The sequence below is a fragment of the Colossoma macropomum genome, unplaced genomic scaffold (assembly GCF_904425465.1).
Source record: "Colossoma macropomum unplaced genomic scaffold, Colossoma_macropomum, whole genome shotgun sequence".
Classification (NCBI taxonomy): Eukaryota; Metazoa; Chordata; class Actinopteri; order Characiformes; family Serrasalmidae; genus Colossoma; species Colossoma macropomum.
The window spans coordinates 193,857-338,035 of record NW_023494792.1 but is presented as its reverse complement, the minus strand read 5'-3'; the positions used below and the strand labels follow the sequence as shown (position 1 = coordinate 338,035).

At 38.8% G+C, this 144,179-nt stretch overlaps 8 protein-coding genes and 1 non-coding gene across 15 annotated transcripts; 5 read left to right on the top strand and 4 right to left on the bottom strand.

Annotated features, from left to right (window-relative positions):
* Positions 1–6,012: 6,012 nt before the first annotated feature.
* Positions 6,013–19,778, bottom strand: LOC118812767 (zinc finger protein 391-like). Its single transcript, XM_036577882.1, has 4 exons — positions 19,724–19,778; positions 15,433–15,666; positions 13,076–13,306; positions 6,013–8,486 (listed from the first exon to the last, which is right to left on the bottom strand). Exons 2-4 carry the CDS (start codon positions 15,658–15,660, stop codon positions 7,560–7,562), a joined length of 1,386 nt encoding a protein of 461 aa, XP_036433775.1. The 5' UTR covers positions 15,661–15,666; positions 19,724–19,778; the 3' UTR covers positions 6,013–7,559.
* Positions 19,779–48,517: 28,739 nt separating this feature from the next.
* LOC118812788 (zinc finger protein 239-like) lies at positions 48,518–55,803 on the bottom strand. 4 transcript variants are annotated; one of them, XM_036577909.1, is made up of 4 exons: positions 55,698–55,788; positions 54,431–54,708; positions 54,204–54,287; positions 48,518–49,821 (listed from the first exon to the last, which is right to left on the bottom strand). In XM_036577909.1, exon 4 carries the CDS (start codon positions 49,813–49,815, stop codon positions 48,859–48,861), a length of 957 nt encoding a protein of 318 aa, XP_036433802.1. In that variant the 5' UTR covers positions 49,816–49,821; positions 54,204–54,287; positions 54,431–54,708; positions 55,698–55,788; the 3' UTR covers positions 48,518–48,858. The 4 variants fall into 4 exon arrangements, with proteins under 4 accessions (XP_036433802.1, XP_036433801.1, XP_036433803.1 ...); XM_036577908.1 differs by lacking the exon at positions 54,204–54,287; XM_036577910.1 differs by lacking the exon at positions 54,431–54,708 and having other exon boundaries at positions 55,698–55,777.
* A 4,097-nt stretch (positions 55,804–59,900) lies between these two features.
* LOC118812777 (zinc finger protein 501-like) lies at positions 59,901–66,570 on the bottom strand. Of its 2 annotated transcripts, XM_036577896.1 has the most exons (3): positions 66,425–66,445; positions 62,301–62,366; positions 59,901–61,965 (listed from the first exon to the last, which is right to left on the bottom strand). In XM_036577896.1, the coding sequence occupies exon 3, from the start codon at positions 61,851–61,853 to the stop codon at positions 60,654–60,656; it is 1,200 nt and encodes a 399-aa protein (XP_036433789.1). In that variant the 5' UTR covers positions 61,854–61,965; positions 62,301–62,366; positions 66,425–66,445; the 3' UTR covers positions 59,901–60,653. The 2 variants fall into 2 exon arrangements, with proteins under 2 accessions (XP_036433789.1, XP_036433788.1); XM_036577895.1 differs by lacking the exon at positions 62,301–62,366 and having other exon boundaries at positions 66,425–66,570.
* Positions 66,571–69,296: 2,726 nt separating this feature from the next.
* Positions 69,297–75,357, top strand: LOC118812803 (gastrula zinc finger protein XlCGF49.1-like). Its single transcript, XM_036577932.1, has 2 exons — positions 69,297–69,381; positions 72,678–75,357. Exon 2 carries the CDS (start codon positions 72,684–72,686, stop codon positions 73,497–73,499), a length of 816 nt encoding a protein of 271 aa, XP_036433825.1. The 5' UTR covers positions 69,297–69,381; positions 72,678–72,683; the 3' UTR covers positions 73,500–75,357.
* A 2,563-nt stretch (positions 75,358–77,920) lies between these two features.
* Positions 77,921–90,205, top strand: LOC118812776 (zinc finger protein 3 homolog). 3 transcript variants are annotated; one of them, XM_036577893.1, is made up of 4 exons: positions 77,921–78,103; positions 79,742–79,969; positions 81,987–82,211; positions 87,689–90,205. In XM_036577893.1, exons 1-4 carry the CDS (start codon positions 78,035–78,037, stop codon positions 88,361–88,363), a joined length of 1,197 nt encoding a protein of 398 aa, XP_036433786.1. In that variant the 5' UTR covers positions 77,921–78,034; the 3' UTR covers positions 88,364–90,205. The 3 variants fall into 3 exon arrangements, with proteins under 3 accessions (XP_036433786.1, XP_036433785.1, XP_036433787.1); XM_036577892.1 differs by lacking the exon at positions 77,921–78,103 and adding an exon at positions 78,115–78,329; XM_036577894.1 differs by lacking the exon at positions 77,921–78,103 and adding an exon at positions 78,117–78,325.
* Positions 90,206–91,900: 1,695 nt separating this feature from the next.
* LOC118812774 (zinc finger protein 726-like) lies at positions 91,901–98,394 on the top strand. Its single transcript, XM_036577891.1, has 4 exons — positions 91,901–91,967; positions 93,551–93,772; positions 94,915–95,145; positions 97,606–98,394. The coding sequence occupies exons 2-4, from the start codon at positions 93,557–93,559 to the stop codon at positions 98,362–98,364; spliced, it is 1,206 nt and encodes a 401-aa protein (XP_036433784.1). The 5' UTR covers positions 91,901–91,967; positions 93,551–93,556; the 3' UTR covers positions 98,365–98,394.
* A 1,799-nt stretch (positions 98,395–100,193) lies between these two features.
* LOC118812772 (zinc finger protein 501-like) lies at positions 100,194–106,794 on the bottom strand. Its single transcript, XM_036577889.1, has 2 exons — positions 106,715–106,794; positions 100,194–103,235 (listed from the first exon to the last, which is right to left on the bottom strand). The coding sequence occupies exon 2, from the start codon at positions 103,120–103,122 to the stop codon at positions 101,887–101,889; it is 1,236 nt and encodes a 411-aa protein (XP_036433782.1). The 5' UTR covers positions 103,123–103,235; positions 106,715–106,794; the 3' UTR covers positions 100,194–101,886.
* Positions 106,795–108,925: 2,131 nt separating this feature from the next.
* On the top strand, positions 108,926–120,258 carry nrm (nurim). The gene is made up of 4 exons (XM_036577931.1): positions 108,926–109,110; positions 113,343–113,536; positions 114,310–114,486; positions 115,985–120,258. The coding sequence occupies exons 1-4, from the start codon at positions 108,960–108,962 to the stop codon at positions 116,297–116,299; spliced, it is 837 nt and encodes a 278-aa protein (XP_036433824.1). The 5' UTR covers positions 108,926–108,959; the 3' UTR covers positions 116,300–120,258.
* trnak-cuu lies at positions 109,497–109,569 on the top strand. Its single transcript has one exon. It is a non-coding gene; the product is annotated as a tRNA-Lys (tRNA).
* Positions 120,259–144,179: the final 23,921 nt, after the last annotated feature.

Here is a 144,179-nt window from a genome sequence, read left to right as displayed (position 1 = left end):
GGCAATTCAATTTAACACTAAAGTTGCACATAAGTCAGATACAAACATATAACATGCTCTACTTTTTGTATATTAACTAATTTAGCTGACTGTGTGTGAAACTTTGTATTTTTCTGTGGGGAGATTTGGCACCAATAGGTGGTGTTTGACCTCTGTATAGGTTTATTTTAAATAAGTGATGATTATTTCTGTCTTTTTAAATACTTAGTTTCACCTCAGTAACACTAATTTCCCCAGCATTCTGCCATTCAACTGCCAAGCTAAGCTTTAACAGGTAATTATATTGATTATTAAAATATGTAATGATTAGATTATTTGCTATAAATTAGTATGTATACATATTTATTACAAATAAAGTAGACCCTACCCTGCCGAAAAAATGATACAACCTATTAAGTGCTTCTATTGGTTACTGATGGTTTTTTAATGTTTTTTACCTTTTTTTAATAGATTGATTTCACAATGTAAAGGATCCTAATGGTTTAACAGGTGATCAGTGGCTGATTCTAAATGCATTTAGAACAGGGGTGTCAAACTAAACCACTAAAAGGGCCACATTAGAAACCTCTACAAATCCGTGGGCCAGAGGATTTCTGTGTTTTTATTTAATTGTTAAAAAACATTTTTCTATAACCTGAGCCATTGTTTATTCAAAATATGCCAAAACACCATCAAAATAAAGGCAGTTGTAGGGAACCTTGAAATATTATGTAATGGATACTTGAAATATTCAAAAATAAAATAAATAAATGAATAAATATATAAATAGGTTAAAGTACACAACATTATGCACATTACAATAGGCTACATTACATCACACACATTATGCTGCAGTGCATTCTGGGGATTGTAAACGGGCTAATATGAATAGAAAATGAAAATAATTCCGTGAGCCAGATAGGATTATGCTACAGGCCAGATCTGGCCCCGGAACTGACGCATGGTATTTAGAATCTAAAGGGATCTAAAGGTGTTCTACGGAAAACTAGTGGCCTCTAATATAAACCATTAAGCCAATTCCCATTAGAAGGCATTAACATTAGGTTTCAATCCTAATGGTTTCTAAAGGTCTTTTTTCAGCAGGGTACTGTGTGGTGTTGGGAGGTGTGTGAAGTGAGTAGGTGGAGAGAGAGAGTCTGTAATCTAAATTTAAATGATTTGCAAACTTTTTAACTTTTACCTGTAATATCTGTGCCAGTCTTTAACGGCGAATACGCCTGTTCTTCATAGCGGCTCTTATTCACACACGAATTCCCACAGCAGTGCTAAAGCAAGAACATTACTCTTGAGGTAATCCTGAGGTAATTTTGAGGTAAGCTAAGAGGCTAACCTGAGTGACAGCGAGTAAACAGACCTCACCTGCACAGCGCGCGAGAAGCTGAGACGTATGACTATCGAGGACCAGATTTGCCAAATTGATAAATAAATAAAATTTAAAAATAAATGGCTCAGTAAATTAATCAATAAATATAAAACTAAATAAAGTATACATTGCTTATTGTGATTGTAATCATACGCATACTTCTTTTTCTGCAGTTATATATTTCTCAATTTATTTATTTCTGTATTATTTATTTTGTTTTATTAATGCCAGTTTTATATTTTTTCCGTATCTATATTTTAACAGTTGTTCGCTTTATTCATTGATTCATGTATTCATTTATTTATTTTTCATTTATTTATTTATGTTTTTTCTTTTCATTAATTCATCTATTTATTTCTGTATTCCTTCGTTCATATGATAATGAGGGGGCGTGTTTTTCACGTTCAGGCTTAGCAATCAAGACCAGGAGGATAAGAGTTGATTAAACTGTTCTTTCACTCCATAAAGAACTGCAGACAAACCTGCCGATAAATAACTCTCGATGGCTTCCACAGGCCGTATGTGAAAAGGGCGTCCAAATGTCTGAGAGATCTGAATTTTGCAGAAAAAAAAAGAAATAAATAAATAGGGAAATAAATAAATATAGAAATTAATATACATACACATAAATACATCATCTAAACCGCTTATCCTTCTGGGTCGCGGTGGGGTGCTGGAGCCTATCCCAGCTGTCATTGGGCGGAAGGCAGGATACACCCTGGACAGGTCGCCAGTCCATCGCAGGGCAGACAGACAGACATACACATTCACACACACTAGAAATTAATAGTTATATAATATAAATAATATAAAATGAATAGAAAAACAGAAAAAAATGTTAATAAAGAAACATATAAATAACAAAAAAAAATACTAAGAAGGGGAAATTACTAAATAGACATAAATAAATGCAGACACATTTCATAGTCATTTATTTTTAATTTTATTTATTTTTCCATTTGGCAAATCTGGTCAACCATATATGACCACTCTTGAGGAGTGCCCAGAGGATCCTTTCCGATTAAAGTGCTGCCCGGTGAGTCAGGTACCTTTGAAGGCAGCTGCCTCCAGAACGTAGAGCATTAAATATCTGACTCCAAACCCGCGCTGCTGCTGCTCGCGGGGAGAGGCGATTTAGCTTCGTGCTATCCTGCCGCCAAACCACACTGTTTGAATCTCCATGATGACAGCGACGTCTCTGATTGGTGGGGCTCGCTCTAGGACGTATGGGTAATGTATTTCTCTGCGAGGAACGAGGCAATAAAACGCGATTTTTCTAAAACAAATTTAAAACTAGACTGACTCATGGCTTGAATCGAAGCGTTTACCATCTCACAATCTCGTAGCTCATGGTAAGTCTCCGATGGCTGGATAAAATATTACGGGTAAAAATCAAACTCCCCATGGCGATTATGAATGGGATTTTTATTTCCGGAACCAGATCAGCTCTGTATGTGCCACTTAGGTCAACTAGCTAACAGTTGTTTTTATGTTTTACATTTTTCATTTTTGTAAGATCACTTATAGGTTTGTTACAAGTAATGTAAGTGCCATCTTAGCAATAGTAACGATTAAGAAAAGTTAAATAAAAGAATAAATAGATAAATAAATATATATTCTGCCTGTAAATAAGGTGGACTGTCCAGTTTGATCCGGTTTGATCCAGTCTGATTTAGTGCAGACCAGTTTAACCATCACTTGGAGAGGGAGCTAAATTTGCAGTTGAAAGCCAGACTTACACGGTAAGTGTTTTGGCAAAAGAAGCTCATATCTTTCCACTCGGAATGAGAAGTTATGTTACCTAGCTAACCGCTAACTGTTAGCAAAAGGGATACTGATAAAAGCTAGGCGGCTATAGCTTGTTTAAAAACTGAACCTTGTGGTCGCAACAAAATCTTTCTAGATAACGCTTTAATAACTTATCCATGTATTATATACTAATTTTTAAAGTTATCACTGTCCAGAGTTGATGTGGCTGTTGTTGGCTACTAATGTAGCTAGTGTTAGCTGTTTATCTAGCTAGGTTAGCTGAATGCTGAGGTAATTTTACCTTTAAGTAGAGAAGGCTAGCTAGCCACACCCCTTTGCCTCGTTAGCTGTTGCTTTAGTTAGCCAGCTAGCTTGAAAATGGTCTTTCAAATTAACATTCATATATTTTTTGGTATTTCTGAACAGATTTGTCAAGAAAGTAACTAGATAGATGTTCACAGTCACAGCACAGCAACTTTTTTTCTCATCAAAAAGGGTGAAAACTCACATCTCAGCTTGGAGAAGTAAAAATGCCAGATCTCATGAATACACGCATGTTTGCATATAAAAATTCTGTGTATAAATTAAACATGCCTCACATAAGAAATCAGTTTTAAAACCAGCTCAGCAGACTGCTAATGTTAAGAGGCTAATCCGGTAATATTCAAAGTAAGGCATTAAGTTAAAATGTTTACTGATAGATTCACTGTAAAAGCGGGAAGGAATATGCTGTTGTGTAGTGTTAAAATATGAGCTTGATGCTAATTCAACATGGAAAAAGCTACTAGTAGAAATTAGCATTATAATAGCAGTGTATAAACAAATACTACTTATAAAGTAGGGATTTCTACATTCACCACTCTTATGTTAGGTATGACCCATTTATGGTAATTTTATTAAAACATTAGAGAAATGTTTAAATCAGTGTAGGTGTAGTGTGGGTCAGTGTTCTGTAGCAGCTCCGGTTGTAAATACGCCAATATGATAATGTTACACGGTGAGCATCATTATGTGCTGTTTTCAAGTATTATTTTTTAATGATAATTTTATTGTACAGACTGTACATGTATAATCACCTGTACAGTGCTCTTATTTAAAAATGAGTGAAATGCTAATTTGTTTAGCTTTTAACATGCAGCATTTCTTTTTTTAAAATATAATATCATCATAAAAATTTAAACATTAATAAGAGCATACTTTCCTCCGACACTGTGTATTGACAAGGAGGACAGCATGCGGCGGGTTTTTGAACAGAGCTTCTTTTTTTCTTTCTCTGTTCAGACCATACCTTATGTCATTACAATGCACTTTGTAGTATAGATACCCATTAGGTACATGACAAAGGCCATTGTGATGGAGTGAAGAGGAAAAGATATGCTGCAAAGAAACGCCACATAGCACATAACATCTAAAACGACATAAAAGACAAAGAAAGGGAATCAATTGCAGTATTTCACCAAAAGACCATTATTCTTCCTCCACCAATCATTACTGTTGGCACTCTGTGTTCTCCTGCATCTGCCAAACCCCACATTCATCTGTTTTTGCACTTTAGTAGTGCTCTTTACACACTCAACATTGTGCACGGTGATCTTAGGCTGCTCAGCAATGGAAACCCCAATCAATGGCGCTCCAAACGAACAGTTCTTGTGCTGATGTTGCTTACAGGGGCAGTTTGGAATTGGATAGAGAGTGTAACCAAGGCCAAATAATTTTTCCACAGTGGTCTTATATTGTGAGCTTGTGTAAACTACCACATCACTTCTGAGCTGTTGTTGCTTTTTGAAGTTTCCTTGATGCCTTCAATTTAGAATAACATCACTTAGCAGCTGTAGTAACTGACTTGCTTTAAGGCCAGTGCTATGTTGAAAGTCATTGAGCTGAGCAGTACAATCTATTCTACAGTCACTGTCTGTGTATGGCAAGACTGTATGCTTGCTTTTTCACTGCTTTGATGGCTCAACAAGTCTTAGAATTTTTTAATCAGATTTGAGTTGAATCAGATAATGTGTGTTTGGGAGGAGGCTTGGAAAATGCCTTCTTATTGTAGGGGTTTTACTGCACAATATGAATAAACCACATATTAACCAGTCTTGTAATTTAATATATATATATATATATATATATATATAATATATATATATATATATATATATATATATATATATAATCAAATCATAAATATCATTAACTTTTATTTCTAAATCAATCAATCTTTATTTAACCTTGGAGAACATTGAGGGTGACCCTAATTTACAATGTTGCCGAGTTGATAGAGAACAAGGGATTGATAATGTGTAAGAACATATCAAATAATAAAAGTAAATTGAAAAAAAAATTACTCAAATCAGGTAAGTAAAAAAAAAAGAAACATTAATAATAAAATTACATAATACAATAAAAAATATAAAACAATAATTAAATGATAGCTAAAATGTAAAAGTTAATAAAATCAAAAGTAGTTAAATAAAACACAAAGAATAAGATTAAAAAGGAAACTAAAAATTAATTAAAATGACTAAAATAAAAATAAAATAAACATAAAATAAAACAATAATAAACAAATTATAAAATAATGAAAATAAAAATAATAGTAAAAAATCAGGTAAAACTGTGTCAGATAGAGTGCAGGTGGTTAGAGAGTAAGAGTGTAAAGTGACTGAGTGACTCAGCTGTGACTAAAGGCAGATTTTCCCAGTTCAGTAAAAACTCTCGGTTCCTGGTACGTGATCCAGCCACTGGGCCGAGTCTGATAATTACTATTATTTACAGACATGATTTAAGTAATATAAGCTGGCAAATAAAGAAAGTAACATCATTTATTTGATTTCTGAAGGTTTTAAAGAATGTGATTTTTTTTGGCAGCAACCAGTATGTGAATGAACTCAAGACAACTGAAACACTGACAAATGAAACATTTATTTACACAATCTACTTTAAGACAAATGAAATAATCAACAATAATCATCAGTTTATTCACTGTGAACAAGTGAAATGCTTATTTAGATGGTACGGGTGTGTACGTGAAAGTGAGAGAATGAGTGAGAGAGCGCCAATGTGCGCATGAACGAAAAAGCTAGTGTGTCCATAGTTTCAAATGCGAGACTTGATCGCTTCACTTTTACAAGGCGAGAAGGAGAAAGTCCAATGATGAGGAGAAGTACAAGAGAGAGAAGCATTGTTCGGAAATCTCTTTTGACACTGAACACACCCCTTTTTCTTTGACGAGAGCTTGCTTTTAGCATTTCCAGTGGTACTGACACCTTCTGGTTGGTAAGGTATCCACATTACAGAAACGTTAATAGATTGACGATTCTACTCTACTCTCTCCAAAAACTGGAGAAGAAACAAAGATTATAAAGACTGCTATAACTTCAGCCAGCCCACAGAGATTCTTTTCAATTATTAACCAAGGTGATATACAGTACTGTGCAAAAATCAGAGAACACACTTTATTTATTCAATATCCAGTCAAAATGGCCATTAAGTAATTTTTTTTTTTATTCTATTCATTCCTATACAATAATTCTGAGGAAATTAGATTTAAATAAATGCACTTGCATAAGGAAGGGAAAAGAAAAAAACAAGTTTTCAAAATACAGATAACAGTTTATTAAAAGGTACAGATAAAAATGAGACTCGAACCATGGAAGACCAAGGCCCGTATTCACAAACCTTATCAGAATAGGAGTTCTGATCTGTGAAGCTTTCCGTGAAGTCATAGTAAATTAAAGTGGAATCTGATCCTAGATCAGCGCTCTTGCTTTGAGAAGCTTTGTGAATATGACCCCAGGTAGACCACCAATACTGTCACCATCAGATAAACAGTACTTCAAGCTTTCATTAGAGAATGGGGAGAAAAGTCAAGCTCTACTCTTGCTCCGGCCCTCAAAAACATTGAATTTTTTTGAGATTTACTTGGGATTGTGAAGGAGAAAATGCAACTTCACGGATTGAATTTTGGAGGTATGGAAAAATATATCTGTAGATTTCTTTGAAAAACTAAAAGCAAGTCTCCTGAAAAAAGTAAAGTTGTAACAAAGGAAAAAAATGAACACACTAAACACTGGAAAAAAAGATATGTAATTGTTGAGACCTTGCATAGTTTTCTGTTAAATGTGTTATTTGTTTTTCCCCTGCCACTGAAAAATGAATAACTTTCACTTAATGGCCATTAGTGATCTTTGATTTTTGCATAGTACTGTACAAGAAGTAACAAGAAGTTTTATCTTATTGAAACGTATCTTTGTTTAAAAGAGTATAAATGCTACTAATTGTTGATATGTCTACTGTACACTAATGTAATAAAAATGGGGAAAATCCTGCTTCATTTCTTTACATTTTGAAAAATGGTAGATTTAAATTCTATATTATATTGCATCCTCTTAAAGCATTTGTGCGTCTTTAAATTTAAATGTCTAAAGCTCACCCCACAGTATATGCAGTGTTACAACTTTTCTCCTGCATGAATGCGCAGGTGTCTTTCAAGATTATTCGGTCTACTGAAACTCATATCACATTCCGAGCACTGATACGGTTTCTCTCCTATGTGAATGCGCTGGTGTGCCTTTAGGGTACTACTTTCTCTAAAGCTCATCCCACACTCTGAGCAGTAATACGGTTTCTCTCCTGTGTGAATGCGCTGATGTGCCTTGAGGGTACTACTCTCTCTAAAGCTCTTCCCACACTCTGAGCACTGATACGGTTTCTCTCCTGTGTGAATGCGCTGGTGTGTTTTGAGGCAACCACTCTCTCTGAAGCTCTTCCCACACTCTGAGCAGTAATACGGTTTCTCTCCCGTGTGAATGCGCTGATGTATTCTGAGGGCACCATTCTCTCTAAAGCTTTTCCCACACTCCGAGCAGTAATATGGTTTCTCTCCTGTGTGAATGCGCTGGTGTGTTTTGAGGAAACCACGCTCCCTAAAACTCTTCCCACACTCTAAACAGTCATATGGTTTTTCCCCTGTGTGAATGCGCTGGTGTTTTTTCAGATTGGTTAATTTGGTAAAACTCTTCTCACACCATAAGCAGGGATACGGTCTCTCTCCTGTGTGAATGCGCTGGTGGATTTGGAGAAGACTTGGTGTGGTAAAACTCTTTCCACACTCTAAGCATTGGTGAATTTTTCGATTGCCTCTATTTTTTTGTGTTCGTCTTGGTGATGAGTTGGTGCAGAGTGTAGCAGAAGATGTTTGAGTACTGTTGATTTCAGACACCACATCCTCACGTTTAATCTCTTCTGGCTTTAACATTGTGATGCTTTCCTCCTGGTGACTTGGTGGCTTCTTGATGGGCTTGGGTAAGTACATTAAAACTTTAGGTAAGTGAACGCTAGGAGCAGGAGAGGACACAGAAGTGGAAGCTGTTCTTTCCTGAAAAAAAAAAAATTAAAAATGAAGTTCAGTGTCAAATGTAATAAAACAATGACAAATGCACAAGCTGGTTAGAAATCAAAGTAGTCAAATGGAAAAAGCTGTGTTAGGCCGTGTGATTTACCAGACAGAACTTTTACAGAAAAAATATGAAGCATAGTTATAAAATTTATACCTAATTAGCAGTCTGTTTAGTATTGTTTGGGAATCCTTAACATATACCATACATGCAAAAGAACAACACCTTTTAGAAGAACAGTCAGTGTTCTTCCAAAAGGCACACGATTAGTCATTCCAGCGTCTATGTATGCCATTGCTATTAGCTAAATTGACCAAGATCATTGAGAAATGTGGCCCAAGAGCAGTACAGTTTGTACGGCACACAAGTTAACTTTGTCAATATAAAACATGCAGGGAAAATAGGACACTGGTGATGCCATAGGCCTTATGGAATTGACAGGCTTGTTTGTGACAAATCACAGGCAATTTACCTTTTTAAAGCTGAAATTAATACAACCCCATTTCCAAAAAAGTCCGGACGCTGTGCAAAATATAAATAAAAAAACAAAATGCATTGATGTGCAAATCATTTAAATTCTATATTTATTTGGAAAATATTACTGTTTTTTGAAATTTTGATATTTTGAATTTGATGCCAGCAACACATTCCAAAAAAGTTGGTATGGGGCAACAAAAGACTGGATAAGTTGTTTAATGCTAAAAAAAAAAAAAAAAAAACAACCAACAAAAAACACCTGACGGTTAAATGGCAACAGGTCAGTAACGTCAATGGTAGGGGTGGGGGAAAAAATAGATTCTTAGATGCATCGCGATGCGGACGAGGATGATTCTGAATTGATTCACAAATGTCAAAAATCGATTTTCTAAATATTTAACTTATACCGTAATGTTGACTGAACGCAAAAGGCGGAACGCGAAAGTGCAGCACCCGGGCAGTCTGTGACGGCACATAACAAAAACACAACTGGATGAGTGAGAAATCCGACCGGCTCCCTCTGCACTAAAATCCAGGTTAGATCAGGAGTCGACAGATGTTAAGAAGAGACATTTTGTCCTTTCATCAAAAATCAAACCACCTTGGGAGCCACAACATTTAATGTCCAATATGTCTGTATGTGATAATGTCTTGGAAAGGTTAAAAAACATAAATGAAAACGCAGATTTACTTTGTTCTTCTTTAAGCTTTAGCTATAGCTGCTTTCCTCCCATCTTCGCGAGAAAACTTTTCTTCAAAAGTAGAGCAGCTATGTCTCTCAACGTTTGACTGTTTTACGAGGCTGAAGTCACTTCTCATTCTCCAGCTTCTCGTTCGAATTTTCCCGATCCACTTTAAATTCTGACTGAGGTGCCAAATTGTAAATGCGGCACCATTTAAGGTGGAACGGGAAAATTCGAAAGAGAAGCTGACTTCATCTTCGGAACTTTTTCAGTCTCTCGTTGCAGAGTTAACGTACCAGGAAACAAACTGCGTTGTTTAGAAATGCGAATAAGTCCATTTGTCTCCAAATGTTAATTTCAAATCTCTCCTTTTGCCTTTTCGTTAGCTACTAGCCAGGCGAGACTGCGTTGCTAGGTAACCTGCACTCTGCACGCCAGGGGAAAAGGGACCTGAATAAGAGCCATACTATATGCAAGTTGTGTCACACTAAACTAAAATATTTTTGAAACGACAAACATGAGAAACCATATAATGGTTTCCACCCGTTTTCCTACCGGTTATACTTGGTGCCAACCAGAGGACCATCGAGCAAGCGATGTCAGAGCTTCCACCCAACTCGGAAGCGAATTACAAACTCTATCGCAACTTTTACTGCCAAGGATTTGCATCCGTTCTCAGTCATTGAGAACCAGGGCTTTCGCGCTGTATTGGACACTCTGGAGCTGAGATACAGCGTCCTGTCTCAAAGATATTTTACTGACACAGCGACGCCCCCCAACGAGACCAAAACCGAACATGTGCTGCGTGGACACCCATTGCCACAGAATCTTATGTCACCGTAACTGCATTTTATCGCAGATGAGTAGCAGCCTGCATCTCATGTGCTCCAAATAAGAGCAGTGAATGAGAGCTTTCCAGTTCACTTGCCACATCACTTTCATTTGTTCTATTAATAAAAGATATTGGTACCAAGTCCTCACACAGTGAGAAAAGAGAAATCCTGTATAGAAAAAAGATGCATCAAGATGCATCGATAATCGTTTTATAATCGCATCACAGCCCTCTGAATCATAATCGAATTGTGAGGTGCCTAGAGATTCCCACCCCTAATCAATGGGAATGAAAAAGAGCATCCCAGAGAGTTCCACTCTGTGAAAGACTGTGTGGGCAAATTATGCAACAATTCACGTATAACATTTCTAAACATAAAGAGATTTCTTCATCTACGGTACGTAGTATCATTAAAATATTCAGAGAATCCGGAGAAATCTCAATATGTATGAATCTAAATTTCAAAATTTTTTTGAAAATCATGGACACTGCATCCTCCGGGCTAAAGACCATTCGGCTTATTATCAGCACACCGATCAAAAGCCAGCATCTGTGATGGTATGGGAGTGCAATAGTGCACATGGCATGGGTGACTTGCACCATCAATGCTGAATTATATTTACAGGTTTTGGCAACATATGCTGCCATTTAGACAACGTCATTTTCAGGAAAGGCCTTGTTTATTTCAGAGAGACAATGACAAACCACATTCTGCATGTATTACAACAGCATGGCTCCGTAGTAAAAGAGTCTGGGTGCTAACCTGACCTGCCTGCAGATCAGACCTGTCACCACTTAAAACATATGGCACTTTATGAAATGAGAAATACAACAAAAGACCCCAAACTATTGAGCAGCTGAAATTCTACATCAAATAAGAAGGGGAAACTTTCACTTTCACTTTCAAAACTACAGCAGTGTCTCCTCAGTTCCCCAACACTTACAGAGTGTTGTTAAAAGAAGAGGTGATGAAACACAGTGGTAAAGATGCCCCTGTCACAACTTTTTTGGAACGTGTTGCTGCCAATTCAAAATGGGCATATATTTTTCAAAAAACAATAAAAATTCTCAGTTTCAACATTTGATATGCTGTCTTTGTACTGTTTTCAAATAAATATGGGGTTTAAATGATTTGCACATCATTGCATTTTGCTTTCATTTACATTTTGCACAGCATCCCAACATTTTTGGAAATAGGGTTGTATACTAGATAATGTGAGTACTTGCAATTCAAAGCCTTTGCCAAACCTTATGCATGACATTACCCCAAGCCAAAAGAACAAAAGACAGAGTTGTGAAAGCGGTAAGTGCAGACAACCCTCAAAGAGTACTGTTAGTTTACTGTTCCTCATGTCTTGTAAATGACTAAGGACAATCTGAACTTTCTGTTCAGAGAGTTGACCACCTCAACACAAAAAATCGGTAATCTAAGCTAACTGAAAATAAATGAAACTACTTTATTCACCCAAATTAATGTATTTCAGGAGAGAGATATGTGCAGATTAATGACCGAGACTCATTCAACGTTTAAAAAGTTTAAATATTTTTTCAATAATGACATTGTTTACTTTGACACTAATACTGTTAGAATGAAAGGCGTCCCTCAATACTGTCCACCATCAGTCACTACAGGTTTTCCGTAACTCATCTTTCTGCCTTACTGTGTATATGTAACACTAGTTACACTGGTGTCAAATTTTTGACCTCAGATTGAAGAAAACTTACCAGCAAGACTTTTGCTCTGAGATAAATAATTGTCACGAAATGGAAATAGTGTTTGTGTGTTGCTGTAGTTTTGTACATGGAGAATTGCAACATTGCTAGCAATACTTGTGAACGATACAGTAATACAATACAGTGATTTTTTGCAAGAATAAAGTCTAAATGTCCTACTAAGGCAGGTGCCTACATATTTTGAATTTCCTCACAGCAGTTGGCAATGAAAGAAATGGTAAATACACAAAAGCAGCTGAAATTAGGGGAGGGTCAAAATTTGGGGGAGGTATATGCCTGTAATTTGTCACAAACAAGTCTGTCAATTCCACAGGGCCAAGGGCATTACTAGGATTCTACTAAAATTTCTTAATTCTTTCATTCTGACATAGCTAACAACCTGTGTGCCACACAAACTGTACTGCTCTAAGGCCACATTTCTCAAGGACTTGATGTTCTTGGTGAATTTAGCTATTGATTAAGGCATACACAGAGGCTGGGATGATTGTGTGCCCTTTAGAAAAACAGTCAGTGTTCTTCTAAAAGGTGCTCTTCTTTTGCATGGATGGTGTATGTTTGCCTGAGCAGACTATGTTAACGTGAGCAGAGTGGTTAAGAATCTCTGACACTGCCACAAAAGCACAACTGACAACCAACAACCGAAGCAAAATTGACGTTACACATTCCTTTGCATGCTGTTACACATTCCTACTAGAGAGGTCTCCAAATCTTACATAGTGCAGGCTTAAGAGTTATATTACCTAAACATGTTTTTAAACTCAAACAGTATTTCATACACTTTGAGGATCTGTCTTTCTATCAATACAACATTATAATAAGTAATAACTTCTGCAGGAGAAATCACCTCATCATGTGTTGGTTTGGGTGATGTGTTGGTGAGGAGTGTAGCAGGTGTTTGAGTACTGGAGTTTTCAGACAACACATCCTCACATTTAATCTCTTCTTGCTTCAGCATAGTGATGCCTTCCTTTTGGTGGCTTGGTGGTTTCTTGCTGTGCTTGCGGATGTAAATTAAAAGTTTAGGAAAGTGAACACTAGGAGCAGGAGAGGACCCAGAACAGGAGGCCACTCTTTCCTAGAAAAAAAATGTAAAAATCAGTGTCAAATGCAATAAAACAATGACAAATGCATAACCTGGTCAGAAATCAAAGTAGCCAAATGGAAGAAGCTGCAGGATGTTTCGGAGTCCCTAAGATTTATTTAATTCAATAGTAGAACCTTTTGAAATGTGGAATAGATAATACGTTTTCTGACAAAACCTGTGAACCTTTTCATGGTCATTTCCTTCTTTACAGAGGCAATACTGCCTAAAAAGGGTCTGAATTCTTTCAACTCCAGTCCACTTATTAAGACACCCGGGTCCAAAGCATCGCTTTGTCTCTTGTCTCTTGCGAATTAGATCAAATGCTGAATTTGGGTGCTCATTGGAAAGTTGTATACACCAGATAGTTAACTAGTAAATATGACTTAATTCCATTAAAGTGCTTGTTCATAGATACACCCACCACAGGGGAAAAAAACTGGAGAGTAAAATCCTGCTTTTTATTTGCTATTTCATTTGTGTTCAAATGCACATAGATCTAATAGAAACTCTTAGGCCACACTTCTCAAGGGTTTGATGTTCTTGGTGAAGCTACTGATAATGGCATACATAGAGGCTATGTGCCCTTTAGTAAAACAGTCTGCTTTCTTCTTAAAGATGTTATTTTACAACTCCATTTCCAAAATAGCTGGGATGCTGTGCAAAACGTAAATGAAAAACAAAATGCAAATCATTTAAGCCCTATATTTCATTGAAAATACTACAAAAACAACACAACAAATGTTGAAACTGAGAAATTTATTGTTTTTTGAAAAATATACGCCCATTTTGAATTTGATGCCAACAACACGTTCCAAAAAAGTGTTTCATCACCTCTTCTTTTAACAACACTGTAAGTGTTTGAAGACCAACTGCTGTAGTTTTGAAAGTGAAATGTTTTCCCATATTTGGAATAGGATTAACATATGATTTCCGCTGCTCAACAGTCCGGGGTCTCCTTTATCGCATCTTTCATTTCATAATGTGCCAAATATTTTCATTAGTGACAGATCTGGACTGCATGCAGCACCCAGACTCTTAATACGGAGCATAACTGATAACAAGATAACTGGTCTTTAGCCCGGTAGACACAGTATCCATGATTTCCAAAAAGAATTTCAAATGTTGATTCATCAGACCACAGGACACTTTTCCACTTCCCCTCAGTCCATTGTAAATGAGCTCAGGCCCAGAGAAGGCGGCAGTGTTTCTGGGTCCTGTTTATATATGGTTTCTTCTCATGTTTAAGAGTTTTAATAATCATTTGTGGATGCAGCACCGAACTGTTTTCATAGAGTGTTTTTCAGAAGTTTTTCTGAGCCCATGCAATGATTTCCACAACAGAATCATGTCTGTTTTTAATGCAGTGCCGCCTGAGGGCCCAAAGATCACGGCCAGCAAATACTGGTTTTTGGCCTTATCCCTTGCATACAGAGATTTCTCCAGATTCTCTGAATCTTTTAATGATATTATGTACTGTAGATGATGAAAAGCAGAAGTTCTTTGCTATTTTATGTTGAGAAACTTTGTTCTTGAATTGTTAGACTATTTGATCGTACATTTTTTGTGGTGGAGAACCCCTCCTCATCTTTACTTCTGAAAGACTCAGCCTCTCTGAGATGCTCATTTTATACCCAATCATGTTATTGACCTGTTGCCAATTAACTACCAAGTGTTTTTTAAGCATTACACATCTTTACCAGCCTTTTGTTGCCCCCGTCCCAACTTTTTTGGAACGTCTTGCTGTCATCAAAACACAATAAAATTTCTCAGTTTCAACATTTGATATGTTGTCTTTGAATCATTTTCAATGAAATATATGGTTTAAATGATTTGCACATCATTGCATTTTGTTTTTATCTACATTTTTCACAGCATCCCTTTTTTGGAAATGGGTGTACATGTATGTTAGTGTAAGCAGACAATATCAAAAAAGAACTACGAACAACCAACATTACAAAATATTCTACTGCACATTGCATAGAATTACGTATATCTACCCGAGAGGTTTCGAAATGCAGCTTAAAAAGAACTATTAACCAAAAATGTTTTAACTGAAACCTAAACCTTTCCAGCAATACAGTAGTATAAAAAGTAATAACTTCTACAGAAAAGCTTACTTCATCATGTGTGATGCTGGGTGGTGGGTTGGTGCGGAGTGTGGCAGATGATGTTTGAGTATTGGAGATTTCAGATGCGACATCCTCACATTTTATCTCTTCTGGGTTCAACATTGTGATGCCTTCCTCTTTGTGGCTTGGTGGTTTCTTGATGTGCTTATGAAAGTAAATTAGAAGTGTAGGAAAGTGAACACTAGGAGCAGGAGAGGACTCAGAACAGGAGGCCATTCTTTCCTGGAAAGAAAAATGTAAAATTCAGTGTCAAATTTACTAAAACAATCAGAAACACATAACCTGGACAGAAATTAAAGCAGTCAAATGGAAAAAAGCTGTGTCATGCTGTGTCTGAGTTTTACCAGACAAAACTTTTACAGACAAATGTGACGCATCATTAAAACAATTATATCTTATCAATCAATTACCTACCTTACCTATCAATTGATAGGAACACTGACAGTTCTTCTAAAAGGTACACAGTCATTCCAGCATCTATATATGCAATTATTATTAGCTAAAGCCACCAAGAACATTCAGAAATGTGGCCTAAGAGCAGTACAGTTTGTGTGGCACACAACTATGTCAGTATAAAACAAACATGATTTTTGCAAGTTTGGAAGCCCTAATAAGGCAAGAGCGTATTTAGAAGTTAGGAAATCGTTGAAATTTTGGGCAAGTACATTATATGCCTGTGATTTGCCACAAACAATTCTGTCAACTCCATAGGGCCAAAGACATTACCAGGGTTCTGTTAGTTTCTGCATCTTTCATTTTGAAATAGCTAACACCCTGTACCACACAAACTGCACTGCTCTTAGACCACATTTCTTGAGGGCTTGATGTTCTTGGTGAATATAGCTATTGATGATGGCATACACAGAGACCGAGTTGACTAATTGTGTGACCTTAAGAAGAATGGTCAGTGTTTTGCATGTGTGGTTTATGTTAATGTGAGCAGAGAGATTGAGAACTTTTCAGCTTAAGAACAAGGATCAAATTGGGTTTAAAAGAAACAATCGAACCCATAACACACAAAAATCTCTCCATATTACTGATTATGTTAATAAAGAAAAGAATAGTGCAATCTGAGAAGGCTTTTAATTATGTCTGCTGGGAATTTCCATATCAAGTATTAGACAGCTTTGGATTTAGTAAAGGATTTATAAAACATATAAAGACCATATATGCAGCCGCTACTGCTATGATGAAAAATTAATTGCAGTCTCTCTGATTAGTCTTACAGCAAGGATACAGACATAGTTGCCCCATCAGTCTGACCATATTCAAACAGTGTACTGAACCTCTAGCCCAAACTCTTAGACAAAAAAGAGGTCTGGAGGGTATTACTATAGGGGAATAGAATATAAAATCTGCTTATATGCAGATGATGTATTGGTGACACTACAAAACTAAACATTTCTTACACTTTGAGGCTCTGCCTTTTTTAAATAGAATATTATAATGAGTAATAAGTGCAGAAAAATCACCTATAAACCCTCTTCACACTAGTACAATATACTTTTGTCTGACAGCACCCCTTAGCCATTGACCATTGCCAGTTGGTGGTGTATCAATGCTTGCTAAAATTATGATATCTGATGTAAAAAAAATCTTGTAACATGCATCATGAAGAATGTGCATACTGTTATTTGTGGCATGCTGTTGCATTGTTTGAGCTACAATGTTCACAAACAACCAACTGCAAATAACCAGCACCAATCTGTCAACTGCAAGAATATCAAATTGTAAACTCAGCACTAAGAATTAAATCAAATTGTGGATTGAGTGTGTCATTACACCCCTAATGCCAATAGTATCATGGAGGATCATGGAGGTGGGATTACTAGACAAACCCGTAATAATTAAACATGATAGTCTATGATGGTTTCAGGGGAGGCCTTGTTTATTTCAGCAAGACAATACAAACCACATTATGCACGTATTACAACAGCATGGCTCCGTATTAAAAGAGTCCTAGTGCTAAACTGGCCTGTCTTAGGTCCAGATCTGTCACCCATTCAAAACATTTGGCATATTATGAAACAAAAAATCCGACAAGGAAGACCTTGAACTGTTGAGCGGCTGAAATCCTATATTAAGCAAGAAGGGGAAAACATTTTACTTTCAAAACTACATTCTGCTTCCTAAGAGGGCGAGGTGACCACCCCCCCACTGAACACCCCTGGCTCTACTGTGGAAATCGTCAGTAGCATCAAGTTCCTCGGTGTCCACATCACAGAGAACCTCGCCTGCTTTCTCAACACCAACTCCATAGCCAAGAGAGCCCAGCAGCACCTCTATTTCCTGCAGAGACTGAAGAAAGCTCATCTCCCCCCTCACATCCTCACCATGTTCTACAGGGGGACTCTGGAGAGCATCTTGAGCAGACGCATCATCGCCTGTTTTGGGAACTGCACCGCGTTTGACCACGGTAGACCCTACAGCGAATAGTGAGGACAGCTGAGAAGATCATCGGGGTCTCTCTCCCCTCCATCATGGACATCTACACTACACGCTGCATCCACAAAGCCACCAGCATTGTGGACGACCCCATCCATTCCTCACACTGACCTTTTTCACTGCTGCCATCAGGCAGAAGTTACCAGAGCATCCGTGCCATCGCTGCCAGACTCTGGAACATTGCTGCTAACACTGTGTTTACACTTTGTGTACTCAAGTACTGTGTATATCCTACCTCAGGAACTGCTGTGCTCAGGTATGCTATCTAACTGCATTTACTCACATATCACACTGTGTTAAATAATCTTTGCACCTTATTCTCACTACCTAATGCCCAAAAATGAGTGCACTGTGTCTGTACTGCACTGTACTGTCTGTTTACTGTGTCTAATGTCTGTTTTAATTATCATATTTATTGTATTGTTTCTTGTTTAATGTTTTGCACACTAACATCTGCACGTTTGTACTGTCTATTTTGTTCCATGTTGCACCATGTTGTTCCTGGAGGAACATAATTTCACTCCACTGTGTACCTGTACATAGATGGAATGACAATAAAAGCCTCTTCACTTGACTTGACTTGACTACAGTAACTGTCCTCCTCAGTTCCCAAACACATACAGAGCCTTGGTAAAGGAAGAGCAACACAGTGGTAAACGTGCCCCTGTCCCAGCTTTTTTTGAAATATGTTGCTTGCATCAAAAATAAAATGGGCAAATATTTTTTGAAAAAAAAAAAAACAACAACAAAAAAAAAACAATGCTCACTTTCAATATTCAATATATTGTTTTTGTACAATGTTCAGTTAAATATAGGATTTAAATTATTTGCACAACATTGTATTTTGTTTTTAACTACATTTGCCCAGCTTCTGAACTACGTATATTAATTAACTATATATTAATTAATTGCAGCCCCATTTTAGAACACGCTTCTGTTGGTATATTATGGATATTATTAGAACAGTGACCACTGCATGTTTTCTTACAAACAGAGCATCATTAGTCTTGTTTAACTGGATTTCCTATATCATTATTCCTATGTCATCCACTTCTCAGGTCCAGAAAAGATTCTACCACTACATAATCAGGTTCCTGAACAGCACTGCCAACCTGAAAGCCCTTAATCATCCACCACAGACTAAAACTATGGATGAACAACATGAACTGCTGGAGGCACTCCTATCACATCCTGATCTATCAGCCGTTCATATGGAACCCCTCCACCACTAATATAAAACAAAACAAACAACAAAAATCTAACCAGCAACCTCCACCCAAGCTTAACTAGCAACCCCCCCACCCACACTTAACTAGCACTGCCCGTTAAGAAATAAAATTGGCTCACCCAAAAAACAGTAATAAAAGTGAAAAGTAGAAGTAATAAGCACAACTTGTCCAGCCAGTGTCTATCTATTAGCACAGGAACTTAAGTTTGTGACTCTATTCTTGTTGGATTTTTTTCGGCCCAACATAAAATGCTAAATCTCCACAATTAGAGGTGTGAGAAGCAGTAAACCAGTCCAGGAGCTGAACCAACACAACAAAATAAAGTCAAAACCAGAAAAAGAACTAAGAACAAAATGTTAATAAAAAAATAAATGTAATAATAAATGTGACTAGTTTCTGCCCACCTCTGACACTCTTCTACCCATGCAAAAAATTAATTTCACTCAATATCAGAGCTAACATTAGCCTCCTCAGCTCAACCTAAACAAAGCCACTCACACCATTCACTTATGACATCTTTCTTTTCACATGCAAACATTTTCTTATTACTTGTTTCTGTAGTGACCTAAAGTCAGCAGCATAAATAGCATTAATCAGCTCTTTACCTTCAACAGAGCAGGATTTGTTTCTCTCTGATAATGTGGACTGCTGAATTCTTGTTTTTCTTCTGTGTGAAAGGTGGTTGGCAGGCAAAGGTAGGGTTCATTACCGCCACCTACTGAGCTGGAGCGTGGAGTGGGTACGTGAATACCATGTACATCCCTTTTTTTGCCCAAAAAAATTTTTAATAATAAATCTAAGTGGACCTAAAAACAAAAAAAAAAAAACTTGTTTGTGCACCCTGCCCATCCCTGGCCCAAGTAATCAGGGTTGGGATGTACTGGAATACAATTATTTGGAGTACATATTTAGAATGCAGATTTTAAGTATCTGTATTCAGTCAGGGCTACAGTTTGTAAATGCAGTATTCAGAATAGAATTACTTTTTACATTTTTTTCATTTTGACAAAATCAGCAAAGCCCAGTTTCATGTTTTTGCCATGTAAAAACAATTTCTGGCCTCCATTCATATCTCCTGTTTGCAGCTAAACCAGCCCATTGTTGAACTGTATGATGACGTTTGACAACAATTTTTGTCCATTTATAAACTGATAATTTATTATTCTCAAGTGCAATTAAATGAGCTAAAGAACAAGAGGATTCTTTTTCACAGTTTGTAGGTAACAACGTATTTGATAAATCATTCCTTGTTCAATTAAAACTGTGATGTATGGTTATGGTGTTATTAATGTTGTGTGGAAATGTTTAGCCCAATCTTGGACCTCCTACCTGTATGTAAAGTCTACCTACTCCCTCAGATTTCAAAAGCAGAACAGGTCTTGGTTTTATACATTTAAATGTTAGAAGCCTTGTCTATAGGATGGATATCATAAGGATCTGTGCAAATACGACAAAATGCTGACATATGTAACGAGGTTAAATTATATCTTTGTTTTTTTTTGTTAAAATTCCAACAAAATCCCGATTTTTCCTGATATCTTTCTGAATTATTTGTTTTCTTGTTACATATTTTACGTATCTGTACAGCGAAATCATTTATTTTGAAGTTTTTGTTAATTGTGTACTGTCACTTTAAGAGTCACGGTATTGCTGTGCCTCGGCTGCAGCGCCTTCAGTCTGCGAAATGCAAACTGAGAGAAGGTACGTCCTGCTAGCGGCTGTGGTTAAAAACTAGAACATAGAAGAAGCTATATGCAGTTATAAGCGTTGGTAGTAAGTTTGTGAACGTGTAAATATGCCGTTGCTCAAATGTGAACTTTGTAAATGTCATTTTTTTCGAGTTTTATCTGAGACGTGCTTCTCGGCTCAACGGGGTTTCCCCATGTGCATTCTGTTAACAGGGGGCTTGATGACCTGTGTGTACTGGAGAGAGAGAGAGCGCAGCATGAATGTTCACTCCTAAGCTATATGTTGTCTGCAGAGCTTCCACTATTATATTTTTATGTTCATACAGCATCGGCAATTATAAAAAGAACCAGCAACCAGCAGCAATTGTGGTCCGAGTCCTTTCTTCAGTCGTCGCAGTACTCCTTGAACACAACGCAGATTAAGGGGTTAATGGTTGTTCAGTGGGACTGCTCTGAAAACACACAAGCCACCACGAACGCCTGTTACAATGGTGCCGTGACCTCTTCAGGAGAAAAACAGATCGACATCAGTTCATTCACTGAGGGAAGCTGCAGTTGCCTGTTTCTCTGGTAAAGGTAATCCACTGGACTGTATGAGGTATGTTTTAGGTGTCTCTTGAATTGACTAGAACATTGGACTCAAAAGAGAGAGAAAAAACACTGGACTGGAACAAATGAGAATACTGCACTGAAAAGAGGGCACACTGGACTCAAAAAAAAAAAAAAATGAACACAAAGAAATGAAAGACTGAATTTTGGGACAGAACTGCTTTGTTCACTTTTGATTTTCGACTGCTTGATTGTTTTGTGACTTGCAAATTCTGTTTTTTTTTTCCTTTTGTTTTTCTGGTGGGAAATTGAAACATGGCAGAGGGAAAGACATATTTTGCTAGGAGAGAAGGTGATAATGTTGATAGTTTTATGGAGCGCCAGTTTGGTATGGGGAGAGGTTTTTTCAATCCACCCACTCAAACCAGTACACCAGGGCCTAAAGCTGCAACATGTAACACCAGTAATTACCTCCACTTATTGCACAGAACATGCCATGTCTAGCCTAATAGAGCAAAACCCAGACTTAGATATACTCATTACACAGGTAGCTGAAAAGCTAGGCAAATCCATTACAGCTCAGCTGCAGTCTGACTAAAGCACACATAGCTCTAAGCGTACTGATCAGTGATGACATTATCTAATGTCAAGCTTGTCATGCAACCAGATGCAAAGGAGCCTCCTATATTTAGGGGCAGTGGCTCAGATAAGTTCACAGTGCAGGAGTGGGAAAGCCTAATGACTTTATACTTAAGAAAACGAGCTATTCCAAGTCATGAGCACTCACAAGAAATCCTGGATAGGCTAATGGGCAAGGCAGGGGATGTAGTGAGGATAAAGCTGCGCAATAACACATCAGTTGACCACACTAAGAACCCAGATGTGATCTTTGACATTTTAAAACAGCATTTTAGCGAACTGACATATTCGAGCATGCCCTTAGCTGATTTCTATAAAACATTACCAGTGCCAGGTGAGGATGCTATGGAGTACTGGTTAAGGCTCAACAAGACAATGGATGTTGCAAGTGAATGTCTGAAAAGGCAAGGCCGCAGTGTTGGTGATCCAAGCCATGAAGTCAGCATGATGTTCATCAAGCACTGCCCAGATAAGTCTCTTGCAGGTGTTTTTAAGTTCAATTCTGCAGAGAAGTGGTCAGCGAGCAAAGTTCAAGAGAGGCTTGATGACCACATGCAGGAGAAGAAATCTTGAGCAGCTGTCAGAGCTCCAAGACCAAACACAGTGGAGTGTAAGATTCACACTCAGGGCTCTGTTGAAGATGTGCATATCTCAAACACATCTGTACCATCTTCAGTGCCTCCTGCTCATGTCAGTACAGACAATGACTGCATGAAGAGCTTAGTCTGTTTGTTAGATCGGCTAGTCACACAGCAGACACAAGGGTTAGCAGACCCTAACACCAGGGCAGCAGTGCCTCAGTCTTTTCGTAGGGTCTGTAGGATTTGTGGGGCTTGTGAACATTCTACATTGTTTCAGTGCAGACGAGAGGGCAGATGTTTGAAATGATTGGCACCTGGTCATTGGAAGAAGGATTGTCCCAAACAGACTAATCAGCACCGTTCTCAGCCTTACACCAGCAGTGGTGATCAGAATCAGCAGTTAAACTAGATCACTCACGCCTGGAGAGGGTCGGTGTGAGTGCTAAGAGTGAAGGCTCGGTTGTATGAAGAAAGTTGTGCCAGTGTTCCTAAAGGGTTCTTGTCAGTCACCAAGTGCAGCTTAAGGGGATGCTGGATTCTGGTTCAATGGCATGTACAATCAGTGACCAAGCCGAAAGGAAACTCTGTGCTGCCAAAGTCTTACCCGAGAAGCAATATTCAGAAGACAACATTGTCTTAGTTGGCTGTGGTGGTCTGCAAACACAGCCTGATGGCTTTTATGTCTTGGAGCTTCAGCTTTATGGCACATGTTGTGTTGTGCCAGCTTTAGTTGTGCCTGGTCAATATGACGACTTGATTTTGGGTTCAAATGTCATTAAACACCTAATTCATGACCTCAAGAATGGCAGTGAATACTGGGATATTGCATCAAGACATGGCCATCAGTCCAATCCTGACATTGAGCAGTTCTTGTCAATGTTTACAGGTGTTGAGCGTTGGAGAGGGAGCGTTGTTCCTGATAAAGTGGGCACTGTTAAGCTCACTCAAGCGGTCACACTCCTCCCAAAACACGAGCACTTAGTCTGGGGTAAACTGCCCTCCAGTGTACATTTGTCACCTGGCAGCACATCACTGTAGAGCCAACGAACTCCAAAGCTAGACCAAGAGATGTTTTCCCATTGGACGGCTTGTCACACCCTTGTGGGGAGATAGATGGGTGCCCATGACAGTCGTAAATCCATCAGACAAAACTATAACACTGAAGAGAAACAGCAAGTTAGCTGATGTTTCACCCTGTTTAGCAGCTGAGAACTTAGATGTGTTTCAGGGCCTACACATCACTTCTGAAAAACAGTAAAGTGACATCTCCTCTGGTGGCTCTCTTACTGCTCAAAACAAAAGTTTGTTGGAGCTGGGACTTGGCGACATTAACATTGATTCATGTCAAGTAAGCAATGCCTGTAAAGCTAAGCTTGTCCAACTCTTAGCTGAGTATCAAGATATTTTCTCCAAGCATTCACTGGATTGTGGCGAGGCCAAGGGCTACACGCACCGCATCCATCTCACTGACAAGCGTCCCTTTTGTTTACCATACAGGAAAGTGCCCCCAGCTTATTATCAAAAGCTGAGGCAAGTTCTAACTGGTATGGAGGAAAGAGGAATTATCAGAAAGTCTTCAAGTGAGTATGTGTCACCTCTGGTGATGGTGTGGAAGAAAGATGGTGGGTCACGAATTTGCACAGACTTCAGATGGCTGAATACTAGAACTCTAAAAGATGCTCATCCATTTCTGCATCAGTCCAACTGTCTAGCCGCCTTGGGTGGTAGCTGTCTTTTCAGCATGATGGACCTCACGTCTGGCTTTTATAATATACCAATGCTTGAAGACGACAAAACATACACCGCTTTCACTACCCCACTTGGATTGTGTGTGTACAATCGTATGCTGCAGGAGCTTTGCAATAGCCCGCCATCCTTCATGAGGATGATGCTTGGGATATTTGGTGACATGAATTTAACAAAACTTCTGTGTTATCTTGACGATCTTCTTGTCTTTGCGTCTTCAGAAAGTGAGGCTCTGTCCAGACTTGCATGAGAACAACTTAAAGTTAGCTCCTAAAAAATGCCATCTGCTCCAAAGCCAAGTTAGGTTCCTCGGTCATGTCATTGCCGGTGGTGGTGTGTCTGTCGACCCTGCTAAGGTGGAGGTCATAACTGCCATGAAGGTGCAGGATCTGATGGAGGATGATGGGGCTACACCTTCCGTTAAGAGAATAAAATCCTTCCTTGGCATGGTATTTTATTACCAGCATTTCATACCCAACCTCTGTTTGCACTTACTGCTGGGCAGAAGAGAAGAGGGAGATTGGCTAAGGACAGAAAGACACGGGGCGTGTACAGAAAACTTACACCTGCGGATTGGACAGAAGAATGCGAGAGTGCTTTTAACCAGTTGAAGTCTATGCTGCTGGAGTGTGTTGTGCCTGCACATCCTGATTTTTGATGAGCCCTTCAGCTTGTCAGTTGATGCGTCATTGGATGGACTTGGGGCCGTGCTCTCCCAAGTGGCCAAGAGAGAATCCAAAGCAAGACCAGTTGCTTTTGCGAGTAAGACTCTCAGTGCATCACAGAGGAAATATCCAGCTCACAGACTTGAGCTTATGGCTTTGAAATGGAGTGTGTGCGAAAAGTTAAGCCACTGGTTGAAGGACCATAGGTTTACGGTCTGGACTGATAATAACCCATTCACATATCATGACAAAGTCCAAGATTGATGCATGTGAGTTGCGCTGGGTTTCAAAGCTTGCATCTTTCTCCATCAATCTCAAACACCTACCTGGAAAAGCAAATGTGGTGGCCGATGCTTTGAGTCGCGATCCCTTTGCCAAATCCATCGGGCAGAGGTTATTGGAGGAGCCATACGCAACCCTCATTCAGCAGTCCAGTGGGCTTGAAGAAGATTCTGTGCAGGACGTTTTTAGAGTCAGTTGCCAGTCCCAAACGTGCAGATCAGCAAATCATACACTGCTCAAGACAAAGAATGATCCGGCTGAGATCAGAGCTCTTTGCCATTGTGATCGGATAGATTCAGCAGAGGTCAGAGCAGTACAGTTAGCTCAGCATGTTCAACAACTGTTGAGCAGTCAAGAAACATTCCGCACATTTTCTATGGATGAGTTCAAGTTAGGTCAGGAGGAGGACCCAGTCATTTCTAAGGTGTTACCCTTTGTTGTTGCTAAGAAGCGACGATCTAGGCGAGAAAAGCATGGCGCTGATTCTAAGGTCCTCAGACTGTTTAAGCAGTGGGGCAAGTTACATGTCCAAGACAGTGTTTTGTACAGAATAACAAAAGATCCTTCATCCAAGCAGAAAAGATTCCAATATGTACTACCTAAGAATCTCAAGGACAGAGCATTGTCAGGCATACATGATTTGGCTGGCCATCAGGGTCAAGACCGTACTCTATCCCTCGCAAGACAGCATTTTTATTGGCCTGATATGGAGAGAGACATCCCCAATGGAGTTAGTTTGTATAGATTTTTGGTCAGCGGAGGATAGCAAACAGCGAGCAGTGGATGTTCTTGTGGTCATTGACCACTTCACCAAGCTAGCTCATGCCTTCCCTTGTGCCAATCAGACAGCAAAACAGGTCGCCAAGAAACTTTGGGATAACATATTCTGTGTGTATGGGTTTCCGGAGTAGATACACTCTGACCAGGGCACAAATTTTGAGAGCAGATTAATAGCGTAACTTCTCCATCTAGCTGGTGTTGAGAAATCTCATATCTCATCGGGAGAGCTTTTCTAATGTTCCGGAGGAGGTAGGGGACATGGAGTCTGATTGAACCCTGTTCAAAACCTCCTTTGTGGAAGCCATCAGGTGTAGCTATGGCCAAAAGCTTGTGGGTGCCTCTGCACTGTCACATGGACCTCTTTGACTGGCAGACCTGAGTGGTGGTCCCTATTTTTAAGAAAGGGGACCAGAGGGTGTGTGCCAACGACCGGGGTATCACACTGCTCAGCCTCCCTGGGAAAGTTTATGCCAAGATGCTGGAAAGGAGACTTCGACCGATAGTCGAACCTCAGATTGAAGGGGGAAAATGCGGATTCCGTCTCTGCCATGGAACAATGGACCAGCTTTTCACTCTCTTGCAGATTGTTGAAGGGACATGGGAGTTTGCCAACCCAGTCTACATTTGTTATAGACTTGGAGGCTTACAGCCATGTTCCCCGAGATATCCTGTGGGAGGTTCTCCGGGTATATGGGGTGTCAGGGCTACTACTCCAGGCCATTCAATCTCTGTACTCCCAGAGTGAGAGTTGTGTCTGTCTACTCAGCATTAAGTCAAGCTTGTTCAGTGTTAGAATTGGTTGTGCCAGGTCTCCACTCCTGTTCATGATATTCATGGACAGGGTGTCAAGGCATACCCAAGGTCAGGAGAACATTATGTGTGGAGGCTCGAGGGTGGCGTCTCTGCTATTTGAGGATGATGTTGTCCTTTTGGCTAGATCACATGGATGCCTCCAGCACTCACTGGAGAGGTTTGCAGCTGAGTGTGAAGCGGTTGGTATGTGGATCAGCACCTCCAAATCTGGGTCCATGGTCCGCTGGAGAGATTATATCTCCAAGTTGGCCTGGGAGCGGCTCGGGGTCCCCCAAAATGAGAAAGTTGGGGACAGGGTGTCTTCTAGGATTCTCTGCTCTCCTAACTGCTACTGTGACCCTATCTGGACTAAACGGTTAAAGATGATGATGGGTTTAGAATGGGATGTCATAAAAGCTTCTGTAAGTGTAATGTGCAGGTGTCCCAATACTTTAGTACAAATTGTGTACTTATCATTTCTGAGTCTATTACTCATATTTTTAATTTGAATCTTGTGTCCAACGCGATACCTAAAATTTGAAAGTTAAGTAACTATTATTCGATTTTCAAACTTTGAATCTTGGCTAAGATCTTTGAATCGCAGGTAAACTTGCAGTTAAAACAGTTTTGCTCATTTAAAAAAAAAAAAAATTGAAGTATTTTTAAATAACAGACCTTGCTGCTGCACAACTACTGTTAATATGGTCGTAACAGATTATGTTATTGGTGCCTTTGACAGAAAAGAGCATTGCACTGCCTTATTTTTGAATCTATGGAGTTAGATTTGATGGACCAGAAATTTCTACTGTTTGTTTATTTCAATCCTAAGTCTGTTACTTGGTTCACAAATTGTTTTGAAGAACTGAGTGTGTTTTATGCAGAGTGCCACAGAGTGTCTAATTTACTTGAGATAAGTAAAGGTGTCCCCAAGGGCTTCAAAAATTCAAGTTATACTTCAACTTTTGCTTACTACTAGATAACTAGGAATTTTATGTAGCTAGATTTCATGCTGAGGGAAGGTGTCCCATTATCTAAATACAATTATAAAACTCCAAGACAATCTCAAGTGATTTGTCATATTTGTGTCCTAATGTACGTGTCAAACAATTGACATGTTTGAAAATCTCATAACATGTCATCTTTCCCAGGGGATGTATGGTCTGATTTAGCTATAGCTTGTTTTAATTTCATGTAGTATCTGAAAATTCTATTAGGAAATATTAGGACCTAAAATGCTAACAAGTCTCTCCTCTTTCCACAGCATATTGTATGCATTTTCAATATCAGAGAAAACAGCAACACCTACCAGTGTGATAAACCAGCCTTGTGATAAAACTTTCTCCCTAGTCAGTGTTTAGGTTTGTTGGTCTATGGACTTTTGTGCTTGTAGTTCTGCCTTCTTTATCAGACACTGCAACACAAGTATTTCATCACATGCAAGTTTCATCTTTTCTTACACCTCTCATTTTCTTGATCACACCCCAAACTTACAGGAACATCTTTCCCAGTACTATTACAGTATGTCCCTCAGTACACTCTTTTTTTGCCATCTTTATGGGTTTACGTACTACTGCTTAAGCCCACTTCTATTTGATTAGGTCACAGGGCGTGAGAATTTTCCTCACTGTATGTAAAGCTTTACTGCAAAAAATATCACTACAGAACACTCCAAAGTACTGCTTTCTTCCTTCCAGGAGATTTTTTTAAAGGCCACTGCTATCACTAAGACGTTCCAGATCCTTTTCCATAAGGAACCCTACCCCAAAATGTGCTGTGTGCATTAAAGTCACCACACCGTAAGGCCTGATGTGAGCCAGTCCCTTCAATTGATTCCAACATATTTAAAGTAAGTTTATTATATGGGTTTTATAGATTAATCACCCTATGTTTCCCAGAATTACCACATATCGCTACCACAATAGACTCAAACTTTTCATATGTTAAGACTCTAAGACCAGTTCTGTCTTTAATAAAAGTCACCACACCTTTACCTGTTACCCTGATCCCTATCTCTCCGATCACTCACACATCCACTCGATTTAAAAATCAGTTGAGGCTTCAACCACATGCTCCTTCTACTGTCGAGTAATCTTCACCATTTGCAGTAAGACTCCATGCATTCCACTATAATTTTCCAAGGACTACTCCAGGTTGTTGCTAGACTGTGTCTGAACAGACCTTCTTGTTAGTCCTGTACTAATCAGCTTCCAAATAATTACAGCCCCATTTCCAAAAAAGTTTGGATACTGTGCAAAATGTAAATAAAAAAAAATGCAATGATGTGCAAATCATTTAAACTCTTACATTGAAAATAGTACAAAGACAACATGTCAAATGTTGAAATTTTATTGTTTTTTGAAAAATATACACCCATTTTGAATTTGATGTCAACAACATGTTTGATAAAAGTTGGGATGGGGGCAACAAGACTGATAAAGTTGTACAATGCTAAAAAAACACCAAGTGGTTAATTGGCAACAGGTCAGTAATATGAGTGGGTATAAAAAAGCATCCCAGGGAGGCTGAGTTTTCCAGAAGTAAAGATGGGGAGGGGTTCACCACTCTGTGAAAGACTGCCTAAGTAAATTCAAGAATAACATTTCTCGATGTAAAATAACAAAACTTTTTTTTTTCATCATATATGGGACGTAATATTAAAAGATTCAGAGAATCTTGAGAAATCTCTGTATGCAAGGGACAAGGCTGAAAACCAGTGTATGCTGGCTGTGATCTTTGGGCCCTCAGGCGGCACAACATTAAAAACAGACATGATTCTGCTGAGGAATTCACTGCATGGGCTAAGGGACGCTTCTGAAAACCACTGTCTGTGAAAACACTTTGTTGCTGCAGCCACAAATGCTAATTAAAACTCAAACACAAAGAAGAAACTGTACATAAACAGGATCCAGGAATGCTGCCACCTTCTCCATTTAAAATTGACTGAGCGGAAGTGGAAAAGTGTCCTGTGGTCTGACAAATTAACATTTGAAATTCTTTTTGGAAATCATGGACACTGTGTCCTCTGGACTAAAGACCACTCAGCTTGTTGTCAGTGCACAGTTCAAAAGCCAGCATTCATGATGGTATGAGGGTGCATTAGTGCACATGGGGTGGGTGATGTGCACATTTGTGAAGGCAGCATTAATGCTTAACGATATATACGTGTTTTAGCAGCATATGCTGCCATCCAGACAACATCTTTTTCAGGGAAGGCCTTGCCTATTTCAGCAGGACAATGTCAAACCACATTCTGCATGTTTTACAATGGCATTGCTCCGTTTTAAAAGAGTCCAGGCGCCAAACTGATCTGCCTGCAGTCCAGACCTGTCACGCACTGAAAACATTTGGTGCATTATAAAATGAAAAATACAACAAAGGAGACCCCAAACTGTTGAGCAGCTGAAATCCTATATCAAACAAGAAAACATTACACCTTCAAAATTACAGCAGTCCTCAGTTCCCAAACGCTTGCCAAGTGTTGTTAAAAGAAGAGGTGATAAAACACAGTGGCAAACATCCTCCCGTTCCAACTTTTTTGGAACGTGTTGCTGGCATCAAATTCTAAATGGGCATATATTTTTCACAAAACATTTCTCAGTTTGAACATTTGTTGTGTTGTCTTTGTAGTGTTTTCCTTTTAAAATACGGTTTACTTATTATTTGCATATCATTGCATTCTATTTTTATTTACATTCTGTACAGCGTCTCAACTTTTTTGGAAATGGGGTTGTACTTTGACATCCAGATACCTTTATGCAGATTGTACAATCATTTTAATCACTCTGCTCTGTTCTATTCCTTGTCTGGGCCATGCAGTTAACTACATCAGCCATAAACATTACAACCTTAACTTTTTCTACAACTAGATTGTCTTTGGCCACCAGTCTCAATGTCCTGTTACTAATGTCAGACCTGCCTTTGATATTCACCTTTGGAGCTACCGCCGAGATGTTGGTCTTTAAAGGAGCAACACCGCCAACTTCCTTTAATGCTTCTGCACAAGAGAGGCCTTTTTTAACTCTACCACAACACAGCGAGACACTTCAACAGTCTGCGTGTTTCAGAAACATGTCTATGTCTGTTTACATAATAATAACAATAATAATTATAATAATAATAACAATAATGATGATTATATTTGCAATATTCCTCACAATGCTTCTCTGGCTTCAATATTTTTACAGTGCTCCAAAGTGTCCAGCAATAAGATTTTAGATGGCATAAATACAGCAAAAGTTTATTCTTTGATTGGTAAATTAGCTTGAAAATGAAAGTCTGATTATTTTAAGAAAAGGTTTACTTATAATTTTCAGAAGTTCCAAAGAGAAAATTTAGCTTAATAGCAATAGCCTTAAGTCTTTTTATTTATAAAATTAAGTCAATTTGAAATCCATGTTAATATCTACATTCCCAAAATAAGTGGATAATACATATTTTAAAGTTGGAATGTGATGTTAATTAATTTATTTTTGTTTTTAGAGGTTGGATGACATTTATGCAAAATCTTTAAAGAAACTTCCCATACCTTGCTTGTAAAGAGGAAATGTCTAGGTAGAAACCAATTTTTTCGATGTTTATTAGAGATCATTCCAATTTTGTAATAATGCAACTTGTTTAGAAACAAATTTAATAATTTCTTAGAAATAATTTCTTAGAATGATCTAGCAAACAATGTAGTTATAGCACAATTTGGCATGGCATCAAAACGATAGAGTACTCTTAAGGAGTTATTGGAAAAGTATATTCTAAGAAGATTTAATTCAGTTCACTAACAAGTACAATGTTTTTTGTTAATCCACTTACTTATGTAAAAGATTTGTATGAAATGTTTTATTCTGGTTGTTGCAGATGGATGTTTAGACCCCACAAATCTTTAAAGCCATATAATTGTAACATTCCATTTTGAATTAGGATCTTTTAAATTGGAATTTTTAAGGAACAATTCAGGAAGAAAGATATTGAAGACTCCAGAAAAAAGGTTGTTTATAATAACATTATTCGTGATAGTTTTTTTTTTTTAACCCTTAAAATAACGCTGCAGAAAGAGAAAGATAATTAACAGCAATCAACACTGTGAATTAGCATAGAAGTTCAAGTTAATGATTTCAAAGGAATTCTCCCTAAATCAGAACATTTCTGTGACTGCTGCTAATCATTATTGACTTCAACTATCTGTCAGTTCTAAATTCAGCTATATATTTGTGTGGGAGCTGCAAAAGAAACTTGTACCTACATATATTTATCATCTTATTTTCCAGAGAGGTTTGCCCCTTTACTAATATAAGACTAAACAGTGAAAAAATACAAAACACAAGCTTTTATTTTAATGTTGTAATTCTTTATTTATCTATCCACTGTCATTTTAATCAATACATATATTACATTGTTGGAGCAAATAATAACATAACAGAATGCACTTCTTATTGTCCTGCAAAGCCTATACAATGATGATCACAAATTTTGTAATGTATATACCAAAAATTCACTATTAAAATATATAGTAATGAAATATTCCAACACCAATAGCTTCAATAACAGCGAAGGAGATGAGCCTAATCCACATACATCAGAAATGCAATCAAAAGGCAGAAAAGACACTGGGCAAGAGGTTCCTCCCAAGCTCCATGCTTCCATAAGAAAGATCTATCTAGACGGGGATGAAGCCAAAAAAGCTTGAATGCAATATCTTCCAGCATAATATTAACAACTATGAACTACTTTATAATGGTAGAGAAAATTTTAGAACATTTTTAACTTTTAGGACTTTCAAAATGGAATTAAGTGTGTGCTGCAGTTAATGTATTTAGCTCTTCAGTTGTAATGTTTTAAATAAGTAAATAAAGTTCTGTACAATAAACACAAATACATGTTTTTCAAAACTTTCAGCTGACACCAGGACACTGCGCTTCATAGGCATAACATCAGTTGTGTCCACTGTAATTGTCCCAAGCTTCTGTCTTTCCAAAATTCTGTCATATTCAGCATGGCAAACACATGGCTATGGCATATTTAGCCATGAGCTCTGTTAAAAGTGCCTCATAATCTGGACTTCAACTGTTCTGTTGTGGTTGATACTTTGCCAGCATTCAATGAAATAGCAAAAAAAAGAAACTAAATGAACAGGTTCATATTCCTACATACTGTCTTTAGGAGCAGGCCTGGCTCTATGAAAATGCATACATTGCACTTTCAGTTGAGCTTTGTCGAAAATGCAGTTAAGCAGCCTGTAGGCATATGATGACGATAGTATACAAAGTTTGCATGCCTCTCTTTACCTCTGTGGTCAGATTTAGTTACCCCCTAGGGGTGTAACCAAAATGGACAGTCAAGCCTAGTGAGCTAGTATGGTCATAAATATACCTAAGTGGATATAATAAACAACAAAACTACCCCACCAGAATAAGCTGCATATAAGCCCTTCAATCCACTGAATTAACAGCACCAGCCTGTCCACACCCAACTGTCTGAGCTGTTCCCCTCTTCATGATCATAACTAAAAGCACTTGACAAACTTGTTGAAGAAAGGTCTGTAGAGGTGTGTATTAACATTTGTTGATTAATGTTTATATTTATAGACACAGTTAAACCAGGCAGATTCAGCTTCTTCATTGGGGAGTTTGATAACTTGTCCCCAGAAACAACCCATTTTATACTAGTTTAACTAGTATAAAACTATCACCTGGTGGATTTTTTGGCCAATAGTTGTCTAGTTTTATAAAAAACATAACATTTTTAGGGGAACTGGCTAAACAATATTGTACAGTCTTTATGTAATGACTGTCCTTGCTCTGTCTTCCATGAAAGGACAGGCTAACATTTTGATTTATGAGTGGTCAAAACAAGCAGTACATACAGGAGACAACCAGTCTGAGATCAATTATTCTTGGAAGCTATTAAACAGATGTCAATGCGTAAAACACAGTAGACAAGAAATTCCAAGGCTTAGTACTTACTACAAGCTACATTTAACTAATTAACTATAATATATGTATTTGCTTATGATTATTATACTCAATTCAACTCAGAAAATGTTGTCGCTGTTGCATCTCCATTCCTGTCATTTTAATTTTTTTATTTTTTTTAAAAAACCAACAGAAAATTACTTAGGATGGGATGAGGAAGATTGATAGATTAATTTCTATTACAAGTTAACAATGTTTCCACCTCCAGCAAAGTTACAGTTTTGGAGATATAAGGTTCTGTTGCAACAGCGATGATATGACCAATCACAGTAAATTAATCATCATCAATAAAAGAAAGAAAATACAAAAAAGTAACGAAACAGGGCCTGCTATAGTACACCATATACACCAATGTGCACAATTACACAGTTTATAAGCATTTCTTTTAAATTATTTTTAAAATATTTAATATTTGTATTTACTGGTTACAACAGCTAAAGGTTCCTAAACCAGAGGCCAACCAGTCAAACCACCCAATGTGCGTAGAGGGAACCCTATGGATAACATGTGAAATGATCCAAAGTATAAGAACAACACTGAACATCTCATGCTGATAGCAGAGCAAGTGTTTTATCTTGGGCTGAAAGAAGCTCATCAAATTCTGCCAATATAGCATCCACACAGCTATAAGAGAATCTGAGCTAAACGTGGGTGAATGTCTAGACTTATTAGGGCAGGAACAAGCAGTTTAAAATCTCTTTTTAAAAAAATCCAAGCCTCAAGAATACAGAGCTCAAAGTATCAGCGATGTTACATCCAGCAACACACCCCATCTGAAAACAAGCCTGTTAAGTCCATGAATGTAAGATCACATAGCTGAAGTAGACTTTTAGCTAAAGCAGTACACTTTAGCTTTAGAAGATAAGATTGGACAGGTGGTAAAAGTTAATGGCAGGTTAGCGGTGGCTGTGTGGGTCCTCACAGCTGTGGTGACACAGAGTAAGTTTTCCGCTAGCTTGCAAGATTTTTGCTTGTGTTATGAATAAAACTTGTGATTACATGGTGTGTGTGTGTAAGATCTTCACAATGTGATCTTGTCTTCTGTATATACACTGTGTAGAAAAGACATGCGGAGGCTACTGGGGAGAGGTTACTAGCACTTACACCCAGTACCTTGCCATCATCAGTGATTCTCCTCTTGTCTCCTCTCCGGACACCAACAGATGAACACCAATGTAATGAAGTGAAGAGGACAAGGCAGGCTGTAGATTCACAGGCCAACAGTAAACATCTAAGACAAAATAAAAGACAAAAAAGAGAGTTAATTGCATTGTTTCCAATTGGCCAAATGTGCAGAAAATGTCATTGTTAAATAAAAAAACAAATGAAATGTCAATAGTTCTGTCTACATAAATGAAGAAACAACTGCCAGCACTAGTGTACTGCCAGAACCTAGGTTCAATGCTGATACCTAGATACAAATAATACACAATACAGAGAGATAAGATCATAAGTGTGGAAAATGTCACTGTATTCTGTAGCATTAAGATTTCCTTTCACTGGAACTTGGGGGCAGAGCAGAAACCCAGACCATTATTCCTCCTTCACCAACCCTTATTGTTGACATTCTGCATTCTATTGTATCTGCCAAATGCACATTCATCTGCATGATCCATCACTCCAGATAAAAGGTACCCATTGCATTTTAGTAGTGCTTGTTACACCACCCAGCTGACTCTCCACATTTTGCATGGTGATCTGAGGCTGCTCAACAACAGAAACCCAAATCCATGATGCTCCAAATGAGCAGTTCTTGTGCTGACATTGCTTATAGCGGCAGTTTGGAACTGGATCGAGAATGTAACCAAGGACATACTTTGTGAACCGCCATATTGCTTCTGAACCTTTCTTGCTTCTTGAGGTTTCCTTGATGTTTCCAATTCACATACATCCCTAGAAGGCATGTCCTTTACCCAGTTTAAACTGAATTTTCTTTGAATATTCTTTCAGTGCACTCCCAATCATCAGATTCATCTGCTCGGGTAAGGGGTACAAAGCACAACCCACGTTATAAAACCAAGAATTATAATGAAGAATTTGTTAATTGAAGTCAAGTTTTTTCTTTTTTTTATGCATAATCCTATAGTCTGTTTGGTATCACAAAAATATGTTCTCACCAGCACCAAACTGAACCAGGGTCACCCAGAACCATGATTCATTTGTTTGGTGTGTTCGCCAGTACAGGTGGAGTGTTCACACCTGTTACAATGGGTCGAAATAAAGAAAATGTTCAATAGGTCTACATTTGATTTATAAACATCTTCTTTAGCACCTGTGATTTGGGTTTTTAGTAGTCATTGCCTTGTTCAGTGAACTGTCAGCTTTGCTTAGTGAATTGGCAAAACTTTTAAGTATTCCAGACCTTGAAGGTAAATAAGCTCTTACGAAATCATTATCATCAACCGCTTAGTCCAGATAGGGTCGCGGTAGCAGTTGGGAGAGCAGAGAATCCCAGATGACCCTGTCCCCTGCAACTTCCTCCAGCTCATTACTGGGGACCCCAAGCCGCTCCCAGGCCAACTTGGAGATATAATCCCTCCAGTGGGTCTTAGGATGACCCCGGGGTCTTGTCCCAGTAGGCCATGACTGGTACACCCCCACTGGGAGGCATCCAGGGGCATCCGGATCAGATGCCCAAACCACCTCAACTGGCTCCTCTCAATGCGGAAGAGTAGCGGCTCTACTCTGAGCTTCTCCCGGATGACCAATCTCCTCATCCTATCAAGTGGAGTGTAGCCCGCCACCCTGCAAAGAAAGCTCATTTCCCCGCTTGTATTCACAATCTCATTCTTTCGGTCATTACCCACAGCTCATGACCATAGATGAGGGTCGGGATGTAGACCAACTGGTAAACAGAGAGCTTTGCCTTATGGCTCAGCTCCCTTTTCACCACTTCAGTCCGGTACAGTGACTGCATTACTGCTGCCGCCTGTCCCAGCCTGCGGCTGATCTCACAATCCTTCTTCCCATCAGTCATGAACAAGACCGCAAGATACTTAAGCTCCTCCACCTGGGGCAAGTCCTTTCCTCTTACCTGGAGTGGGCATGCCATCCTTTTCTGGGCTAGGACTGTGGACACAGACTTGGAGGAACTGATTCGCATACCAATCGCTACACACTCAGCTTCTAACCGCTCCAGTGAGCGCTGGAGGCACCCATTCGATCCAGCTAAAAGAACATCATCTGCAAATAGAGAGACCCCATCCTCTGGCCTCCACACATAATGCCCTCCTGGCCTCAGCTACGTCTTGCCACCCTGTCCATGAATATCACCAACAGGAGTGGAGACAAGGCACAACCTTGACCAACGCTAACAGTGAAAGAGCTTGACTTAATGCCAAGTATACAAACACGGCTCTCACTCCGGGAGTACAGAGGTTGAATGACCCGGAGTAGAAGCCCCGGCACCCCATACTCCCGAAGGACCTGCCACAAGATATTCTTGGGGAACATGGTCGTAAGCCTTCTCCAAGTCTACACAGACTGTGTAGACTGGATTAGCAAACTCATGCCCCCTCAACAAGCTGTGAGAGGGTGAAAAGCTGGTCCATTGTTCCACGGCCAGGACAGAATCTGCATTGTTCCTCCTCAATCTGAGGTTCAACTATTGGTTGGAGACTCCTTTCCAGCACCTTGGCATAGACTTTCTCAGGGAGGCTGAACAGTGTGATACCCCGGTAGTTGGCAGACACTTGAGTCGCTGGACAGTTGTCCAGAACCTCCTTGAGGCTGACCGAAGTCTTTTTCCATGGCCTCACTGAACTCCTTCCACGCCCTGGATCTTGCTGCTGCCACTACCTGTCTGCTGAGTCGGGAGTCCTCCAGGCCATCCAGTCCCTAAAGGCCTCTTTCCTCAGCTGGACGGCCTCCCTCACCTCTGGTGTCCACCAGGTGGTTCTTGGGTTACTGCCCTGACAGGTGCCAACAAGCTTTTGGCCGCAGCTACCCCCGGCAGCTTTCACAGTGGAGGTTTTGAACAGGGTCCATTCAGACTCCATGTCACCTACCTTCTCCGGAACATGTGAGAAACTCTCCCGGAGATGAGAGTTAAAATCATTCAGAACAGGAGGCTCTGACACTCGTTCCCAGCACACCCTCACTATTCGCTTGGGCCTACTGGGTCTGACCATCAGTCTTCCCTGCCATCTGATCCAACCTCTCTTCACCCGAGTGTCCAGAACATATGGTCCCAAGTCAGATGAAACGACAACAAAGTCGATCATTGGCCCAAGGAGCTCTGGTACCATGTACACAACAAATTGGTGTTCGTTATGGACAATCCATGCCTAGCACAAATGTCCAATAAAAATTCACCATTCGAGTTTAGATCAGGCAGGCTGTTTTTCCCAATCACACCTCTCCAGGTCTCCCACTCATTGCCAACATGAGCATTGAAGTCTCCCAGCAAGACTATGGAGTCTGAGATTTTAATTTGCATTGAGGCAACCCTCTCGTCCACCGGGACAAAATCCAACTGCACAGCAGCCAGCCGGGGACTCGTGAGTATCCCCACACCTGCCAGGCACCTCTCACCCTTTGCAACCCCTGAATAGGAGAAGGACCAACCCCTATCAAGAAGTTTGATTCCAGAGCCGACACTATGGGTGGAGGTGGGCCCAACTATATCTAGTTGGTACCTCTCAAACTCCCGCACAAGCTCTGCCCCAAGTGAGGTTACAATCCACGTACCACGTAAAGTGCCAGTTTCTGCTGCAGGGGTCTATCCCGCCAAGGGCCTTCCCACCATCTTCCACTGCCTATATGGCACTGCACCCCCCCCCACCCCCCAGTAAAAACAGCTAAATTCAACTCACCATTGTGTACTTCAGATGGAGGTTTTCAAACATGGCCCAGGCTTGATTGTGGTGTTGACTTGTGGCTCTTGACTGCATGTCTCAGAAGGTTCTCTTCAACATTCACTGCCTGGACGGCTCATTAATTTTCTTGAATCAGATAATGGGTGCTGGGGAGGAGGGTTTGATGTTTATTACAAATGCCTTCTTACAAAAATGTTAATAGATTGACCATTCTACTCTACTCTCTCCACAGGCTAGAGAAAAAAAAAACAAAGAATATAAAGATTGTTACTTCTTCAGCCAGCCTAAAGAGATTCTTTTCAATTATTAACCAAGGTGACATACAGTACTGTGCAAAATTTAGAGACTCCTCTTCTTTTATTTATCAAGCCAAAATGGTAATTAAGTATGAGTTATTCTTTTCTACTTGTTTTGCATTTCTGGAAAATAATTTTGAGGAGATTAGAATAAAAACTTTCAAAAGGAATGAGGAAGTCAATAAAGTGAGAGAAAACAAGCAGGTTCCAATGCAGAAAAAACAAAAATATTACAAGCTACAGAAAAAGGGATTCCAACCATGGAAGACCAGGGCCTGTAGTCACAGACCTTCTCAGAGTAGAAGTACTTAATAAGGATCAGCACTCCTACTTGGAGAAGCTTTGTGAATATGAGCCCAGGTAGATCACCAACACCATTACGATCAGAGAGTAAAAAGTACTTAAATCTTTTATGAAAGACTATAAAGTCAAGCTCCACTCTTGCTTCAGAACATGTTTGGGATTACTTGGATTGTGAAACAGAAAATGCAACCAGTGTTACAGATTGAATTTTGGAGGTGTGAAAAAATTGATTACATGTCTCAGAAGACGAAACTTAAAAGTTGATTTGTTGAAAAACTAAAAGCTGATTTGTTTGAAAAACTAAAAGCAGGTCTCCTGAAAAGAATGGAAGGTGTAATAAAGGTAAATAGTGGACACACTAAATACTGACAAAAAAAAAAGTTATTGAGGCTTTTGTGTAGTTTTCTGTTAAATGTGTGTTTTATTTTCCTGCCACTGAAAAATGAATAATTTTTACTTAATGGCCATTTCGACTGGAAATTCACTAAGCAAAGAGTGGTTATTTTTTGCGTAGTACTGTACAAGAGACTGTATTTGTTAAGAAACAAGGTCTGTTTTCTTGAAATGTATCTGTGTTTAATGGAAGGTATATGCTATTTCTTATTGATATGCCTAGTGCATAATAATGTTATAAAAAATAAGGAAAATCCTACTTAAGATTTTGCATTTTGAAAATGATACATTTAAATTTTATATTATGTTGTTCACTTAAAGCATTTGTGCGTCTTTAAATTTAAATGCCTAAAGCTCCTCCCACAGTATAAACTGTGTTACGGCTTTTCTCCTGCATGAATGCGCAGGTGTCTTTGAAGGTGATTCAGTCTATTGAAACTCATATCACACTCCAAGCACTGATATGGTTTTTCTCCTGTGTGAATGCGCTGGTGTGTTCGGAGAGCACGACTCTCTCTAAAGCTCATCCCACACTCTGAGCAGTGAAACGGTTTCTCTCCTGTATGAATGCGCTGGTGTATTTGAAGATAACTCTGTCTAGTAAAACTCTGTCCACACTCAGAGCAGTGAAACGGTCTCTCTCCTGTGTGAATGAGCTGGTGCTGTTTTAGATTGCTTAGATTAGTAAAACTCTGTCCACACTCTGAGCAGTGATACGGTCTCTCTCCTGTGTGAATGCGCTGGTGTATTTGGAGATGACTTGGTCTATCAAAACTCCTTCCACACTCTGAGCACTGGTGAATTCTTCTTTTGCCTGCATTTTTTTGTGTTCTTCTGGGTAATGGGTTGGAGCTGGGTGTATCAGAAGATGTTTCAGTACTGGAGATTTCAGACACCACATCCTCACTTTTGTTCTCTTCTGGCTTCAACATTGTGATGCAATCCCCTTAGTGGTTTGGTGGTTTCTTGATGTGGTTTTGGAAGTAAAGCCCATTCTTTCCTGGGGAAAGAAAATAGGAAAAAATAAGGAAAATTCACTGTTTAATGTAGTAAAACAATGGCAAATGCATAATCTGGTCAGATATCAAAGTATTTAAATGGAAAAAGCTGTGTTACATTGTGGGGTTTACCAGACATAACTTTTACAGACAAATATGGACTATTATTATTGTTGTTATTATTATTGTAATTATTATTATTTTATCTTACTATAAGTCTGTTCAGTATTGTTTAGGAATCCCTAAAACTATCTGGGCAATATCTACACGTTCCTAAGATTAATTTAATTCAATAGTAGTGGCTTCTGAAATGTGGAACATATAATACATTTTTAGTACACTTGAATACACTTTGTTACAGATAACCTGGAAATGTTGAATATTTCGCAATGAGCATGTCTAACCTATGTTGTGAAAAAGGAACATTCAGCTTTATTATAATCAAGCAAGGCCAAAAATTCTAACACTAGCACGTTAACTAGCATGTTACATGCAAAAGAAAAACAACTTTTAGAAGAACATTATTAGTAATTCCAACATCTAGGTGTGCCATTATTATTAGCTGAATTCACAAAGAGCATTGTGAAATGTGGCCTAAGCGCAGTACAGTTTGGGTTGCACAAAATTTAACTGTCAGCGTGAAACATGCAGGAAACTTCAACAGAACCCTGGTGATGCCCTTGGCCCTATGGAATTGTCATACCTGTTTGTGGCAAATCACAGGCATTTACCTTTATGAGCTGAAAATTGTACATGCTTGTTCTGAGATAACAAGTAACATGGGTGTTAAGAAAGGTAGCGGTGAACTGAAAAGAGTGGTGAACTGTCAAAAGAGTCTTAGAGAGTACAGACAAACCTCAAAGAGAACTGTGTTAGCCCTTGTGAATGGCTACAGCTAATCTGAACTCTCTATGGGCTAAGAGTTGGCCAAACAATTCTTCCTTCCCTTCTGAAACTCCATCTACCCAACAAAAGGAGGTGTTTAAAAACTTAACATTGGGAGAAGACTATGCACACACATTGCTTGCAATACACAGCAAAATCCTTGTTGCCACTAGAGTAAAGATGTGGTTACTTGAACACTAAATGCATGTATTGTATAAATTACAGCAATAAGATATTTTGTGATAAGGATTTTATTTTGTCAGTTTGTTATGTCTGTTTTTAAAGAGGAACATTTATGTCAGGAGATCAAACACACACCCCTGGTGAAACCTTGAGAAAATTGCATCATGTGAAGTTGATTATATTTTTTTACCGTGGAAATAGAGACAGTAGGTATTTGGTTAGGAAGTTAGACTAAGTTGCATGTCGGTTTGAGATTGGCACACATGCTGACTTCTTCAGCTGTGAAGTCACCTTGGCCCTCTTTTGAAGAGTAGTTTCATCAGGAGAAGAAAGACCTGGAGTGCCACATGTTGCTCTCTTGTAATTTGATAATGACACTCATAGAGAAATCTCTAGTGCCCAGCTTTCGATTCGTCAAAAGCCAGTTTCCATTTTTATTGAACCAATCCAAGACACTTGATGTGTATAAGAGCGTATTACCAATCTAGAAAAGAGCCTTTCCTGAAGAAGAATTGTTAAATCAAACATTTTGTTGGCACTGAAGCTAGCATCAGTGCCGCTATGGCGAGTGAGCAGCCAGCCAGTACTGAGTTAGGGAGCCAACATGGGAGCCCCTGAGTACCAGGGGATATTTCGCACAATGATGGGACAGTAAGTTAACAGTACTGTTTAAGGGTTGTCAGCAATCTTTACGAAATCAAAAGACGGTCAAAATTTGGGAGAGTTATGCTATATGTCTGTGATTTGACAAAAAACAGGTCTGTCAATTCCAAAATCCCACATCTTTCATTCTGGTGTAACTGACAACTTTCATGCCACACAAACTGTACTACTCTTATTTTTCAAGGGCTTAATGTACTTGGTGAATTTACTGATACTGATAACGACATACATAGAGGCTGTAATGGCTAATTCTGTGCCCTTTCGAAGACCAGTCAGTGTTCTTCTAAAAGATGTTCTTTTGCAAGTATGGTGTATTTTCTTGTGATCATGCTAATGTTAGCAGAGAGTTTGGGGGCCTCTGACATTATCAAGAGAAATATTAGCTAAATGTATTTTTAAACTCAAAAGGCCCTTTAAGTCTTTGCTTTTCTACCAATTGAATATTATAATGTGTTCAGCAAAAAGATCTCATCAACCGTCTTTACTCTGGTGCAGTATACAGCATAGCAGGCAGGTCAAACTGGGGACATTCCAGGCCAAAGTGCTGCAGAGATCAGCATTTACCCTAATACTAATACCCTAATAATGATGCAATGTGCTGTCAGACTATACTGCCAGCCAAAACACTGCAAGGACTGGAGCCTGACACTTGTGCAGTATAGTCTGACAATGCCCCCTAGCCAATGACCATTGCCAGTTATAAGTGCAACAATGCATCATAATGTTATTGTATCTGATGTAAAAAAAATCTGACAATATGTACCATGAAGAATGGGCATTCTATTATTCATGGCATCGAAAGCTATTACACCAAAGTTCGCAAACAACCATCACCCATAGCAAACATTCAACACCAATCTCTTAATTGTAAGAATATCAAATTGTGAACCCAGCACATTACACTCATAATGCCAACAGTATCATGGGAAGTGGAATTATTAGACATTATTAATTATTATTATTAAGTGTCAATATTGATGGTCAATATGTTGTGTGTGTGTGTGTATATATTTATATATACACAGAGAGAGTGAGGGAGAGAGAGAGAGAGATTCGTTGCAGTCCTTTAGAATGTATTTCTATAAGTATACCGTGGTGGCCTTAGGGGGTGTGCCCATGCAAAGTAACTTTCGGGGGTCACCATACAGCAACCCTCCCATACACAAACTTAACTAGCACCACTAAATCTCCAAAGTGAGAGGTGTGAGAAACAGTAAAGCAGTATCTCCAGGAGCTGAACCAACACAACAGAATAAAGTCAAAGCCAAAAAACAAATTAGGAATGAAATGTTAACGAAATAACATGTATAATAATGTATGTGGCTAGTTTCTACCCACGTCTAACTCTCGTCAACACATACAGGAAAAAATATCACTCAAGATCATAGAGCTAAGAGCTAAGAGCTAACAGAGGCCTCCTCAGCTCAGTCTGGACAAAGGCTGCTTCTGTGTGAGCTCACACAGTTCACACATCTTACATCTCTCTTTACAGGTGCAAACATTTCTCTACCCATTTCTGCAAGAGTGACTTAAAATCACAAAGTAAGCAGCTTAAGAAAGCCATAAACAGCTCTTTACCTTTAACAGATTAACATCTTTTTTCTGTAATAACAATGTGGACTGCTGAATTCTTCTTCTTCTTCTGTGTTAATGGCAGTGGTCAGGCGAATGTAAGGTGCAATACTGCCACCTACTGAACTGTAGAGCGAGACTTCAGAAACGCATGATTACCCAGTTCAATCCATTTTTCAAACAAACAAACAAACAAGCAGTGAACCTGAAAAATCTGTTTGTGCACCCTGTCCATCCATGACCCTGGCCTGCAAGTAAGCTCTACAGTGAGAAGTCCTTGTGACCCTGTGACTTCTGTGAATCTGCCAAAATTTTTCTTTGAGCTGAGTACATCTCACAGTGAAGCAGAACATGTTTAACCATTTCTCTATTTTTTCTCTAATACTATTTTGACAGTATTGATAAATCCCTTTTTCATGTTTCTTTATTAAGTGCAGTGAGGAATTTAACATAGTATGCCCTATTCGAAGCAGTATAATAACAATTTCTTGCTTCCAATCATATTTTCTGGTTACAGCTAAGCCAATCCATTGTTGATTTTTGTATAGATGTCTACTCCTGTGTTAATGTTCCCAGTTATGCCACAATGTTTGCAAATATCTTTTAATTAAAACTTTTGCCTCCACCTTACTTAATGTAAGTGCTAAATTCGCATCTTTGTTGTTTAAGGATTTGTTTTGCATTCTTGTCCAAAATTTAATTCCCTCTCACTTCCCACATGTGCTGGTACCTATAGAAGGTACAGATATGCAATCTTTTTGAAGCCTGTAAAGGACTTGGTATATTTCCAGAACAAGATCTGACCCACAATGGGATTGACTAGATTGGATACTTTTAAGCACATCCAAAGAGTTCAAGCATATTACTATCTTCAGTGGGTAGTCCTCTTCAGGTACATTCCTGAATTCCAGGTATCATTCAAAGTGAGATTATTAGATGATTTGGTTGTGTTCAACCAAATCATCTAATAATCTCACTTTGAATGATACCTGGAATTCAGGAATGTACACTGCTGCTGCTGTAATTCCTATTGTTGGATGTCTTGGGCCATGGGTATAGGTTTGTAGTACGCCATAGTAATGCTCGGTCAAGTTAGTCCATCTGTATTCGAAGACAGCTTCTCATTTATCTCAAATTCAACACTTGACAGTGGAAAGAACCAAGGCAGAGTCATAGTTCTAGGTACTATATTGTTATAAACAAGCTTCTGTTATACCATTTGATCTGCCTTGATGTCGGCCTCACATCCGAACCACAAAAGGCATCACTGCAAGTATACTGTATGCCTACCATGGTGTATTTTTCATTATGCCCTTTCACACAGTTTACTGCAGACAATGCCAGTTTACGTAGATGCAGAAGCATTTCTCCTGTCTCTACTTGCAAGGATGTGATTGGAGAGGATTTGACCGCACCACAACACACTCTTATTGCTGTGCTTTTATAATATCAAGTGGTTTCAAGTTAAATGCAGCAGCTGACCTGTAGGCCACACAACCATAGTCAAAGACTGCCCTGATCAATGCAGCACAGATATTCAAGACAGACACCTGGCCAGCTCCCAGTCACATCCATCTAAACATCTAAAAATGTTGAGGCTTCTTTTACACTTATCAGACATTTTCCCAGTGTGGTATTTCCAAGTCAACTTAGAGTCCTTCCACATTATAAGGAATCTGTCCACTTTGTTCGAGGTCCTGGCCTTACAATTTTAGACCCAGTGCATTAGCATTGGATTTTCTCAAAAAACATATGACTTGGGATTTTGCAACAGACATCCTGAATCCCCAATTATTTCCCCAGTGTTTCACTGGGGAATTGCATCCCACACCTTTTTTTATCACACATATCATATTCCAACCCCTTTTCTATAGGGCCTATCATCTGCAATCAACATCACAAGGCCTTAGTAAGTTATACTACCAGTAGAAGTACCACCAGTAGAAATACAGTGCGCACATTCCTTAACCTGTTTCTCTTTCTCTTATAGGCTCTAGGTTGAAAACATCACCCCTCCCTTGAGCTGACCATAGGCCCTCTGGTGCACTCATGAGTGAGCTCAGTCTGCTCTGCCTCCCTTTTACTGATTCTGCTAGGGAACAGACAACAGGTGAGTATTACAGGTAAGTATAACACTCACAGTTTTGCAGTCTTTCTGGTGATGGGCAATACCTTTGCCTCATCACACATCCACTTCCCATGCTGGGAGCCTGAGAGCCGTACTCCTCGCAGCTGCAAATGGTCACCCAGCATTACGGCTGGACAGCAGCTGTCGCTGCAATTCAGCTGTTCCCAGCTCTAGAAGCAAAAGCATTTCAAATGCTCATGGACCTACCAGCATTGACCAGCAGCACCAGCTATCACGGTATGTGTCCACTTGAGCTTTTTGTTGCCACACTCTGCTACCCACACGTTTCTGCTCACCACATGTGGGCTTGTCTGACATTTCTCTTATGGAAATGAAGAAAAAAAACAGGACACATATCAAGTATGCTACTTATTTTTAATGTTCCATAAAACCCTATAGAAGAAATATATATATATATATATATATATATATATATATATAATATATATATATATATATATATATATACACACACACACACATAATAAATTTAGTATTTTTAACATAACATAAAGGGCTGTCCATGAGAAACTGTCATTAAAGACTTCATCCATATTAGCTGTCTATGTTTAAAATCTAAAGTTGTGACCCTGCTTTGACTAGATAATATTCGCTGACATGGATGTAAACAAGGACACTTCTTTGTATTTACAGATACCTTGCGACAGAGAGTTCCTTTGGTCTTTCTGGTTTTTATATTTTTATAGACAAACTTTGGTCTTCAATTGGCAAATTATCTTTAAATAAAACAGAATTCTGATAATATTAAGAAATGGTTTGCATTAGAAGTTTTATCTGAGCTTAACGTCTTAACATCACTTAACATCCAAAGAGAAACTCATGCTTAATGGCAGTATCAATACAAGTCTTTTTATTTATGAAATTAAGACATTCCAAACTCCGTAACAACACTTACAGTTAAGGTATTTGTGGCTAAACAGATTCAAACAAGACCATCAGGAATTTATCCTTGGTCACACTACAGTATTTTTAAAATCATAACCGATAACCAATGTAGTGTGGGCCAAGAATTAGTGTGTTTTGTTTTAATTCTTAATTTGTCTATATGTATTTATCTATTTACCATTTTAAATCAATACATGTATTACATTGTTTGACCAAATAATATCATAGAATTCACTTCCTTTTGTTCCGCAAAGCCTATGCAATTTTTTAAAGTATACTCTAAAAAGCACTATTAAAATATATAATTAAATGCTCCAATATCAATGGCACAGAATGCTTGAATGCAACATCTTTTAACATAATATTAACAATTATGAACTACTTTATAATGATTTGGAAACCTATGGAAAACTTTAAACTCATCTTAGGACTTTAAAAATGGTACTTATTGTGGCTGTAGTTAATGTATCTTGCTCTTCAGTAGCAATGTTTCAAATAAGTAAAGTTCTGTATAATGAACATGCTCTTCAAAACTTTCAGCTGACACCAACACACTATGCTTCACGTGCATAATATCAGTTGTGTCCCAACGTTCTGTCCTTCCAAAATTCTGTCAAATTTAAATACATGTTAGAAGCAGGCCTGGGTCTATGGGGGTGCAAAAGCATACACTGCCCACTCATTTGAGCTTTGTAGAAAATGCACTTAAGCAGCGTATATGCCGCTAATGAAGATAATTTATATAGTGTACATGCATCTGAAACTCCTCCAACTGCCTGAGCGGATTCCCCCTCTGTGGGTTCTTACTTAAAATCAGGATGCGGTTTGTTCTTTGTTATTTTCCTGTCTGCATAACACACAGTTTAACTGGATTTAATGCAACACAGTATGTGAAATGTTGACTACAAACCACTGTACCCAGAATTAGCAGATTACTATGTATTATTACATTAAATTATCATAATACAATCGTGTACAGTGAAAATGTCTTTATGCATGGCCCATTCCCAGTTCACAGCGCATGGTCACACATTATGGTGGGGGTCATGATATACCCTCCTATATACACAGACCACTAGAACAAAACACAATCTAAACATGAACCAATATTAACAGATTATTTAAAAGTGCAAAAGTGTGTGTGTGTAAGATTTTCAGGATGTGATCTTCCAGGGGTTATTCCATGAAGCAAGCTAACTCAATAAGCCCAGCTATTTTTTGTCAATTTCAAGTCGACAAAAGAAGCTAATCTTCTGCCCTGCTCAGTCACATGACTGTGAAGCGTTATCAATGTTTTTTTCTGCGTACACCCTATTCAGAACCTGCACTTAATCACTCAGAGTTTAGATTTAACCAACCGCAGCATCTCTTACCCCACAAAGAGCCTGGGACACATCCTGTACATTTTTACAGTGTGAATGATAATACTGCGGACTGAATAGCGGAAAGATCTTTTAAAAATCACATGGATGGTGGGGCTGTAAGGGACACTGATTCACTCCCTAAAGTCAATGTGCAACATTTTTAAAACCAGTGCGTTGTTATTAACAAGAGGAAAATACACCTTTTCGTTCAGTCAAAAAAAAACGTTTTATTAGTCATCTTTTTTTAGCCTGTGGCATGAATAGAGCCTCAAGTAAATGTTATTTAAAATGAGCATATTAAAATTACTTACATCTTTCTCACATCTTCCTAATTTTCAGTTAGACCTTCATGATGATTACTACTGCTGAACAGTACAGGGTATCTGAAGAAGTTCTCACCATCATACAGTTTTTTGAAAAGTTTAGCATTTCCAAGCTCTTGAGTGTGTATTCCTAGGAGGATCAGGAGAATCAGGACATATCCCATCATTGGAAGACTATTTTATGTTATTCAAATACCTAAAGCTCCTCCCACAGTACAAACAGTGTTATGGCTGTTCTCCTGCATGAATGTGCAGGTGTTTGTTAAGATGATTCAGTCTATTGAAACTCATATCACACTCCAAGCATTTATACGGTTTCTCTCCTGTGTGAATGCGCTGGTGTATTCGGAGCGCACGACTCTCTCTAAAGTTCTTCCCACACTCTGAGCAGTAATACGGTTTCTCTCCTGTGTGAATGCGCTTGTGTGCACTGAAGGCACCACTCTCTCTAAAGCTCTTCCCACACTCTGAGCAGTAATACGGTTTCTCCCCCGTGTGAATGCGCTGGTGTACCTGGAGATCACTCTGTCTAGTAAAACTCTTTCCACACCTTAAGCAGTTATATGGTTTTTCTCCTGTGTGAATGCGCTGGTGTTTTCTGAGGGCAACACTCTCTCTAAAGCTCTTCCCACAGTCTGAACAGTGAAACGGTTTCTCTCCTGTGTGAATGCGCTGGTGTGTTTGGAGATAACACTGTCTAGTAAAGCTCTGTCCACACTCTGAGCACTGATACGGTTTCTCTCCTGTGTGAACGCGCTGGTGTCGATAGAGAGAACTCTGTACAGAAAAACTCTGTCCACACTCTGAGCAGTAATACGGTTTCTCTCCTGTGTGACTGCGCTGATGTATTTGGAGATTACTTTGTCTAATAAAACTCTGTCCACACTCCGAGCAGGGATACGGTCTCTCTCCTGTGTGAATGCGCTGGTGTATTTGGAGATGACTCTGTCTAGTAAAACTTTGTCCACACTCTGAGCATTGGTGAATTCTTCCTTTGCCTGTCCTGTTTTGTGTTCGTCTGGGTGACGGTTTGGTGCAGAGTGCAGCGGAAGATGTTTGAGTAGTGGAGATTTCAGACACCACATCCTCACATTTAATCTCTTCTGGCTTCAGCATTGCGATGCCTTTCTCTTGATGGCTTGATGGTTTCTTGATGTGGTTGTGGAAGTCAGAGGAGGCCATTCTTTCCTGGAAAAAAATAGGAAAATATAAAATTCAGTGTCAAATGTAGTAAAACAAATGTCCTGGTCAGAAATCAAAGTAGTCAAACAGAAAAAGCTGTGTCAGGCTGTTGGGTTTACCAGACAAATCTTTTACAGTAAAACATTATAAAAATTATACCTACTTTTCTGTTCAGTATTTTTTGGGATCTATTATCTGGGCAACATCTACACATTTATTTTTGCTATTCAGAATCTACTCCAGCTACTTTCTCCTGGTTATCAGCGCCGTTTAACATTTAGAAATTGGTGTTAGATTGACGCTTTTTGGCATTTACTGAATGGTGGATTTAAAATCATGTACTGCTTACTTGGCATCCATGTAAGGGAACTAAACTAATTAGATTGTTTTCAGGTTTGCAATAACGCAGCAGAATACAGTGGCAGGATACTGACAACCAAAAGTTATGTTGTCAAGTCATCACACCAAACGGTTAGCTAACGGTGAGCACAGTTAGCTAACCATCTCCAAAAAATGTGCTGAGCCCGGTTTTTAAGTGTTTGTGTCAAACTGTGTCCATGTGGAAATGCCACTGAAATGGTTACCCCACAGAACTATTCGACCCTGCAGGAGAAAAGAGGACAAATAGTACTGACCAATTACTGTCCCACATCTCTCATGAACGGCTATGGCCTATCTGAACTTTCTATGGGCACATGGCTAAGAAGAGGCCAACCAATTCTTCTTTCCCTTCTGATACTGTGCAACAAAAGTCTGGGCTGCTTACTAATCTTCTAAAGGCACTGTACAGCAACAAGATCTTTTGTGATTAGGATTTCATCTCGTCAGGTACTTATGTCTGAGGTAAACTGGCCTAATCTTTTTTGAAAAGGAACACATACCCAGTGGGTACATCTGTTGCAAGACCAACAGTAGGTATTCAACAGTAGATATTTGGTTTAGACTAAGTTGCATGTCAGTTTGACATTACACTTGGTTACATGGTATCGCACAAGCTGACTTCTTCAGGTGTGACATCACCTTGGCCCCCTTGTGAAGAGTAGTTTCATCAGGAGAAGAAAGACCTGGAGGGCTACATGTTGCTGACTTCTAATGTGACAAGACCACTAATGGAGAGAACTCTAGTGCCCAGCTTTTGGTTGGACAAGAGCCAGTTTCCCTTTTAATTTAACCGATTCACTGTAGTAGCAATACACTTGACCTGGCTGACCAACAAATGTCCTCAGCGGGAGCCAGTCCTGGGATAAGCCATGTCAGAGCATGGACAGACACACATACTTGTTTCCATTTTAACACACAGCCATACACACATTCAGGGAGCTTTTGGCAAGGCTGAGAGTGACAGGTAAACAATTCTCCTTCATAAGCTATAGTGCTTCTTAACAGATGGGGTGTTCATACAGGTATTACAATGACTGTGCTTTGAAGGGGATTTTTTTTGTTTGCAGGTTTTGTTTACTAGTGATTATAAACATCTGCTAAGGAGCAGGTTCTAGCTGTGTGATTTGTTGGTATTACTGCTTATTACGTTTAGGCTTGAGATCTGTGTTAAGAGCTAGCATTTGCAGACACAAGAAGTAATGAGCACTGAAAAAAAATGTGACAAGTTCAGAAAGCAACCCCAGGCCGGGTCCAACTGCATCACTACTAGAAGAAAATTTAAGTGATTAACATGAAAATTCTGGTAGATTCTGGTACACTCTGAGAATACAATACAGGGGTAAATTATTTAGTTAATTCAGTACAACAACAACCAAGTACAACTGTGCTTGGTCCCTGATAATCACTGTTGATGATTTAATTAATTTGTAGATGGCAGTTAAGCTTTCATAGTGGTTACAACAGACCACAGAAATCAAATGTTATTAATTTCAAACAATAAAGTGGTAGCTGATAAAATTGTACAATTATTTTATAATTTACACCTAACGTTTTTTCCCTAGTGTTTGAAAGCTGGTGATTAAAGAAATCCAAATGAGCGAAGATGAAACCAATTCCAACACTTGTGAAACGTGGCACATTTTTGGAAAAGTTATATCAGTTCTGAAAACCTTTGCCAAAATATATATATATATATATATATATATATAATATATATATATATATATAATATATATATATATATATATATATGGGTCAGCTAGATAATTATTGTGAATCGCTGATCTGCTGTATTCTTTGCTAGCAGAGGGGCATGTTCAGTGACCTCAGGCATTAAAAGAGCTCTCAACAATTCTTCCTTTTTACCCCAAAAGAGAGGCCCCTCCTCCGTTCTGCCTTTTTCCATTGTCTGCACCACATGGGCAAAGGACCCAACTACAGTAGACCTGTTTTGAACTAGTTTAACTATTTCAAGTTAAAGTAACTAGCTTGAGCGGCTGTTAACCATTCAAAAATATTCTCAGACAAGCTTGCAAAAGGTGGTCAACTGCCTTGTGAAGCGATCAAGTCCTTCATTTGCAGATAAGTCTCTTTTCCTGGATCTCCACCTAGAGGAATGGACACTATTCCTAGCAACCCTGGATGATACACTTTGTAGCTAAAAATCCTCTCTACATTCCACACAGGAATTCCATGAACACGGCTCGAAGGACATCTTGTCCATGGCTTAACTGTGAAGTCCATGCAGCTCCGATTGCACATACCGCTGCTTTTAAATCAGGAAACACCACCAACACGAGAAGCCTGTGAACGGTGTTAAACACAATAACAGACTTTAGGAGGCAAACTTGTTCTGTGAGTAACATCAGTGCTGCGCTTCCAGATGAGCTGAATACTTTATACGCCCATTTCGCGCCGCGCTCCTGGAATCAGCCCCCGCTGAGTGCAGAACCTTAAGCACGTTTACACCCGCAAGGCAGCCGGACCAGACGGCATTCCTGGACACATCCTCAAAACATGTGCACATCAGCTGGCAGGAGTGTTCACAGACATCTTTAAGCCCTCTCTACACTGATCCCTGACTCTACACGCTGCCCTCTCCCACCTGGACAAAAAGAACATGTATGTGACTATAGCTCAGCATTCAACACCATCATGCCCTCAAGGCTCGACATTAAGCTTCAGGATCTGGGTCTGAACAGTTCTCTGTGAAGCTGGATCCTGAACTTCCCGACAGGCCGATGCTAGGTGGTAAGGATGGGCAACATCACCTCTTCCTCACTGACCCTTAACACCAGAGCTCCTCAGGGCTGTGTGCTCAGCCCTTTCTTGTACTCTCTGTACACCCACGACTGTTCAGCCAGACACCGCTCCAATGTCATCATCAAATTTGCAGATGACACCACGATTGTGGGCCTGATCTCCAATGACAATGAGGAGGCCTACAGAGAGGAGGTCAGCTTCCTGACACACTGATGCCAGGAGAACAACCTGTCTCTCAATGTCAACAAGACCAAGGAGCTCATAGTGGACTTCAGGAAGCAAGATAAAGTGCACACCCCCATCACCATCAACTGAGCCACTGTACAGAGGGTCAGCAGCTTCAAGTTCAGGGGAACTGACATGGACCAAACACACCACATGGGTGGTGAAGAAAGCTCAACAGCGCCTCTTCTACCTCAGGTGGCTCAGGTTGTTTGGTATGAACCCCCGCATCCTCAGAATATTCTACACATGTACTGTGGAGAGCATTTTAACAGGCTCCATCACCACCTGGTATGGGAACTGCACTGCCATTGAGTGGAAAGCTCTGCAGAGGGTGGTGCGGACAGCCCAGCACATCACCAGGGTCCAGCTCACAAACCACCTGGATTTATACACCAGCCGCTGCCTGAGGAAGACCAGGAGGATTCTAAAAGGACTCCACCCACCCAAGCCAACGTCTGTTCTCACAGCTGCCAAGCCGGAGGAGGTACACAAGCATAAAGTCCAGAACCAGCCGGTTCCGAGACAGTTTCTTCCCCCGGGCCATCAGGCTGTTGAACCAGCCAGTAGTGCTGGTGTATTGGTCTATAGGCCTGTCACTGCACCTCTGAATCACCATGATGATGATCTCCAGAGACAATTCACACCACATCCACACCTCAAACAGACTCACTCTAGTTTACTGTAACTTCTATTTAGTCAACCTACACCTGCACATATAGATTGAGATCTTGGATCTTTGATCCATATCTTGTAAATCTGGAACATCAAGAGAGTTGAAGAACACCAAAAATCTCGAATATTAATGCATTTTCCATGTATTTATGTTTTAACCAGTTTTGTTTTGATCATCTAAACTCAGAAACATATGTGTAATGCAAATTAAATCGCTTATCTTTGCATAATATCTCTATAACATCATAATATCTCAGTAAACATCATTAGACTGAGTCATCTTCAGTTTGTCACAGTTTAAAGTCAGTCTTTGTTCTAGCATGGACAAGAACATTTGCAAGAGTTACCTGATCTCGTTACCATACAGTGAAGCTTGCTTGTAAACCACCCGCAAACGCTTTCACAGTTTGAAATTGGCACCATTTTTGTCTCTGTTAAGTGAACAAAGTAACAGTGTGTCGTCTTACAAAATTATCTTGCTCATGTGTCATCTCTCTTACACTGGCTAAATATGCACTGAGCTAAGATTCAGTGTAACAATGTTGATGTTGAAGAAAGGTACATGCATACTTACATGGAATGTTCGTAGTAGGTTCCCAGTGGCTCTCACTTTGATGGAACATAAGATAAAGTATAACAGCTGAGACATTTTAATGGTGGTTTTCAAGAAACATGTAGAAGCACTGGCTTGTCAAAGTCTGATTAAAATTACAGTAAAATCAGAAATGACAGCTACTGCTTGGTTTATTTATGCTCAGCAACACCTCAGTAGTGCAGATCTCTCTCTCTTTCTGTGTTTATATGAATAGACAATTGAGAGAGTTCTCTCTGGACCAACCCATTTTCTATGCTCTGTAAAAAAAAAAACAGTCACTGGGAAGCTAGTACAGACATCTATAGTCATAAGTAAATATGCATGTAACTTTTAGTCTGCTGATTAATACAAAGACAAAACACCAAAACAAATATTCATCAGCAACAGGAAGAGAAAATGGCACCAATGGGAATCCTTAATTTTACTTACCAACCATCTGATATGTTACAAGGACAATTAGAACATATGAGTGAGTAAAGAGTAAAAATCTCATTCGTCTGTCTACTACTGTCTAACGGGTCAAGCTAATTCTTTGGCTGACCCACAGAAACTGTATTTAATTTTTACTGTGTGCAGTATTTGCCAGTAGTGTAAAAGTCAGTTTCACTCAGCAACTGTAAGGGGGCCCCTGGAGCAAAAATACCCTCGCACCAACCCTCCCACCCTCCAAGCTAACCTAGCACTCCATTAAGAAATAAATGTAGCCCACGAAAAAATTACAATAATAGTGTTAAAAGCAACTTTCATAAACATACAATTAGAAGAAAAAAAGCACAAGTATTCCAGCCAGCATCCATCCATTAGCACATGAAGTTAAGTTTCTGACTCTATTCTAATCTTGTTGGATCTTTATGGTCTAAAATAAAAGGGTAACTTGCCAAAGTGAGAGGTGTGAGAAACAGTAAAGCAGTCCAGGTGCGGAATAGAATAAAGTCAAAGCCAAAAAAAGGATTAGAATTAGGAACGAAATGTTAACGAAATAATGAACGAAATGTTAACGAAATAATAAATGTAATAACAAATGTGACTAGTTTCTCAGCACTTCAACCCATACAAAAACAAGATCGCCCTGAGAGCAACACTAAGAGCTAAGAGCTAACATTGGCCTTCACAGCTCCGTCTGGACAAAAGCTGCTTCTGTGTTAGCGCACACACTTCACTTATTTTACACCTTTTTTCACATGTGAACATTTCTCTACCCGTTTCTGTAAGAGTGAGTTAAAACACAGAGTAAACAGCTCGTTACCTTCAACGGAGCAGCGTCTGCTTCTCTCTAGTAACATTGTGGCGCGGTGGATTCTTCTTCTTCTCAGTTTTTAGCGGTTGGCAAGCCTGTCATTGGATTCTTCTTCTTCTCCGCTTTTTTGGCTTTGGAGACCCAGAGGTTGAATCTCAATTGGCTCCGTACTCCCTATGTAGTGCGCTATGTATGCCGTGAATTATAGACCTCGGCACCCAAATAGTATATTATTTGTCCAAAAAACTATTTGTTATTCAGCCATTGGCTGCACTACTCCTTATATAGCAGTAACTGCACGATCTGACCATAGAGACCGTCGTTCCCTGACTTACGTTGTGCACTATTTAGGGAGTAGGGAGCCATTAGAGATTCCGCCACTGTCCACATACTGATAAACCCCGCCTCCTGCGCTACCATTGGCTAGAAGTTCATATTAGCTGTCGGTTGATTGGCCAGTGAAGAGACTCTTCATGGTAATAAAGCAATCAGAATTAGATCATCTACGTTGGTGAGGAACAAGATCCAGAAAATCCAGGAGAGTTTTATACCAGTTCAGCACAGCAGGACACTTAAACACTCCACTGTTTTCAGAAACACGTCTATTTCTCGTTTAATAATAATAGCAATAATAATAAAAATTATTACTATTATTAGTATTATTATTATTATATACAGCAATTTCATTAGGGTTTAATATTTACCATATTCATTTTGTCATGTTTATTTGGCATAAATATGACAAAATTTTGATCTTTGATTTGCAAATTAGCTTAAAAAAAAGAATTCTGATAATATTAAGAAAAAGTCTGTAATATAAGTTGTACCTAACCTGAACGTTCACAAGTTTCAAAGATAAATTTTATAGCAATAGCAGTACAGTTTTTTTATTTAAAAAATCAATGTCAATCCAAAATCCATAATACCAAACCAAAATAAGTGGATGTTACCCATCTTAAGTTTGCTACACAACAAACATGTGATACTAATTTATGTACTTATTATTATATATAATATATATGTATAGGTTGGATTGGATAACATTTATGCAAAATTAAAGAAACTTCCTATACCTTGCTTGTACTGAGGAACTTTCTAGGTAGAAACCAAATTGTTTTTGAATGTTTATTAGTAAAGAGATCATTTAAATTCCAAAACACCACAACTGGCTTAGAAACATATTTTCTCAGAATGTTGAAAGAAATAATAATATTAAAGCACAATTCAGTATAGGATCAAAAAAAGCAGAATACTCCTAAGGAGAAATTCTTTCAGTTGACAAACAGGTAAAATGTTTTTGTCAGTCCACCCAGTCCACCATTTTCTTCTGGTTGATCCAGATATTGTATGTGGAGAGACATTGTTTGTATACGACATACAACAATGTAATAGGAGCTGTTTAGAGCTTCACTTGTGATTTTGAAATTTTAGTTACATTCCAGGTGGAAGTTTAGCCTCCATAAATATTTAAACCCTTGTGGTTATAACATTCAATTTAGAATTAGGATCTTTTGTATGGAAATTTTAAGCCTCCTTTATTAACACTGTTTGAAGAGAGAGATAATTAACAGAAATCAGCACTGTGAATTAGCATAAAAGTTCAGGTTAACGATTTCAAAGGAATTCACAGACAATTGCTTGGCTGCTGGATGGCAATAGAGCCAAGAAACATTTGTAACAACATGCTTGAATGCAACACTTTTTAAAATAATATTAAGAACTATGAGGTGGTTCATTATGGCTAGAAAATCTAAGAAATACTTTCACCTTTTAGCACTCAGAATTGAATTAATTGTGTGTTGTACTTACTGCATTTTGTTCTTTAGTTGTAATGTTTCAAATAAGTAAATAAAGTTTTGTACAATAGACATGGACATGTTCTTCAAAACTGTTGGTGCCTGCACACCACTGTGCTCTAGATCTGTCTAAAGAGTAAGTTACACCAAGATGTTGTCCCCTTTTGCAAGTACAGGCACATCTATCAACTTTTAGTCATACAATTTTTCAAAATTCTGTCAAATTCAGCACAGTAATCACATGGTCATGGCATAATTAGCTGTGAGCTCAGTTGAAACTGCCTCGTAATCTGAACTTAAAGTGTCTTGTTGTGGTGACACTTTCCCAGCATTCAATGAAATAGTCAAAATGAACTGGCCCATAGTCCCGTATGCAGTCTCTCAAATAAAGGCATAAATGTGTGTTAGGAGTAGGCCTGGGCTTATGGAGGTGTGTTGCATTATCTGTTGAGCTTTGTAGAAAATGCAGATAAGCAGCTGTGCATGCTTCTCTTTAATCAGAGAATATTGCTGTCTATAGTGATTCCAATTTCTGAACTGTTAGTTTTGTTATTAGTTTTGGGGTTAGAGGTCATGCCTCATTGAAATAAATCTCCCCAGGGTGTAGCTAAAATAGATAGTCAAACATAGTGAGCGAATACTGTCATGAATATACCTAAATGGATAGAATAAAACACAAAACAATCAACATTTCCATTACCAACACTAATGCCCGAGGCATGTCTACATCACCAGATGAAGCTGAATGTAAGCCCTTGAGTCACTGACTGTACTTAATAGAATTAACAGAATTAACATCATGTCCACCTCTCCAACTGCCTGAGCTGTTCCCCTTTGTGGGTTCATAATTAAAAGTGCCTGGCGACCTTGTTGATGAACAGCCTCTAAAGGTGTGTCTTATATATGTAATATATATGTAAATATATGTACTTGACATTTGTTGATAAATGTTTACATTTAAATACATAGTTAAACCAGGTAGATTGTATCTGGTCTTTGCTTCTTTACCTGTGGTATAGGACACTCCTGCAGTATGGGTTGGTCTTTTTTCTGCCAACATAATGCACACTATGATGATGTGAGCACCCCCATTACCAGTGCACCATCAGTGTTTTTCTTCTGGGCCCAGGCTTGGTTAGGTGTGCAAACAGCAGCAAATTTGGAGAGACTTGTCTGCAAGTATTTATTTGTAGTCTACTTAGGGATACATCTCTGGAGCAAGAAATGAAACAAGCCAGCACAAAATGAAGGCACATGCTGTAGTGTCTGTCACCAATAAGCTCCTGCTGAGAACACAAGTAAATGCTTCTCTGTATCCTAAGAAGGAGACACTTTCTAAAACTATACATTGCTCGAAATAAAGGTACTCGGCAGGTATGTTTCGTTTATCAAAGTACAAACAATGTAAATGTTCCCTCAAAGGTTCAACAGTGGTTTTTACGTCCAATTGTGTACCTTAAATAAGTTTTTCCAGGTGAAAAGCATGTATTTGTATCTTTTCATAACTTACGTTTCAAAACAGAACAATGAAATAAAAAGGCTGGAGACGAGACAGGCTGCATGGAGTCTGTACAGCTTAAAAAATATAATTTCATTATGGTACAGTTATGTTCCCTGACTAAATGTACTAAATGTCCCACCCCAGTGACAAGAGGGATACTGCCTCAGTGACAGTTTCAGACCTTTTTTTCTGATAGTGCACTGTACCAAAGTTCTTGGACCTCATCTACCAAGGCAATAATGAAAACAATTATTCTAAATGATGGCACATTAGGGTCAGGTACAAATGTAGCAAGAATTATGTTTTTTTTGTTTTTTTTTTTTACTTTAGCAGGTTTCACAAATACATTTACGGTATTTTGCAGATGCTCTTCTTCAGAGTGACTTGGGTGTTACCCACTACACCACACCATTCAAGGTCAATTTATGGTGCATTTAACCTTGAGTTACTAGAAGTTTTTCTTTCTACTAGAGGTATTTCTTACATCTCAAACCACAGATACAAGAATTTGGAGCTTTCTTGAATCTTTGCATTTCTCTAGGAATCCAGGTCATTTAAAAAGTGTCTCAACAGTAACAGAACAGTAAGACCAAATTGGATTGACATATTCTTTACCACCTTTCCTGACAAAAGTGCTGAATTTTTCCTACAAAGCCAACTTTTTCTGTAGATGTCTATAAAGAGGGACATAACTTTTGAACGTTTTCCATCCTCACTCATTCCATGACTATTATCAAGCTTATATGCCATCATACACTTTGGACAAACAGCATACTGCAAAAAACTGCTATGGATGATGCTGACCTATTGCATAATGAGAACAGAGTCTTTGATATCACTAGAGAATGCAGAGATAGAATCAACAAAGAGGCTATTTGCAGCATTTATTTTGTCTGCAAAGCCAACTTTGCAGAAGTTAATGTAATTGCTTTTTTGCTTACCATAAAGCAACAGACATCTGCTCACCTTCCACTGAGTCAGATTGTAAAGCTGGTGGAGGAGGGATAATAATATGGGGTTGTTTTTCAGGGGTTGGCCTAGGACCCTTAGTTCCAGTGAAGAAAATTTGTTCTAAACACAAACAAATATCAACAGATTATTTAAAAGTGCCAAAGACTGTGTTTAAGATTTTCAGGATTTAATCTTCTGGTCTGATAACAACTGTGCTGTGTAGAACAGACATGCAGAGGTTACTGGGGAGAGGTTTCTAGCACCTGCACCCAGTAACTTGTCAATATTTCTCTTCTTCTCCCCTCCTCTTGACACCACCAGATGAAGAAGTGCAAGTCATAGATTCACATGACACAGAGCATACTTCCTGGGTTGCTTCAGACACTGCATGCTTGGAAGGAGGCTTAAATGTTTATTGAGAATGCCTTCTTGCAAAGCTGCTAACGTCAAATATATCTCTTCAAGTCAGGTGATGTGCCAGACAAGCATTAGACTATGTATGCTAGTCATTTTTGAGATTCCTTTGGACATAAAATTATACAGTTTATAACATTTACACACAGATCTTTGAGGAAGATTTTTGCTGCATCTTAAAATATATAGATAGTTACATTTGAAAATAAATACATTTCAAAAACCTCAAATATTTAAAGTTTTGGGCCCCTTTAGCAGCCCTAATCAAAATCATGTATTTTGTTATTTTAATTTGACACAGTATTATGTTTTTACCTCCCTCTTAATGCATGTGTGTGTCTTTAAATTTGAATGTGTGAAGCTTCTCCCACACTTTGAGCAAGAATACTGTTCCTCTCCTGTGTGAATGCACTGGTGTATTACAAGAGTACATCTGTCAGTAAAACTCATTTCACAGTCTGGACAGTGATACGGTTTCTCTCCTGTGTGAATGCGCTGGTGTGTTTTGAGAGTACCACTTTCTCTAAAACTCTTCCCACACTCTGAGCAGTGATAGGGTTTTTCTCCTGTGTGAATGCGCTGGTGTCGTTGGAGGTTACTCTGTACAGCAAAACTCTTCCCACAGTCTGAGCAGTGATATGGTTTTTCTCCTGTATGGACGCGCTGGTGAATTTGGAGATGATTCTGTATAGCAAACCTCTGTCCGCACTCTGAGCAGTGATATGGTTTTTCTCCAGTATGAATGCGCTGGTGAGTTTTGAGGGCACCACTCTCTCTAAAGCTCTTTCCACAGTCTGAGCAGTAATAGGGTTTTTCTCCTGTGTGAATGCGCTGGTGTACCTGGAGATCACTCTGTCTAGTAAAACTCTTCCCACAGTCTAAGCAGTCATATGGTTTTTCTCCTGTGTGAATGCGCTGGTGTGCTTTGAGGGTACCACTCTCTCTAAAACTCTGTCCACACTCTGAACAGTAATACGGTTTCTCTCCTGTGTGAATGCGCTGGTGTCTTTGGAGAGAACTCTGTACAGTAAAACTCTTCCCACACTCGGAGCACTGATACGGTTTCTCTCCTGTATGGATGCGCTGGTGTATCTGGAGATTACCCAATTGATTAAAACTCTTCCCACACTCTGAACAGCGATATGGTTTTTCCCCAGTGTGAATGCGCTGGTGTTGTTGGAGAGAATTGTGTTGATTGAAACTTTTTCCACAGTCTAAGCACTGATACGGTTTCTCTCCTGTGTGAATGCGCTGGTGTGTTTGGAGATTACTCTGTCTAGTAAACCTCTTCCCACACTCTGAGCAGTGATATGGTTTTGTTCCTGTGTGAAGTTGTTGGTGTCCTTGGATTTCATGCTTCCCACAATCGGAGCATTTGTCAGATTCCTCTCGTCCTGTATTTTTCTGTGTTGACCTATGAGATGTGTTAGAGTGGAGAGTAGCAGAGGTACTGCAGCTTGCAGACACCATATCCTCACGTTTAATCTCTCCTAATTTCAACATTGTGACGACGTAGTTCCCTTGATGACGGTTCTTGCGTTTGTGGAAATAACCCAATAAACTCAGTAGGAAAGTGGACACAATGAGCACGTCTGCAAATAGAGGTCATTCCTTTCTGTTGGAGAATAAAAGAAATAAATTCATTATCAAACACAAAAGTTGACATTTGCATTGAAAAAAACAAACAACTGTTCTGGATTCGTAGTGGTACGCGACTGATGACGGCATGTAGCCATGCAAACGTTAGCATGGTGACAGTGTTACCAGCAAAAATAGATGGTTATTTGAGGATACTTTCAGCAGTGCTGAGTGTTTATTTAATGTAGGAAAAGACAGAAGGAGTTCAACGAGATGTTAAGCTCCCCACAAACTGACATCTGGTTTATTTCACTGCTGCATTTAATGACAAAAGTTGGAAGAATTTAACTCTTGAGAGAATGTTCTGCTTACCGCTTCTGCAGACTATTGCCACTGGTGGTGGCAAAATTTTCAACCAATTTTCAACCTTCAGCTTCACTGAAAAACAATGGAATATCTGTTATGCTGTTGTCTGTGTACTGTTAACATGTGACCGCAGCATAATTGTTCTTGTTAAGTTACTTTTAAAAGTTAGCTTCCTCTACAGACAACTCTGATAACATACTGTTAGCTTACTGTTTCACATGTCTTGCAAACAGCTACAGTCCATGTAAACAGGCCAACCAGTCTTTTCGAAGTGGAGCATATACCTCAGGTGGTTTAACACACAACTCAGATGTGAACATCTTCCAGGAGCTTATCAGTTACAGAGAGTGAGTGTTAATATTTGGGGTAGGAATTAGTTTACATTGCGCAAAGAGATGACACAGCATCTTTCATGGTGATGTCACTTATGCCAGAGAAATTTGTGTTGGCAGAAGAGATACCAGGGTGTTGCTGATTTGTGAAGTGAAGATCACTCACTGAGAAAACTCTGAGGACATTTACCAGGACCTGGCTAACAAGACATCCTCTTTTGAATGGACCATCACCATGGTCCTCAATGTGAGCCAGTCCTGGAGGTATGCCCAACCAGAGAATGCACAGACACATACCTGTTTTTATACTGGCCTAGTAAAGGTAGATGAATATTTCTCCTTTGTAAACTAGGGTGCGTCTTATTAGATGGTTTGATTGTCTGTCAGTTACAGCAGCTGTGCTTTGTGGAGGCATATGTATTGCACTTACATGATCCAAAGGCAAAATGCAGTCATCTCTAATATAAGCTTCTGCAAAGAGACTTGCATCCCAGAAAAATACTGTAGTATGTTCGAGAAATGTTGGTAAAATGTTAGTCTAGATTATTGTTCTTCATTATTTATTCATTGGGTTTTTCTGATAAGGACTCTTTCCCTGCAGGGAGATACGGTAGAACACGAAGAAGCTGACAGCTAAGCGAATAAGGCGTAAAGTGTTAGAGAAAACTCTGTATGAAATAACTGTAGCCATAACATCTGGTTAATAGAGCACTACGACAAGCGCTTAGAATAATGGTGAATGCTACAATATTATTTACAGGTCCAACCACAACAAACCCTGGTTCTCCATGGAGCTTGGGCAACTTTGTACAGCCAAGGAAGAAGCCTACAGGAGTGGTGGTCATTATTTATTCAAAAGCAAAAGGAATACACTCAACAAGGCAATCAAGGCTGCCAAATGCAAATATAGAGATAAACTAGAACAGCAATTCTCCTTTGACGAAAAATCCTCTAGGAGACCCCTGACCATTACTAACTGCAAACCACAAGCTGCAAGTTCTTCAGAAGACCTACTCCCAAACCAAATGAACAACTCTTTCCTTAGGATTTAAAAAAAAAAGCAATAGTTTATATCCACACAACTTCCAGCTTAACTGAAGTAAATCTGCATCCAGTCTGTAGACATGTCTACTCTCATCTCTGCCTGTTCTCCCATGCATAGCACCTACATAACCCTTTCCTACCATCCTCTTTTATCACCATCAGCGAACATGAAGTCAGCTGTATGCAGAGGATATAGAAGATCAGGAAAGTGGCCAGCCCTGATGCTGTATCATCTGCAACAGTCAGGCACTGTGCTCAACATGTATACTTAATTTCTGATGGTCTCTAATGATTTCTTCAAATCAATCTCTGGCCCAGTGTTTTTCCTTGTTTAAAACCTGTCGTTATACTAGATCCTAAAAAGCAGAACATTTCCTGAATGACTATAGATCAGTTGCCTTTAGTTTGAGTATAGTACAATACAGTATGGTATAGTCAGTATAGTCAAGTCCTTTAAGAGACACACCATTACCTTAGTGTACCTTAGAACCTTAACTGGCACCCTCCAGGATCTTCTCTATTTGGCATCACCAGTTGGAGAGCTAACAGTTGATTCTATTAGTCTGGCTCTGCACTACATTTTGCAACATCTGGACAGCCCTGATATGTGCTGTCTGTGGACTTAAGCTCTGCTTTCATTCCTAACATTCTCCTAAAAAAATTAGGCAGCTCAGTGCCTTCTGTCTGCTAGTTGATCAAAAAATTCATGTCTAATAGGAAAAAGTAAGCCACGGTGATTGAACTCAGTGCTTCACATTCTACAGTTCACGGCAAGCTGTAGTAGTCATTCTGTTACAGGGTTTAGGCCATGCAGAGACAGTATGTATCACACAAGCCTCGAGAAACCTTACTAATGCTACCACCCTTTGTTTTGGTGTGAGAATTTATGAAAAAACACTCAATAACAAATGCTGTTTACTTTTTTTCAATATCCACTTCAGAGCCATCATATTTATGTTTAATACTTTTTAAAAAGGTAGTGGGTGTACATAAACAGGGATGCAAAGTAGGGCTGCACAATATGGATATTTAGAATAATAGATTTATTTTTAAAATAGTATGCCTGTGAGACAGTGGCACTGATGCCATGTACTGCTGTTATGAAGCACTGAAAGCAATTTGACTGCTAATAGTGCCAGCTTAGTTGGTTGCCAAATGCATACTAGGCCCTCATCAAGCATCATCTATAACAGTGTTTCTTAGCCATGGTCCTGGAAGCCTGCTGTCCATTTTTTGTGCTTCTCCTGCCTTAATACACCCACTTTAACTCGTTATTGTGATGCTAATGAGCTGATTAGTTGGATCAGGTGTGTTGAAAGCACTAAAAAGAGTAAGGCAGAAGGGTTGAGAAAAACTATATACAATATTCACTGTCCTAATAAAATCAGAACTAACAGTCTGATTATGTTAATGCAAACATATTTTTTTTGGTCCACAAAAAAAAGTTTAGATGTAAAAATAAAAAATAAGTTAAAACAGGAGTTTAAAAAAGTGGAGTACAATAAGCATAGATATTTATAGAATTTTAAGACAAAGAGACTACATTTACTGATCATTTTAGTTTAAACAATTTCATTTAAACTATGTTATTGAAATGAAACAGAAATTAAAATGAATTAAATCAAAAAAGTGATTACAACACAAATATTATTTAGTGCTGTTCATCTCAAGCTGTGGACAGCATGTTTTTTGACATTTAAATAACCTAATTTAATTGCTATCCCAATTTCAGCTCAACAGTAGTTCACATGCTGTTTAAAAATGCAAGATCAAGTTTTTAGTTTGGGCAATATGACAATGTTATGGAGGTGTATTATGCCACAATACGCTGTCGTGGATTTCATCAGCAATCAATCAGTGAAACAATAAATATAAATGACTGTACTCATTTTTGACTATAAAAGTAGTAGATCTGGAGTGCTGATTAACTGATATAACTACAGTGGAACTACTTAGTCCATCCAGCGTCTATTAGCATAGGATTGGAAGTTTGTTAGCCTCTTATTCTCCAGGGTATATCTTGGTTTTTCCATCTGAATTTACATGACCAAATCGTAAGGCAAATTATTCATTAACTGCATGTTATATAAATAAATGTATATTTTATTTATTTATTTTCATGTAAAAGCTCCTGTCATATTAACAGAACGTGTTTTATGATCATACACATATTACTATATGCTTACAATTTATTACTGAAAGCCAAAAATCTTAGAGACTCTTTATATTTTTTTATAAAAATAATTTTTACAGAGCAGATCACTGAAAAGACGCCATCTGTTTATAGTTTATAGCCCAGATTTGTGGAAAAATTGGTCGACATTCAGTAGAAAAAAAATTGTTCAGGTTCTTTTATTATAAGGGTTTAAAACTACATCACCCATCTATTTGACTGGAAAGAAGACAGCTCTCATATGACCCCCACCTTTAGAATGTAGCTTATGAAATATGAAAGTTATGAAGAATATGATGAAGTGCGTTTAAGTTAACACTAGTTAACACTCAATTCAAGTTTTCTTCAACCCAGCTGGGAAACATTATTATTGCCAAAGATAATCTCCGCTCACCCCCAGAATCTCGGAGCTAAGAGCCAACAATAGCCTCTCTGATAGCTCACAAATTTCAGATATTTTACATATTTTACATCTTACTTTGCAAGAAAAGAACTTTCCCCTCAAATGTTTGTAAGAGTGAATTACAAAGACGAATTAAACAGAACAAACACAGTGTAAACAGTGATAATCAATGCTTTACCAGAACAGCCGCTCCCGTTTCTTCTTCTTCTCTGCTTTATTGGCTTTGGAAAAGCACAGTCATAGAACTGGCGCCCCCAGCTGGATTGCCGAGGGCGTTGCACTTTGGATTCTTCTTCCTCTTCTTTTTTGTCTTCTTCTTCTCCTCCTTCTTGGTTTTTTAGCAGTTGACAAAGCTTTTATGTGGTACATTACTGCCACTGACTGGACTGGAGCATGGAGCACCAATATCAGTATTTAACCTTTTTCTAAAGAAGACTAAGAGGTCATTAAACCAGAAACAAGGACTGTGACGTAATGGGAAAATTATCCATTAAAAACATTCTATCAAACAACTCTGTAATTTTCAGAAACCGTTTCAACTTTCCTCACGCATTCCCCATTGTATCACTCAGCAGCTCCCCATAATCATCAGGCACCTCTTTCCTTTCGTTTTCATAGGTTTTACAATGTATTAATACATGTTCCACTGTCTCAGGCTGCTCACAATGTATACATTGACCAGTTGAAAGTTTCTCAGTCCTGAATAAAGAATGATTTAGCCTAAAATACCAAAAACGTAACCTAGCAACTACAGTACCTTTTCTTCCCTCTGCTCACAGTTGTCACTCAAGACCCTGGGTTTTGAATTTTATAAAGATGTCTCCCTCTTGTTATCTTATCCCCCATTTTCTGCCACATCTTGATAGCTTTAACTCTAATAATCACTTTTGCTTCCGGCTTGCTCAATGGTATTATACAGTGTTGTACATTTTATGTGTATCATTTCAAATACAATAACAGGCCATGGTTTCACTTGCCCACCTAGACTTTGTGAATTTGCTTTGTGGTGAACTTCTGGGCACACTTTAACCAATAACTTTAATGAAGAATGGACCTCAATAATAATGACCTTCAAGGTTCAGGAGTGGAGCTCCCCTCTGTTGGACTGTTTACACTGTAAACTGGAAATATTCAGGTGAACTTTCTGTGAATTAATTCCTGAATGGAAAAAAAAATAACTGTAAACACAAGATACTAATATTATTGTTTTTGCAATTCTATTTTTTTAATCTCTTTCTATAAACATATCAATGATATAAAAATATGAAATGTGTTGCCTAAATAACAAAAAGCATTTTTTCTCTTATTGCATTCAGAAATCCTTGTTTGGGTATGTTGTAAGATTTGCTGCAATCAACCTCTTTCAGACTAGCTATCTGAAATCTTGGGTGAAAAGCTTGTAACAAAAATCTGGGCTCAGCTGTAGAATCAATAAACTCCCACTTGAAAAGACTGGACCTCAGTAACAATGACCTGCGGGATTCAGGAGTGGAGCTGCTCTGCTACACTGAAGAGTTCACACAGTGACATGGAGATATTCAGGTGAGCGTTCTGTGAATTGCACTATTTATAGTTAACTGCTGTTGATCAGATGCTTGCTGAACATAGAGTAACAGACTTTCTTCTGCTTCCTTAGGAAGTGCAGGAACTATTGAGCATTTTTGGCAAGGTGTGATGCACTGAGGGTCCACGAAATCTGCAGTAATGTGACTGCACTATTTCTAAAATGACTATTTTGTAGTATTTTCAATGATGACTTATGATCCAGTTTCATAAACAAATCTGATGCTTTGGTAACATTAGAAAAACACATCTTTTGTTGATGAATGTGAATACATAATTGCTAATATGCATTCAGAAGTGCTACCACTTAAAATATTAACAATTAGAAATAGTAAACAATTTTCAATGTAGAAACCATTACAATTCATTACTAACAGTTAATAATGTTAGTTTTTATTTAATTTAATTTTAATTTCAATTGTTATACATAAAACAATTCATAATCTTAATAAATAACTACTTAGTAATTGTGTAATTATTATTAAATGGTTCATATATACTTCTAAAAAACATAAATTATCATTAATTGGATTCCTTTTATAAAGTTGTCAATGAGCTTTATAATGTACTTACAGATATTTAGCACAATATTGCTTATGGCACATAAATACAAATACATTGATGTAATTGAGTGAAATATATAGTGCGGCCTATTTTGGGAGGCAGCTGTCGAAGTACATAACATTTTAAGGCACCATTTGCACACTTCCGAGACAAAGGCAGCATTTGGAAGGCAACATAAGTCAACTGTCTTCTAAGGTGCCTTATTTTGACCAAATTTGAAGGCAGCATCACATTAAGGCAATCCTACAATACTGTTCACTGGCTGAGAGATCAATCACTTCCATTTGATAAACATGGCAGATGAAGCGGTCAATGATGCTGACCCATGTGTTTACAAAGGTAAATTATTCCTTGTCTTTTGTTTTTACTGTTTTGACTGACCACTGTATTTGTTTACCATGTTTGTGTTAGTAGATGGCTAGGATTCATTCCTGTGGTTACTTTTAAGCGGTTTGCCTATCTAACATGACCTGACAGGCTGTATTTGTAACTCATTTGATTAAGCGAAGCATTCATTGTGTTTCTTTTAAATTTGTACATATATTCGTAAATGTAATGGATAGGTATTCTCCTAAAATATAAAAATTAATTGTATTTTCAATATTGTGTTCACAAAGTGTAATTTGGACTGAATATAGATAATCAATTCCTGTGTTCTGAATATGTATTTCCAATACTTGTATTTCATTACACCTTAACTCTGTTACTTGAATACAGGTCAGAGATGGGCAGGGTGCACAAATAGGTTTTATCAGTTTTTGAGGTCCACTGGAATTTATGATTTTATATAGTGTTTTTTTTTTTTTTTTAAATAAATTAAATTTTTTTAAATAAAGTACAGAGTAGACATCTACTTCTGAAGTCTTGCTCCGGCTCAGTAGGTGGCGGTAATGCACCTTACATTGGCTAATCGATCGCCATTCACACAGAAGATGAAGAAGAAAAAGAAGAAGAAGTAGTAGTAGTCCACTTTGTTATTAGAGAGAAACGGATGCTGCTTTGTTGAAGGTAAAAGGTTGTTTAGCACTATTTTCCGCTGTTTGCACTGTTTTTAAATCAGTCTTACAGAAATGGGTAGAGAAATGTTCACCTTTGGAAGGAGAGATGTGAGATATGTGAAGTGTGTGAGCTCACACAGAAGCAGCCTTTGTTCAGACTGAGCTGAGGAGGCTACTGTGAGCTCTTAGCTCTGTGGTTTTGTGTGATAATGTATGGGGTGAAGAGAGGTGTATAGAAATCAGTCCTTTTTTTTATTACATTTATTATTTTGTTAACGTTTCGTTTTTATTCCCCTTTTGGCTTTGACTTCATTCTGTTGTGTTGGTTCACTGTTTCTGTTTTACTGTTTCTTACGTCTCTCACTTTGAAGATTTTATTTATTTATTTTTTTTTTTAGATGAAAAAGATCCAACAAGGAGAGAAAACTGCATAAATAAATAAATAAATAAATAAAAAACTGAAAACAAAAAAACTGAAAACTGTAGACAAACCTCAATTCCTATGCTGGGTCAAGTACTCGTGCTTGTTCCTTCTCCTTGTATGTTTACAGACATTGTTTTTACTGCTTTTTTGCTGGGCTTTTACTTCTTAATGGGGGGTACGAGTTAGGTTTGGGTGGGGGAGGGTTGCTGGTTAAGTTTTTTTGTGTGTGGTTTGTATTATTATTTGAAGGTTTTGGGGGTTACTAATGAATAGCTGATTAATTTAAGAGGTGGTCCGAGTGCCTCTGAGCATGTGGGTGTTTGTAAAAGTTAGTCAGTTTTTTTATTCACTTTTACTTACCCGTAAGATGTAATTTTACTTGTCATGTGTCAGGTTGTTGTTAAGCCAACTCACGTAATCCGTTAATTTTTTTGTGTTGCTGATGAACATTGCTTTTTGAAGCTGAGGCACTTTAACAGTGGTTTCACCAAGTAGTTGGACAAATGCGTTAGAACGCTGGCTTGTCTAATATTACCAAGTTTGTTTCAAAGGTTTTTCTTTTTTCAGAAACACCAATCACATTATAAGTACTTAATTTCATTGTTTTATATGGAAGATATTTTACTCAACCTACATTACATACATTGAAATTGGAATTGTAAAAATTATACTCTGTGATCTTTAGACATTGTGGGCACATTTTGTCGCTTACCAACTTCCTCTTGTTGCTTAATGATGGCTCAGAGAGCTACACTGCACAGGCACTGCTGAGCATAAATAAAGCAAGCAATAACTATGTGTTTTGATTTTACTATAATTTTAATCAGACATTGACACATTTCTGATGACCATCATTGAAGTGCTTCAATTATTGTACTTTCTTTGATGTTCCTTAAAGAGCATTCACAGTAGTCAGCAAATATGCACGTCCCCTATTTGTTGTAGTCAGCAGACCAAAACTGTCTTATTATACAAAAAATGTTCATCAACAACAGGAAGAGGAGACAGTGGCACTATTGGGATTGCTTGATTTTTGCTGACCACCTGACACCTGACAAGAACAATTATAGTAAAAATAAAGTGAGTAAAAATGTCTTGGATTTTATAAATACCGACATGACCAGGTGCCGGTGTCTATTGGCTAAGCACAGTAGCAGGTCAAAGCCCACTGCTAGCAGAGAACACAGTACATATTTGGCAAAGCCCACAGACATAGATTTTTTATTGGCAAAAGTTATAAGAACAAAGATAACTGAAAAGTGAAGAGTGCCACGTTTTGCAAATGTTAACATTTGCTTCTTCTTTGCTTATTTGGATTTCTTTAATAGCTTTCAAACAGTATGAAAAAAGGTGAAGGTATGTAAGTTCTGAGGGCTGAGGACATTTGTTTCTCAGCCAGCTCAAGTCTTACTACTGCAGTGGTTTGGTTAAATTACAAGGGAGAGGGGCTCTTGACAATTCGAAAGCAGGGCAATTGGATTCTTTTCGTAAGCGTTCTTGTCACGTTACAAGTCAGCAACATGTGGCCCTCCAAATCTTTCTTTTCCTGACAAAACTACTCTTCAAACGAGGGCCAAGGTGATGTCACCCCAAAACAAGGCAGCTATGTGATATCACGTAAAGTCAAACTGACGTGCGAGCTAATCTAACTTCTACACCAAATACCTACTGTCTCTATACCAGCAGTAGAATCTATAAGCAAGTTCCTAGAGGTATTTGAAAGGATATTTTGACCGGAGGTGTGTGTTTGACCCCCTAATGTAAGTGTTCCTCTTTAAAAAAAAGATTCTACATAAGAACCTGACAAGATGAAATCCTTATTACAAAAGATCTTGTTGTAGTACAGTGCCTTTAGTGGATTAGTAAGCAACCCAGACCACATCATTTCTCTTAAGTGGCAACAGGAATTTTGCTCTGTAGTGCAAGCAATGTTCTTAGTCTTCTCCCCTTGTCTTTAAAAGTCTCCCTTTGCAGATAGTGTCAGAAGGGAAAGAAGAATTGATTGGCCTCTTCTTAGCTATTGGCCTATAGAGAGTTCAGGTGGGATGTAGCTATTCACAAGAGATGTTGAAGAGTAAGCTAACAGTACTTAACCTTGAGGGTTGTCTGCACTTTTTATGATTCTTTTGACAGTTTTCAGCACTACGTCTTACTTTCTGTGGCGTGGGGTAACATGGTGCATAAGGTTTGAATTGCATGCATTCTTCTCACCTAGTATCCAGTGACGAGCAAATAAAAAATTTTAGCTCAAAAAAGGTAGATGACTGAAATTTTCCACAAACAAGTCTGTCAATACCAAAGGGCCAAGGGCATCAACAGGGTTCTATCGAAATTTCCTGCATGTTTCATACATAGTTAACTTGTGTGCTGGGGGTACTGCTCTTAGGCCACATTTTTTGATGGCTTGATGTTGGTAAATTTTAACATAATAATAATAATAATAATAATAATTGGCATACATAGATGCTGGAATAACTAATTTTCTACCTCTTAGAAGAATGTCAGTATTCCTCTAAAAGATTTTCTTTTGCTGTATGGTCTATGTTTTGGCCATCCTTATCATATTAAAATATAACTTTAGTGTAAATTGTGCAACATTTCCATGTTGTTTATAACGCAGAAAATGTATTACTTATTCCATGTTTCAAAAGTCACTACTACTGAATTAAGTTAATTTTAGGTACAAAGACATTGCCCAGATAGTTTTAGGGATTTGAAAAAATACTGAACAGATTGACGTTCAGAAATAATTATTTTAATAATGTTTTGTATTTGTCTGTTAAAGTTTTGTCTGGTAAACCGCTTAACCTGACACAGCTTTTTCCATTTGACTACTTTGATTTCTGACTAGGACTGAATTTTACATTTTCCTATTTTTCCAGGAGAGAATGGCCTCCTCTTCTGAGTCCTTTCCTAGAGCTCTAATTTACTTCCACAACCTCATCAAGAAACCACCAAGCCACCAAGAGGAATGCATCACAATGCTGAAGCCAGAAGAGATTAAATGTGAGGATGAGGTTTCTGAAATCTCCAGTACTCAAACATCATCTGCTACAGGCTGCACAAACCCATCACCAAGACAAACACAAAAAAATACAGGCAAAGGAAAAATTCACCAATGCTCAGAGTGTGGAAGGAGTTTCAGTGCACAATGTCATCTCCAGATACACCAGCGCATTCACACAGGAGAGAGACCGTATCACTGCTCAGAGTGTGAGAAGAGTTTTACTAAACTAAGTAATCTGAAACAACACCTGCTTATTCACACCGGAGAGAAACCATTTCAGTGTTTAGACTGTGGAAAGAGGTTTACTGCACAGAGCCATCTCCAAAGACACCAGCGCATCCACACAGGAGAGAGACCGTATCACTGCACAGAGTGTGGACAGAGTTTTAATGTACAGAGTCATCTCCAAAGACACCTGCGCATCCATACAGGAGAAAAACCATTTCATTGCTCAGAATGTGGACAGAGCTTTACTAGACAGAGTCATCTCCAAATACACCAGCGCATTCACACAGGAGAGAAACCGTATCACTGCTCAGAGTGTGGGAAGAGTTTTAGAGAAAGTGGTACACTCAAGGCACACCAGCGCATTCACACAGGAGAGAAGCCGTATCAGTGCTTGGAGTGTGATATGAGTTTTAATAGACTGAATCATCTGCAAAGACACCTGCGCATTCATGCAGGAGCAAATTCATAATGCTGCTTTTACTGTGGGAGAGGCTTTAGGCCCTGGGTGCTCAATCCTTGTCCTGGAGGTCTACCACCGTGGAGAGTTCAGATCCAATACACATAGCTCTCATATTCAGATGCTCCTGAAGGCCTTCATTATTTGGATCAGGTGTGTTTGATCAGAGGTGGAAATAAGCTGTGCAGGGTGGTAGATCTCCAGGATGAGGATTGGGCACCCCTGCTTTATGCATGTGAGTGTAAAGACACCAAAATGCTTAAAGACATTTCGATATAATGTAAAACTTAAATGTACCATTTTTCAAGATACAAAGAACTTAAGGAGGATTTCCCCCACTTTTTAAATAACATTATAAACTAGAATGTTTATTGTTTTAACAAATTCTCTTGTACAGTACTATGTAAAACTCAAAGACCACTCTTTGCTCATTTCATTTCATTTCATTTCAAGTAAATATTATTTATTTTTCAGTGGCAGGGGAAAACAGAATACATATTTAACAGACAACTACACGAAATCCTTAACAACTAAATATCATTTTTTTGAGTATTTAGTATGTACACTACCTTTATTACAGCTTCCATTCTTTTATGGAGACTTGCTTTTAGATTTTCAAAGAAATCAGCAAGTATATTTTTCTACACCTTTGCAAGCGTAAAGTTTTCACATTTTCTGCTTCACAGTCAAAGAAATGCTAGTTGGTGTCCCACTTTCATCTGTACCTTTTTAATCATTTTTTATTTTCTTTTTGGAAACTCATGTTTTTTCCCTCTTTTTGACTATCCCCTTCCTTTTTTGGCGTTTTATGATTAATTTAAATCTAATCTGCATAGAAATATTTTCCAGAAATGTATAACTTGTAGAAAAGCTGTGTTGCATGTGAATTTTCAGCCTGCTTTGTCCACTTCACTTCATCATACTGGTCTTCATCTGGTGTCGTCAGGGGGAGAAGACAAGAAGAAAAATATCAATGACAGCAAGTTACTGAGTATAAGTGTTAGTAACCTCTCCCCAGTAGCCTCTGCATGTCTTTTCTACACAGTGTACAGTTGTACACATAAGAAGATCACAACCTGAATATCTCACATATACATACCGCATGTAATTATAATTATGATTCAAAACACTAGCAAAACATCTTGTTAGCCAGTGGAAAACTTACTCTGACTGTATCACCACAGTTGTGAGGACACACACAGCAACTGCAAACCTGCCATTAACTTTTACCACCTGTCCAATGATGTGTTCTAAAGGGGGACTTTTCAGCCATGTTATCTTACATTCATGGACTTAAATGGACTTGTTGAAAGATGGGTTTCGGGACACAACACTGTTAATACTTTGAGCTCCATATTCTTGAGGCATTGGATTTTTTAAAATTATATTTCAACAGATTTTAAACTCTGTTGTTCCTGCCGTAATAAATTTACGTTTCCACCCACATTTAGCTTAGATTCTCTCACAATTGTCTCCAGATGTGCCTCTTTACATGTGGTCACACCTGGTCCTGTGACACTATGTGTAATGTGGAAGCTTCGTTGGCAGAATTTAATTATTGATGTTCTTTCAGCCCAAGATGAAATATTTGTAATGCTATTGGCAAATAATTCAATGTTCAGTGTTGTTCTTGTATACTGGATCATTTCACATGTGATTTAAAGGGTTCCATCTACTCACAGTGGGTGATTTGACTGGTTGGCCTCCAATTTAGAAACCCAGCAATTAAAAATATTAAATATTTTAAAGAAATTCTTAAAAAGACTTAGAAATTGAGTGATTGTGCACACTGGTGTAGTATAGCAGGTCCTGTTTCATTATGTTTTATTGTATTTTTTCTGTTATTAATGATGTTAGATTTGCTGCGATTGATCATATCACTGTTTTAACAGAACCTTGTATCTCTGAGGATTTAATTTTACTGCAGAAGGAAAAAACATTTGTTAAATTGTAATGGAAGTTAATCTAATTAAAACAAGTAATTTTCTATTTGTCTATTCATTATGAAGTTTTAACACAATGTAAACGGTAACTGGAGTTTTCAAAATATTAAAAAGTTTTAAAATTACAGTATTTTAAAGAGATGGCGTTTCCGCAACAACAATATTTTCTTAAGTATTCAGTTAAACTCATTTAATCATATTCTTAATCAAATACATTTATTATAGTTAAATATAGTTTGTAGTAAGTAACCAATCTACTGTGTTTTAAGCGCAGACACCTGTTTAATAGCCTCCAAGTTGATCTCAGACTGGTTGTCAGTCTCGTCAGTTCCTATACACTAGACGACGATTGGCCAAAAAGCAATCAAGTGATGGTTCAAACTACTATGAAATGAGTTGATTTTAGGGACGAGTTAGCAAGTGCAGGAGTTGAGAAGCTCTGCTCATTGGTGAAGGACAACAGTGGTCTGTGAGAGACCACTGTGCCCAAGCTGATGACCTTCCTTTCTAGGCCACTTACAGATAAGCCATGGGTTTTTCTATTTTCAACATTTATTTGCTTAGAGTATTTAACCAATGATTCTCTTGTGTGGTTTATCAGCTTTCTCCAGCATTGCAAAAACTTTTGTCTGAAAAGATATTTGAATAAATCTTTTTGACTGATTAATGTTTTTTGGCCCCAACAAGTTTCTTACTGAACAGACTAAGTGTGGCATAATATAAGTACAATGCTTTCTAAGTAGTGTGTATGTATGTGTGTATGTGGCCAAAAAGGTTAGGTAGCCAGTGTGTCCAGCTGAAGGATAGAGAAGGTGACCATGTATACGTTGCCTCAGTACAATTACATCTGTAATTTATGCAGAGATTTCTTATCTCTAGCATTTTTAAAGCACACAGCTTTGGAGAAATTTTCATAAATGTAAATGTTGGTGCTTTTGAGTGCATTACACTATTTGAGGATGTCCTGTTTGTCTTCGTCATGCAAAAACTTGTCATGGAAAAAGAACATTCATTCTTGGTCAAGAAGTGTCAAACATACCTATGTGCTGTCCCCTTTCATGTTTCAGTATGATCAGTGAGTGGCCTTTTTTATGTCAGTTGCAGACTCCTGCAAAGGTTTTGATTTATAGTTTTTCCCAGTAGCTTGAACACTCATTCATTCAGAAGCTATATTCTCCAAACAGTTAACACAAGATACCAAACACATTTGAAAACTGGTCTGGTCCCCACAACACAACACACCATATATTAAAATATGCACAAGGCTTCCTTCATTAAGAGCTTATATTGATTTATTTTCTTCAGAGCAACGGTAATGTGTTTTTAAAAAAAAAAAAAGACATAGAAACCCAATTTCCAGTAAGGTTGGGACATTCTGTAAAATGCAATAAAAACAAGAATCTGAGATTTGTTAATTCTCTTAAACCTTTTATTTAACTAACAAAAATACAAAGAAATTATTTATAATATTTTGGCTGACCATCTTAATTGTATCTTTGTTACACTGTTTTGAAACATTCCATAATAAGCAGGTGAATTGGTATCATTTGAGGGTATCATAATTGGGCTATAAAAGGAGCAAGCCCCAAAGGCTCAGTCTTTGCAATCAAAGATGGGTTGTGGCTCACCACTTTGTGCCAAATTTTGAGAGATGCCAACCAGTTCAAAAAGAACATTTTGCAATGCAAGATTGCGAAGAATTTAGGTCTTTCACTATCTACCACACATAATATTGTGAAAAGATTCAGAGAATCCAGAGAAGTCTCATTCTGTGTATGTAGAAACACTGCTGAGTTCTCTGGGCCCAGTCTCGTCTCCGATGGTTAAAAACACAGTGGAAATGTGTGATAAGATGAATCCACATTTCAGCTTGTTTTTGGGAAAAGATCATTCAGATTGCAAAAGATGCAAAAGCCAGCATCTGTCATGGTATGGGGTGCATCAGTGCCCACATCATGACTGATTTGCATATGTGGGAAGGTACCATTGACAGAGATGTGTTTCCCAGTAACTCCATGGTTATTTCAGCAAGACAATACCAGGCCTCATTCTGTGTGCTACAACACCGTGGCTTTGTAGATACAGAATGTGTCTGCTTGACTTGCCTGCCTGCAGTCCAGTTCTGTCTCATGTTGAAAATGTATGCCGCATCTTGAAGAGTCTAATTTTTAGAAAAGCATTTTTTAGTAAAAATACAATTTGCATGCATATATAGTAATCTTTTAGTCATTCGTCATATCCTAACACCAAAGTCCTGCAAATTTAACAATAATGTGGGTGTGATTTTCAGATCGTCATGTATCACATATAACATTTTGACTCCTGAGGAGAATGTTCAGTTTGATTGTCTCCCAAAAGAGTTTTGTAATGCTGAGATTAATAACTGGCTCATCACATTGATTTAACAGTTTACTCTGTTTTTAGCAGGAACATCAGTGTCTGTACAGAAGATTTGTTACACACTGTGTAGGAAACAGAGGTTTTCACTGCTTTATTTGTTTATTTATTTATGTATTAATAATTTATTTATTGAAAATGGGATGTATAGGGTAGTCGTGTGCTTCTGAAGTCTTAATCTGCACTCCAGCTCAAAAGGTGGCGCTAATGCTCTTTGCCCTGCCCAGCCAACCACCATTCACAAAGAATAACAAAGGATTTGCTGTTCTGTTGAAGGTAAAGCTTTGGGTAATGCTTTTTACCCTGTTTACTCTGTTTTAAAATCACTCTTACAGAGTAATGTTTGCCTCTGAAAAGAAAGATGTAAAATATGTGAACTGTGTGAGCTCACACAGAATCAGCCTCTGTCCAGATTGAGCTGAGGAGGCTAATGTTAGCTCTTAGCTCTGTGTTTTTGGGAGGTAATGTTTTTTCTGTATGGGTTAAAGAGCATCAGAGGTGGGTAAGAATGACCTTTTTCATTCTTTTCATTCTTAGCTCCTTTTTTAGCTTTGACTTCATTCTGTTGTGTTGGTTCAGCTCCTGAACTCTTTTATGGCTTCTCACAACTCTGACTTTGGTGATTTACCCTTTTATTTTAGACCATAAAGCTCCAACAAGGAGAGAGGACAAACAGTCACAAACTTCAGTTCCTAATAGATAAATGCTGGCTGGACTAGTTGTGCTTGGTGCTGCTTGTATGTTTACAGAAGTTGTTTTTACTGCTATTACTGTTTTTGTTAGGCTGTGTTTACTTCTTGATGGGGGTGATAGTTTGGGTGGGTGAGGGTTGCTGGTTAAGTTTGGGTGGGGAAGGTGCTAGTTAAGTTTTTTGATTTGATTTGTTTGTATTTTGAAGATGGTGGTCGGTTCCCTATGTAGCTAACGTCTGCTTGAAAACTCCTTATTGTCGCTTGATGACTCCATATACTAATTACCATATTCATGATGTCATTAAGTCATGTTTGCATTCTGTCTAGTGTCAGCTCTTTACATCTGGTTGCTTCTCTTGTATTGTATTTTAATACAGCCAAGCTCCCAATAAAGCTGTTCTCGTTTACATGTTTTTCTGCTTCTGTTGAAAGACAATGGGACGAGTATGAAATACTGACTGAAATGCAGCCTATTAAGACTACAGGTTAAGCAGCTGTCACTTTTAAGCCATTTGCAAGCTGCTGCTCTGCACTACTAAAATTCAGATTTTATAACCGTGACATCATCTGAAATAATCACCATATACATACTTTGAAGCTAACAACTGTGCTGTGATTTTGGTCACGTTTACATGCCAAGTGATCACTCAGAGAAAAAGTTAGAAGCAACCGAATATTTATCTTATTTGTTTGCTCACGCTAAACCCCTGTGTGATGATGTATGGAAGACTGTTTTTGCCCCTGGTGAAAGTCTAAATAATGCTTTTCATAATTATGACTTAGTATCTCACAAATATAACATTGCATCTCATTATTATGACTTGCAATCTCATAATAATGGATTCTATAATGAGTTTCTTATAATTATGACTTAATATTTCATAATAATTACTAATCAAGAATTTATTATGAGAAAGTAAATCAAGTTAGAATTATAAGAAATTGTCAGTTATAATATTAAATCTCATAAAGATGAGATACTAAGTCATAATGGCGATGCTAAGTCATTATTATGAGAGGTCATAATTGTGAAATTAAGGTTTATTTTTGAGATATTATCATTTTAATAATGCTTCATTTTTGTCTGTGAAGGTTCTATCGTGTAAACCCAGTGTGACACTTTTTTCCATTTGACCACTTAATTTGTGAACAGGTTATGCGTTTGTCATTGTTTTATTACATTTGACACTGAATTTTCCGTTTTCCTATTTTTTTTTTCCAGGAGAGAATGGCCTCTGAGTCCCCTCCAGCTCCTAGTGTCCACTTTCCTACAGTATTAACTGGCTTCCACAACCACCTCAAGAAATCACCAAGCCACCAAGAAGAAGGCATCACAATGTTGAAGCCAGAAGAGATTAAATGTGAGGATGTGGTGTCTGAAATCTCCAGTACTCAAACATCTTCTGCTACACTCTGCACCAACCCATCACCCAGCATCACACATGATGAGGTGATTATTCCTGCAGATCTTATTATTTATTATATTAATGTGTTATTGGTAAAAAGGCAGAGCCCCAAATTATGAAATAATTTTTGAATTTATTTTTGAGTCTCTTAAAGCTGCACTACGTAAGACCTCTCTGGTAGAAGAGATGTGTAATTGCATGCAATTGTTTTGTAGCATTGGTTGAGCCTCGGTTGTGCTTTTTTTTTTGTTAGAGGTTCCCAATCTCTCTGCTCACATTAACATACTCTGTTCATTCTAACATACACTGTACATGCAAAAGAACACCTTTTAGAAGAACACAACTGCACACAATTAGTCATTAGACAAAAAAAGTCTTGAAGAACGCAGACAACCCTCACAGAGTACTTATAGCTTGCTGTTCCACATCTCTTGTGAATGGCTTTGGCCAATCTGAACTCTCTATAGATCGGTGGCTAAGAAGAGGCCAACCAGATCTTTGTTCCCTTCTAAAACTCCAGGTGCCTGACAAAAGATGTTTAAAAACTGAACATGTGGAGAAGACTAAGCACACACACACATTGTGCTTTGTCTCTGCTATGTCTTATCAAGTGAAAATATGTTAAATCTTTTACTCAATATACCTAATATTTCTCATTTTGAGACTGTTGTGCGCTTACTAATAAAGGCACTGAATTAGAGCAACAAGTTCCAAGATCTTTTGTGATAATGATTTTATGTTGTCAGCTTTTTATGTCAGAGCTAGAATGTCAAACTCTTCCCCCCCTTTGGAACACATGGTGGGGGCCATTATAATTTTCCTTTTTAACATGTGCAAGATATTCATGCTCAGTGTAAAATACTCAATGTTTCCAGGGTCTTTGCAACACAGAAAACATATTATCTATTACACATTTCAAAAGCCACTACTATTAAAGTAAATGAATCTTAGGTAAGTGTTGATGTTCCCAGTATAGGTTAAGGATCTCTCAAACAATACTGATCAGACTGATAATTAGATATAATTATTATAATAATCCTTAATATTTTTCTGTAAAATGGTAAACCCCTGACAAAGCTTGACACAGCTTTTTCCATTTGACTGCTGTGATTTCTGACCAGTGAAGGGATATAGACTCCCGTAATCCACTTTGAATCTTTTTTAATGTAGAGTATTTGCTTAAGAATATGTTCCTAGAAATAATAGTTCTTTGGCGTTTGTGTCTCTGTGAGCTTTATGTTCCTTGAGAAGAACACTCTGACATGAGATAAGAGCTTGTTATGCCCATCTATGAGCTATTTTAGCAGATGTACTGGAACCACTCAGGGTCATGAAGTGAATCACAAATCACGTATTTGCTTAAGTTTGATTTACACGTAAAATGATTTCAAACTTCACATTTACATGAGAGTGTGCTATAACAAAAAATTACACTTTGCAAAGAGAAATATGTTTATAAATTAGAAAAATAAGAGTTAATTAATAAAAACCAACAGAACCACTAAGAATGTTGGAAGGCTTCATCAGAAAGATTCATCAGTCTGTAGGACTTATCCAAATAAACTGATCTTAACTAGAGCTACCTTAGTAACTAAGAACTATACAAGAAATATTCAATTATAAAGTTTTACCTGGATAAATACATGCATAACTGGGTAAAAAGTGATCATTGGGGAACCTTCAAGGCCTGACTGAGAGCGACTCTTGCTGACATCTTTAAGAAGGACTCTATCCTTTATCTCACCAATGACTCTGTTCAATTTGTTCCTGAGTCCATCCAAGTCTGCATTTTAGCAATTCTGATTTGTAACCATGAATCAGCAATTGTGCATGTAAATTGTCTATTTTGCATATAATTTGCATAAAGCTATAACTGCTTTGATCAAATCTATGTATGTTAGATGGGGATGACACCTGTGGGTGCTCTCACCCCCACCATTCACTCTTTCTAAATTTTTAGCTTAATTTTATGCTGTGATATATTACCCAACACCAGGTTATGCGGTTGTCAGTGCTTTATTACATTTGACACTGAATTTTACATTTTCCTATTTTTTCCAGGAGAAAATGGCCTCCTGTTCTGAGACCTCTCCGGCTCCTACTGTCCACTTACCTGCAGTTCTAATTTACTTCAACAACCACATCAAAAAACCACCAAACTACCAAGAAGAACACACCACAGTGTTGAAGCCAGAACAGATTAAAAGTGAGGATGTGGTGTCTGAAATCTCCAGTACATCTAGTACACTCGGCACCAACCCAGTATCCAGAGGAACTCATGATGAGGTGATTTTTCCTGCAAAACCTGTTTACTTATCACTTATTATAATATTATATTGATAGACAGGCAGAGCCTCAAAGTGTGTGAAATAAAGTTTGAGTTAAAGCAGGAAACTTCAGCAGAACCAAGGTGATGCCCTTGGCCCTATGAAATTGACAGAATTGTTTGTGGCAAATCATAGGCATATGACTTATATATAATATAACCCCATTTCTGAATTTCAGCTACTTCTGCATATTGCGTATTTCCCGTCACTCTCTTTGCCAGTTGCTGTAAGGAAATTTGAAAAAATGTAATCTCCCACCTTAGTAGAATTTAAACTTTATTCTTGCATAAAATCACATCTGAAAACAGTATTAAATGTTGTTTACTTCCATTTTAGAACAAGTATTTGTCTCAGTTTGAAAGTCTTGCTGGTTAAATTCTGAGGTTACAGAAAACCTGAAATGATCAAAGGTGGTCGATATTGAGGGAAGCCCATAATTCTAACAGTATTTGTGTCAAAGTAAACAAAATTACTGGAAAAATATCTTCTTTAAAAGTTAAAGGAATTTTGGACATGACACACGTATCTCCTGAAAAACATTAATTTGGGTTAGTAAAGTGCTTTCATTTATTTAGTTAGCTTAGATTACTGAATTTTTTGTTTGTTTGTTTGTTTGTTTTGAGCTTGCCAATAGCTGGCATGTTTATGCTATAGGTATTTTTAAGCTGAGATTAGTATTTGCTCTCCATGGGATTCTAGATAATGTGGGTGCTTGCGGGTCAAAGCCTTTGCCAAATCCCAAAGCCAAAAGAAAGGTAGATAGAGTGGTGAAAACTGCCAAGAGCAAGGACAAACCTCAAAGAGTATTATTAGCTTACTGTCCCACATCTCTTGTGAAAGGCTACAGCCAATCTGTACTCTATGAGACGGTTGCTAAGATGCCAACTAATTCTTTGTTCCCTTGTGAAAAGGAGACGTTTAAAGACTGAACATGTGGAGAAAACTAAGTACGCACATTGCTTGCGATAATCTCTGATGCCACTGAAGACTAGTAATGTGGTCTAGGTTGCGGACTAATCCACTAAAGGCACTGGTAATACAACAACAACAAGCTCAAAGATCTTTGATTTCTGTGGACCGTCATAACAGCTATGAAAGCTTACCTGCCATCATTACATCAATAGTGCTAACTATGGATTAAGCATAACACATTTGTATTTGTGTAGTTGTTGAACTGATTGAAGTAAATAATTTCTAGTCTCAGAGTGTACCAGAACCTACCAGAATTTTCTTGTTAATCACTTACATTTTCATCTAGGAGTGATGCAGCTGGACCCCGCTACATGGGGTTGGTTTTTTCACTGCTAATTAATTTTCATGTCTGCAGATGTTTGCCCCCACTAACACAGACCTCAAGCCTAAAGGGAATAATGAGTAATACCAACAAATCACAACTATGCTCCTTAGCAGAAGTTTGTGACTAATCTCTAATAAAGAACATCTACCCCTATTGGAAAAACCTCCTCATCAAAGTACCCTTTCAAAGCACATCCAGTATAATACCTGAACAAGAACCTCACCTGTTAAGAAGCACTATATCTTATGAAGGATTTTTATTTACCTGTCACCCTCAGACTTGCCTAAAGCTTCATGAGTGTGTGTATGGCTGTGATTGTTAAAAGGAAAACAGGTGTATGTCTGTCCATGCTCTGACATAGGTTATCTCCAGGAGTGGACCACACCAGGGACATTTTTTGGTCAGCCAGCTAAAGTTTCTTGCTCCTACAGTGGTTCTTTTAAATTATTAGTAAGACTGGCTCTTGAGCAAACAAAAGCTGGGCACTAGAGTTCTCTCCATGAGGGGTCTTGTCACACTATAAGTTAGTAACATGTAGCTCTATGAGTCTTTCTACTCCAGACAGTGCAGACTACTCTTCAAAATCAAATCAAATACCTAGTGTGTCTATCTCAGCAGTAGAACCTGTAAGCAACTTGATAAGGTAAGTTCTTAGAGACCTTGAAATGGATGTTCCCACTAGGATGTGTGTTCAAGCCCCTGATGTAAATGTTCCTCTTCAAAAAAGGTTTAGCTATTCAAGCTCTGACATAATAAGAACCTGAAAAGATCTTGTTGCTGAAATACAGTGTCTTTAGTTGATCAGTAAGCAACCCAGACCACATTGCTACTCTTGAGCTGCAACAGGGATTTTGCTTTGTATTGCATGCAGTGTGTGTGTGTCTTGGTCGTCTCTTATGTTCAGTCTTCAGTCAAACATCTTTTGTTGGGCAGGTGGTGTTACAAAATGGAACGACACCAGTAGTTTTTTCACAGCGATCGACGCTGCGAGCAGAGCTAGTGGAGGACGTAAACAAAGCTGGGCTTCTTTGGACACCCTAGCTATTTTTAGCCAACTTTCGCTCGCTCAACAACAAAATGGATTTGCTCAGGCTCAGAGTGACTGCACAACGTGAGATGCAGGAATGCTGCTTTTTAATTCTGTCTGAAACATGGCTTCACAGCACCATCCCCAACTGGACACTTGACGGCCTAACCTGCTTCAGTGCAGACAGAAACCTTTCATCTGGGAAAACCAGAGGAGGCAGACTGTGCATCTACGTGAATAAAATTTGGTGATTGAACGCTTCTTTTTAGCTACCGTTCTGTAGCAGTTGAATAACAATAATCAATGTTATTTACCACTGTTATTTACCAAGAAAACTGTTATTTACCAAGAAAACTCTCTACCATCTTTATCCTTGAAGGACAAGTTGGGGTCACTCTGTGATGCTGTCACCTCAATTCAAAACACCCTAAGAGTTTCATTATTGTCACGGGTGACACCGACGTTAATTTGAGGAACATTTTCCAAAAATTTTACCAGCATGTTTCCATCCCAACAAGGGAACAGAATACACTGGACCAAACAGCTTCTATGAAGCATTTTGAAGCATCCAACACTGAGGTAGCAGTGAGGATCTTCCCTCCCCAAGGGACCAGGTGCTGTCTTGTGAATACAGCTGATGTGAGGAGAACCCTGCTGAGGTGAACCCACATAAAGCTGCAGGCCCTTATAACATTCCTGAGCATGTGCTCAAGGAATGTGCCCACCAGCTTGCTGCTGTCTTCACAGACATTTTCTGCATCTCCCTGGAGCAGGCTGCTATCCCAACAAGCTTCAAACAAGCCACCATCATTCCAGCGCCAAAAAGGTCTTCTGCCACCAGCCTTAATGTCTACAGTTTGGTTGCTCTAACCGTAATTGTCGTGAAGTGCTTGAAGCACCTGGTTATGACTCACATTAAGCATTCCAATCCATCAACACTGGAGCCCCATCAATATGCCTACAGGTGAAACTGCTCCACTAAGGATGCCGTATCCACAGTCATCCATCTGGTCTTATCACACTTCGACAACAAGGACACTTATGTTAGAATGCTGTTTTTGGACTTCAGCTTAGCATTCATCATCATCATACCCAAGAAGTTAGTCAGCAAACTCTACTCACTTGGACTCAACTCATTTCTCTGTAACAGGATTCTAGACTTTTTGAGTAACAGACCTCAGACAGGATCAGGATCAGTCATGATCCAGAACAGATTATTCGATTCCATCAATCTGAACACCGGAGCCCCCCAGCGCTGTGCAGTGAATCCTCTGCTGTACATCCTGCTCACTCATGACTACATTGCCATGAAACATCAGAGGAATCACATGCTGAACTTTGCTGATAATTCTACAGTTGTAGGGCTCATCTCCAACAATGATAAGACAGCCTACAGAGAGAAAGCGAGGCAGCTGGAGTTCTGGTGCACAGGCAGCAATCTCTTTGTGAATGTGGCCAAGACAAAAGGGATGTCTGTAGATTTCAGAAGGTCACAGATGACACACACCCCTCTGCATGTCAACGGAACAGTGGTGGAGACAGTTCACAACTTCAAGCTCCTGGGACTGCATATCACTGTAAATCTCTGCTGTTCCCTGCAAATCTTTTCCTCAGTGAAGATGGCACAACAGCACCTCTACTTGCTAAGGCGACTAAAGAGGGCTGGCCTGTGAACACCCATCCTTGATGCTTATACAAAAGCATCATAGAGAGCACCCTCACCTGCAGCATCGCTGTCTGGTGTGGAATCTGCTCCATCTCAGACAGAAAAGCACTGCAGTGGGTAGTGCAGTCCAGTCCATCAAAGGGTCAAGCTTCCCTGCTATCAAGGGCATCTACACCAAACGGTGTAAAAGGATCAGGAAGGATCCCTCTCATCCATCACACAGGCTGTTTACACCACACCCATCTGGAAGAAGACTACAGAGCATCAGGGCCAAGTCCTCCAGACTCAAGAACAGTTTCTTCCCACAGGCAGTCAGACTGCTGAACGGATCTGTCTAATGGACCTTTATTCTCATTGAACTACTACCTGAGCCATACTACTCACCTTATCTGCCGCACTTGAACTTCTGCACTCGTAACTACAGGTCTAGTTATTGTATATTTAGAGAGGAATTTATTGTATAGTGTTGTAAAGTTTGTATTTATTGTACTTATTGTCTGCTTCTGTTCTGTGTTCAATGTACCACTGTGTCCTGGAGAAACTACATTAGCCATTTTCTCATAGAATTAAGATTGGTTGCAGTCTTCACAAGAGATATGGAACAGTAAGCTAACAGTACTATTTGATGGTTGCCTGCACTTTTGACAGTCCTCACCTCTGTCTTCTTTTTTCTTGGCTTGGGGTAACATGGTGCATAAAGATTGGCAAAGGATTTGAATTACAAGCAACCATATTATTGAGTATCCTAAGACGAGCAAATACAAATTTCAGTTCAAAAAGGTAAATGCTTTTGATTTGCTGCAAACAAGTCTGAGAATTCCATTGGGCCAAGGGCATCAACCGGGTTTTATTAACTTGCGTGCCACACAAACTGTACTGCTGTTGGGCCACATTTCTCAATGTTCTTGGTCATTTTGGCTAATAATGATGGCATACATAGTTGCTAGAATGACTTGTAAATTGTGTGTCTTTTGAAAGAACTGTTCTTCTAAAAGGTGCTTTTCTTTTGCATGTATGGTCTATGTTAATGTGCTAGCTTTTGAATGTTTGCCCATCCTTGATCACAGTGAAGTATAACTTTCCTTTTTCACATGTGCAAGATAGGATGAACATGCTCAGTGTAAAATACCCAACAATTCAATGCTATTAGTAACTCAGACAGTGTATTATGTATTCCACATTTCAAAAGCCACTACTGTTTAATTAAATTATTTGCGTAGGTATTGGCCTGATAGTTTTAGGGACTCTCAAATACTACTGAACTAAAACTGCTGAACAGATAATTAGGTTTGATTATAATAATATAATATTAATGTTCATATTTGCCTGCATAAATTCTGTCTGATAGACCCCACAGCTTGACACAACTTTTTCCATTTGACTACTTTGATTTCTGACCAGGTTAGGCTTTTTTATGTTGAATTTTACATTTTCCTATTTTTCCAGGAACAAATGGGCTCATCTTCTCCTGCTCCTAGTGTCCAGATTCCAGCAGTTCTAATTTACTTCCAAAACCACAGCAACAAACCACCAAGCCATCAAGAAGAGTGCAAGACAGTTATAAAGCCAGAAGAGATTAAAAGTGAGGATGTGGTGTCTGAAATCTCCAGTACTCAAATATCATCTGCTACACCTTGCATCAACCCATCACCCAGACAAACACAAAAAAATACAGACAAAGGATTAATTCACCAGTGCTCAGAGTGTGAAAGGAGTTTTACTACACCAAGTCATCTCCAAATGCACCAGCGCATTCACACAGAAGAGAAACCGTATCAGTGCTTATGGTGTGAGAAGAGGTTTACTAAACCAAACAATCTACAACAACACCAGCGCATTCACACTGGAGAGAAACCATTTCAGTGCTTAGACTGCGGACAGAATTTTAGTAGACAGAGTCACCTAAAAAGACACCAGCACATTCACACAGGAGAGAAACCCTCACACTGCTCAGAGTGTGGACAGAGTTTTACTTGTCATAGTGATCTCCGAAGACATCAGCGCATTCATGCAAGAAAGAGACCATACCCCTGCTCAGAATGTGGACACAGTTTTACCAGACAGAATGATCTCTACAGACACCAGCGCTTTCACACAGAAAAAAAACATATCACTGCTTAGTGTGGACAGAGTTTTAGAGAGAGTGGAACCCTCAAGGTACATGTCAGAAAAAATGTATGACTGTTTAGAGCAGTGGTCTCCAACCCTGGTCCTGGAGAGCTACGTTTCTGCAGTCTGCTTTAGACTTTAATGATTGGCTGCATCAGATAGATGAGTGTTAGGTATGGGAAGGAAACTATACTCTGCTGGAAATAGTGCTCCAGGACTGGGGTTGGAGGCCAGCGTCCGAAGAGCTTTAGAAATGGAGGTATTCTCAAAACACACCAGCGCGTTCACACAGGAGAGAAACCGCATCGGTGCATGGAGTGTGATGAGAATTTCAGTGAGCTGAATCATTTTGAAAGATGTCTTTGCATTCATGCAGAAGAAAAATCACAACACTATGTATGCTGTGGGAGGAACTTCAGGCATTTAAATTTAAATATGCACAAATGCTTTAAAAGAATACAATGTAGTATAAAATTTAAATTTAAGAAAACAATGAAGACTTTTTTCCATTTTTATATTATACAGCATGCAACTTAACAACTTAAAATGGCCATTAGGTAAAAATTATTCAGTTTGCAGTGGTAGAGAGAAAAAAATATTTACAGAAAACTACACAAAAGTAGTTTTTCAGTATTTACTGTGTCCATTTTTACTTTTATTACAGCTTCCGTTCTTTTCAGGAGGCTCATTTTTAGTTTCTCAAAGAAATCAGGAGATATATTTTTCCACACCTCCCAAATTCAATCTGTGAGCTTGGTAGCATTTTCTGCTTCTCAATCCAAATAATCCCAAACATATTAATTGATTTTAAGGTCTGGAGCAAGAGTGGAGCTTGACTTTTCTTCTGTCTCTCTCATTAATTCTTTAAGAAGTACTATTTATCCAATGATGATGGTGTCGGAGAAAGAAATAGGAGACACTTCATTCAATCAGAAGCATGCATTTACTGGAAGTCCCGTCCCTCCGACCAGTTTGAACCATGGATGTTCTGCCCCTGGATATCACACCTTCCTACCACTCAAATGTTTTTTTTCTGGAAACCCTGCTCTTTCTTTCATTAGCCATTTTTTTGGAAAGCACAAACCTTCAGCCGTTTTTAACCAGTCATTTTGAACAGATAATAACTTACTCAACCACATCCTCAACTGTTTTTTATTTATATATTTTTTCATCTCTGTAAAACCCTGCCCCATAACACTTTTTGTTAGTCATTTTGAGTTGCTACTACACCAGCCTCGAAATAAAATTTCTTGCCAAATTTTAAAGGATGCTGACCAATCAGGTTGTTGTATTCAGCCCTATAGTATGATTAAACTCTGCCCATTGATCCATGATTCTTTGTGCAAAAGTATTTGTGTTATTGTTTCAAGAGGATCTAAGAAGCTAAAGCGAACATCCTGGATGCACTAAATAAGCCAGTGACATGTCTAGGACAACTTTGCGACTCATTGAGTCAGACAAGTATGTGTGGTGACTATCGAACAGGAGCTACAATAGGAACCTTTTTGAGGAAGAAAAAGACATCAAAACCATCTTCAGCAGCCAGCCAGTGTTGGAGGGATATCATAGACAAATTCATCCTGCATCAGAATGATTAGTGCAGTTTCAAGAAATACTGCGCTGAATTATACTATTATATGAACTACAGATGCATAGAATGTGAACCTAATTACAAGATCTTCATAGTACCAATGGAAACCTTTAGGTCATCAGATTTTTTTTGTTGGATTTTTTTTAGATGAATAACAATGTAAATCTATTTCACATAATTAGATTTCTGAGTTTGTAACAATAAAACCTGTCAAATGAGTCAAGGGTATTACGATAATACAGAACAACTGGTTCAGGAAATGGGTTATTATTAAATTCCATTGAAATAAAAATGAAGAGATTAATCATTACAATGTGTCATAATTTATTAATATTTATGTCATCATTTATTAAATAATTTATTTAACCAGTTCTAAGGGTTGAAACTAGGAGATGTAAAAACAGCTTAAGAGTATCAAGGCTAGAGAAAGTTAGTACTTTTAGGGGTGGAAGCAGAGGAGTCAACGTTAGGGAGAATACAAGGTTTTAGATTTTTTAATGTCCAATATTTTATGTCAAACCCTGACGTTAAACAATAGTTGAAAAGGGAATGTTTAACTTTGCTACAGTTTGTAACATTTCAGACCACCATAGGGGTCTTCGGTCATCAGATTTTTGCCGGTGCCGTGAGATTTTTAACCAAGTCCAGCATGTGTGATTCTTTAGTCATTTTCTCTTAAAAAAAAAAAAAATTGATGTTTTCTCCATGATATAAGAAGCATTTTTTTGGTTCTGGATGGAACATTACCAATAAATAAGCTAAAAAGAAAGCTAAAAATAAACTAAAAGGAAAGAATTCAACAGAGCTCGAGATAAAACAAGGGTAAACATTGGAGCAGCTTTTTGACAGGTGTGAGGGAACTATGGGACCTGAAGGGCTTCAAATCTGATGTCGAGTCAGTCTCATTTGAAAGGTAATTAACCCTGCTTGGTTATGTTTCATTTGATTGTTAAAAAAAGAAGGCTCCAAAAGTAATCCATATCTTTTAGCCTTCTTTGGTTACCAGCATACATGTAACTGAGAGGGAATGAAATTGTAGACAAGGTTTGGCAGTTCCACCAAGTAAGGCAGAGGCAAAAGTTTTGATTAAAAGTTAAACAATAAAAAAATACATAAAAAATAAAAACTCCAGCAGCACTGCTGTGTCTGATCCACTCAGACCAGCACAACACACACTAACACACCACCACCACGTCAGTGTTACTGCTGAGAATGATCCACCACCCAAACTACCTGCTCTGTGATGGTCCATGGGGGTCCTGACCACTGAAGAACAGGGTAAAAGGGGGCTAACAAAGTATGCAGAGAAACAGATGGACTACAGTCTGTAACTGTAGAACTACAAAGGGCACCTATATAGTAAGTGGATCTGATAAAATGGACAATGAGTGTAGAAACAAGGAGGTGCTCATAATGTTATGCCTGATCGGTGTGTGTGCAAACATTGTGGCAGAATGATTGAGAACATGAACATCAGGGTAGACATCTATATACAATTCAACAACAGATTGGCTTAGCTGTAACCAGGAGATATGATGGGAGGCAAGAGATTGTTATTACATAATTTCAAATAGAGCATGCAGTGCTAAATTCCTCACTGCACTTAATAATGAAATATGAATCAGGGTTTTGCCAAAATTGTCAAAATAGAGAAATGGTTGAAGATATTTTGGTTCACTGTGAGATCAAGGATGTTACAAGGATTTCTCTCTGAAGAGCTTACTTGAATATGGGTCAGAGATGCGCAGGGTGCACAAACAGGTTTTGTCAGTTTTTTGAGGTCCACTGAGGTTTATGATTTTACCCTATTTCTGGGGTTTAAGATTGCATATATATGCACAGGATGGTCATGTGCTTCTGAAGTCTCCCTCCACACTCCAGCTCAGTAGATGGCAGTAATGTACCTCTTGGGCCACCAGCTGCCATTCACACAGAAGAAGAAGAAGAAGAAGAAGAAGAAGAAGAAGAAGAAGAAGAATTCAGCAGTCTATTGTTTTTATAGAGAAAAATGTTGCTCTGTTAAAGGTAAAGAGCTGTTTGATATTACTTTATGCTATTTACTCTGTATTTTTAACACACTCTCACAGAGATGGGTAGAGAAATGTTTGCATGTGATAAGAAAGATGCAAAATATGTGAATTTTGTAAGCTAACACAGAAGCAGCCTTAGTCACACTTATTATGGCAGTTATTTGTTAAAATAATTCCTAACTTCTTTTTTGGCTTTGACTTCATTCTGTCATGTTGGTTCAGCTCCTGGGCTGCTTTACTGTTTCTCACACCTCTCACTTTGTAGGTTTAGCATTTTACTTTAGGCCAAAATGATCCAACAAGTAGAGAAGAACAGAATTACAAACTTCAGTTCCTGTGCTAATGGATATGTGCTGGCTGGACTACTTTTGCTTGTTCCTTCTTCTGCTCTATGGTTACTTCCTAATGGGGAATGCTAGTTAAGCTTGGGTGGGAGAGCGTTGCTGGTTAAGTTTGCATGGCTCAGTAATGCTAGTAAGACTTGGGTGGGGGTTGCTGGTTAAGTGTGGGTGGATGAGGGATGCTAGTTGTGTTTTTTGTTTTTTGAGGGTGGTGCGGGTGTCCCATGAACATCCATGGAAAGAAGCTAAATCCTGCTCAGAAAGTCACTAAATGTGGCTAGATAATGCCCTGTGCTAATTGGCGTATTTGTGACATCATCACATCATATTTGCATTCTGCCAAGTTTACCTCCTGCTGCTTCTCTCCTACTCTGTGTTCATACACACTGTATTTTCATACAGCCGAGTTCCCACTAACGCTGTTCTTATTTACATATTCTTTTGTTGTCAGGTAAGTATGAAATAATCACTGAAATGGAGCCCATTAAGACTACATGTTAACCAGTAGTCATTTCTGAGCTGTTTCCAAGCTGCTGCTGTGCATTGCTAAAATCCTGATGTTATAATCACAATATTGACAAAATAACCATACACATAGTTTAAAGACAACATCTGTGCTGTGATTTTATTTACATGTGAAATTATCACTCAGAGCGAAAGTTAAAGGCAACAGAATATTCTTTTTTTTTCTTACACTAAACCCTTGTGTGTTAGTGTATGGAAGCCTGTTTTTGCCACTGGCGAAAAATATATAGCCATTTAGTAAGTCATATTAATGAGAGTTTTCCAAAATTGCAATTCATATCTCATAATTATGGCATATCATCTCATTATCGTGACTTGCTATCTCATAAGAATGACAACAGCGTCCTCGATTCTCATTATTATTTACTTAGTCAACAATTATTGAGATATTGTCTCATAATACTGAGAATTTTCTCAACATGGTATGGTAAACTATTTAATTATGAAAGACTAAGTTGTTATTATAAGAATATGCTGTAATTGTAAGCAATAATTATGACGCAAGTTATTGTTGTCAGATAGTAAGACATATGTCAAAATAATGAGATACAAAATCGTTATAATAATGCTTCATCTTTGTAAACGTTTGTCTAGTGAACCACAGCTTGAGGCAGCTTTTTCCACTTGATTGGTTTCTGACCATGTTATAGATTTATCATTGTTTTATTACGTTTGACATTGAATTTTACATTTCTGTAATTTTTTTTTCCAGGAGAGAATGGCCTTCTGTTCTGAGTCCTCTCCTGCTCCTAGTGTCCACTTTCCAACAGTTCACAACCACATCAAGAAACCACCAAGCCATCAAGGGGATTGCATCACATTGTTGAAGCCAGAAGAGATTAAATGTGAGGATGTGGTGTCTGAAATCTCCAATACTCAAACATCTTCTGCAACACTCTGCACCAACCCATCACCCAGCATCACACATGATGAGGTGATTTTTTTCTGCAGAACTTATTTGCTGTTGTAATATTGAGCCTCAAAGTGTATGAGATAATGTTTGAGTTTAAAAACATATTTAATTTATATTTCTATTAAACCTGCACCATGTTAGATTTGGAGACCTCTCTGGTAGAAATATGTAATTGCACCAATGCTCGTAATGTTGATTGTCAGTTCCTAATCTCTCTGCTCACACTAACATACAACATATGCACATGCATAAGAAGAACACCATATAGAAGAACACTGACTGTTCTTCTAAAGGTAATGCAGTTTTTCACCCCAGCCTTTATGTATGCCATTATTCAATACCTAAATCAACCTAGAACATCAAGCCCTCGAGAAATGTGGCCTTAGAGCAGTACAGTTTGTGTGGCACACGTTGTTAGCTATAACAGAATGAAAGACGCAGGAACGCTGATGCCGCTGGAGTGTCCTCTAGGACACCAGGTGGCACTGGGGTGTCCTCTGAGACCCCATGCAGCACTGTCAACACTAGCAACGGCTCTGTGCTCTCTTCCGGGACACAAGGCACTGCTGTCATCAATGGCGACACGGGTGTCCTCTGGAGCACCCGGCAGTGCCCAGGCATGGGCCATAGCAGCCATTCTGGCCAGGGAGAATCTTTATCCTCCACATTGGGTATGCCCTCTCTTGGCCAACCCAACCCTGCGATCCTGGCCCATGGCCAGGATAGAAACAACAGGGCTCGGGATCATGTGCAGGTCAGGGACATGACGGGAGAGGGCGGTACTCTGACCACCCTGTACCATCCAGTAAAATCCTGCATATGAACAAACGGCTTTATTTACACAAGTCCCACTTTTCTCAGTCTCTCTCAGCTGATGGCGAGCATGAGATCGTGTGGCCAGTGTCCTCTTCTCTCACATGCTGGAGAGAGCCAGTCTTTAAAGCATCCATGCTCTTCCGCTGATTGATAATTAGATATAATTATTATAATAATGCTTCATATTTGTCTGTAAAAGTTCTGTTTGGGAAACCCCACAGCATGACACAGCTTTCTTCATTTGACTACTTTGATTTCTGTCCAGGTTATGCTGGGCAGAGATTATGTTTATCATTGTTTTACTACATTTCACTCTAAATTTGACATTTTCCTATTTTTTTTTCCAGGAAAGAATGGCTTCCTGTTCCGAGTCCTCTCCTGCTCCTACTGTCCACATTCCTGCAGTTCTAATTCACTTCCACAACCACATCAAGAAATCACCAAACCACCAAGAGGATCACATCACAATGTTGAAGCCAGAAGAGATTAAATGTGAAGATGTGGCGTCCGAAATCTCCCATACTCAATCTTTTGCTATACTCCAAACCAACACATCACACAAACACACATATGATGAGGTAATTTTTCCTGCAAAACCTATTAGTTACAATTATTTATTGGTGGAAAAACAGATCCTTAAAATATATTAAATAATATTTAAGTTTAAAAACGCAGTTAATATTTCTTTTAAGGCTGCACTATGTAAGATTTGAAGACCTCTGGTAGAAATGTGTAATTGAAAGGATGAATGGATTGCATCACTCACATCCAAAAGGCAGACAACGTTGATAGGCTGATTGACAAATCGAGAAGACAGCACTTTTGGAATAAATTTGGGTTTTTGTTGACTTTTCTAGCAGATGTGATTGCTAGAAGGAAGGCTGTTTTGAGTGATAGCCTCTTGATGTCTACACCACCAGGTGGTTTGAACAGAGTTTTACACAGAGAATCTAACACCACACATAGGTCCCAAGTTGGGTTTCTGGGCTGTTCTGGTATGCATAGCTGTCTGACACCCTTGAGGAAAGATGTGACGAGTCCAAGTGAAACCAAGGTGCAACTGTCCACTTGCATGTGATGTGCAGTGATTTCTGCCACATGTACTTCAATCATAAGGAGAAAGACCTGATCCAACAACCTCTGTACAAAATTCAGGACAGTGGGTAATGGACAATCAATAAGATCTATAGCTTGATCAGAACATGATGGTGATAATAATCTTCTTCTAAATGAACATGGTATGAGTGGAAGGTGCACGGGCATTCAACAGTGTTGTTCACACTTAATGTGCATTCCATGAACTCTGCTCTTGCCCCAGTGGCCACACCCAGAACTGTAGATGGCCTGGCCAGGGATGCAGTATTCTGCTGTCCATCTGTGACAAAAGGTCTTGCCTGAGGGGGAGAAGCTTCCCTGACAACAGCGATATAGTGAAATATATTTAATTCTGGAACTTAAAATCATTAGTTGTCTGAATAAACCAGGGTCTTGCTGGTCAACATGGGGGGAATCAGCAGTGGTTGATGTTGCTGTTGTTGGACCCTGTGTAATATAGCAGATAATTGGGCCAGCTGTGTGCAGGATGCCCCAAGCCAAATGAGGCTTTGCAAGTCTATTTGGGCAAACCAGACAGGGAAGTGTGTAAGCATCTGTGAATAGATCCACTTTGGCTCTGCCTTATGTGTTCCATATCATCTGAGCTGTTTCTGGGTTTAATCTTCAGTTTCCCTGAGAAATATGATGGCGGGAGAGTGAATCGGCCACTTGATTGAGATGACAGGGCAGGTGAAACGCACAAAACACAATCTGCCTTGTTGCTCCCTAAATGGTCAATGTGGAACAATGTATATGTATTGGTTGTCTAAACAAGAACGTTTGCCCTGTAGGGATGAGGCAAAGCATCATTGGGCTGGTGAACTCTGGCCTGTCTCCTACTTGTGGCCCATTTGTTCCAAATGTTACCCCAGCCTAAGCTGAAAGCATCTGTTGTGGCATGTACATACTGAAGGGTAATTCCTACCAATGTGTGTCGATATCGAACTGGATGGAGTCAAAAGTGTATGGCTCAAATTTGGAATAGGCACAGCTACAACAGACCAAGAGCAGTGACAGGCACCGCAGACAGGCACAGAATTGAGGAGGCACTGGTGAGGTGGCTGCTGGGGACTGTCCCATCTGCTGGCAGCATGCTTCTGTACCCATCTCTCTTAGGCCTCTTTTGCTGCAGGGCTGAAAAGCTGCCCAGGTAGCAGAAGCAAGGATCTCAAATTAGCACAACGTGGGTCCGAGAGTGGAGACTGTGTGAGCCACACCCATCTTCGAGTTTGAGCCTGAAGCTCAAGAACTCTGCCACACATCGCTATCATTATAGCCACAGATAAACGCAGCCTGGTGGCTGAAGGGTAGCATCAAGAGTTCAGATTGACCGTAGCCATTCACAAGAAATGTGCAACAGTAACCTAACGGTACTCTTTGAGAGTTGTCTGAAGTTTTTAAGACTCTTTTGACAGTTTTTTACCACTCTGTCTTCCTTTCTGCCTTTTTGCCTTCCTTTCCACCACTCTGTCTTCTTTTAGCTTGGGGTAACATGGTTCATAAGGTTTAGCAAAGGCTTTGAATTTCAAGTACCCACATTATTTAGTATCCGATGACAAGCAAATACAAATTTTAGCTCAAAAAGGTAAATGCTGTACTTTGCCACAAACAAGCCTGTCTATTCCATACGGCCAAGGGCTTGTGAGTGGCACACAAACTGTACTGCTTCTGGGCCACATTTTTGATGTTCTTGGTGAATTGAGCAAATAACAATAGCATGCATAAATGCTGGACTTTTCCGTAGTTTTACAGAATCCCAAACAATACTGAAAAGGTTAATAGTTAGATATAATTATAACAGTGCTTTATATTTGTCTGTAAAAGTTCTGTTGGGTAAACCTCACAGCTTGACACAGCTTTTTCCATTTGACTACTTTAATCTCTGACCAAGTTATTTTTTTGTACATTTGACACTGAATTTTACACTTTCCTATTTTTTCCAGGAAAAAATGGCCTCCTGTTCTGAGTCCCCTCCTGTTCCGACTGTCCACTTACCTGCAGTTCTAATTTACTTCCACAACCACATCAAGAAACCACCAAGCCACCAAGAGGAATGCATCACAATGCTGAAGCCAGAAGAGATTAAATGTGAGGATGAGGTTTCCGAAATCTCCAGTACTCAAACATCATCTGCTACAGGCTGCACAAACCCATCACCCAGGACCCAAGAAAACACAGACAAAGGATTAAATCACCAGTGCTCAGAGTGTGGAAGGAGTTTTGATACACTGGGTCATCTCCAAGTACACCAGCTCAGTCACACAGGAGAGAGACCGTATCCCTGCTTATGGTGTGAAAAGAGTTTTACTAAACCAAACAATCTGAAACAACATCAGCTCGTTCACACAGGAGAGAAACCGCATCAATGCTTAGAGTGTGGACAGAATTTTGCTAGACAGAGTCATCTCCGAAGACACCAGCGCATTCATACAGGAGAGAAACCGTTTCACTGCTCAGAGTGTGGACAGTGTTTTACTAGACAGACTCATCTTCGAAGCCACCAAAACATTCACACAAGAGAGAAACCGTATCGCTGCTTAGTGTGTGGACAGAGTTTTCTTAGACAGTGTGATGTCCAAAGACATCAGCGTTTTCACACAGGCGGGAAACTGTATCACTGCTCAGAGTGTGGAAAGAGTTTTGAAAGAGATAATGGTACCCTCAAGGCACACCTGTGCATTCATGCAGGAGAAAAGTCATGACACAGCTAATGCTGTGGGAAGAGCTTTAAGCATTTGAATTTAGACACACAAATGCTTCAAAAGTGTGTGTGTGAATATATATATATATATATATTTTCCACAAAACGGAAAGTAGAAGGTCTGATTTGAAGATCAGACTCTATTTTACCATGATTTTATGGATAACATCCTAGATCAGCACTTCTGCTCTGAGAAGATCTGTGAAAATGGGTCCTGGTTTTCCATGGTTGGAGTTCCATTTTCAACAGTACCAAAGATTTCAAGACATCAGTGTACGTTCCAACTCCAGAATGTTCAGTTTGATTGGGAATAATGTGTTTCTTTACAGCTGCTTTAATAATAAAACAGTAATTATAAAAAAAATTGAGACATGGTGTACAAAACTGGGCTCTGCCCCACTAGTTAAGAGACAATTGTTGTTAGTCCTGCTGTTGCTGTTCATTGCTGGTTTAATGTGTTTGTGTGTTATTGTGTCAGGGAGTAGGCTCAAATAGAGTGGGTTAAGTTTAAAATAGACTTCAGTTAAATGGCTAGAAATGACCTTTCCTGTTATTTTGGCTGTATTGACTTTCCTGCTGGTGTAAATTATGTAAATAAAAAAGCACTTCTCATAGCAGAATAATGGCCTCTGCAATGTTCTACACAGATGCCACGTTACTGTACTTTCATAATTTAACAACTCATCTGAACCTATCGTGATGCTTAAGCTAGAAAATTCTTGGAATTCTTTTTCAGTAGTGTGTCGTATTCTGGGAAACTCCCAGCAGAGAGAATGTAAAGTCTATTTTATTGTAACAGCCTATTACTGCTTTGAAAGAATTGCCCCACTGTTTCAATAATAAAACAGTAATAATAAAAATAATGGTAATAATAATAATACATGCACATTTAATTTTATAATATTTAACACGCTGTTTCAAATAAAATTGGTACACTCTAATTCCCTCAGTTCTCTTTCCCAACATGGTGATTATTGCCATTGACGCTTCTTAATCAGCTTGCTTGTAAATCATTGATGTACTGCCCAGGCCTAATGTCAGTACTTACAGTGTGTCCAACTGATGTGAACACACCAAGTGGTACTCCTCATTAGCACTATTCCTAAATGACAAGTAACGTCATTCTTGGTTAATACAGACACCTGTTTAAACACACCTCTCACATCCATAATTTGCAGTATGAGATTTAATACCTTTGATAAAGCTTCTTTCTTCATATTGCTTACAGTCATGAAATATGTTTTCCACAAATCACAAACCCAGTGGCTAACCTAAGTAACTCAACAATTAGTTTACCTAAAATATTCAAACAATGAGTTTGGTTTTTAAGTTCCAGAATTAAATATATTTAACATATTAAATACAGGGTTTAAATGATTTGAATATCATTGCACTATTTGTTGACATTTTGCACAGCGTCTCAACTTTTTTTTTGGAAACGGAGTTGTATAATAATCATTGGAAAACAGCTCTGACTCCCTCCTATATTTATCTGGTCTCGGATCTAAATGCTAGATTTAAAGAAACTCTTAACATTCTTGCACCAGTCAAATAGAAGAAAAACTAGTCATAAGATGTCATGTTAGATGCAGGTTGGAACAAAACTTCTCAGGAAAGTAGATCTTCAAGAGGAGGGTGGTGCTGGTGGACAAATTAATAAAAGTTGTCAGAAAATAAAGCATTTGCACATTTATCATCAAATCTTTTTGTCTTGCAGTACAGACAATATGGTTAGCTCGAACATGATAATAAAATCAACTGAACACTAATTCAATCATTCTGGTTTATTTTCATTTATTCAAACAAGCGTCATTCTTTGTATATTCAAAAAATGATGCAAACAATGTGATCAACAAAAAAATGTTTGTCTTTTACATTTTTTTCCAAGTTGTGTCCCAGTGTTTGTCATGTTCGTAAGAATAATCCAGATACAGAACAACAACTTTAAGGCACCCTAAACATAAACATAGAGATCTCACAAGAGAGAGGAAGTGAAGACTTCTTGTATGAAATAGGGCTGCATGATATTGACATAAAATGTGTTGTTCGATAAAGCTGTCGGGTATCACAATGAAATACTAACAACTATTTACATCAGAACTGAGGGCACATTTTTTTGTGCTGAAAAGCTGAGGAACAGTAATATCTCAACAGTTTATTATATAAAAGCTACAAAACCACATAAAATACTTATTTTTATATAGGCATACATGAACAAATACATATTCCTTCATTTTATTTTTTGTATATTTATTAAATATTGTGGCATCAGACACACCGGGTTGTATTTAGTTTAAAAGTAACATTCTTGCTTTTGGTTGAGTGTAGTTAGGCACCATGTTCCTAGGTGGTCCAGGACTCTTATTTTGAAAGACTCTGGGGGGCGTAAGGTAGCGAGCCAAAGGAGCCCAACTGGCTAGCAGAAAAACAGTAGAGCCTGAGCAGCCTATGTGCTGCATGTTTTTCCCTTTGCTGCAGCTGTTTTGAGTTGAATTTCCAATTCCATTTCCATTCTCTGAGTGCGTTTTGTAGTTGCCGTTTGGCCGAATGGTTAAGTTACTTGTTTCCCATGTGGGAGAGCAGGTTCAGTTCCAGCACAGAGAAGCAGGCTTGTAACGGTTTGTGCCAGTAATTAATGTTGAGATAATTAGATTTGTTCTATCATCACCGTTCTAACAATGAGCGGAAACTCTTATCCAGATAAAAAATATGATTTATCGTACAGCTCTAGTACGAAATAATGGAACTGTGCAGTCTTGCTGCTGTCAGCTCATTTCATCCTTATCCCAAAAAAAAACTCAGTAGAGTTGAAACCCAGGGACTGTGAAAGCCACTCAAGCAATAAAAACTCACTGACATGTTACTTGAACCATTTGGTGGGGCGCTGTTCACACCAAGCAGGGTCCATAGATTGATGCTGCTTGCTCCAAATTCTAATTCATCCATTAGTATGATGCTATAGTACTCTGGATTTGCCAGGTTAACTTTTTTCCACTCCTTAACAGCCCAGTTCTTATGCTCCTGTGCACACTAGACAAAACTGCTTGTTTTTCACTGACAGCATCTGTTGACCATCCTGACAAAGTCCCATAAGTAGTGCACTTCGAGGTTGAGTTGTTATGTGGTTGGTATGGTGTAGTGGGTAACACCTCTGCTTTCTGTGCTGTAGACTGGGGTTCAAGCACCCTGCACTATACCAATAAAAGTCCTTGGGCAAGAGTCCTAACACATTCGCCTACCTATGTAAAATGATCAAATTGTAAGTTGCTCTAAGAATGTCTGCCAAATGCCGTAAATGTCATTAGTTTGAGATTACGTCCTGCACAACATTCAACATAACCTAGGTCACTCACTTCTCCCATTCCACCAAACTGAACACTAACTGATGATAAAAATGTACAATTTGCGTGACAGTTTACCTAATAAACTGTCAAACCAGCCTAAACTGCACCTATCAAAGTTACAGAATTTGTTGCTTTAAACTTCCAGCCTAACAAACATCCCATATTTTCACTTGACAAATTCATGTGTCATGAGTTTCCAGCTTCCTCTTATTGCAGCTGTGTTTCTTTATACTACTTGAATACCTGAAGCTCTTGCCACAATCTGAACAGTAATATGGTTTCTCTCCAGTGTGAATGCGCTGATGTGTTTGAAAAAAACTCCGCTGGCTAAAATTCTTCCCACACTCTGAGCACTGATACGGCTTCTCTCCCGTGTGAATGCGCTGGTGTAGTTTGAGATTACTCTGTCGATTAAAACTCTTCCCACAGTATGAGCACTGATATGGCTTCTCTCCTGTGTGAATGCGCTGGTGTTCCTGGAGACTACTTTGTAAGCTAAAATTCTTCCCGCACTCTGAGCACCGGTATGGTTTCTCTCCTGTATGAATGCGCTTGTGTATTTTGAGATGACCTTGTAGAGCAAAACTCTTCCCACACTCTGAGCATCGATGTGGCTTCTCTCCTGTGTGAGTGACCTGGTGTCGCAGGAGATGACTCTTTTGAATAAAACTCTTCCCGCACTCCGAGCACTGATACGGTTTCTCTCCTGTGTGAGTGCGCTGGTGTATCTGGAGATGAAGCTGATGATTATACTTCTTTCCACACTCTGAGCACTGAAACGGCATATCTCCAGTGTGAAGACGCTGGTGTAGTCGGAGATGATTCTGTCGAATAAAACTCCTCCCACACTCTGAGCAGTGATACGGTTTCTCTCCTGTGTGAATACGCTGGTGTATTTTGAGATAACTACGTTGACTAAAACTCTTCCCACAGTCTGAGCACTGATTCAGCTTCCCTCTTGTGTGAAAGCCCTGATTTGTTTTAACAGTACTATCATTCTCGCACGCTGACTCGTCATTAAACTTTTCTCCTGCATGAATGCACTGGTGCCGTTGAAGCTGACTCAGTAGAACAAAACTCTCTCCACAGTATGAACAGTAATATGGTTGCTTTCTTGTATGAATGCACTGGTGAAGATGGAGATCACACTGATGGCTAAAACGCATCCCACACTCTAGACAGCGGTGCAAGTCCTCCGTTCCTGTATTGTTCTTCATTTGTCTGTCAGATGTGTTAGTGTAGAGAACACCAGCAGATGTTAGCTGAGGACTCAAGCTTACTGGCAGCACCACATCCTCATGTTTAATCTCTTCCAGTTTCAAAACAGGCAGTACCATTCCTTCACATTGAGTCTCTTCTGATTTCAGCACTGGCTGCCCCATATCTTCACATTTAATCTCTTCAGGTTTCAGCATTGTGACATATACCTCCTGGTGGGATCTCCCTACCTGTCTGTGACGGTAAATTTAAACTGTATAGGAAAGCGGGCACACGGAGTGGAAGACTGGCAACAAGACGTCATTTATTTCTAGAAGAAAAAAAACAATAAAAAATCAATTAAAGTTCAGCAACAGTATTACAAAATTGTTGGGCATTGTTCACAATGTAAATGTCCAGTTTGTTTCAGAACTTCAACAGCATTTTGCTAAAGACTGGTATGTTCAGATCTTGGGCACCCATGTGGCCCCAAAGATCTCTTACAATAGGTGTTTATCGGGTGCTGAATACTTGGTGACACTGAGCCAAGAGCTTAAACTCTACATAGCTCACCAAAGAAGAATGGTATGATGCTTTGAAGTCATCAGTGTAAACAATGTCCATAAATCGTCTTTGTCCATAAATGACAGTCTGGGTGTGACTCACCAATGAACAAGATTTCAAAAATTGCACCATGTATGTCTGGATTCAGAAGACATTCAACTACAGATGAACCAGCCAAACAAAAGCCTGCAGCCGTAAAACTCCACAAGTGAGCTCCTTGGATGCATTAGCCTTGGACGTGATGTTTGCTCTCACTCTGCTACAGAGGCTGTTGTTGTTGAAACAGGCAAGAAGAATCAAAACTATGAATCAAACTTTACTTACAGCTCTACAGATGGAGTTTTCTGACAAAACTCGTTTTTCTCCACTGCAGCGCTACTTAATCCATTGTAACTAATGTAGCATAGCCAATGCACTTCATATAAAATCAGCTAGATTATAATGATTTAACTATTAAGGCACACTGCAGTTATTTACACTAACAACTACTTCATTCTATTTGCAAACATTGTGCATCTTTCTAGCAATCTGTCATTCTGAACGAAGTTATCCATTTATTTATAAACTGATTAATGCAAATGAACAAAAATATGTTTGTGTATGAAGCAACCCAATTATCTGCTTCAGACTGCAGACTTTTTTTAACAAGCCAACTCTCCAAATGAGGTCACTCTGTTGTACATTGTGTAATATTTGTAAAGCAGTGAAGTAAGCAGTTGGTTTGGCCCCATGGTGATGCTGCTGCACAGTTACTGCAGCCGACTGCAGTACAACTTTTACTTTCACTACAGTCGCACTTTCAGCACAGCTACTCTCTTTAGCTTATAATAACTGCAGAATATCACTGTAGAAAGTACACCAGAATAGGCCTGTGTACTTTGACAGCCATCTCATGTTTACTGCTGTTATTAATCCTACTTATTTTCTTTACTAAATTAAGTAACTAGTGTATTTCAAATGTCAATATATTCAATAATATTTGACAAACAAACAAATGAAAAATGCAAATTTAATTTCTGGTCCCATCTGACAGACCTACTGTAGCTTGATAATGTAGTCTTTCTCTGTAAGGTAACATAGCAAACATGTAGACACGAGAATAATGTTTAAAATATGCTAAATACATTTCAGCTAATGAGATTAGTATAATATGTGTAATATGTATACAACTCAAAGACTACTTCAATGAACAAATCATGTATGCGTGCACCAGTTGAGCCCAAAGAAAAAACACATTAACTATTCCACCATTTTTGGTTTGGACTGTCTGTCATTTTGTTTTCTATTTCTGTTTTAGTTGTTGCCAAACTGAAGCCAAACATTTAGTGAGCCTTCATTTTAAATAACAAAATAAATCAAACAATGCCATACCATGCTTATATAATTTTGAGAAAAAATATTCCTATGTTATTTCTTTTTTTTTGCTCAATTAATAAAAGCATTAACATTTTTTTTCATTTAGAAAGACCAGATACACCAGAGTGTGAAGGAAACCTGCCACACTTGAAATCTCAATTAAACACATCTCAAAGTGATCACAACACTGCTGCAAGTTTATTTTGTGTGTGGTAACTAATTCTGTTGAATGTCAGGCTTGACACACAACGCAACAGTATTTCTATTGTGGCAAACTGGAAGCATTTTGGTGTTAACGGGATTTGGAGTAATTTTACATTATGCTATAGTACAGCTAGGCAATCTGACTATATTTATCGTTATTGTGATAAATTACACCACAATGTGCTTTTCTGTGGATATTTTCAGAACTTAAAAAACACCAGCTGCATGTTTGATTAAAAAGTGAGCAGTCCTGTTGAACTTCATGCAGCACAGTGTGTAAAATCTTGAATACAAATAACTGAATTCATAGTTTTTGTCAGTATGTTTAAAATGTGGCACTGCTTTGTCTGTTGTAACTTATCAGATGCCAGAAAAAATAATGTGACATATACTGTAAAAAGCCTCTATATTATAGTACATTTAAAAAAAAAAACACACATATTTTAAACCAATGTATTGATTAGTTGCTGAATCAATACATTGGTTTAAATTATCAATCAATCAAATCCTGTAGAAACACAAACAAACCCCCAAAAAAGTAACAATACAAACTGAAGAAATAAAACATGAGATCTATACGGAACCATCTGCATGCTTAAAGCGTTCTCTGCATGGTGAAATGGTTCTTAAATTGATGGGGAATGTGTTGTATATTGTTCAATATAGAACCTTTTGGAAAATGGTTCTCTATAGCAGTTAATAATGGTCCTTCTACTGAGGCACTGTCATGCAATAACAACAGAAGAACAGATAAATAGAACCATACACATCTTCCATCAATCTGAAGAGCGACTTCACCCTAAAAAGAACCATTAAAGCATGAAGTGGTTCTATTTAGAACATGTGGGTCTAAACAGAACCATTGCCTTTACTAGAGATCCATCTTTTTAAAGTGTTTAATACAGACATAACTGAACTACATTCTTAAGAAAGATTCAAGAAGTTCTTCAACGGTTCTTTAGTAAAGACGTTGGTTCTATGTAGAACCATCAGACACTCTTAAGAATCATCTGCATGATTAAATGGTTCTTTGAATTGAGACACGGTTCTTCAGATTGATGGAGGAAGTGTTGTATGTGGTTCTGTATAGAATCTTTTTGAAAATGTTTCCATATAGCACCAAAAAACGATTCCTCTTTTGTTACAAGCTTGACATCGTAACTACAGAAGAACACTTCTTCTTCTAGGGTTTTATATGGAACCATATAGAACACATTCTGCATCACTCTGAAGAACCATTTCACCATTTAATCATGCAAACGGTTCTTTGAGTGTTCCTGGCTCTATATAGCATCACTGTCTTTACTAAAGAACCCTTGAAGAACCATTTTTGAACCATCTTTTTTCAAGTGTGCAATTCAGACATGACTAGACTCTGTTTATGTTCTTGTACACATATTTTTTAAGTCAGAACTTAGTGAAATATCGTTTTCTTCTCACGGCAGATGAGCTGTAGGTCATTATAAACAGGGTCTGTACAGGTGAGTGTGTGTCTCAGGTGGTCTGAACCAGCAGATATAAAACACTGTGTATGCTAACTAGCGGCAAAAACATTAACACAGATCATTCACAGCAGTTTTAACCAATAACTGAACCTCTAACACGATATACGAGTTTAAATCTACATGTACCGGAGCTTTAGACCTAAACAGAATAAAACTGACCGCCTAAAAACAACTTTAATACCTCAGATTCAGCTTCGTGTGCGGAGCTTCTCCCCCTGAGCTCAGATGACAAGAGTCCTGTTTCTACAGGCAGCGAGAGAGAAGCCCACTGCGCATGTGCAGAGCCAGCACTGTGATTGGTGGAACGGGGAGTAACGTCAAGGTGATGCTAAGATGTAAACTGACCCGTACTTTATTATGAAAGATGTTTTGTTTCTACACAAATCCTAACACTGTTCCTGAATATGCTGTTAATTATTTTATTTTGTCTAAAAAATATTTTATTCATAAAAAACAAAATTTCAAATTCAATTCCCAAAATTTCAGTTTTTAGAACAGCACTGGATTACATCCCTTCTTAAAATGATAATTGATAAAAAAAAAGAGCAACATTTTCCTCAGATATATATCTGGAGGTTTGCGACATGCTTTGAATCCTTCAATGTCTTGTTATCATGATGATTATTAAAAAATATATTTATCATTATTATTTATTTGTCTTGTTTATTAATTTATTTCATTGTATTATTTTGTGTTATTCTAGACTGTTTTGCTGATTTTAGTTGACCCATTTAGTGTAGTAGTAGCGTATGTTGTAGTGATGTGTGCTGTTATCGTTAAAAATAATTGCATCAATTAAAAAAAAAAAGACCCATACAGAAATCTGATATATGGTCATATATGATATATGTACATTTGTGTTGTGTACTTATATCATTGCTGTCCAATGAAAAACAAGTATCTCCAAAATATTAACTTTACAGGAGAAGGCAAAAACACTCTTACCTTTCAATGAAAGTCAACGTAAAGAGATTTTGTTCCAAGTGATTTTAAAACATTTCTATTGGACCATTCATCATGACATTTTTATACAATGTATAGGACAGCTGGTGTGTTGGAATGATGCAGAAAACTAAAAATTAACAAAAATGGAGATACATGGTTTCCATTGGACAGCGACAATATGTATCAAATATTGGGCATATATACACAGTATATGGATCGTACATATATGTCTGATAGATGGGTGAACACATGCACAATATATAGATCATACATGCACTAAATGGACAAAAGTATTGGGACACCTACACATCACACCTACAGGAGCTTTTATGAATCCCATTCTAAATCCATAGGCATTAATATGGAGATGGTCCCCCTTTGCAGCTCTAACAGCTTCCACTCTTCTAGGAAGCTTCTACAAGATGTTGGAGAGAGTCTGTGGGAATTTCTGCCCATTCATCCAGAAGAGCATTTGTGAGGTCAGACACTGATGTTGGATGGCTCACAATCTCCATTCTACTTCATCCCAAAGGTGTTTGATGGGGTTGAGGTCAGGGCTCTGTGAGAGTCAGTCAAGTTCTTCCACACCAAACTCACCCAGTCAGGCCTTTATGGAGCTGCTTTGTGCACTGGGGCTCAGTCATGCTGGAACAGAAAAGGTTCTTCCCCAAACTGTTCCCACAAAGTTGGAAGTGTACAATTGTCCAAAATGTCTTGGTGCAGAAGGATTGAGATTTCCCTTCAATGGAACTAAGGGTTCTAGACCAACCCCTGAACCCCCTGAAAAACAGCCCCATATCATCATCCCATCCCTCTGCCAAACTGTACAGCTGGCACAGTGCAATCAGGCAGGTAATGTTCTCCTGGCATTCGCCAAACCCAGACTCGTCCATCAGACTGAAAGATAGAGAAGCATGATTGGTCATGTTTCCACTGCTCCAGAGTCCAGTGGTGGCACTTTACACCACTCCATCCGACGCTTGGCATTGTGGTAAATCTTTTTTTCCCACTACACAAACATATATTTTAATTTATTTTACTTAATTTATCATGCAAGTTATTGCTTAGCCTTGTTCAATGCAACAAAAAAATCTTTGCTACGAATCGCTGCGTCTGATGCTGCCAAAAAAACAGTAATGAAATAATCAAAATTAAGAAAAGAAATACAAATAAATACAAACTGGACACAGTTTGACATATGACTATCGCTGACACACTGCCACAACACAGCAGAGTGAAATATAATAAATAAGAAAAATAAATAAATCAACAAGAAGGTCAATAAAGGACACCCAATAGCCAATCAGAGCGAGGTAGCCGAGTCGTCACTGGAAGGTGGCGATGCGATCACTGGGTCATTTCTCCCTTTTAAGGCGAACCGCAGCGGTTCAGAGGCGCTCTGTCGCCACCGCGTGGTCAGCGTCAGTACTGTACCCGATGTTCCCGGAAGCCGCTGATGGATTTCAAATATAAACACGACCATGGAGTGGACGAGCGTCCGTCCTGCGCTCCTCTGCGCTGTAGCTTTAATAAACTTTGTTTTCGTCTTCGGCACCGGAGCGGATTTCGTTCGCTTCGTTTCCTTCCGCGCTATTTACCACAACATAACCGGCGGAGCGCCGCTTTGCAGAGGTGAGTTCACCTAGCTGAGTTTATGTAAGTTTGGAGGAAAAGCAGACGAGCTAACTCGGTTTTACAGACAGCTGAGCAGTTTATCTGGTTTAAAATCACACCGAGACCGTCTCACAGGAACGAGACAGCAGGAGGAGCAGCTAAATTAACCCACATTTCTCAGACACGGCATCAAATTTAACGTTAATAGCAAAGAGAGCCATGTTAGCATAAGTCTGCTATAGTTAGCTCGGCTAAGTCAGAGAGTCCCCACTGAGAAAGTCGTTTAGATCATTTATTTAGTTCAATATTGTTAATTAATTGTATTTGTATGTCAATTAATGTACAATCGTACGCAACTCAGCAACGTGAGAAAGTTATGGCTCTCCGGAGACTTGGCCTTCACCGCCCGGCTAGCTCAGTCGGTAGAGCATGAGACTCTTAATCTCAGGGTCGTGGGTTCGAGCCCCACGTTGGGCGCGTCAAACTTTTCCATTTCTCTTCACCACATACTTAATAAAAGATGGGTATTCATGGGGACTTAGGTAAAGGCATGGGTTCTTTTTACAACAATGAGTTCTACACTCTTCCAAATTATGGTTCCTATTACTATTACTATTACTATTACTATTATTTATAGTAAATGGTTCTGTATAGAACCATGAACACAAAAAAAAACCTTTGCGTAATTAAAGGGTTCATTGCATTGTGAAATGGTTCTTTAGATTGATGGAGAAGGTGTTGTAGATGGTTCGACATAGAACCTTTTAGAATAGAGTTCTGTATAGCACCAAAAAGGGTTCTCATATTGTTGCGATGTCAAGCTTGTACCGGTAGTAGAACCCTTTTTGGTGCTATATAGAACCATCTACAGCACAGTCTCCATCGATCTGAAGAACTCTTTAATTATGCAAAAGTTCTTTGAGTGTTCATGGTTCTATATATAATCGTTGTCTTTACTAAAGAACCCTTGAAAAGCCATCAATTTTAGGGTGTGTTTAGAACCATTTCATGCTTAAATAATTATTTGCATGGAGAAATGGTGTTTATATTGACAGTTTATATTGGTTTTGTATAGAACCAAAAAAGGGTTCCTCTGTTGTATACAAAGTTGGTACGATGTTAACATTGTCAGAAGCTCCTCAAATTAGCAGAATGCTTTTTTTAAAAAAGGTTCTATACAGAACCATGTCAATCTGAGGAACCATTTCACCATGCAAAGAACCATTTAAGCATGCAAATGGTTCTATATAGAACTCACGGTTCCAAATCAAACTATTGCCTTTACCAAAGAACTCTTTAAAAAGGTGGTTGTTCGAGTTTTAAACGCTCTTATAAAATATGGTTCTTCAGGGGTTCTTTATTTAAAAAAAATAAAAAAAAGGTTCTATATAGACCCTTGAACACTCAACAAATCCTTTGCATAAATATAAGGTTCTTTGCATCGTGAAAGGGTTCTTCAGATTGATGGAGAATGTGCTGTATATGTTTTTTGAAGTTCTATATGGCACCAAAAAGGTTCTGCTATAGTTACAAGCCAAAGAACCCTTTAGGTACTACTAAGGGTGTAGAAACAGAGCAGGTGCTGCTCTTATTGTTCCCTGCAAAGCACTCTAAGCAGAGTATTAAGACATTTTGAGGAAGATTCCAAACTGTATGAGGTGAAAATGTTCAGTTTGAAGGGAAAACTGTTTTGAATATGGGGTTTCATTGCTGAAATATACCCGTCTGTTGTTGCCAGTGGAGTAATTTAGTTTTGCCTTTTATGTTTTTGTTGTGTTTATTTTTGAGGCATGGGTTGAAATAAAAATTATATGTCACAATATTTACCCTAATCTTTTATCAGGGTTTTCACTCTTATCCTGGCATTACATTAAAGAGCCCATATCATGTATTTTCTGTGTATTTTATTCTGTTCCTGAGCTCCACTGATGACGATTTTATGGTTTTACGTGTCAAAAACAGTTTTAGTTCATTTCTACATGATTGTTTTCAAACCTGTCTTTTATATCTTAGATTTAAACAGGTTGTTCCTTGTTACTGTGGTATGTAAATGAGCTGTGTTCTGATTGGCAGTCCTGTATTGAGCCTCACTCTAAAAGGCAGCCTGGACTGTGTGGAGCCAAACTTCTGCAGGCTGAGTAGGTGTATGTATGTAAATATCCTGCTTTTTTTTGGGAAATCATAAAAGCACTAAATTTAAAACGGGCTGCTTTTTTAGCTCAGTTAGACTGAATGTTGAAACCTTAGTTGCTGTAGTTGTTTCCATAATACAGTAAGATTCATCTGTTTCAAAAAAGTGAGGAAAATTCAGTTTTTCATGATATGAGGGAAAAAACAGTATACATATATGTAATTCTACAACAAATATTTGACAATAATAAGTTTGATAATCAACGTATCTCATGAAAATAATAATTAGTGATCTTTCTCAATATTTTACGGTGTTTCAGTGAAGTTTTATTGAAAAGTAGAATAAATAAATGGGTCTTCTTCAATAAACAGTAATATTATTGGAAGTGTTAGTTTTTTACTTTTTATGGTTTTGTTGCTTTTTTTTTTTTTTCGAGGCTCCTTCCAAACCTTTCGGTTGTTGACAACAAAATCTTTTTTTTTTTTTTTCACTACTTACACATATTTTAAGTTATTAGAAGCCACGTGTCACTACACGGCAGTGTTCGAAGCAAAAGCCTCTGCATGCTTCTTTGATGACGACATTCCAGATGAAGAGATTTAATAAACTGGAGCTTCTTTAATGTACATCTCATGATCAGTCTGTTGGGAAAATAAAGGGCACTTCTTACCCAGACCAGCTTCATTATCGCTGTCCAAAGAAATCCAATATCTCCAAACAGTAACTTTACAGGGGATGGCGAAAACATTCTTAACTTTTTACTTAAGTTAATGTAGAGGTTTTACTCCAAGTGACTTTGGAGCATTTTTATTTACACACACACAGATACATGTTTTTTGGGACTGTAACAGTATGTTGTGTTTTGGATGCTGGCACGCTGCTCAACCAGTATGACCATGTTGGGAGACCAACTAAACCAGCACCAGAGTAGCATAAACCAGCTGAGACCAGTGTTTTTTTTCAGCAGGGTAGGAACTAGAGATGGGACCAATCTGATCCTGTATTGGTATCGGGACCGCCTTTGACCTCCGTCATTCACTCATCGGATATCAGGCGGACAGGGCTGATCCACTTACCCGATCCATATTCCAGTCCGCAGCTTGCGCTGGACCATGAACCCGCCGTAATGTAACATAACGTTACAAGAACCGTCACCGAATCGGATTCCCTTCCACATCTTACCATGAACCTGCAGCAACTTAAGTCTGTAACTGAGTGAGCAAATAACGTTAGCTGTTGGTTTGACTAAAATGTTATTTGGAGATATTTTAGTCTGCAAACACCAAAAAGCAGGACAGCTACTTGTAATATGTGTAAGGCCATTGTGCCGAGAGGTGCAAGTGCGGCTGCGTCGTACAATACAACCAGCTTAATCACCTGCAGAGGTTTCACGTGAAAGAGTACCTGGAGTTCATGCTAGCCAACGGACAGGAAGACGCCACCTGGCAGCGACTCTCGCTGATGCTGTCCAGAAACACGCTAAACTTCCAGCAGACGACCCAAAGACTAAAGGGATCACAGAGAAGTTGCTGAACTTCATTATACTTGATGGCCAATATCTATCTGCAGTGGGAAATGTTGGGTTTCTCAGCCAGTTGGAGAACTTAGAGCCGAGGTACAATCTGCCATCCAGAAAATACCTTTCAGAGATTCAGAGACTGCTATACCTGAACCGGGTGTCATCACCATTAGCGTGCAGTTAGATGTTAAAGCTGTGAGCTTCTCAACTGATATTTGGACCTCAGCTGTGACTCCAGTGTCTCTCATAAGTCTCACTGTACACTGGGTGAACTCGGACGACAGTGCGGTTTGTCAGGTGAAAAAGTGCAGGGGTCACACACCAGCAGTTCAGCTGCAGCCTCCATTACAGCTATGCTTAGTGACTGGAAGATCCAACACCTTAAACACAATAAAAATTATAATATTAAAGTAAAAAGAGCTCTCGTATTGGAATCTGTATCAGTGTCGGCAGTGTATCGGAATTGGATCGAAACTGAAAAAATGTGGATCGGCCCATCACTAGTAGGAACACTGTGGAATAGATTGCAGCCTTGAACTCACTCTTTTTACAGCACTTATTAATATATTATTTTTTTTTCAATGTCCCATTGCCTCTCAGATGCAGTGCCGTGGTCCGTTGCTCTGCGGGACAGTGAAGTTTTAAGGGCTCTTGGTGTGGATTTGGCCCTCTTGGCCCTTTTCAGTGTCCAGCACAGCCTGTTGGCCTGGGCTCCGGTTAAGAAAGCCTGCCAGTCTGCTCTGGGGGTCCTAAACCGGGCGATGTACTGCTCCACCACAGCCCTCGCACTGCAGGTAATGCAAACACAATGCAAACACAACTGAAATGCTCTGTGTTTTACTTTCAGCCTGTATGTTTCCTAGTGTTGTTTTTTTTTCACACAATACTACGCTCAAATCTACACTCAAAAAAATGAGTGAATGCCAAAATTTAATGGTTTTTTCACTGCTGGTTTTGTTCTGGTCAGAGTCCAGGTCTAAACTTTGTAGTGAATATTTGGTCTCACATTAAGCACAAACTAGCAGCTCAGTGTTTTTCTGTCTAAAAGACTCTGCAGGTTCGCACACAAAACTTCAACATTTAAAGAAGCCAAAGGAAAAGCTCTCTACACTGACTTCCTTTATTTATTTGGGAGTGTACACTAAAAAAACTTTGTTTCTACACTCTTAGTAGTACCTAAAGGGTTCTTTGGCTTGTAACTATAGCAGAACCTTTTTTGGTGCCATATAGAAGTCTTTTCAAAAAACATATACAGCACATTCTCCATCAATCTGAAGAACCTAATATTTTAAGATTATTTAATGTATTTTAAGACATTTTCATACTTGTTGATTCATTTTATATAAGTGTAATTTTCTCATTGCAATGGCAATGCAAGAGAATTTCACTGAGATTTTACAGTATCAGAATGAGAAATATTAGCTATTTAGACTCATTTTACTTAATATTCTTTTGCAGCATCTGTTCATATCTTGATGGTTTTCACCATTTTCAAACTTCTGTACCTGTTTAGAACATAATTTCTCACAGTTTCTTTAATTCAAAGCTCTTGACGGTTCTGCTGTAGGTGCTGATGCGTTGGTGGCAGCCGGTGACCAGCGCCCCTTGCCTGTGGTCAGTGCGCAGTGCACCCTGGGATATCTGGTTCCCCCTCATCTGCTTCGTAGTTCACTTCCTGTGCTGGGCCATAATCTGCAGCATCCTGCTGATATTCGACTATCCAGAGCTGCTGGGACTCAAGCAGGTACAAACACACACGCACACTAATGTGGACTGACTGTCTATCAATCAGATTCACTCAAAATTTTATCACAATAATGACCAAACCCTTTATCAAGCTTTCTCGCTGTTATCACAGTGTTACCTTAAGGTAAAAAAAAAGCATGTGTAAGATAAAACTTTTAGAGCTGCAACAAATATTGTTTTGTTTTTTCACATAATTTCATAATTTGTAAACAACAGCTGCTGTTTACATTTCACAATAATTAGACCACAGTTAGTCTGAAATGACTTCTTATTACAAAAATTGTTTTACAATAAATTCCATTATAAGTTAAAAATGTTTTAGAAGGTTTTGTTCAGACAGTAATGATATGATAATATTCAGTAAATTTGGTAGTTAGAATATCTCTATGAAAGTAATTATCACTGGTCTTTTTTATGAGCCTATGCTATTTCAGTGATTTTTTTTATCGAAATACAGATAAGCAGATGTTATGCAACATAATAATAATAATAATAATAATAATTAGAACTAGTAATTGCAACGTGTTATCATTATTATTATTATTATTATTATTATTAATAATAATAATAAGAATAGTAGTAATAATAATAATAATAATAAAGCTAGTTAGATTTTTTTTCTATTCAGTTATTAACATGAAACTTGTCTTGAGCTTTTCTTATTTTTGTAGAGTATGTGAATATTTGAGATAATATACAGTAGGATATTCAAAAGTGAAAGCAGAAACTAATCAGTAGCTCTAAACTCATGTACATAATGTATGGTACAAGTGGTCAGCATTTTAGACTGAGTATGAACCTGTAGGACTGTGGCTGTCACCGTGAGCTGTGAAGCAGACTAAAACAGCTGTATAGACATCAAATAAAGCATGAGATCTGTGACAGTGCAGTGAAAGCAGAGCTGCTCTGGGTTTCTAAAACTGTCTGAAACTGCAGCTGGTTTGACCAAAACTCATTGAAGGTATTTCAGTGTCCACAACAATATTGTGTGTTGAATATGTGTCTCTTATTATTGAGTATGAGCTCATGTCTAATAGAGACCCACACCACACAGTCATATGTCAGTAACTAAATAGAAAAAATATCACCTTAATATTGTTTTTTTTGCTGTCGTGCAAAAACCTTGAATCTCCATTTTTGTTGTTATATTTTTTTTTGTCATTCTTTGCATTGTATCAAAATTTTATGAGGAACAGACCAAAAAACACTCCAAAATTACCAAGAAAATAACTGTGTTACATTAACTTTCATTACAAGTTAATGTTTTTTACTTCTCCTGTAAAATTCCCATTTTGGAGATATGAGTTTTACGTTTAGACAGCAATAATATGGCTAATGTGTAATTCCATTTTATTTAAATGGAGCTATCGCAGCCTTTTATGTATGAATAGCCTGTTAGACTGTTTTTGATTGGTCATTTAGAAGCTGGAGAGAGAGTGAGATTCTGTAACCGAGGAAGGCTGAATTATTGAATACTCTCTCTTTCTTTCTCTCAGGTATATTATGAATGTCTGGGGCTCGGTGACCCGCTCTCTCTGAAGTCCCCCCGTGCTCAGCGTCTTTATGCCCACCTGCGTCACCCGGTGTGTGTGGAGCTGCTGCTGGTGCTCTGGCTGCTGCCCACGCTGCCGCTGGACAGGTGTGTTCTGGCTGCATACCTGTCATTCTACCTGGCTCTGGCACACTCTCTGGACGCTCAGGACTGCGCCTACCTCAGCACGCAGCTCCACAGCAAGCTGCAGCTCTTCTCCACTCCACAGGGGGGCGCCGATCAAGTCAACAGCAACAACACCGAGCAAAAGCAGGACTGAACTCAGCTGACCTTCCAAACGTCTTACCAACTGAGCGGAACAAAACCCAGTTCTGCTTTTTCTCTGGGTTTTGCCTGCATATTTTTACTTCTATTTTCATTTTTTAAAAGTATGTTGTGATTCTTATTAGTCACACTAAACTCCCATCAGAAGTATTTGGTTTATTTTTAACTGTTGGTCTCATTAAGAGAAGCAGAAGTATTTCTGCTCTTCTGAGTGTGGAATAGAGATCAAACGTCAACTGCACAGATGAAAGGTCATGAGGTCTAACTCACCAATAACTAATAAAAAATGAACTACAAGCATCACAGACAGTATTACTAGAGTCACAAGATGCATTTTACTGTACTCAGTTGCAGTCCTGCTGCTGGTTTTAATGTTTTCTCGTCTCTAACACGTCAGCTTATCTCGAAGAGCTACAGTCATATGCAAAAGTATGTGCGCCCCTGGTCAAAATGCATGATTATTGTTGATTTTTCAAGTGAAAATAAGTTACATTAAAATCAGCTAATAAAAGAAAACAAGCACTAAAATGAGCAGAAAATTACATATTAAGTTCCCTGTAGAGAATGTGTTAGCTTGTTTTCACTTAAAAAACAAAAACATCTCATTTTACCAGGGGTGTCTAAACATTTGCATATGACCGTGTGTTAGGTACATTAGAGACAGAAAGCACAAAATAAGTAGATCATGTGTTCTCCACAACTGAAACTGAGAACCAGTAATATATTTTTGGTAACGCTTTCCTAAAGGGCAGCTTTCATAAGGCTACGTAAGCCTTTCATGGCAACTGCCATAAACACACATAAACAACTGTGAAGGCTTATTCTAACAAGCATCTGTTGTTATAAAAGCTGCTTTTGTCAATTTTGCTGTTATTTTCCCCAGAGTTGATCCCTATTGGAGCTGGTTTAGTTTTATATTGGGAGGTTCTGTAATTTGAGTGATTTAATCTAGTATGAATTTGCAGTGTCTGTAGTTTGCCAAGTAACTTTTCCTCAGTGAATTATCTCCTGTAATTGGCCGAACTCCCTCAGTAATAGTAGTCCTGTAAGAATTGACATCACAGCAATGTAATAACAAAACTGGGTGATAAAAATGCTGTCTCCATTTGACCCAATTCATTAATCCTCAAATTCGTGACTAGAATACTGAAATTTGCAACATTATTGGTGATGGCCTGAAGAGTCCAAACCCGTCACAAAACCAGGGAGCAGCCATACGTCTTGAGAACTGAAGTCTATTTCATGTGTGCAGGTGCCAGACACCTAGCCAGCCTGTAAAACAGTGGACTGACACAGTTTTATAGGTTGGACTGATGCCAAGATTATGCCCAGCCCATGCATGACAAGTGACAGGTGTAATGTAGGGATAAACAAAAATAAGCAGAACAGAATGTTCTAAATACAATCACAGCACATACACGCACAATGCTGAATATAATAATACATAATACTAAACTAAACGCATTACACAGCAGTAGATTCCCTCAGGCCGAATTACAAGCAGAAGAAAAAATTAAATATCTCCAAAGCGTCTCTCACAAGGCAGTGCATTTCTGAGATGTTGGGCTGCATTTGGAAAAATGAATGAACCCACTTTACTAGTCTAATGGTCGTCCATTTAGTCGCACAACATGTTGCTATTGTTTGGAATTGTGGCGCCTGTCACATAATGCTGACATAAACGTCCGCATGATGATGTTTCGATCGGGGCTTTTTGCGGTAATTTGGAGAAATTACACAGCTGCTTTATCCCAAACAAATCAGCCAGTCAAATTAAACACAACCCCCATTACCAGACCTGCTTTTAAACTAAAGCAGCTCCTGTAGAGCTCAAGTGTTATAACAATTGTTGGAATAAGCTTTTATACCGGCCTATATAGGTTTATGTCAGTTGTCGTGAAAGGCTTATGTAGGTGTTATGTAGCCTGATGAATGCTTCAGTAAAGTGCTAAATTTTTTTTCTCTGCTTGTTGTTAGGCTGTAAAGGCCACCTACATTTATAACACAGGCTTACATACTGAATAAAGTTATATAGCACAATGCAATATTAATGATATAATAATAATAATGTAATTATATTAACCTAATAGTTAAGAAATGGTAACTTGAGTATTTATGAACAGCTTATAAAACAAAAAAGAAATGACATTATAAAGCATTATTCCCAAGTAATGGAGCTTATAAGGCTGAAGCGTAGTTTAAACACCATATCAGATCTACATATTTCTGCTTAAATACAAAATAACAATTTCTGTAACTGATTTTATCCTTGCAGCCACACGGGTCTAATTGTTCACTGAAATAATAATACAGTAACTGTAATAACTCCATTACTTAGAAATGATGCTTTGTAACAGTGTTATAAATGGAGTAAATATGTCACTTTAGTTCAATGTCAGTACAATTTCATTGATCTCTTAAAATTTATTTCATCTTGGGAAGACTGACAAACTGTTCATAAATATTCAATTATTGCTTTATGAATATGCTATTAAATCCTTATTCATGTATTATAAAGTCACTTCAAATAAAGTGTTACCGTATTTTGTGCCTTTATGCAGTTTCCAAGCTGCTTTTTAAGATAACATTAAGGTTTTAAGATCACATTAAGATCAGTGTTATTGGTATTGCTATTGGTTGGTGTTTTTTATACATGAGTTCTTTCTTAAAATAATGTAGCATCATTCAAATACAGCAAAAACGTGCTTTTATCGTGTGATAATTCAGAGATTTACTCAGCAGTATATCCATACTGAGTGTTAGTTTGCTGTGGGCTGCACAGGTTTTCAGAAGAGGGGTGCAAAGGTGTATTCAGAGTTAAAGGTAATAACTAGTGATGGTGTACATATGGACACAGGGCCACTTAAGTTGCTTGACTCCTTACGTTTTATATACTTTGCAGTATTTTTCATAAAACGAAGAAAAAAAATACTACAATAATTTGTATAAACCAGGGATGGACAATGTGACAATAATTAGCATTACTGTGATAAATTATATCACAATATGTCACAATATGCTTTTCTAAGCATATTGTAGATATTGTCAGTAAGTTTGATAACAAAAATGCATAATGGTCCTGTTTAATTCAATTTTGTGGGTGCAATTCATTCTTCTCAGTTTTGAAAGTATTTTCTGAATTTGGCTTTTTTTTTAACTTGCCAGATGTAAGAAAAATCATATTGTGACAGAAAGTGTATCGTGAAATTTTCCTGAGGTATCATGATACTATGTTTTTGCCATATTGCCCAGGTCTAGTACAAAGTAAGGCATTTACAGGGGTAAAAATAAGCACTGTCTTCACTGCCACTGTGTTTGTGCTTATTGGAGTAGGAACTGCTTTATATTCTTCATATCTATGTAGTATGACTACTGTTCTGCTGAAAAGTGATATTTTTGATGTGATTGATGCCAGAGAAGTTTTGTACCTAAAAATCCAACACAGTATGTTTAAAAACATCAGTTTTAACTAATTCTAAAACAGCCAGTTCAGAATGTAAAGAGGACATTAGCAAAGTTGAAATGCAGTGCCCTCGCTTGAGCTCTTTTCTATCCATGGAATTTTCTTTATTATTCATAAATATTTAAAGAACAAAGGATTTTGATATATATGGGGTTGAATTGTTGATGATTCTGGTTGTCTTGAATGTATATTTTACATTTACATGCACTGAAAATGTGATGCATTGAGGCTGCTTGATTGAGATGTGTGTATAATTTACACACAAATAAGCTATAATACATCAACACAATTTTGGTTTAAATTTGGCAATAGCTGTATAGATGTGACACATTGTCATATGGAAAAAATTTAACACATCTATTCAAGTGAGATGTTTTGTTGATTTTCTAAACAAAAAGTAATACATCCTCTACAAAAAGCTTAAATCTGAAAAAAAAATTTTGCACATTTTAGTGCACTTTTTATATATTTGATGAGTTCAGCTTAGTGGAAAACATAAAATACAAATTGTGCCATAACTTTTGCACAGGCCACATTATATTTTTTCTCCAGTATGTCAAATTCAGCAAATAAACAGTAACTGTGTATTACAATGTGCAGAAGTGTTTTTTTGTAGTGGATGTGTTAACTTATTTACACTTAGAAAAACAACAACATGGAATTTGACCGTGTCTGGGGTGTCTAAACTTTTGCATTGACTATGTTATTAAGGAGGAAATTATATATACATTTGAATCATGTGAATTCAACATATCACTTTCTTCACTGTGGAATTTATCCTTTTAATAATGTTTACATAATCATGTCAGGCAGTTCGGTGCATGCTTTTCTTTTTTTGAAATAAAAACATTTGGCTGCACAAAAATAAGTGTCATTGGTTATCCTGTAATGACCATTCCGTGTGGGTGCATGGGGATTGGTGTCTGGAAGTGAAGCATGATAAAGAATGAAAGGAGCCACCAGTTTAATGAGCTGCATGTCCAACAGCTCTGACCTGCTCTCTGTGCAGTATTAGTGTTGGTGAGTGCTCTAAAGGGAGGTGAGGGCCATGCTGTCTGTAGTAGAAGTTTGTGGGATTCTTTAAACAGTGGCAAGCAAAGAGCAGTTTTAAGGTGTGCTTCTGCATCCAAGTGAGCCTGGGACTTACAACCTTGCCTTCTCCTAACTCTGAACCCCCCATGGAGAAGGAGAGATAACAGAAGACTGGCAGACGGGCTTATTTTAAGGCATTTTCTTTGGGTGAGCAGTCTGCTGTGTGCCACTAACTCCCCTGAAGCACTTTAATGGGATTATAGGATTACAGGCGTGCGCCACTGAGGCCAGGAATATTTACTACCAGCGGAGGTGCTCTCGGTACGCACTCGGATTCAGCACAAGATCATACTCAAGGAACGGATTAATAACCATAATCATCAGTCCATAGGTTTTTGTGACTGTGCCTTGGCTCTTGGTCTTTTCTACTTTGGCACACTGATCTTCTGCAGCATCACTTTTGGAGCTCTTCAGCAGATCTTCTAGCAGACAGCACAGAAGAGACAGCACTACATGGGAAACATGAAGTTCTGTGGTTTGTCTTTTTTATGATAAAGGTATGCTTTTTAAACATATTTATTGGTGACCATTTTCAACATAACAAAACTCCAAACTTTTTTTGCATGTGAGATGTATTTTTTTATTTGTTTCTCTGGACAGCAGACAGCCTATAATCAGTCACAACCTAGAAGTGCTAGTTAAAATCATCATTCCTAGACCACAGTCTTTCGCCCAAGACAATCTCATGCTCTGATTCTATGGTATTTTAAGTATAAAGAAATATATAACTGAAAATTTTACTATTTGGAACCTGACTGATTCAATTCCCTGAAGGGCACTATCATATCAGTGTTTTCATGACCTCTGTCGCTCAACAAAGGCAGAAATTATTCTAACCTGCTTCGCTGAATCTTTCTGTGGGACATTTTATGGCGACTATGAAGCCTTTGGCTGAAGCTGCAGCTTGGAGCAGAATTGAAATCCTCACATATTAGCTTATTCATTAAATTCCAAACATGCAGGACCAGTAACACAATTAACTTTCTCCAAATTAAACTCCTTCAAATCCTACCACTGTATATGCAGAGCTTAATTCAGAAACAGAAAAATAAAATAGCCATGAAAATCAACATTTCAATTTTGAGCATTAGTCATTATAAATAAGTCAAAAGACCACGGTTGTTTTTAGTATGAAACGTGCCTGTAAATATTGGCCTGACACAAACTGGGAAACTAAAAGCTCTGTTGTGTACTCACTCTTTGATGTGTTTACTTTTGACAGGGCTAACAGCAACTTTAGTGAAAGAAATTCACCCATTCATCCATCCATCAGCTATGTCGGTCTCTGTACTGCCAGAATGGAAACAGCTCCTCCTGGAGCGGAAGAGGAGGGAGGAGGAAGAGAGAGAGAGGAGAGAAAGAGAAGAGGAGGAGAGGTTGGCCAGCATGCCTGCCTGGAAACGAGGGATCATCCAACGCAGGAGGGCCAAACAGGAGGGTGGAGGAGAGCGGAGAGAGAGCGAGAGAGAGGGAGGCCAGCACAGTTGCCTAGATAGAAACTCTGATGGTCACTGTGATGATCGGCTGATGCTCAGACAGACAGACACTGAGAATGAGACCGCAACCAAAACACATAACCAGGTATCCGTAGAAACTATCGGCCCCATCCGACAGAACCCCTTCATCCGCTCCCAGAACAGCTACAGGAGAGACAATCGGAGGAGAGAGACAGAGAGAGAGAACCATGGAAGAGAGAAAGAGAGGGAGAGTATATATGACAAGACAGGTGGAGATGAAAACACAGGAGAGAAGGATAAAGACGTTGAAGAAGAAGAGAACCAAGGCCAAGAAAGGGACTTCTGGAGAGGGAAAGATAGAGAGATGAGAATGGAGAGAACCAGGGACAGAAGTGAAGGAAGAGAAAGAGTTGGGAGAGAAGTCTTGAAGGACAGAGAGAAGGATGCGGTGAGAGGAAGGAGGGAAGGAGAAAGAGATGGCGCCTGCCTTCCTCACGTCCCCGGCCTTCGCACCATCAAAGCAGAAAACATCATCATTATTGAGAAAGACGGCAAGACCAGTGAAAGAGATGCACAGAAGGAGAAGGCAGAGAGAGATAGAGAACGAGCATCTGAGGAAGAAGAGAAGAAAGGCATGAGGATGGATCTGAGAGAGTTTCTGGCCAGTGGGGGGAATGTGACAGAGATTCGGGCTTCAGAGGTACTGATCATCAAACCATCCATCATGGAAGAAAAAAGTGGAGAAGGGAGGAAGGGTGAAGGAGAGCGAGGGAACGAGAGGAAGAGCAGTAAGGAGAATGTAATGAGTGAGAAAGAGAAAACAAAGGAGGGAGGTATAGGAAAAGAGAAAGGAAGAGATCAGGATGGAGTGATGAAGGAAGCCGAAGCTTGGCCCGGGAGCTCAACGGATCTGCATAAAGACTCATGCAAACAAGAGGACAGCAGCCTTGGAAGTGGGAGGGTCAGTCAGATCCTCAGCAAATTTGGCCAACATCCAAAACCTCCCTGCAGGTCCAAAAGCACTGATTGCTTCACCAAGCCAGGCAAGGAGAGCTCCAAAGCTAGGCTCAGCTGTGGGACAGAGGAAGAGAAAAAAGAGGAAACAGAAACCATGGGATTCAGGGGAGTACCCAAACGCTCATTCAGTTTCTCTGAACGGGTGGTATGTGTATGTGAAGAGAGGAAGGTGGTGGAAAGGACATACTCTGACCGCCGACTTCCACCACCAGTGGTGATCAAGAATGAGCAATCTCAGAGTGTTGATATAGGCATCAGGAGACAAGGAAGAGCCATAAATGAGCAACATATTGTGATGCAGAGGAAGAGAGAGATTGAAGGTGAGATGGAGGAGAAAAGACCACGAGAGAGAGAAGAGGGGAAGGAAAAAGAAAGGAAGGAACAAGGAAGCATGGAAGCAAATGGAGGAGAAGTCTTCAGCGTGGCATCAGTCAGAAATCCAGAGGGCATTGCATTTGCGAGACGGATCCCGATCAGACAGGACAAGAGAGAGTTGAAGAGATTTAAGGAGGAGAATAAGAGAGAGAGAACAATGGAGAGAGAAAGAATAAGGGAACAAGAAACAGAAAGAGAAAAAGAGATGGAAACAGAGAGACAGAAGATGCGGAACGAGGTAACTGAGAAAGGAATGCAAACAGAATTTCACGTTGAGAAAAAATCTGAATCCGTAACACTTAGGAGAGACAGAGAGGAAGTAACAGTAGTAATGGAGTCTGTGAAGTCACTCTGTTCATACACCCTCGATTGTCATGACTGGTCAAATTCTCACGCTGTCTCAGATCATAAAGCTGTCAGCCAGTACCCAGCAATCTCCAGTGTTACTAAGTCCCTGCCAGGCACCATAATGAAAGGAGAAGATGCTACCACAGATTTCTACAAGCATGACAACCAGCCAGAACAAGCTGTACTGCTGCAACACACAGAGGAGCTACTGGGTAAGACTCGGAGAATGCAGGATGCAAGGGATAACAGTCATATGGAACCAAGGAGAGAGAGTGATGTTACTGGAAGCAAAGAGAAAGAGTGTGAGAAGAGTGCAATTTGGCACGAACAAGAAGAAAACAGGGAAATGGCTAACACACACATTCATCATCCAGCTTCGTTGAAGAGGGCCGCTGAAGTTGAAACTTCAGCTATGAAGTCTCCTAAACACACTTCTCGGGTGGCTGGGGTTGGCCAGCAGGAGATCCGTATCCCCAGATCCGTATTTTTTGGGGTTGATGAGCTGGTAGAGGGATGTAAGCCAGGCCCCTCAATAGAAGATGGACAGATTGGAGGAGGGGATAAAGGAAAAGGTGTGGAGAGGAGGGAGAGCTGGAAGGCTGGAAGACCCCTAACCAGAGTGGAGTCCCTGAGAGAAAGGATCCGTCAGAGAGAGATGGAGAGGCAAAGGAGAGGAGAGGCAGAGGGGGAGGGAGAAAGAGAGACAGGCAGGAGTGAGGGAGAGGGAATGGAGAGAGGAGAGATGAGGAGGGAAGCAGAAGGCGCTCTGAGAGCAGTGATGGTTAACAGACAGGAAGTAGCCTCACCGCAGACTCTCAGCTTGTTTGACGTCACAAAGGAAGCAAGTGTGTCAAAAGCCAGCCCCCAACTTCCTGCTTCTGTTCCTCTCTCACTGTCACAATCTCTCTCAGCTGGACGAGAAGCTCCAAAACTCTCCGGCAACAGCCAGTGTTTTTCGGAGCAAAATGAGGAGGATTTCGGCAGTCAGCGGGACCCTGACAGCTTGTCAGTAGCACCACCGGAAGAAGGAGAAACAGAGGAGGATCTATTGGAGGAAGAGTACATTTGCCCTTCCAATTCTCCATCTCCACCCAACTCTCTTTCCCCAACTCCCTCACCGCCTCTGCCCCACTCTCTGGCTGCCATGAGTCGGATCTATAACCTGAAGACTGTGGGCTCCAGAACCGCAGTGTGCATCAGCGAAAGGAACTCAGATGTCCCTACACACAGCAGAAAGGTATTTCCAGAGGGTCGGTTCACTTCATTATCCCACTCAGTGACCCAAACTTCAGTGTGTTCACATGAACGGGCAACCCTGGGGTCGGACAGGACGGTGAGGGATAGCCAGGCGGCACTAACCACAGAAACAGCAACGGTTCAGTCAGTGCAGCGACAGGTGGAGCAACTGCAACTCAGAGAACAGGAAGTGAGGCACAGTTCCCATGGAGATGGAGAAACACAGTGTGGTCCAAAGAAAGAGATTGGGGGAAAGACAGCTCAGGGCCAGAAAAGACCGGACGCACAAACAGAGACACAGAAACCCCCAACATCCACCAGCTCCAGAGCTTCTCCATCTTGGCAGACAGGCTCACAAAGTAAACTTCCCCAACCCAAGTTGTTTACGATTAATGCCAGGAACGTTCACTCACCTGAAAACTTCCAAAAACCACACGAACGAGCCATTGCCCCATCCTCACCATTGTCTCCTTCCTCCGTTTCCATCTCTCCCTCTCTAACTCCCTCTCCGTCTCAGCCTTCTCCTCTCTTCTCCATCCGAAGCGCCTCTGGTGGCCCAGGGAAGAGAGGGACCACTATAACCATTACCCCCAGGAGGCCAGCAGCAGGGACCTCTGCTTCGCCAGCTCCATCAGGTAGCCCATCAACACCCCAAACTCCAGCTCCTGAGCCTGACACAGGTGAGGGACGTAAGAAGAGATACCCCACAGCTGAGGAGATTGAGGTGATTGGTGGGTACCAGAACTTGGAGAACTCGTGCTTGGTGAGAAACAGAGGAACGCCGAAAGGGGTAAGGATGGAAAAAGAATTGTTTTTTTGCGGCTAGTTTACATACTCTGCCTGTCAAAGGTTTAAAGCTTTTCAAACTGTTTTAAATACAAATGAGCATGTTTTGTGTGTCAGTTTGCAATAGCAACGTTTTAAAGACTAATCAAGTGAATTGAGTTTTGAAACCACCTTTGGGCCAAAAGAGTTTCTTTCAACAATAGTTTGGAAAAACAAAACTGTCAAATAAGAGTGATTGTTGCCAAAAATAAAACCATGAGCAAATAGTGCAAGTATTAATATAAAGAAAATTAAAGTTAAAAAAAAAAACTTTCAACAGGAAGAGCATATCGCAGTTTTGGTCAAGATAACTCATGCAATGGCTTAGAGCAATGTCTTCTTTAAGAGAGCTTTGCAGTACAATGAAGTATCACTGAACACATTCTTTTTAAACAAAACAAAGCATTTGATACATGAAAAGTGTGGCAAGACACGTTATCCAATTTACCAGTAGTTTGTCACTCAAGTGGTTGCAGCGATAATGTCACAAAGCCCAAAACTCACAGAAACTCTTTAACAGCACTTAGTGCTAGAGAGAGAGAGAAAGAATGAGAGAGAGAGAGAGAGAGAGAGAGTGATCTTTCATTAGCACTGTTAGAACATCTCCCTATGTGACTCCAAACAGAACACATGCTCAGCCTTAAGCCTGCTTAAGCTGTAACTCTCACGCCATCACAGCTAACAGGTTAAACAGCAGACACAACCACACATGTTCCATAATACAAGAGGCTTTTGAAGAAGGCAAAATATATGCCTAAATTCTTAAGCCCTTGCTTCACTCAGGGTAATCCTAACAGAACTGACTGGTCTTACATTGCTTACATTCACATTTGATAGACTTTCATATTCAGAGTGGCTTACCATGTGCTCATGTTAGAGAATTAGGCAAATGTAATGTAATGTAATTTTAATAGTGTTACCCAAGGACTCTCAGTGATATATGGTAATGTGCATGATCACGCAGGAACTCAAACCCCAGTTTTCCACTTATCTACTACACTATACCAACTAGTTTATAGTGCCGGTATTTCTGTACTCCAAATTATCTTGCAATAAAGGAGATGTTCTTACAACAGGAAGTGACAGGGAGATGTTCAGGGAGTTCAGCATTTGTAGTTGCCACCTCGGTCTGTATTACAAAACTTCTCAGATTAGGAGTGCTGATCTAGGGTCTGTTACCATCAGTAAGGTCATAGTAAATAAGAGAGGAATTTGATCCTAGATCAGCACTCCTACTCAGTGACAATTTGTAAATATGGGCCCTGGTCTCTCTCTCTTACTTTCTCCTGTCTCTCATTCTCTGCTCTGTCAAACTGTCAGTAATCACTCAGTAATCGGTCACCCAGTAATCCTAACCATATCTGACACACCCTGTCACCTCACACGCACACCACACCCTTTCACATCCCTGCCTTTGTCAATCTGAGACACTAGGCAAGTGTATCCAGACAGCAGAATGAGGGCTGTATTTAACTTAACCTGAAAAATCAAATTGCTGTAACCACATCCTCTGAGTCATACTGTACCAGACTTTTTTAGGTAATTTCCTGGACAAATTGGCAAAAAGCTTGCACAGTTTTACTCTATTGTTGCATTGTAGCTGCTATTGTTAATGACCATTGGAAGATAACAGCTTATTCTACCTTGTTAACCAGTCAGTTTATGTTATGGGATGAGTGAAGAAAATGTTCTACTATACACTCACTGAGCGCTTCATTAGGTACACCTGCTTTGTATGTACACTGATTGTCAAAGTGTACAAGTGCACTTCGTAGTCCTACAATCACAAACTGTCGTCCATCTGTTTCTCTGCATACGTTATCACGTCTATACCCCGTTTATCAGTGGGCAGTGGTGACCCTGTGGGGGTCCCGACCATTGAAGAACAGGGTGAAAGCGAACAACAGATGGACTACAGCCTGTAACTGTAGAACTACAGCGTGCTTCTATATAGTAAGTGGAGCTCTTTGTCCATAAAATGGACAAAGAGTGTAGATACAAGGTAGGTGTAGCTAATAAAGTGATCAGTGAGTGTAGATGCTCCCTTAGTGCTGGTGGACCAATGACCATTTTATTTATTCAAATAGATACTTGGCAAATGAATTCACCGGTTTCCTCCTTGCCCCAAATAAAATCAATCAGCCAAGACATGTTTGGTGTCTGGTTTGCTTCTGTAGGGTTAAACAGGAGCTAAGGAGCTAAAGTAGCTAACAAGTAATGGAATCTTATACCCCACCAATTAGCATGGTGTTAACTGCATGTCTAAATCACCACACACTAGCCTCAAAGCTTGTCGAATAGTTAAGTAATCTCAGTTAGAGTTACCTACATTTGGAGTAAGGTGAAAATCATGTACATTTTATTTATCACCAGACTTGCAGACTTGCTTTAAGCCCCTAACATATGTACAAACGGCAAAACCAGAAACTGAGTCAGGAGCTGAGTCAGTAAAGCGTGAATGTTTCTTTTGATACTGCAATTGCACATGTTAATCATTTGAACCTGTGAAGAACTAAAGGAAGTCTGGGCCACTGAGGGAGACTGAGTGTAATCACTGCCTCCATCTCACTCCTGCTGATTGGTCTGATCTGGTTTGTGACTCTGAGGGGTGGCTGGTACTGCAGTTTAGACTCCAGCTCAGTGCAGCCTCGAGTACAGCACTGTTGCACTGCAGGCTAGTGCAGCAAAGCTAGAAACCACAAGATACACACACTTTCCCCAGAAGTGGAACATAACAAATTACAGCTACAGCTTCTTACAGTCCTTGAGTGCAATTTTATCTGAGACAGTGAGATGATCTTGCAGAAGAATTTTACTTTCACAATAAACATGTCTCAAACTTTTCTTTTTTATTAGTATTCTCAAGTAATTTTGTTTGTTATTTTCAAGAATACAGCCAAAGTACGGCTGTCAGGATCATGAAATTGTAGCTGATGATAAATTGTCATATAAATAATTGTGTTTTGTCTTGTTCTTGTTTGCAACTATTAAAATACAAACCTAAAGTGGCCAAATTGGCTGATTAGCCACCTTACCTGCTAGCCATCCTTACTTAACAAGTAACACTGGTTGTACTGTTAAAACAAGGCAATGCGCACCCTGTTGTGTGCACAGTCATGCTAATGTCTGCAGTTAGACAGATTTATATATAGAGTTAAGCCACATGTTCTTCACCAGATTGAAAATAAAAGCAAAAAACATGAATTCTTTCAGCATACATGCTAAAACATTAGAATTAGCTACATAGCTAAAAAAATAAACTAACATTATTCAGCGCTGCCCTCTAAACAAGTTAGAATTTTTTTTTTCCTTTGGAAGCATGATGTCTTAGTGCTTTCTTTTATTCACATGTATTTGACTCAAATAAAACACATCTAAGTCACATTTTGTTTGTTGCAGCATAATGTGACTGTGAAATCTAACAACGGTGAAAAATAAATGCAGTCAGCTTAAAAAACTACAGTCATTTCAAATAATTGTGATTAGACAATTATGTAATAATTCTAACAGGACTGAGCCAAATACTACTTTAGGAATATTTCCAGATTATGACCATAAACATACAGAAAACAACAAAGTATTTACTTGTATAGTTTTTCACAGCTACGTTTTACTGTAGTTGTCTTTAGGAATGCTTTTACTTGAATGAAACTGAATTACTTACTGTACTACAGTAGCAGTACTCCTACTAAAGTAGATATTTCCAATACTCCTTACTCCTCTGAATTTCCTTCAGTGTCTTGGCTCATACTTTGGTTCCCTTTTTTTTACCAGTTTTAATTTTTGTTTCTATGCTTTATAGCAGCTCATATATGTTGAAACATATAAGTTTGTAATGTTTTGCTGCTTGGTTTTGCTCTGAATGCCGACTGAAGTCAAATCTGCATGCTTTCTTTCTTGCTAAACGGGTGCTGGGTGAGATTTTCTGACATCATTTCAGTGCCTGTTTCCAAAGGACACATCCTTTCATAATAATTAGGACACAGGAGTACAATGAAGCCTCTGAGAGAATCAAGGAACAACATTGGCAGGTTTTTCCTGCCATTCAGTCAGTTAATAGACCAGTTCAGGCTGTTGGCCAGCACTCATATAGGCACTGAAACAAAACCTGTAACTTTACAAGAGAAGGAAAAAACACTGTTAAATTTCAATGCTAATGTAACAAGATTTTATTCTGTCATTTGGATCACTGAACCAAATCTTTTAGTCAGTTCAACATAAAAGGCTGATAAAAAGCAAACAGCTACATAATTTTCCAAATTTTGTTCAGAAACCTTAACAGAACAATTAAAATACAGAAAGATTTATTCAGACAGTGAAGATATATTGTCCTTTTGTCCACCAAATCTGCAGTCTGCATGTCTGATTCAAATACTAACACCACACTGTTCAAACTGCAAGAAGCTTTGAATAAAATGACTTATTTTCTTAAGATTGCAACAATAGTGACTTTATGTAGTAGAGCATCTGTTTTTAATTTCAAAATGTATTTTGTGTGTGTATGATAGTTTTGTATGTTCAGATAGTTTAGTTGTACTTTTTTGTTATATTATTTAAGTTTTAGGGAATAAACATCTGTTTGATAGGTTAAATAAATAACTGACTCTAAATGTAGGTATTGTGATATAAACTGAGTCTGTTCTACAGTTTCTCATTAGGCTGAATGAATAACTGACTCTAAATGTAGGTATTGTGATATAAACTGAGTCTGTTCTACAGTTTCTCATTAGGAGAATGAATAACTGGCCCCATAAAGTCATGTCCAGAAGTGACCTCATCCAGTTTGGAGGCTTTGAAAGGCCAGTGGATCAGGCTAAACCTCACACTTCCGCATTGTTTACTCCAAAAAACTCAGCATACTTCAACAGAAAACTGACTCAATCAGGAACAGTTCGTTTGCATCCTATTGACTGAAGTAAACTGACATAATCTGTAGTAAACTAATGTAGTTAATCAGAACGGAGGTTTACTTCCTCCTGAGAGAGAACGTGACACCAATAGGCCTCTGAAAAACTGACAATCCAACCCTTTTCAATTTAAGATAAAAACCCTTTTCTGCTTTCTTTACATAGCTATAGAACATCATGGCTGTGTACTGACATGCATTCAGGAGAACTTGCCCGGTTCTTATTCTTGAAGTTTGCTTATCCCAATGAGATCATTCTTAAGACAGTGTCTTCAAAGGTTCAATCAGGATTCATATTTGACTTGCTTAAGGGTCTCTACTGTTCAGTAATTTTGTTGTTCAAACATTTTTAGCAAGGCCACCTGTTTAGCCAGTTACATTTAACTTTGATTATGAATTAGCATGTTAACTGCCCTTGTTATATTGCAACTGTACTGCTGTTCTGCTTTCTACAGTTCATCATTTAACATACAAAGTCAACAGGCAAAGCGAGAAAGAGAGGCAGACAGAAATGTGGGGATGAGAGGGTGTGAGAGAGAACACAAAGAAACAACTGTAAGAGCAGAGAGAAGTATGCGAGATAGATAGATAGATAGATAGATAGATAGATAGATAGATAGATAGAGGGAAGCATATTCTCTAGAAGTTACTGAAGCGATGAAGTGAATGTCTTCTAGTTCTGTTTGGCTTTTTTTAACCATCCACGTGACTCTTTCACTGACAGTGCTGTAGCTACTTCCTCTTTAAGGCCTGCTAACTTCCTGTTCTGCAGCAGACAGAAAGAAAAAGACCACAACAAACCAGATCAGCCCAAAGCATAGCTTTAGTTTTTAAAATAACACCAGAATAAAGGTTTAATGACTGAAGACCATGATCTATGAATACAGTACTGTGCGAGTCTGTCTAGTCTTTATCTATCTGAGATAATGATCTGTAAAGCCATTAACATTAGAATGAAATTCTAATAATCCAACATATTGTGATGTGATGAGAGTGTTAGTTTAACCATTTGCAGATTTCTCCTCTCTTTCTACCATCCAGTATCTAGTTCATCTTATCAATCGTTCATTAAACTAAAACAGGTGATCCGTTGATAGAATATGACGGCTGGAGTTCAGAGAGACATTGGAACCAAACCTGTGTTCTTCTAACTGTATTCTTCTGACCTACATAGCTTCTAACCTTCACCTCTACTAAAAAGTTGTGTGGGAGGGGTGGCTAATATGTTTGCACTGCACTGTATGAATCTCTAGGCACCTCACAATTGAATGCAATCATAAGTGCAAATATAAAATATTTTTTTATGTATCTTGATTTTTTTAGGCCTAAATTCTACATTATATTTTCTTGTATTTGTCCGTCTTCATAAGTAGTATTCGCTTAGTTGAATTTAAAAATGTATACATTTACGTTTAAACTATAAACAAATTTTAAAAAAGAAAAATGAAAAATCTGAGAAACACAATATAAAATAACATTATATAACATAATATAATATAATATAGTATGATACAATATATTAATTATTTTGAAGAGTTCATACCCAGAATGTATTAAAATGTTACTTTCATGAATGTTCTTTTTTTCATGACACTTGTGTTGTGGGTGGGCTTTACACGTACAAGAAATATCATGTGGTTTTATGATTAACACTTTATTTTTACAGAAATTCATTGTTTGGCACCATATATCACTAGCATAAATACAAAGTTTTAAGTACAAAGTTCGGTTCCAGATTTCTCTCTGATGCCTCCAGACATCACAAGGATTTATTGAATTCCATCAGCAGCACCTTATTTAACTTAATGAAGTGACGATTAGATAAAGCCGGTATTGAATGATAAGTGCAGTTAACACTGAGCTTCCTCAAGGAGACGTTTAGAAATACATTAACACACATAAAATAACTGCTTGTCATGTGCATGTAATTTGCATTTATTCCAAAATTAGCTTTTTTTTGAGCAAATAAACACTTAAACACTGCTTTTTATGCATAGTTTTCTCAGGTATAAATACACAGGTCACACCTTTCCCTCCCTCCCACTGTGTCTGTAGACAGGACATTATGTAGCTGTGTTTATTAGAGAGACGACCTGTCTATTTCTCCTTTTTTATCTCCAGCAGACATTTTGACGTCAGTCCTCCCTCTGTTCCTCTGTTGGTTCCTTATCTCTCAGAGGGGGGTGCAATGCTCTGTCCTGTTAAGCAGCTCCCTCCCCCCTCTAGTTGTTTTAATCTGTCTGTTATAGCTGTGCGTAGAGTGTGCAGGGCGTGCTGTATTTATCCATCTAATGCTCTGACTTGAGTTAGTAGATGGGTGTTTCATTAAACTCAACCCTCAGTTACTTGTTGTCTATTTTTGCCATGCTTAAGATGGTCAGCGTTGCTGGATTAGCGTGCCATGGCTTAATTTTGGCTCCCTTAATTTGTCTCCCTGAAAATAATTGCTCAGACAAGAATACTAATGTGACTAACAAAGAATGAAAGTAAACAGTAACTGATTAGCATTGGTAAGATTACCATAATACTAATTGGGGCCTACCAGTGTCTATTAATTTTTGGCAATATCTGTGAGTATAGTTTAAGTTTTCTTTTAATGTTACTCAATGTCAGTTAAATATAGTGCAATCTAAAGAGGTTTTTGCCCTAACATGGCCTTACACTACAGCAGCCCTCTCTAGTTTGTGATTTCCTGTGCTATCTGTGTGATATTTCTGTCACGGCTCAGCAGTTTCTGCCCCCACTAGCTTATATGAGCCCTGAACACTTACTCCACACAATTAACAGCCTGTATTATAAGCTAGCTTTAACGAATATATGAGCTGATATATGATCAAACGTCAAAAGCTTGGAAACATCTAGATTTTCAGAATGTTTTCAATTTAGGTAAGCAGATATATTGTTAGCAGGTTGGCAAAAACTTAACACATTGAGTAGAACGCTGTTTAGATCTTACCAGTTTTTTTGGAATACCTGCAAAAAATGAACAGGTGTTTAAACTACCATTGGACCAAAATAATTTTAGCATGTGTCTTTAAATAGTTTGGAAAAGAAAACACTGTCACTTTTTTAAAAAATCATTATTTAGACAACACCTGCTCTTCATACCAAACAAACTTTGATGAACATGAAGCAGTGTTGAAACTAAATATATCCAAAGGATTTAAAAAAAAAATAAAAAGAGCAAATGTCCTTAAACCAGGGTGTCCAGTCTTATCCACAAAGGGACAGTGTGGGTGCAGGTTTTCATTCTAAACAAGAAGAACACACCTGATTCCACTCCTTTAATCATTCAGCCTCAGTCTTTAAACAACTGGTCATGTGTATTCTGCTTTGTTGCAAAAGAACGTGCAGCCACACAGGTCCTTTGTGGATAAGATTGGATGCCCCTGCCTTAAACCTTTGATGGGCTGTGTATGTACTAATACATGAACTGTTATAATGTCAATACACTTTTTATTATTTGAGCTGTGTATATCACACACTTTACATAGCCATTTGTCTGTGCTTCTGATTGTATAATAACAATTTGAAAACGGACAGGAAAAACCTCTAATGCAGAAGAATCAGAAACAGGAAGGGCAGGGGAATCAGAAACGGGAAGGGCAGGAGAGTCAGAGAAAGGGAGGGCAGCAGAATCAGAAATGGGAAGGGCAGGAGAATCAGAGACCAGCGGGGCAGGACAATCAGAGACTGGAGGGGCAGAAGAATCAGAGGCTGGTGGAGCTGGAGAATCAGAGACTGGCGGGGCAGAAGAATCAGAGGCTGGCAGGGCAGGAGAATCAGACTGGCAGGGCAGAAGAATCAGGCACTGACAGGGCAGGAGAATCAGACTGGCCTGTGGGGTAGTAGAATTAGAGACTGGCAGGGCAGGAGAGTCAGGGACTGGCAGAGAATCAGGGACTGAGAGGGCCGGAGAATCAGAGACTGGCAAGGCAGAAGAATCAGGGACTGAGAGGGCAGGAGAATCAGAGACTGGCAGGGCAGGAGAATCAGGGACTGGCAGGGCAGGAGAATCAGGGACTGGCAGGGCATGAGAATCAGGGACTGACAGGGCAGGAGAATCAGAGACTGACATGGCATGAGAATCAGGGACTGACAGGCAGGAGAATCAGGGACTGACAGGGCAGGAGAATCAGAGACTGGCAAGGCAGGAGAATCAGAGACTAGGGGGGGCCGGAGAATCAGAGACTGGCAGGGCAGGAGAACCAGAGGCAGGTGAGGCGGTAGAATCAGAGGCGGGCAGGGCAGGAGAATCAGCGACTGGCAGGGGAGGAGAATCAGGGACTGGCAGGGCAGAAGAATCAGGGACTGAGAGGGCAGGAGAATCAGAGACTGGCAGGGCAGGAGAATCAGGGACTGGCAGGGCAGGAGAATCAGAGACTGGCAAGGCATGACAATCAGGGACTGACAGGGCAGGAGAATCAGAGACTGACATGGCATGAGAATCAGGGACTGACAGGGCAGGAGAATCAGGGACTGACAGGGCAGGAGAATCAGAGACTGGCAAGGCAGGAGAATCAGAGACTGGGGGGGCCGGAGAATCAGAGACTGGCAGGGCAGGAGAACCAGAGGCAGGTGAGACGGTAGAATCAGAGGCGGGCAGGGCAGGAGAATCAGTGACTGGCAAGGCAGGAGAATCAGAGACTGGCAAGGCAGGAGAACCAGAGGCTGGTGAGGCAGGAGAATCAGAGGCGGGCAGGGCAGGAGAATCAGGGACTGACAGGGCAGGAGAATCAGAGATTGGCAGGGCAGGAGAATCAGAGACTGGCAGGGCAGGAGAATCAGGGACTGACATGGCAGGAGAATCAGGGACTGACAAGGTAGAAGAATCAGGGACTGACAGGGCAGGAGAATCTGGCACTGACAGGGCAGGAGAATCAGACTGGCCTGTGGGGTAGTAGAATTAGAGACTGGCAGGGCAGGAGAGTCAGGGACTGGCAGAGAATCAGGGACTGAGAGGGCCGGAGAATCAGAGACTGGCAAGGCAGAAGAATCAGAGACTAGGGGGGCAGGAGAATCAGAGACTGGCAGGGCAGGAGAATCAGGGACTGACAGGGCAGGAGAATCAGAGACTGGCAAGGCATGACAATCAGGGACTGACAGGGCAGGAGAATCAGAGACTGACATGGCATGAGAATCAGGGACTGACAGGGCAGGAGAATCAGGGACTGACAGGGCAGGAGAATCGGAGGCTGGCAAGGCAGGAGAATCAAAGACTAGGGGGGGCCGGAGAATCAGAGACTGGCAGGGCAGGAGAACCAGAGGCAGGTGAGGCGGTAGAATCAGAGGCGGGCAGGGCAGGAGAATCAGCGACTGGCAGGGCAGGAGAATCAGGGACTGGCAGGGCAGAAGAATCAGGGACTGAGAGGGCAGGAGAATCAGAGACTGGCAGGGCAGGAGAATCAGGGACTGGCAGGGCAGGAGAATCAGAGACTGGCAAGGCATGACAATCAGGGACTGACAGGGCAGGAGAATCAGAGACTGACATGGCATGAGAATCAGGGACTGACAGGGCAGGAGAATCAGGGACTGACAGGGCAGGAGAATCAGAGACTGGCAAGGCAGGAGAATCAGAGACTAGGGGGGGCCGGAGAATCAGAGACTGGCAGGGCAGGAGAACCAGAGGCAGGTGAGACGGTAGAATCAGAGGCGGGCAGGGCAGGAGAATCAGCGACTGGCAGGGCAGGAGAATCAGGGACTGGCAGGGCAGAAGAATCAGGGACTGAGAGGGCAGGAGAATCAGAGACTGGCAAGGCAGGAGAACCAGAGGCTGGTGAGGCAGGAGAATCAGAGGCGGGCAGGGCAGGAGAATCAGGGACTGACAGGGCAGGAGAATCAGAGATTGGCAGGGCAGGAGAATCAGAGACTGGCAGGGCAGGAGAATCAGGGACTGACATGGCAGGAGAATCAGGGACTGACAAGGTAGAAGAATCAGGGACTGACAGGGCAGGAGAATCGGGGACTGGCAGGGCTTGAGAATCGGGGACTGACAGGGCAGGAGAATCGGGGACTGACAGGGCAGGAGAATCGGGGACTGACAGGACAGGAGAATCAGAGACTGACAGGGCAGGAGAATCAGAGACTGACAGGGCTTGAGAATCAGAGACTGACAGGGCAGGAGAATCAGGGACTGGCAGGGCATGAGAATCAGGGACTGACAGGGCAGGAGAATCAGAGACTGGCAAGGCAGGAGAATCAGGGACTGACAGGGCAGGAGAATCAGAGACTGGCAAGGCAGGAGAATCAGGGACTGACAGGGCAGGAGAATCAGAGACTGACGGGGCAGGAGAATCCGAGACTGGTGGGGCAGGAGAATCAGAGACTGGCAGGCCAAGAGTTTGTGTTATAACCACCAAGTCGAGGTGTGAATGATTTGTCAGAGAAACATCCATGCATTAAATGATCTCTCTGTTTCTCTGTCTTTCTTGTCAGGAGAAGGTGCGTTTTGATGAGTCTCAGCTGGAGCGTGTCTGTGAGTACCCATCAGAGGACTCTGTGCTGGCCTTGCTGCCAGCCACTGGAGAGGAGCGGGGGAGCGATGAAGGGAGAAAAGTGGATGGAGAGAGTGACGGACAGGAGGAAGAAGAGGAGGAGGAACTTGTAGGGTTTGTGTCTGGCGGGTCCAAGAGCGTGGGGACGAGTACGGGGACGGCTCGAGTGCTCCGTGTGGGTATGTAGGCATTTCTGTACTCTGTAATTAAATAAATTAACGCACAGAGTATTCACTAATGTATACTGCTCAACATTCCACATTTTCCATTTTTTGTTAACAAATAAACAACATACAAACAGTTTTCACTACTGTATGCACAATGTACAGTACAGTAACGAACAGTATCAACTTTAGTGTTTTCGTAAATACTGTAGCTCTACAGTTTATAGGTAATTATCAGTATACTGTGCCTTTGGGACTTTCAAAAAATGACTTAAGATTTTGAATTCCTTTGAATATTCATGATAGTTACAAGACTATAGACTACCCAAGAAACATCAGTGACAAGCTTCAACACTGTTTATTTTGCAATGGCAAGCCAGCACCTTATGACACAACCACACATTGTGTCTACTCTGTCATGGACAAACACAATATATATAAATTATTTTTGACAGCAGAGTCATTTTTATAGAGATATTGTGTTTCCTTTTCAACAGTAATTCTTATGGCCCCTCAAAATGGCCCCCTTTTAGCTGAAGTTAGCATTTGATGAACACGTTGACCTACAGTTGCAAACATGTTTAGATGTTCAAGATGACCTTGTTTTGTTTCAAAGGTATATTTTATTTTAGATATTCTAAAATTATTTTAATTAACTTAATATTTCACCATGACAAATTGAATTATTAACAAACTTCTTTAAAACTTAAAAAAACTTTACATTTTTAAAATCTGTTAATCATTTAAAAGAGTCATTTAACTTCACCATGCAGCACCTCAGACATGTCAAATGCCACATCTCCACGTCAAAGAAAATGGTAGAAAATGTATGAAATGTATTTTTAAGTGAAGGTAGCATTCCTATATGTTTGTAATAATATGTTCATTCAAAGGGAATCTTGCAAAATCAATTGTTCCACACTGTGTAAAATTTAAATGACTGTGATGGGGACACCAAAGGCACATTATATTGATCCCTGTAGCATGTTAAATTGTTAGTGAGTGTTAGCTGACAGGGTGTTAATCTGAGATTCTGCCATCTTGAGGCTGACATCTGTTTTTAGGTAAACATTCAAGTGCTTTCAGACTAATTTCTGTCTGTTCAGAAAAAGAACTGAAAACATGTTGATGTGAAACAAAATAGAGAACTTGCAGAGAAAGATCAAATTAAAAAGATTTTAATGAATTAAGATTTAAAGCAGTTAGATACAAATATCTTAAATCTGATTTAGATGTGACTTTTTATGCTACAGTTATATTGTTTTTCCTTTGTTGGCAAATAATAAACATACTACTCACACAGTACCCTGCAAAAGTTTGAACCCACCCTTTCATTCATTTAGTTTTCACTCAAAACAGGCATGAAGTATAAGTTTTTTGCCTCAGACAAAACAGGTATATTTAACAGAAAATTACACAGAAGCCTAAATAACTATATTTACTATCAGCTGTCTTAGTGTCAGTGAGTCACTCTTTCCCTTTATTCCAGCTTCCATTCTTTTCAGGAATCTGCAGACACACCTCCAAAGTTCAGTCTTAGAAGCTGGTTGATCATTTTCTGAAGTAATCAAACACAATCAGTGATGCTGAGGTCTGGACTCTGGGGTGGTCAGTCCATTGTTCAGCTTCTTTGTTTGATGTGTCCATCTCCTTTTCTCAGTGAGGTTCTTCTTGACAGCTACACATCCTTTCAGACCCACAGCGCTGAGCCGTCTTCTCACAGTGGAAGGATGGACAGAAACACCTGTGGATGTTTTCAGATCTGAAGCAGCTTGATTTTCTCCTCTCTCTCAGAGATGAAAGCTTTAAGTGCTGTTTATATGATGGGGCGGTTTTGGGGTCTACCAGCTCTTCCAGGTGGTTGTTAGGGGTCCTATTTTCTCTGTAGCTTTTAATCAGTTTTTGACCTCCAGTTTTGGAAAGTCTTGTTTTTTTTTCACTGATTTTTCTTTGACTTTATCGCTCATTATGCAAGTCGATTATCTTATATGTAATCTATTATTTTGGATCCTCACAAGAGAGAAACATGAGACAGCTGAGCTGAGTTTGGATGTTTGAATGTTAGTGTCTGTTTGAAGGGGAACATAATGTCACTGAGATCTTTGGGAGCAGCTTTTTTCGGGAGAGCACAGATTGAACTGGTTGGTTTTAAAATTGGAAGCATAGGTGCGTTTATGTTGCAGTAGGTGCACAACATTAAAGAGTGGACAAATTTAATACTAATAGATGTGATATATAAATAAATGATTTGTACACTTGAAAAAGACAGTTCTTCAAGGGTTTTTTAGTAAAGGGAATGGTTCTATTTAGAACCATGAATTCTACACAGAATTAAATTTAGATTGATGGATATGGTTCTATGTAGAACCTTCTTGAAAAAGGTTCAACATAGCACCAAAAAGTGCTATAAAATCAAGGTTGTAACAATAGAAGAACCCTTTTCTGCAACACAGTCTTCTTTAATCTATGAGCACTTACGCATGCAAATGGCTCTTTGAGTGTTTATGGTTCTATATAGAACCACCGTCTTTACTTAGGAACCCTTGAAGAACCATATTTTTAAGAGCGTACTTAGTGGGCATTTTAATTGGATATTAAATAAATGAAAGGGTGGTCTTTGACTTTTGCACTGTACTGTAGATATGATATGTAAAAGATGACTTGAACTGTGGACCATTTGTTTACTATGAGATCTGACATATGTAATGTAAATTTGTGCAATAGGTTAATACAACTTTAAAAATTATAAATTCTGTTTTACTTTGATAACTGTGTTTTTTCTCTTCATTTCTTTTCCAGACGAGTCGTGTCGACGTTAAACGCTGTTCTTCTTGCCAACTTGTGGCAGCTGTTACAGTTGCAGTGGTTCATGGAAAAATAGCTGTGTCTTTGGACATTACAGTTTGAATTAACAGCTGTTTGCTGTCAAAGATTTTAAAGTCATAATTCCTGTTTTCTTTTTTAAAGCATTGTTTGCATAGTTCATCATACTTGAATGAGATTTCATTATGTATCGAATCACTGTTGTGTGTTGAGAGAATTAAGCCAAATTACTTAAAAATTAGATAGTATTTTGATTCAGGGTCTTCTCCTGCTGATCCACATGACTAAAATATATTACAAAAACACATTTCAGTTTTTTACTTCTGGCAGTAATAGTGTTGATGTAATATGTTTTATTTGTGTGGAAATTATGTACATTTGAATTGAGTAAATTCACTGCATCACTTTGTTCAGTTCTGCTGCTGTTTAATAAAACCATCTCCATTACAGATTTAGTCAAACCATACACTGTAGAGGTTAACACATAAAGTGAAGAGTATTTATCACCCAAATAAGCACATCATAAACCACAGCATTTCTATAGCACAGAGAAAACATACTTGTATCGAGTGGTTTCAACATGTCTGTAGTCAAACAGTTCTCTGTTTCCGTTATGGTAATTTCCACCCCGATTCAGCAGGGGCCTGGCCCGGATCATCAATGTATCGGCCCCCTATCTAAATTTTTGGGTGGTCAGTGAATTTTTCACGAAATCACAGTAGGTTATATGAGGGTTATGTAGCACCACAATGGTAGTGCCATGTTGTGCATGTTACCACTGAATGCATATTTATTCCAATTAACATTAAACATTAGCAACATTACACACATTAATGAAGTCACAGGTTAACATAAACCCAACAACCAATGCAACTAAAGCATGCATCTGCTCTTGACAAGCACATTTATGCCAATTAGAAGATCACTTAAAATCAGATGAAATTTACATAATAAGGCAGAAGAAAGCATCAAACTTGTAAAACCCAAACCATTTCCATTTATATCTTAGCTTTGACGACTTTATGCATGAAAGTAGACAGTTCGCTGATTGTTGTGAACAAGGACAATACAACTTTTTCTTTTACTCAGCCTGACATTTTATATTTGTTTTTGGAGATGGGCATCCTCAAACCCTGTCAGATCTTGCATTTACAGATCCACTAGGTACAGCTATTGAATATCTGAAGCTTCAAACTTCAAAACACATTCAGAAGCTTGACCAGTATCATGGTGATAGTGTAAAAGTTGCTAAGCAGTGATTGGAGAAGAAAATTAGCAGACATTTAGGAAAGATTGAGACTGGAGAGTGTCAAGATTGTAATCAGCCATGAGACAATGACAAATTGGTTCATTCTTTTCATTGTGCTGCTAGTAAAATTCCCACAGATGTTTAGATTTTCTCATAATTACTCATGGAGGCCGCCTAGTGGCCCAGGCCCCTGGGCACACCACCCATAAAACCTACTAGATGATCAGGGCCTGCCGAGGGTCTGTCTGATTAGAGAATAGCTTTCCATGAAAAAAATTAAGCGAAAACCTCAGTTTAACCCTGGCCTGCATTTAGAGTGTCTCTGCAAGAGATTCTATGTACAATAAATATCCCAAAAAACAAGAAATAGAAAAATCTCTCAAAAAAGAATACCAACTTCCTGAAGCATAAAAAAGTTTCTGTTTTTCTACACTGTTAGAAATAAAGGTTCTGGGCAGGTATATTTTTCGTTCATCAAGATACAAACAATATAAATGTTCCCTCAAAGGCACAACAGTGGATTTAAGGTCTGATTGTGAACCTTAAATAAGTTTTTCCAGGTGAAAAGTTCGTATTTGTACCTTTTCATAACCGAATGTTTTAAAACAGAACAATAAAATAAAAGTCCTGGAGTACAGCCTACAACAGGCTTTTGCATTTTTGCATTTTGCAATTTTGTGTGATTTTGCATGGTTGCTTAGGTTAATAGAAAATTTTTGCTTGTTTTTTATTCTAAGTGAATTCATGATGTGATTGTACAGACCCTAGGTTGAAGTGACCCTTCCATGGTGTGCATATTTGATCCATAAATATTCTTAATCCACACAAATTTAAGACTTTCAATTTTAGTTAGATTCTTGTGTTTTTCTTGGAGTTCTCATTACCTCGTACTCAGCAGAGACTGAAGGCTGAGTCTGCATGAATCTGCACAGGAGATGTGGGCAAAGTCAGTCTTAATGGTCCTGTGAGTTTAATCTGAGGATTATGTAAAGGTTGCATTTGCCCATTTTATATTGATTGAAAAATGAATCATAAAATTACAGAAGAATTTCTTTGAATGACTAATGTTCATTTCACATTGGTGTGCACTTTTTGTGAAATAATTATTGTGGAGGAAATGGGAAATATTTTAATTGTACAGAGAAGTATATTTTAAAAAATGAACTGTACATAAACAGTTAAATACATTGTTGTCACCATGAAAACTGCATAAATCTTTACATTTCTTATAAGGCAGTGAACCATGAAGAGCTATATAATGTTGTGTTTAGATTTTTGTACATTGTTTTAGAATGGAACAGTGACACTCATGTGTTTAACATATTGATTGATAGTTTTGATCTAAATAAAAATCTATATCTGAGTGAATGTTTATATTTGCGTAAAATTACATTTTTGTATTTTATTGTGGTTGAAGAAGCTGGCTTCAAAGAGAAACGTGAATAAAGAATAATATGAGACGGCATTGTGCTTTAAGTGTTTATTTATTTAAATAATGGCTGTTTATTATGATTTACAGGCCCTGACCTCTTTGAAATCCCTCTGATGTGCATCCAGCACTGATTTCTTTTCACACAGTGCCACCTAGTGACTGTAAATGTAACAGTATTTAGAAATCTTCTAACAAACCTCATCTCTACTGCTGGCTCTGTGTGTGTGGTAGTTCAAACCGTATAGAATAAAGAAAAAACATACAAAGAGCCAAATCCAAGAGCAGCACCATGAGATATTGCTTCGTAGCTTTTGTATTTTTAGTTTTTTAGTCAAGTACAAAATATGTAAAACAATTAGGTTAAATAATATAGAAAGTACATTTAATAAAAAAGCTCAGGTGCTGCAAAAACAGGCCACCAAAGCTTCTAGCATGAGAATCAATATTAATATACATCACAAATGTTACTGTATACCACAAAAAGATGAAAGAATAAGAGTCTGTGATTTGTAAAAATAAATAAAAGTAAATAAAAAAATTGTAAAACAATAGATTTTTACTGTTGCTGTCGAAGTAAGATGTAAGATAAATATAGTGAAGTTTGTGCTTTGATTGAAGAAATATTAAACTTTGATAATATGAAGAGAAAGAACATGATATAAGATTCATTAGCACTTCCTTCTCAGGCTCCCACTTTAACTACGACTTTTGCCAACTGTATGATGCTCTGTTTGAAGGAAGAAGCCAGTAGAAAAAACAATATGATCGACTGAACATCTGGCCAAGTCTTTCCAAAACATTTTTACAAAATCAAAGTGCCAAAATAAATGACGTAATGATTTGTGGTGTATGTTGCAAAAGGAGCAGTTTGAATGAAGATCTGTTTTAAATTTAGTCAAATAATGGTTTGTTGGGTAATATCTGTGTAATATTTTAAATTAGATTTTCTTTATTTCATTAGTCACTAGGAACTTATGAGGTAAAGTCTGTATTT

Bases quoted from the DNA above. Each gene is read 5' to 3' on its own strand.
- LOC118812767 (XM_036577882.1), bottom strand. From the start codon at position 15,660: ATGGCCTCCTGTTCTGAGTCCTCTCCTGCTCCTAGTGTTCACTTTCCT. The intron at 13,307-15,432 runs GTAAGCTTTTCT...TTTTTTTTCTAG, and splicing joins CCAGCATCACACATGATGAA to GAAAGAGTGGCCTCCTGTTC. The intron at 8,487-13,075 runs GTGATTTCTCCT...TTTTTTTTTCAG, and splicing joins CCAAACCAACACATGATGAG to GAAAGAACAGCTTCCACTTC.
- LOC118812788 (XM_036577908.1), bottom strand. From the start codon at position 54,505: ATGTCTCAGCTGTTATACTTTATCTTATGTTCCATCAAAGTGAGAGCC. The intron at 49,822-54,430 runs GTAAGTATGCAT...ATTTTTTTCCAG, and splicing joins ACCTACTACGAACATTCCAT to GAAAGAATGGCCTCCTCTGA.
- LOC118812777 (XM_036577895.1), bottom strand. From the start codon at position 61,853: ATGTTGAAATTAGGAGAGATTAAACGTGAGGATATGGTGTCTGCAAGC.
- LOC118812803 (XM_036577932.1), top strand. From the start codon at position 72,684: ATGGCCTCCTCTTCTGAGTCCTTTCCTAGAGCTCTAATTTACTTCCAC.
- LOC118812776 (XM_036577892.1), top strand. From the start codon at position 78,258: ATGTTAGCTCTTAGCTCTGTGTTTTTGGGAGGTAATGTTTTTTCTGTA. The intron at 78,330-79,741 runs GTAAGAATGACC...TTTTTTTTCCAG, and splicing joins TTAAAGAGCATCAGAGGTGG to GAGAGAATGGCCTCTGAGTC. The intron at 82,212-87,688 runs GTGATTTTTCCT...CTATTTTTCCAG, and splicing joins CCAGAGGAACTCATGATGAG to GAACAAATGGGCTCATCTTC.
- LOC118812774 (XM_036577891.1), top strand. From the start codon at position 93,557: ATGGCCTTCTGTTCTGAGTCCTCTCCTGCTCCTAGTGTCCACTTTCCA. The intron at 93,773-94,914 runs GTGATTTTTTTC...TTTTTTTTCCAG, and splicing joins CCAGCATCACACATGATGAG to GAAAGAATGGCTTCCTGTTC. The intron at 95,146-97,605 runs GTAATTTTTCCT...TATTTTTTCCAG, and splicing joins ACAAACACACATATGATGAG to GAAAAAATGGCCTCCTGTTC.
- LOC118812772 (XM_036577889.1), bottom strand. From the start codon at position 103,122: ATGCTGAAACCTGAAGAGATTAAATGTGAAGATATGGGGCAGCCAGTG.
- nrm (XM_036577931.1), top strand. From the start codon at position 108,960: ATGGAGTGGACGAGCGTCCGTCCTGCGCTCCTCTGCGCTGTAGCTTTA. The intron at 113,537-114,309 runs GTAATGCAAACA...GTTCTGCTGTAG, and splicing joins CCACAGCCCTCGCACTGCAG to GTGCTGATGCGTTGGTGGCA. The intron at 114,487-115,984 runs GTACAAACACAC...TCTTTCTCTCAG, and splicing joins AGCTGCTGGGACTCAAGCAG to GTATATTATGAATGTCTGGG.